The 121,896-nt window shown below is 32.6% G+C and overlaps 2 protein-coding genes and 1 long non-coding RNA gene across 3 annotated transcripts; all 3 read left to right on the forward strand.

The window, feature by feature from the left end:
- The first annotated feature begins 16,801 nt into the window (after positions 1-16,801).
- Positions 16,802-26,192, forward strand: LOC140433307 (uncharacterized). Its single transcript, XR_011949920.1, has 3 exons — positions 16,802-16,946; positions 22,073-22,123; positions 26,072-26,192. It is a non-coding gene; the product is annotated as an uncharacterized lncRNA (long non-coding RNA).
- Positions 26,193-54,822: 28,630 nt separating this feature from the next.
- Positions 54,823-83,444, forward strand: LOC140434523 (uncharacterized). The gene is made up of 9 exons (XM_072522856.1): positions 54,823-54,971; positions 63,802-64,611; positions 64,693-64,728; positions 64,832-64,864; positions 67,078-67,122; positions 69,385-69,414; positions 76,108-76,134; positions 79,107-79,151; positions 83,265-83,444. The coding sequence occupies exons 1-9, from the start codon at positions 54,906-54,908 to the stop codon at positions 83,286-83,288; spliced, it is 1,116 nt and encodes a 371-aa protein (XP_072378957.1). The 5' UTR covers positions 54,823-54,905; the 3' UTR covers positions 83,289-83,444.
- A 6,586-nt stretch (positions 83,445-90,030) lies between these two features.
- Positions 90,031-116,079, forward strand: LOC140434524 (uncharacterized). Its single transcript, XM_072522857.1, has 10 exons — positions 90,031-90,155; positions 96,896-96,934; positions 101,150-101,503; positions 101,565-101,600; positions 107,087-107,122; positions 110,254-110,298; positions 110,855-110,884; positions 113,530-113,556; positions 114,143-114,187; positions 115,919-116,079. The coding sequence occupies exons 1-10, from the start codon at positions 90,093-90,095 to the stop codon at positions 115,928-115,930; spliced, it is 687 nt and encodes a 228-aa protein (XP_072378958.1). The 5' UTR covers positions 90,031-90,092; the 3' UTR covers positions 115,931-116,079.
- Positions 116,080-121,896: the final 5,817 nt, after the last annotated feature.

The raw sequence follows: 121,896 nt of genomic DNA on the forward strand, positions 1-121,896 counted from the left end.
TTATCGCTATTTTATTTATATCAAGTTAGCAATGCTTAGTTATATATTTTGGACAATAATTCTGTAGTAGATTCTGAAGTTTAAAATATACTGCTTTATCCATTTAACACTGGATTTTTCTAGAATGTCCCGGATAAATCAAGAAGTTAATAATCGCTTTTGCCTTTTATCTAGCCAGTTTGGATAATGCGCAACGTATCCGGATACAACTAGTTTTATCCAATTTACAACATATATAACTTCAACTGTAAACTATTTAGTTGATATTCTGTGTTTATATTACTTGTGTACTGGTAAAAACCTAAATACGTTAATAGTTCATTTTAATATGATATTTGAATAGAAAATACTTATATTAAGACTCACATTAAACTAATTAAAGTTGATAAAAGATCTCATTTTTAATTGATCAAAATATGAATAAATTTTCAATATTCTATTGATTTTAAATTTAACTTGTTTCAAATTTACCTTAATACGGCCATGACACAATAATCAAGTACTCCAGGGTTGCTAACACTGCCTAGAACAATGCTAGTGCAAGTTTTTTGAGTATTTTCTGTTTTCAAAAATCTTTTATTTGCTTCTTTTGGGACATAATCGTATGACTATCGTATGATCTTATTACCAAACCTTTATACAGCTCTGAAATCATTTGACTTTTTCTTCTTTGACATAATCAAATATTTAAAGAAAAAATAAAAGCAGATTAACTCTAGAAGCAACTTTAGCTATACAACAGCTAAAAGAAGAAAAATGAAAAAAGTTTACAGATAAAATCGCAAAACACAAACTGCCTATAATACAAGGAAGTATAAATGAAAGGTGGAGAAACAGAAAAAAAATTTAAATGTCAGCGAGAAATGTAAGTCCAAGAAAAACAAAAAGACGAAAAACCGAATGGTTTGATGGCAAATGCAAAGAAGTTATCAATAAGAGAAGAAATGCAAAATAAAAAATGATACAGGCAGGACAGGAAAAGGATAAGACAAAATATAAAACAAAGAAGAACAGCATAAAGCATCTGGAGATCAAGAAAACGAAAAGACATCAACGAAAGATGGAGAAAATAGAAACGCGATTTATATAGAAAGAAAGTAAAAATGTTTTTAAGAAGTTCGAAATAACATCAATGCAATATCAAAAATGGAGAATTAATACCAGATGAAGAAAGAACTGTGAACAGATGGAAGAAGTATTTTACGAAAGTACCAAATAGAGACAATACATCTGCATATATGAGTATCATACGTACAATATTTAAAACACGGTAACGCCGGCTTTAATAGGATAAAATAGTAAAAGCACAAAGAGCGATGGAAAGATCAATGCTCGGGGTGAGACTTATAGACAAAAAAACAAACAAATGAATTAGAAGCAAAACCAAAGTAAAAGACATGCTGCCAAATTAAAATGGAGCTTCGCAGAACACAATGCCGCAGGGCACAATGCCCGACTAAAGGATAAAAGATGGAACAAAGGAGACTCAATGGAGACCATGGTTAGGAAAGAGAAGCAGAGGAAGACCAAAAATGAGATGGGCTGATGACATTAAGAAGATCGGAGGACACAACTAGAAGCAAGTGGCGCAAAATTGAAAACACTGGATTGATTTGGGGGAGGCCTATGTCCAAAGTTGGATTACTTAAGGCTGAAGAAGAAAAAAGGCCGGCTGTAAGTTGATACGCAGCTTCGTTGAATTTCTGTGTAACACAGAAGTGATACTTGAATTAGAGGACGATATTGAAACGGTAGAAAGTTTCACATATTTAGGAGTTGCATTAAACACGGATGGAACAGAAGAACCAGAAATCCAAAGAAGAATAGTAAAGGTAAACAAAGCTTATTTTTCACTCGATCATGTGTTCCGCTCTAAAAACACACACTGGAGATCAAAAATCAGGGTCTACAAAACTATTATCAGACCAATAGTATGTTATGCATGCGAGACATGGGTGATGACAGAAGAGACAAAAAGAAAACTGGAAGTCTTCGAAAGAAAAGTCCTCAGAAAGATATTTGGACCCATTAACGAAAACGGAATATGAAGATCCAGGTATAACCATGAACTCTACTAACTGTTCAAAGAGACACCGATCTCAGAATTCGTTAAACTTCAGAGACTTCGCTGAGCTGGTCATGTAGTAAGAATGGAGACAAAAAGATTGCCGAAAAGAACCCTAGATAGTAAAATGTAGGGCGCAAGACCAAAAGGAAGGCCACGGAAAAGGTGGGAGGATGAAGTGGCAGCGCACACGCAAAATTTGCTAGACGTGAGAACCTGGAGAAGATCGGCGCGGGAACGACAAGGTTGAAGGCATAGTTTGAAGGAGGCCAAGGCCCGATCTGGGCTGTAGCGCCATTGAAGAGAGAGGGAGAGAAGTGATACGCGCAGAGTGACGTGATGCAGTTTTCACGGTCCGTGACCCTGCGTTACACAGTTCTCATTCCGCAGATTATAAGGGTATGTAGAGGTGAGATGAAAGAAAAATTAATAGAAGCAGTGAAAAATCGTCGAATTTTGTACGACGCTAGCCACGAAGATTATATGCAGGACAAAATTGAAGGTTTGAAGTGATAAGTTTGGTATTATTTTATTACTTCTTGTAATACACAAGTAGATACAAACTAAACGATAAACATACTTATGCTTTGCATTAATTAATATAATATGGTGAGATATCTCCCATTACATTATTAATTAATTTTTTTAAAACAATAATATCAGTATTTTCCTGTGGCAACACTTTCCCCTCGCTATGATACTAAGCCTACAGTGCTAAAATAGGTAGTAAGATAATGCCGAAATGAGAATGCTTTTTGTTCCCCTCGTGTACTGTTTGCATCTCATGTTCCCCTTGTTCTCAACCCAAAACTCTCAAAATCAACCTGTCAATATAACAAGAAAAGTCCTGAAGAATTTCTCACACAGCCAACATCGCCCAATAATATATGAAGTAGGTATCCAGGTCCCGATAGTCCGATCCACTCCCAGACCAAGATGGAATTTTCAGAAGGCAGACTGGCAAAAATTCTCTACTGAACTTGATAAAGTTATAAGATGGGTTCCAGCCACACTGGAAAGGTACGATAGATTTGTAGGTTCAGTGATATCAACTGCAAAAAAGTGTATACCAAGAGGTTACCGCAAAGAGTATATCCTTGGCTGGAATAATGAATGTGAAGAACTCTACAATGACTATATAGAGAATGGTGACCCAGATGTAGCTAATGACCTATTGCAAACATTAAATGAAGCCCGGAGAGATAAATGGATAAAAACAACGGAGAAAATGGACTTTAAAAGATCGAGCAGACAATCTTGGAACCTACTTAGAAAGCTAGGGGGAAGTGCCCCACCGGTTAGAAAACCCCACTTTTTGTCCTCCGACCAAATAGCTAGCGGAATAGTGACCCTATCTAGGGCTCCACGTGACAAAGAACATACAAAATATATAAAAAATGAACTCAACAACTTACGTCAAACAGCTGGACGAGAACCCAAGGTTCTCCCACGAATTCACCAACGAAGAAATAACATCAGCCCTCCGAGACATGAAAACTGGCAAGGTGCCTGGTTTTGATGGGGTACATCCTGAGTTCCTACTGCGGTCAAAGAAGAAGATAATGGTTGGCTGCGTTCTATTTACTGAAGCCCCATCTGAAGTATCCAACCTTATTGACCCAGTCCAAAAGCCTGATGGCTTCGACCAGCCACGAAACATATGGAAGAGCCTAAACCGAATTAGAACGGGACATGCAGTATGCGCACACAACCTACATAAATGGGGAAAACAGCCTACATCCAGCTGCGACTGTGGAGCTCCAGATCAAACCATCCAACACATAGTGGAGGCATGTGAATTGAGGGCATATCGAGGGGACTCAAAAGACTTTTTCAAAACTGCGCCTGCAAGCCTTGAATGGATAGCTCAACTTGACTTAAAGATATAACCTTATCTGTTTGTATTATCTTGTATTTTATCTGTATTTTGTCTATGTTCGTTTTTATATAATCTTATGTTTGTATTTTTGAATTATGTACTTACGTTTTTTACAATTATTACTGTATTTACTCCAGGTATTGAGCCATACGCTAAATAAAATAATCTCATGGGCGTAATTGATTTTGTGGCATAACTTCTTCAGTGTTATCTTCACTTTGCTTTAATAAATAATATTAAATATAATACAATTAAATATAATCCAATTAAATAATTGTGCAATACACAAGCAGCCTTCACAACTCAGACAACAGTGCCCAGCTTAATTTTAAATCATGTCCGGAAAATTCGAAAACGTGAAGCAAGTATCCCGAAAGCACATTATACTGTTTGCTCCCTCCGCACTCGAGTCGGTCAGAAATTAGAAACTTTTTTTTATAATTATCAGCACCTCTCTCCTACAAAGATAAATGGCATGGGCTCCATCCTCAATCGCATGTAGGAAGTTCTGTGTACACAGCGATTGTGCTAAAAATATTTCCATCGCTGAATCTTCCTTGTGATCCTACATCCATTTTTATGAATTCAAAATTCGAGTCTGCAATGGCCATTAAAATAATAAAGAAAGTATGTTTATAATTGGAATTAAATAAACCACTTTTGCTAGTTTTTGAATTATTACATATTTACTGTCAATAGCCCCAATACAATGTGGGAATTGCCATTTATGTTTAAAACATATTGCAATAGATTTTCACTACTCTTGTGTTGATTGCGGAAAATATAATATCTGTATCAATTTCCATATGGCTTAAAAGATATCCCTTATGATATTTGAAATCGTGCGTTCACCATTCTGTAGCTATATGCAATACTTTTATAACTGTTTCCTGACGCCAAGTATCTGCAACAAAAAATAATTATTTTTTGATTTTCTTATGTAATTCATTACTCTACTTGGTGTTTTAAGGGCAGAAGCCAAAAAGTTGGGAAAAAATCTTCGACATTCATTGAGAAATGCACTTAGAATACAATATATTTTAAAAGTGAAGCAACAACTGAAACGATCAAGCCATGGAAGATTCACTAACAAATGGGATTTCTACGACCACACATAGCCAACAAAGAACAAGAAGAAAATTTTTAAGAAGAATCTATCGATAATAACATTAGACAAAATATTGAAGATGACGTACTGCCTGCCGATGTAGAAGAGCAATTACAGGAACACAACATGCTGGCGCAAAGTGAAAGTATTTATGAATCTCAGATGTAGGTTCCACATGAAATTTCTTCGTCGCCGTCCACGGCAACCCAAAAAACTGGTAAACATACTCGTAAATGGCTATAAAAGGTTAATGTTGCTTCTATCCTAAACCAAAGCATAGAAAAAAAGAGGAGAAAGAGGCCAAGTAAGATTGACAGAGAAGGCAATTACTTGAATATTGTAAACGTATACAAGATCCGCTGTATCACTTTTTATTTCAATGTTTGAAACAGCAAAAAGAATGTCACTTCTATTATAACATGAAGTCAGAAAACGAATTTTTACTGCTATGACAGATGTGGAGGCCACACTACTGAACATGCCTACGACTACGAAGCCACAAGAATATTGGTACAGCCACAAATCCAATCAATCCTACAATACAACGTTAACGTCAGTACATTCTCCATTTCTGAAAGTTTAAGCTCCTACACCCCAAGCAACAGTGATCGAAATTTACCTCCGGTCAAAGATTCCCCCGGAGATAGTTTAATTAACTTTATTAATGAATTTGCAGAAAATTATTTGTCTTTTATATTACAATATTTGCTTATTTTTATATTCTTCTATTTTCTTATTTAATAAAATAATTGAAAGTGTATGTATATTATTAAAAATATTAACTTTATCTATAAGACAGTGGCTACTTAGAATAAGTGACTTACCATTAAAAGACAGCTAGTTTTTCTTTAGTTCCAATGGACCTTGAAAGTGTTGCATATCACTTTTTCAATTTAATTCCTTACTATCTCATACACTTCTCGAAATTTTTCACGGAATAACCGAAATAATTTTTAAAATTGTAATTACTTAGCTCTGTAATCAAGGTGAATTCTCTATGAGTTATTCTTTTCTTCAACAATAAATGCGACTTTTTTTGTCAAACTAGCTAATGCAATCGTTTTAACCTCAAATTCATTTTCCAATGTATATATTGATCTTTAATAAAGCTTCTTAAAGCTCCTGCTCATAAGGAGTTCTTACATTCCATGTCGACATTTCTACTATTTCCTTACATTGTTGGATTGTTTGTGCTTATTTTATCGTTTTTTTGAGTTCCATATAATAGATAATGAGTTCAAAAGAACTTTAAGATCAAGTGGAAGGGTGGTTAAACGCCCACTCATATTGAACCTAACGTAACATAACAGTGCTGTATTTGTCAACTCCAAATGGGTCCAAAGAATCGAAACACATTATATAATTAAAAAGAATGTAAAAGTAAAAATAAATATTATTAACTATCAAAGAGAAAAAGCGTAAGTATTTCGAACATTTCACGAAATCAGACAAATACTATTTACTGCAGCTACCAATTCCGGGGAAGATATCAAACATAAACCTGGACGATGACGACATTCGTAGCTCCACAACTTACGCAACTTACTCCACAACATTCACTTGACAGTAATTTGGAATAATATCGGTCTAATTATTCAAAAATGTGGAAGGAAAAGTTAGTATCGCTGTGATGAGAGCCAACGTTCGTAGCAGATAAGGCACGGGAAGAATGAAAAGATGCAGTAAAAGATTATAGTCACATGCCGATAAAAACATGCTGCAATGCTGCAGATTAATGCAAATTTCTTTGGATAGGGAGGAATGTAAGATGAGAGATTCACGTGCAAGGCGGAGTTTTTTATAGCAAATCAGAATTTAGATGAAAACATAAAATTTCTTATTGTATGATAGCCAAAATTCTGCTCAAATTTGATATCTGATCAATTCTATTATACACGATGGAGACATGAACCCTGAGTACAGCACGGATGAACAGACTAGAAATTTTTGAACTTTGGTTCTACGAGAGAGTACTAAAATCTTCATGGATAACTTATAGGACGACCAGAGGCATCTCTTTGTTAGTCGCAATTTATTCACAAAATTAAAAGAATAAAGATTAGTTACTTTGGAACATATTTTAAAAAATGAAAAACATGAACTAAGTCGGTTGATAATAAAGGTTGGTTGGTAAAAGAAGCATTGGAAGTCGCAAAATGTGAATATTAAAAAATAGACTTCATTATATGGACTTATACATTATTCTGAGTGGATTGTATGTCAATACTCATTTAACGGTTTTTATTTTTGAATAATATAAATATGTTTCCGTAATTACTTTTAAAACTTTTAACCATACAAATTTAGCTTGGAGGTAAATTGATGTATTTACGTAAATACTTTCAAAAATGATTTGAGATTTGCTTTTAGCTACTAATAATAATAACGCATAATGTATAACAGATATCAAAACTTTTCCATAAATATTTACATCTAGATCAGAATATTATTTTTGGATTTATAAATGTCAAATATAACGTAGATATTTACAAATTGTTTACTCATATGATATACTTTGGAAAGCCATTGGCGTTCGTGAGTTAACGTGTATATAACTTGTGAAACAATAGGTAAGAAGTTTTACGTCCGAAATATTTCATGTTTTCATAATGGAATTCAATAATGCGCATCATTTTCTAAAGATCATCAGATCAGACCCAATCTCCAAGAATTGTCCTGAAACGCTCTGGTGTAATTATTAAGAGAGGTTAATGTCATATTATTTAATTGGCCGAAATAATGCATATTGACATGTTACTTATCCTCTTGTACTTCCTTTTTCGCCTGGTCATAGAACCTTTGTACCAAACCCTGTCCTCTTATTAAGGTCCACTAAGAGGTCCTTTGATCTAGGTTAAACCTGCAACTTTAATATGGAAAGTTTAAAAGTACACAGATCAGATATACAAAAGATATCTACACGTACTAATTTAAGTATCTAGTATACCCAGTATACATGACATTTCAATCTGCATGGTTTCTCCTTCAATGTCGTGCATCGAAATGATTATCGGAGGCTTTTATTCTCTAGTCTCATCAGCGTGCGTAGAAATATTTTCACCCAGCTGCATAGAACTAGCACAAGGAAATTATTAATAAAGCATTCAGTGGAGTCTATTCAGGTCTAAAACCCTCTTGTATTCTTGTAAACCCTCAGACTCAGGTATCCATCGACGGTTGTCTTGGAAACCAGGACTGACCAGCGCTTAACCTTGATTTATTATTTTGTTTGCCAAGGGGGCGAATATCATTCTAAAATACTCATATTTCTTAGTTGAGAAGGTAGTTCTTTAACTTTAAAAACTCTTCCTTGGAACAATATCAAAAGATCACATGGAGCTTTATCGATAAGTTCGATTAGTGCATTTTTTATAGGCTATATCTCATTCTTGGACAATATTTTGTACTTGTGGTTGTTGAAAATTATTACTGTCATTACCTTCATTATTATTAGTAAGTGCTGCAGAAATTCTACTTAAGAACTAGTTTGAGTTTTCATTATAGAATGACCCTGCTAGTGTCAACCTGCGCACTTATGTTCATGAGCTTCTTTCTTTGAACTGCGAATATCCATTGCCGAGATACATTAAGTTTCTCGGTGGTTTCTGGGTCTGCTAGAAATCTTTTTTGAAGGTTCCTTAGTTTTGGGTCCTTGTATTTAAATTTTTTCTATCTGGTTTAATCTATTCACATGAGTATGAATATACTGATGTGACCTGATATTCAATATGTATTTACCTTGCTTGTCGATATTTTCTTAATAGCAGTTTGCTTGGTCCATGCCGCATCAGAATATCAATATAGAACAGCACGAAGTTGGATGATATTTTTTCTTTATAATTATTGTATATATTGAGACCTCATGTAATGATGACGAGAAGCATTCTTGTAACAAAATACAACATCATTCTATTAATACTAGATTTTACATAATTATGTTAAACAACTACACACAACTTCACTGCGTTCACTGATTTGTGAATTTTGAAACTTTTTGATTTCTTTCTAAGTAAGTGCGCTTCAGAAGATTCTCCAAAGTATTATTATCAATTATACGAGAGTGCATTTTAAATAAAAATGAGAGAAACATAGATTACCTAGAAATAAGATAGATAGCATTTTTAATAGCCTTAACATTTTTAATAGCAATTCTTCGATTGTGGTTATAATATTTAGAAAAAAGCATTGCTTATATTTATTATAAATAAATATAAATTATTATCCAGATTTAGCCATACGACTCTAACTCACTTTAAATGGAAAATTCACTTATCCCAGACATCTAGGGTATCAAAATCTTTTCGTGTTATCGAGTCCTTGATGACTTGATATGCTGAAATATTTTCCAAAAATGTTGGTTATACAACTTTCTGCATGGTCTTATACAAATGTTCATTCAGACCCAGCTTTCACTTATGTTGTCTAAAAGGTTCTTCGGAATGACTCAGAATAATAGGTATTGTCTGGGTACGTTCAATTCTTCATTGTCATCTTATTGGAATTTCCAGATCCATGTACTTGGCAATCTTTTCATTTAAAACACAGATTATTTGTGTTAGGTATCGGCACATCACTTAGTGTTATTTGTATCGTTAATTTATTGATTAGTATAAAGTCTGATCTATTATGTGCCACTGTTTGGTCCTTGACCACAGTGCGATCCCAGTATAGCGTGTAGTTGTCATTCTCAGGCATACTCTCAATAACGTATCGGTAACATGGGAGATTTTTATAGATATCTATTGCTAAACGATCTTTCCTAGTGAGGCATGCCGTTTCTTATATTCAATTACAGCAAATGCCTGGTAGGCCCCGGTAAGATATATGGTTTGTTGGACTTCACATTTATCTCGGTATTTGTTGTTTTGGACCTGAGGGTCTTTACCGATATATTTCGAGTAATTTTTAGTTCGTATAACCTCATCCTGAAGGGCGCGTAATGAACCTTCTGTTTCGGGAAACATTTTTTCTGATGTTAACCAATAGTTCAACGCTATGTTGTCGACATAATCTTGGCTGACTTCATTGGGATGTGGCCTGTGTAGAGGTTTACCCACTCAGGTGCGCATTTTTTCGTCCTTAGTCAGCTGGTGTATGCTTATTTGTGGTTCCCTCAATTTAATCGGTGTTATGTCATCTACTGCGCAAATCGCGCCATGTAAAGAAGATGTCTTGGCCTGCATCCGAAAACAAATTCTTAAATTAGCAATATGTTTTTCTAATGTTCACTTATACCCACAAGTTTATTTTGTTATTTTTTTATCTATGGTCAATGAGATATTATAAATTATAACTTAGTCATTTATTCTCAGTTTGATAGAGGATACGCCGCTGCTCAACATATCATATTTAATAATTTCATGGCTCTAATCAAAATGAGAACACGTGCTACAATCATTCGCTACCATCATTACTGTTGTCATCGTCTTCTATAAGTGGTTTATTTTGCCGAGATACTACAGTATTTTAACGCCTATCCGATTAATTGCTGAGCATTTGCCGGGGTTTTAAAGTTAAGTAGACATGCCAACGCCTACTTATTCTAAGATTTAATTTAAACCAGATGATTTTTAATTCGTTGATGTTTGTTTATGAGTTTGATGCAGGTTCGGTATTTAAATATCTAAAAATACCATAAAAAAATCAACAGAAATAGTCATTATTATACTTGAGATAAAGAGTTTCAATTGCAACAGAATCTAAATCATACAACTTAATATATATGTATGTAAATGCAATATATGAATGAATCTACCTGACCTATATGATCTAATGAAGCTTGTGGCAATCAGATGAGAAGAAGAACAAAAAATGCAAATTATTTCGGGAAATACACTATAGGTACTACAAAGCTAATTATCAAGAGAGCAGCAACGAAGTACGTTTCATAGTAAACAATAGTATTAGCAGTCGTATGAGCATGTTTACTGGATTCTCAGATAGAGTAACCTGTATGACACTAAAAATAAAATGAACGTTACGTTTCTAGAAGATATTTTACGAAGAAAGCATTAAGGCCCTCAAAGACTGTAAAATGCGAATAACAATAATTATTAGAGAATTCAATACAATATTAGGAACAAGTATATTAAAGAAGGGTAGGAAAACGGCTAAAGAAAAAAGAGATATCTACTTCTCTACGTTACCACAGAGCATTATAAATTCTTTCAAAAAAAAAAACAGGAATATTTCCAGTTAACAGGCACATTTTCACCGACGATATGTTTGCTTCCAGTTTGGTCAGTGAGAAACCTAATCTTCCAGACGAAAGTCTTCCTGATGAACCTCTAACATGCCAACTAACTGCAAGTCTACCAACTTTAGAATCTGAAAAACTACCCTCATCTCCCCAAGTTTCAAGCGAAAACTTTCAGCAACCAATAGACACTCCAACAACATCAAGCTGCCAAAACTCTACGCCTATGCCCTCTCAACAGCCTGGCTGTTAAGTCCTGAGGAGATACGAGGATATCCAAAATCGAAACTCAATACTAGCTCCAAGAAATCAAGAGAAAAGGGGAAAAGCAGAATAATAACTGACACTCCAGAAAACTTCTTCAGGCAGAAAAACAGATCAATAAAAAAACAAAGAAAACCACCAACAATAATTGATGGATTCGACCGTTACTTGATGGAAATTCATTTTATGTAACAATAAAACACTGAAAACTTTGTTTTCAAAACTTCCACAAAATTTATTTTAAATTCTTATCACTACAGCTGTTTCGGCTGATTGTCTTTCTCAAGTGATCTGTTTTTGGCATTGGTTTACACTTTATAGTCTCTAATGAAATAGGTTGAGGAGGGGAGAACTGTTTGTCTCAAGCTGGTCATTCAGAATTATATCTGTGTTTTTTTAATTTTTTGATTTCCATAGATTCTAACAAAGATAGCTTAAGGCCTTTATTTTAAATGTGAACTATGGAAATCAACAAATTAAAAAACACAGATATAATTCTAAATGACCAGCTTGAGACAAACAGTTCTCCCCTCCTCAACCTATTTCATTAGAGACTATAAAGTGTAAACCCATGCCAAAAACAGATCACTTGAGAAAGGCAATCAGCCGAAACAGCTGTAGTGATAAGAATTTAAAATAAATTTAAAATAAATTTTGTGGAAGTTTTGAAAACAAAGTTTTCAGTGTTCTATTGTTACATAAAACCACCAACTCTAATGCTGAACGTACTAAATCTACGAAAAGAAAACTACTTTTTGAAAATGAGAAGCATGACAAAAACTCTGATGATAAAGTGTTAGAAGAACCACAGCAAAATTTTGACAGGAGTAATTGAAAATTGAAGATTTTATGCTGGTTAAATTTGGGACTGTAAAACAAAAAGATGTGTACTATGTTGCGAGAATCATTGGTAAATGTGATGATGGGGATGTTGAAATTTCATTTTTGAGAATGTCATCTAAAGTAAATCATAAATTATTCTACCCCACCGTACCAGATATCTCTAGTGCTTCCGTATCAGAAATTGTAGCCCTTTTGCCAACTCCTTCTGAGCAGAGTACAAACCGACAGAAATCATTATTGTCTTTTTCACTTTCATTGGAAAACTTTAATATACATTAGGGGTTTGCTTAAATATCATAATATAGTTTTAAATATTGTAATAAATAATTTCTAAAACATTTATATGAGGTTGTCATTTTTCCAATTGAGCCTGAAGCTGCCTCATTCTCCGTCTAAAGGTGCCCCAAGTGGGGCACCTTCAGACGTTTTTGAAAAAGTGGTTTTGATTTATTTTTACAACAAGTATAGGGTTTAATATTAAAAGCATATATACAGTGAAAGTTGGATAAACAATGTATTTTATGAATATTTTCTTTCTTTTTTTGGTGAGGTATTTAGAGTGATATGACAGTTCAAATTTTTATGTCTGAAGGAGCCCCACTCTCCCCTATCCTAGCTCGGATTAATCTGTGGTCGCTTCCTATTGAATATTTATTAAGTACTTTGATGGCATTGATTATTTCTTTTTTGGTTGTTTTGATAAAATCTATTTCATTTTTGACACTGCCATCTGGGCTGATTCATGTTCATTTACGCTGAGGCTTTTTATCAAAAACAGAGGTCATCATAGATAAAGTTTCCTGGTGAAAGAAGTTCAGCAATATTTGCCATCGTTCATTTCTTTCGTTATATCCATAATTACCCTTTACTTCTTTTGAGCAATCTTGTTTAAACCCATTTTCGCATTAAAGTTGTCCATAATTATTATTGTGTAATATGCTGGTGTGGTATGTAACGCTGTTTCTAGGTCCTCATAAAATTCTTCAATTTCTTCGCCCGAGTGGGTAGTCATTAGTAATCGTGGAAAATATGTCTGGATTACCTTAAGGTTATATCTTGCATTTAGTTTGAAGATGAAGTATACAATCCTCGAGCTTATGCTGAAAATTTTAACTATATTTTGTGTGTACATAGATAAGTTAAATTAAAGGTTAGCTTTATTAGTCAACTTGAAATGAAAAAGACAAATAATAACAGGCAAAATCTATGAAAAAATATATTAATATATAAAAATAAAACTACAAATATCATACTCAACTCAATCAAAATAGACTCTAACTAAAGGTACTGATGAAATCAATAATATAATTATTACAGAAATAAGCCAGGAATGAAGTGGCAGGAATAGAAATCATGAAAAGCAATGGAATCCCCCATAAACAAAAATATAAAAATCATATACAGAAAAGAAACCAATAAGATGAATGATATAATACCAATAACACAATAATATTATTTAGATCTATATAAAGAAAAACTCAAAATCTCAAAAGTTCGAATAGCTATAATGATTGCCGGCCTCCGCCGCGGAGATGGCACTTGAAGAAGAAAGAAAAACAATCGTCATCACAATAAATTCTCCAAAAATTAAAAACTATAGTTATAAAAATTTGAATTAAAAATTACAACTAAAGATTAGTAAATCAGAAACAACGAAACTACTTAGAGAAGGGATGTGTTATATATCTTGATGAATAAAATATCCAATACAAGTAACATATCCAGTAAATGGAATGCTGCAATTACGTTATTACTGTTGAATAAGAGTGAACAAAAAGAAACTATATACCCATACTAGCAACAGGGATTAGAAAAGTCTAAAGTACATGTCATCAGTTATTTACGATGAAATTGCTATTAATTGAGAAGAATATCAATATCAAATACCTACATATTATTATATAGCATTCATAGAACTGACCTGTGGCAAAAGACTGACCTGTAACATAAAGGCTCATAAGTCTAGCTATTATAACCAAACCTGGTAAAACCGAATAGAAAAAGTTATGTCTCTGAAGTCGGTAAGTCTGATATCATTTGTACCGAAAACTCTAGAAAAACTGCTCGACATGCACATTAGGGACGGTGTGGCTGAACGTACAATACATCAGAGATAGTATATGAATAGAACAGAATTTTTAATGCAAGTAGTACTGAATTATCTCGTATAAAGTATGGAGTACATTCTGAAAAACTAAGAGGTAATGCTGGCTGTCTCAGCAAAAGTACCCAGAGGCTATCCGCAAGCGAAAAGCTAACCCTAGCAGGGTGACTTTTTTAAAATGTACTCCATACTTTATACGATATAATTCAGTCCTGTTTCCATCGAAAATTCTGCTCTATACACATACTATCCCTGATGTATTGGACTTTCAGCCACATCGGCCCTAATGTGCATAACGAGCAGTTTTTCTAGAGTTTTCAGTATAAATGACATCAGACTTACCGACCTTAGAGACTAAACTTTTTTTGTTCGGTTTTGCCAGGTTTAGTTATAAAATCTAGCCTTATGAGCCTTCATGTTACAGGTCAGTCTTTTTCTAGAGGTACTCTACTCCTTTCTTGTGGAATATTGTCATGGATAGGTCAGTTCAGCAACGACAGGCATTCTATTTTAGGCTAAATGAATGACTTGGTCATTCTAGCCCAAGGCAAATTTAATAGCACAGTTAAAGATGGAATGCGCCAGATTCTGACTTTAGTCATACAATTAATTTAAAATGTAGGGCCTAAGACTGTCCCCCAGAAGTCTAAAATATTTTAATTTACCAAAAGAACCTACCTAAGGGGATTATGTCCCAAAATCCTGAATGGTACAAATCTTAATCTGGTTAGTGAATTAAAGTATATTGAAATTATATTAATTCAAGACTTACTTGGAATCCATACAACGAATAATCAAAACAACGGCGACTACGATAATGGTATCCAGACGCACTCATGAAAAAATGTAGGGTTTAAAACGAGACATACAATACTGGATTTATAATATGGTGGTAAGATTAAAAGTACATACATACATCAGTAATATGGTGGCCAAACGTGCAGCAAAGGAGTGTCATCCTCAAATTAAACACGGTGCAAAGGCTTGCCTGCTTCAGAGTCATAGTGACTATTGAGCATTAGGTCAATAACAGCTATGTATGGTCTGTACGTCCCTAATAAAGCTTCCTTCTATACAAATCATTAGCGAGAAGCAATAATGGAGTATTATACACTACGAGGAACCCTAAGCAACGTATTTGATACATGAGGACATATCAAAATCATAAATAAATCATACATACTGAATGGATAATTAATTCCGACCATGTAGTACCCAAATTTAGGGTTACAGTACTTTTTTAAGTAGACATCTGTTTACAAGAGGAATGGGACAGAGGAAACACACAACTCTGGATGCAGGATTATACTCAGTACACCGACGTGTTTAAAACTGCAGATGGGTCGTGTGTATGAATATTTAGTAGTGGAAGAAAGGTATACATGTCTATTTCCACTAGAAGAATACTTTATGTATTCTAGGCAGACATATATTCCATGTTACTTTGTCTAAGAAAAATTAACATGAAGGCTTTGGAACTGACGCGCATTAATATATAGCTCAATGTAGACTCTACGCTAGTGTGAGAATTCAGAGAAAAACTGTACAGACTTACAGAATATAACAGTGGCACACTGATATGGGTTTCAGATCATCGGGGAATTCAAGGCAATACAAGAACCGATGAACTTTCCAGAAGAGGATCAGCTACAAAATACTTCGACCCAGAGCCGCCTGTAAGGATGCCAAACAGCACGGTTCGCGACAGGAGAAAAACCATGTATGAGATTGCAGTACCATCACTGTCAGCAGAATGTAAAGGAATTATTAAAGGTTTAATTGTATTATATTGTTTGCTTTATAATTTACGGAATTATTTTTCTTAAACCACATGATTGATACAATTTTTTTCGCCCACTAGCAGTAGTCTTGTTAAAAGATTGAATAAAAGCGTTTTTGATGTCACTTTTTTGATGAGTTGAACTGAAATATATAAATTAATAGTAAAAGCAAAAATAAAACAAACTGAATATAAACAAAATTGATGAATAACCTCAAAGATAAATCAGAATATTATGGAATTCAAACTTATTTTTCTCGTGACCTTGGCTTTCTATCAATTATAATCAGGCAGGCAGGCAACTTAATTCAAATTTCTCTTTACATGTTTTAAATAAACCCTAAATATAATTACATATTGAAATTGTAACGGTACCTTTATGTTTAACCTTTCTATAACATTTGATTAAATTATCATTGATGTATATGATAATAATAGTCTACACCTAAAAAATATATAATTGTTTTTAAATACACTAATAATCATATTGTGATTTTCCGTTTATTTATGTCACCGATTTCAAACGTGATATCCTGTTAGATATAAATCTACTAAAATTATCGCTACAATTAAGACGCGATAATATTCCGTAACGTACTCGTTACGGAATACTATTTTATGTCAAAATGAAACAAATTGTAATTTTGCTTTTAATAATAGTCATTTTAATGACTCTTGTTTTAAATGTTGACTGTTCTAATTACGAGGTATGTTTTATTTCATATTTATCACATAATTCTTTTTGGAACACCTTATCAAACATATAAAATTATCGATAGGACTGTACTTACAAATATACCTGCAATCTAGATTAAATTTTTATTTTTATATATTTACATTCTGTTTTAAATATTGTTAGCTTACTGTCTCCATTGGCCAGATTAACGGCTTCATGTAGTGATTTTCCCACCAGAGTCTTTATTTGGTCTGCCCATCTTATTGGAGATCTTTCCTTCTACTACCAATAGTCCATAGTCCCAGTCCTTCTGGCTATGTAGCCGAAGTAATTTAGGTTCTGTGTTCTGTCCAGGACACACGTAGAATTCTTCACAGGACACTGTAAAGGACACAATGACTTCACAATGTCCAGCACACACGGAGACCCTCATTTCGGAGTCTTCGATCTTACTTCTATCGATTTTTTTGAGAGTCCATATTTCAGCTGAGTGTATTGCAATGGAAAAAATAATGGCATTGACCAACAAGAGCTTAGTCTTCCTTGTTATTGTTCTCTCGCCATTGTTGGTTATCAAAAGGCCCAAATATACAAATCTGTCTACTACCTCGAAATTCGCCACTTGGTATATGTACGGCAGATTAATATTTGCCCTATCTACGATCAATAGTTTCGTTTTTCCGGTGTTGATCTGAAGTCCGAATTCTTCGCTTATCCGGCCTAGCCATTCGGGATTGTAGTCATTTCTGCCTTCTATAGTAATTCCTCCATCCCATTCGTCTAGAACTTTCTTCATTATATATTCAGAATATACACGATAATGGTGATAGTATGTAACCCTCTCTAGTTCTTTTTTTTTTGTTTTGAACGCATTTGAATATAATCAGTTTTTTTTTAGTTGCCAATCTCGTCCATTGCTTTTAGAGTTTCCGATAGTAATCTATCTATACTTCTGCTATCTATCTATACTTCTGCTCGTAAAATGATTGATTTTGCCTCTTTAATTGCATGTTTCTTGAGTTATAAGACTGCAGTGAGGTTTATGCAATTCTCTATATATTGCTTTTCACTTCTTCATTATGGCTTTGACCGACTTGAACTTGTGGCTTAAACTCTCGGGCCAAATATTTAACTGTTTTTTTTTTAATATTTTATTACTTTCATGGCGATTTGCGTGTTGCTCCAGTTCTTGACTGTGATGCACATACATTTATTTTCCAGGTTAGCTCCGCTATTTCTTTAGCGTTGTTTCCTGTTTTAATGGTATGTTGTAGAAGTGATCTCCTTTTTTTCCCAATATTTCTAAGGTTTCCCCTGACATTAAATAATAATGTTCGTTCTTTTGGATTTTTTTTCTGAAACTCTTTTTAACTCTTTTTCCGTTGAATGTGTTTAGATTTTTTATTCCATTTCATGATTTATTTGTGCCATCTAATATTTGTGGTATTTTCTTATTTATCAGTTATATTTGTAATTCTTCTACATATTTTATCCTGAACTGAATTGTCTATCTTTCCAATTGATTGTAGTTTGAGAATACAGTGCATTTTTACCAGATTATGATCTGATTCACAATATGCTCCAGGTATAGTTTTTACGTTTATTACTGAGGTTTTTCATCTTTTCCGCTGGAGTATGTAGTTGATTTGATTTTTGTATTCTTTATTTGGACTAGTCCACGTTGATAGCTTTCTTGGGTGGTGTTTATAAAGTGTATTTGTTACCACTTGATCGTTTTCACTAGCAAACTGTAGAAGGCGTTCTCCTCTGTTGTTTTTAATGTCCAAGCCAAATGATAGAATAATATATCTCAAATGTAATTCATTTTTCATTTGTACCACCTATTTAATGAAATTCTTCCAAAATGTTTTTGGTCTTGTTGTTAATGTCGTCAATGTCTCCTGGGGCACCTACTATGGGCATATATACTTGAATGACATGAACATTTTCTGGTTTGGTTTGTGTTATTTTTATTAGTCTATTGTTTCATATTGCCTGATATTTTTCGATATTATATTATACATTATAAGTTTGTAGGCCTTTCTTATGTAATGGAGAGAAGCACGGTTTCCATTCTAGAAGTTTTTTGGCGTTTAGACACCTGTCAAATAATCTGCGAAGCATTTTAAATAGGTAGTTTTTGTGAACCATATTTTATCTCTGGGTGTATTCTGCCTGGGTCTGGAGATTTTTTTAAATTTCATCCCTTGAATCCTATCTCTCACCTGTTCGGTTTTTAGGTTTATCCTTCCTTTAGCTTCTCTTAGCTTATTTGTTTTTATGAAACTTTTTTTCAGCAGATCCTCAAAATTGTTTCGTCCAATACCATATTTAATTTAATAATGTTTTTATTAGTTGTTTTATGGTAATGTACAGTTTGTATGGGTCTCCGTGCTTCTGAATATTTGTACCTCCTATATGGTTGTCTATAACCAAAGAATAGATGGAGTGAGAAGGAGAGATAGGTCCAGAGCACGATTTAAGGATCAGGTGGAGGAAGACTTGAGAATGTTGGGAGTACGAAACTGGAAAGCCAAGGCGAAGAATAGGAGAGAATGGAGACTTATCCTTGAGCAGGCCAAGACCCACCATGGGTTGTGTAGCCAATGATGATGATGATATGGTTGTCTATGTATTAGCACTTTTTCCCATGTCTTATTTTTTTTTGGATTACTTCTCATTTTACCTGTCTATTCATTTCCTTATATTGTATTTTTATTTTTTTATTGTATTTTTAACACTGCCTGGGGTAATTGCGGGGTGGATTGAGTAGCTCTGCAGTTACCACAGCTGGTTCCAAGCCCGGACAAAATGTGGAGGGTGATTGGCAAGGTTAGCAACCAACTTACCGTATAATTACCGCAGCAACAGAATCACTTGGAGAGAGGAAAGTAACAAACACTAACATATCAAAAAAGAAAACACCATGATTTAGAGAGGAAGTGAAGACAAAATGTGAAAAAAACAAGAAAGCGTTTTTTACAATACAGAACACAAAAAATACAACAGGTATACAACCACTATAAATGAATCAGAAATGAAAGGAATACTTTAGTTAGACAAATAAAAAGGAAACACTGGCAGAGCTTCTCAAAACAGATGGAACACGACTTCTACGGAACACAAAAATAAATATGGAAAATGATCAAATGACAAAGAAAAGAGAAAAATGAACTAGTAAAAGCGAAACACATTCAGAAGAAAACACGGGCAGACTACTTTCGATCCCTGAGATGACGATAATGAACCACCAACACCAGAGGTGACGGCAAACGAAGAAATAAATATTGAGGAGAAAGAGTTAAGGAAAGCATTTAGGAAATTAAAAAATGGAAAATCTCCAGGAGAGGACAGAATACCAAACGAACTCCTAAAGTACGGAAAACCAGATCTGACCAAACAACTACTAAAACTAATCCAAAAAATAATAAAACAAAACAGAATTTATTAAGAATGGAGACAAAGCATCCTAATACCTCTCTTCAAAATGAGAGACAAATGGGACCCGGAAAATTACAGAGGAATTAATTTAGTAAATACAACTATAAAATTAACATCAAAAGTGATAACAAACAAACTGAATGAAATTATAACACTAGCAAGTGCAAGAGAAATCATTAGAATACAACAAACCGGCATATCTATGTTTCGTACACCTTAGGAATTAATTTGACCAGGTCAAATTAAAGGGCGTTATCCACTTATTGCACACAAGGCCTTTAGGAATAATCAAAACGATTGAAAATATCTACCAAAACAACACAATAAAAGTAAAAGTAGAAGAAGAACTAACTGACCCTATTGAAGCCGGCAATGGAATAACACAGGAAGATTCCCTGAGTCCTCTATTGTTCAATCTTATTATGAATGACATAATAAAAAAGTAGGAACTAAAAAAGGATACCAAATGGAAGAAAAACGACTTAAAATAATATGCTATGCAGACGACGCAACACTACTCTCTCAAAATGAATATGATTTACAATGTATGCTGCACCAATTTAATATAACCAGAAAATTGAACATGTTAATTTCCCCAAAAAATAGATAAATACATGGTTATAACAGCAAATTTACTAAGATGTAAATTGGAGCTGGAAGGTGAGATAATAGAACAAGTAATGGAGTTTAAATACCTAGGCATCACATTATCTAGCTACGAAAAGCGCGAAATAGAAGTGAAACATCGAGAGCAAACAGAGCCGTATTTTGCCTGAATAAACCAATGGAAAAATAAGTATATCGGGAAAGAAATGAAGGGCACAATTTACAAAACAGTCATCAGACCAATAATAAGAGGAGAAAAAGGATGTTAGAAACAGCAGAAATGAAAAACTTCATAGCAAAACATAGTAAAACAAATATAGATAGAACTACATATGTAAGGTGTAGAACATCAGACACTGGGTTAGAAATAAAAGAATGGAATGAAACGATCATACGAGCCATATTACAACAAATAGGGTAGTGAAGACGGCAAGAGACGGTTCTCCAATAGGAAGACGATCAATAGGAAGACAACGAAAACGATGGAACGACAACTTACTGGAGGCACATTTAAAAATGAACAGAGTCATGTCTACATGACTCTGGCACAATTTTTACATAAGAAGAAAGAATATGAAGAGGGTTACGGTATTAACAGTTAAAAGATTAAAGCAATGAAGTTAGCAATATGTACCAATATAAAGTTTGTGGTATGGCTGGAACTATTAGCAACTATAACACAAACTTTCATGTGTTCACTTAGTTTTTGTTTAATTTTTTATTGTTTTTTGTAATTTTGTTTACTACGTTTATTTTGTTGTAAAAATGCAGAGGATCTGTTAAACCATTCCCTCAGGTTTCTATGCCCTGGCTCTCTTCTTCCATCGTTCTTGCATTGTATTATTATATTAAGTATCTCCCTCTCTGGGTAACGCATAACATGGCCAAAATATTCCAGTTTGCGATTTTTAAACATTCTGACTACTTCCGTAATTTTTACCATCGACTGAAAAACAATCCCATTACAGACTCTATCTTCCAAATCGATAGTAGCAGCACAACTAAAAAATATATATAAGAGTTATAATTTCCTTGATAAATTGATTTTAAGTACGAATTGCTCGTGATTTAGCAAAATAGAAGAAATAAAAGTAATTGTTCTATTTTTAGGAGAGCAGATATAAGCGTCGGTCGTTGGGATCTCTATTTCGTAAAAAACTGGTAAGAAATTTTTACATCATATAAAACAAAATTAAAAAATATTAAAAATGTCTTTGATATGTTTTACAAATACGCTTTAAAAATTTAATTGCTGAAATTTGTTATTGACAAATTTAGATTTTAATCTAAAACTCTTTAGTTTTCACTTAACGTCTTCCACAATAACGGATGTAGAGTACATGTGACTTTTTGTATTTTTTGTGGTAAGAAAGTTTGTACGCAATTGTTTACCATGTTATTTTTTAAACCCATGTCAAATTCATAAGAGCATAGTAGCCCGAAATTAACGGTTTCGGCTTATCCCGAGGAAAAACACAGAAAATGAATATAATTATCTCGTGTTAGGTATATACTGTATTGGCATGTGAAGTTTAACTTAAATGGTGAGCACGCCGATCAAAATAAAGGATATCGAGTACGTGTGACTTTTTTTTTGTTTTTTGCCGGTAGGGATGTTTGTAAGCAATTGTTAACCGTTTCATTTTTTACATCCTACCTATGTCAAATTGATAATAGCCAAGTAGTCCAAAATTATTGGCCTTGACTGATTCGGAAGAAAATATGAATAATTATCTCGTGTTAATTACGTGTTATATTGGCATCTGCAAGTTTAATTTAAGTGGTTAGCACGCGGCCTATTAAACTATAAATTTCGCTACAACAAAATAATACGTTTTAATAAAAAAATACTTACCTATGTAAATTTGTGCTTCCTTGTTTTCCAAAACACATTTTTGTAATTTCATATTTTATAAGAGACAAGGAAGAAAAACAGCTGAACCTTTAAAAATCACAAGAACAATCCGAATTTTTCTGAGAATATTGAAAGGAATCTGAGAAATTCTGAGAATTCCTAAAACCACCCCCTCCCATAGGAGAAACGGAAAAATCGATTTACCAAGAATCTGTACGCCATCGAAAAAAATGTTTCAAATAAAAAATAAAGATAATATTAAACAAAAATGTTTTTTTAATGGCATAGACTAGATGTCAATCTTGTTTATTAGCATTTTTTATATAGAATGAACCCTTCTCTAAGAAACAACACTTGAAGCGGTAGGCGATTTTGAATGTCAGTTACGTGCGCGAAATCAATGTTCAATAAAATTTGTATCAGCTCGATGGTAAAAATTCGATATCTTTTGGCCTTTTGGTCAGAGTGTCTTATCGACAAAAATCAAGATGCGTTTTAAAGGTAAAAAAAGCAGCTAAGAAAGTAACCGTGGCACGATTTTTGCCACTTTTTATGATTCTCATGAGATCAATACAATTTATCTTTTTTATTAACCGGCCACTATAGCCGGTAGTTTAATATAGGCATAATAGCCGGAGTTTTAATATTGTGTTAAATATATATATATATATATATATATATATATATATATATATATATATATATATATACATATATATATATATATATATATATATATATACATATATATATATATATATATATATATATATATATATATATATATATATATATAAGAAATACTGAATATTATTGCCTCCCGATATAAACAAACAACACAGTTTATTAAGGCTGCAGTCAGGAAGTTTGGCCGGGATGTTACAGAAACACTCTTTTGACTTTTGGCCTAGCTTTCGGAATTGTTTTTATTCCTTCTTCAAGACACTGTAATTAGAAGAATGTGTAAATATTTACAATATATCACACATTGTCAATGCAACTTACTAGTCGTCGAGATTATTTATATAAAGCTACGACACTCAACATTAATAACACACATATAAAATATAACATAAAATAATGAACAAAATACATTTTAAAATTCAGTTATTGATAGTAAAATTTCGTTTGTGGCATCTTTTAATGGTGTGTTTTAACTGATCCATAGAGAACAGAAAGAAAAAACAAAAAAAGTATTATTAAAATGTAATTAAGTGTTCTTCATGTTTAATTAATGGAAGTAGTAAATTAAACCTGTCTTGATGGTATGCAACATGTTTTGCATGCAGGTGTATTATGGTGTGTATATGTAAAAAATCCGTGTGTGTCAAAGGGCGATGGAGCGTGCTATGTTGGGCGTTTCACTACGAGACAAGATCCCAAATCGCCAGCTGCGACAAAGAACAGGAGTGGCTGATGCAGTAGAGAGAGTAGCAACACTAAAATGGAACTGGGCAGGTCACGTGGCTCGATTGACAGATAATAGATGGACAAAGCGGATACTGGAATGGAGACCAAGAGATGATGCCTACCGAAGCAGAGGTCGTCCACCAACACGTTGGACTGACGATCTAAAACGTTGTCATAGGAATTGGATGCAAGAGGCACAAGATCGAAATAGATGGAAAATTATGAGGAAGATCTATGTCCAGCAGTGGATAAGCGAAGATTGAATGATGATGTAAAAGTAAATCTTTATTTTATTTTTGATGTTTTGTCAGTAAATAGCAATAACACTGAGTAACATTTATAGTTATTTACTAAAGGTGCCAACGATGTGTGTTCCATGTTGTTACATTTTATTAACAATAATAAATTTACGACCAGGAATCTTGTACTAATAAGTGATGGATGTCCTGGGCAAAACAAGAATTATGTTATGTTGCACTTTTTATTTATTCTTGTCCATGTACTTAAACTTTTTGACACAATTAATTACCTGTTTCCGGTTCGGGGCCATACCTATCTCCCAAACGACCAGGACTTCGCACTGATCAAAAAAAAGAAACGCCATTTGAAAAAAGTAGAGACACCTGAAGAGTGGGACAAAGTGATATTGTCAGCACGAAGTAAACCCTTCAAATTTTCCTTAGTCAAAATGTACCCCTCAATGTTTTTTGACATAAAGCTAGCCACCGATCAATATTTTCTGAAAACAGCTAAACCGCCAATTTCTCTAAAACTAGTGCGCATGTTCGAAATTACTGCAGAGACTGCTGTGGTGAAGTTGAAGGATACCTACAATAGTCAATGGAGATCTTTTATTGTCAGAAGTAAAGTAGCAACAACTAGTTTAATAAAACTCACACCAAGTTATTTGCAAGCTGTGCCAATTTCATCTGCTAAACTGCAGAAAAAATCTGCAGAGCAATGATGCTTTAGAAATCGATGAAGATGACAACAGTAGTGGTTGTGATGAATCCTAATTATTTTTTGTAACTTAAAATTCAATAAAAACTTAAGTTTATAACATTACTTTTATTTTATTTTTTCTTTCTTTTAAAAACAACAAAGTCCAAGATTTTTGTTTTTTTTTTTATTAATATCATGAGATTTTGTCTAAGAAGTAATAGTCAGAAAACCTTTATTTAACTTATATTCGTCACTGTACAATTTAAAAGTTTTTCGAAATATTATGGTAATAAACTCGAGAGAGCGTTTTTTTTTTTATTTTCTACAAAATCAAAATTTTGGACTTATGTTGCTTCTAAAATAAACGCCTCAATTTCAGCACAATCGGTCAAGTAGTTTTCGCAAAATAATTTTGTAATCTAAATTAAAAAAAAAATGTTATTAATTTTCATAATTATGCAGTGCCGACAAAAATAATTTTAAATACTAAAATTTTTTTCACATATAAAAGGGCAATCAAGCGTTCAAATAAATAATAAATGAATACGAGAGTCTAGAAAAATTTTTAAACAACTGTACACTTTTAAGCTAATAGTAAAATAGAATAACTTTTTCAATTACCATTTTTTTTTGTTTTCTAAACATATATTCAAAGTTTATCCAAAAGACACATTTTACATTTAAACAGTTTAAAAAATGACTAATAAGTAATCGTTCCAGGATTTATTAAATTAATTCTTTCAGATACTTTTTCCCTGTTGTTACACCTCTTAGTACGGATGTTTATTCGAGTCTCATATTTTCCGCTTACCAGAATTACTAGATTATCCGCATTAAAAATAGTAGATAACATGTTTAAATTGTATTTAAAATTGTCTTATTTAATGCATTTTATATTTTAGAAAGAAAATCCCAATTATTTTCAAGATGGAAAGTTTTCTTTAAAATGAATTATATAAAATGATTATAATTGTTTAATCAAAATTAAATGAAACTTTACTGTAATAAAAATTTTCAAAATAATTATTTGAATTTTTTTTTTGTGTTTCTGACTATTTTATAATGAATTTGTTATAAATGTTCACGTTACTGAATATTGAGTAAGAATGCTTTTAAATTTTTCTCATTTCCATTTTTTATTTCTCGATATTTTACTATTTGGTCTTATATTCTTATTCCTTGAAATATTTTAGTATTATTTTGTGATTAAATCGAAAAAATCGTGTTTTTTGTGTGTCCCAAGTTTTTTACTACGGACTTTCTTTTTGCTTTTGATATAGTCAGTTAAGTGCATAAAAGATTCTTAATGTCAGGTGTATCATTTTTATATAATTTGCTACAGTTATAGCAATCAGTAAGCGCGCAACGCAATTATTATACTCTGTATCATTAAAAAAATCGTTTAAAATATTAAACAAAGGGAGTGCTGTTACTTTCAGTTCTATAGGTTTGCAAAAAAATGTCTCTTTTACCTTCGATATACCATCACAAAATCGGACATAGTGCAATTCAATACTTTCAGAGACTTACCCTGGAAATTTCGAATCACTATAAAATTATTTATTCAAAAATATGATAGTAAATTGTAAAATTCGCTACATATTTTTACTAATATGATTTAACAAGGTCTATATTAAATATTTCTCCATAAAAAATACTTTTTTGATTAAGATTTTGACTAAAAAATGCAAACAACTGAATGAATAATTTCATACCCTGAATGGGGCAAAATTGATCACCCCTTTTTAAGTGAATGAAAATAGAATAATCTGTAAGGCCTGACGATCATGTTCATCTTACTTTATAATTTTTTTTAGAAAATGTAAGCATTCTGAAAAATGTATACTGGGGCAAAATTGATCATTGCATTTAAACCACAATTTCCTTATCTACAGATTTATTTTATTCACAAAAAAAAAACAAAAAAACTGAACCAACGAGCCATATTCATTAAAAACTAATATTTTCTAATAATTGTAATCGTATAAAGCAGGTCTTGAAAAGTAAACTTTAATGCTTAAACCAAAGAATCACAGAGTTGGGCTAGTACTGCAATGTAGAACACCAAAAGCCATAATTTTAAACATCTTTGAACATATGTATATTTAGTTTAAAGTGATATTCTACATCTCTATTACATCAAACCGTTTTTTAAACATACAAGCTGTTTCTGTTGAATTAAGGAATTCAGGATAGGGCAAAATGGTAATAATATCACTCACTTCAACCGAAAATTGATTATGTTCGACCAGTTTGAAGGCCTTCTTTACTTCATCCGTAGATTTATATCCTAAAACGTCTAGGTCCTTTTCATTGGATTTTTGAACTTTAGTATCATAGCGATAGTATTAATTCTTCCTTCTTCCTCCCAATACCTTTACTACCAGAAGAACACCTTCTTTGTTGTCATCTTTGTTATAGGCAAAATATTCAACCCCATCATTATTGTCAGACTCATCCAAGTTAAACGTTTCACCTTCTGTTTCGTTATCACTTGGTGGCTCTTCTTCACTGTCGCTTTCAGTTTCATCAGGTTTCTGAGCTACAACACTTCTTCCTGGCTCGACATTTAGTTTGGTTCGCTTAATATTTTGCCTGGATGGTGCAGCTGAATATCTTTTCTCCTTTAGCTAATATACCAAAAGGTTATCGATTTGGCCATTTCTTTATCTTCTCTAGGTAACTTATTTAAAACTTCCTCTGGGGAGAAAATGTAAATTCCCGTGGCTGCAAAGAAGGAAACAATAATTCGTTTTATAGCGCTGTTTTCGCCCGCTGTTTTTTTTTTGTCCATCTGCTAAAGGGTAGTGTTTAACAAGTTTGGAGAATCTTTCTTAACTGTTGTGGTTAATGTGGGGTGACAGTTTTTCTAATCAGTAAGAGTTTTCCTCCAAGCCATCTGTAAGGGACGAAAAAAACCAACATCAAGTGGTTGGGTCAAATGTATTGAGTTTTTGACCAAACTTATAAAGCCCATATTGTTTTGTTGGCATAAAGATATCACCCCATCGGTAAAATGTAAGGAAAGGTTATCTCCTATGGTGATTTTTTGCCCTTTAAGACATTTTGCATGTGGTAAAAAGGTCACAATCCGTAAATGTCTGTGAATTTATCCATCCATCAATGGGGGCGATTGTATCGAGAACATTCTTCTTCTTCTTGTGCTACTCCTATCGGAGATTGGAAATCATCAAGGCTATCCTGACCTTGTTTACAGCTAACCTAAAGAGTTCATTGAGTGACCCAAATATTCGAGTTTTCTTCGTTTGATCATTGACAAAATTTCTGGGTCTTTTCCTATCCTTCGCATTACTTCAAAGTTTGTGACTCTTCCAACCCAACTTATTTTCAGCATTCGACGGTAGCACCACAACTCGAAACTTTCGATATTTTTTATGTTGTTCTGTTTAAAAGTCCAGTATAATATACACCGTATAATAGCGTGTTAAATACGTAGCTCCTTAGCATTCTTAATCGTAAAGGGATGCTTATATCTCTGTTGCAGAAGAATTTCCTCATCTTTATGAAGGTGGTCCTTGCAATTTCGATACGTCTTTTTATTTCATTGTTTTGATCTCCAATTTCGTTTATTAAGGTCCCCAAGTATTTGTAACTTGATACTTTTTCAATTTGAATGCCGTTTATACTAATATGTGCTGGTTGTGTCATGTTCTTACTGAAGACCATATACTTGGTTTTTTTGATATTGATACTTATGCCATAATTGTTGCAGGCAATATTTATATTTGTAAGTAATCGTTGTAATTCTTCTACTGTTCTTGCAACTAGTACAGTATCGTCTGCGTATCGAATATTATTTACAACCTCTCCATTGATTACGATTCCTAAGTTTGCTTGCAAAAGGGTTTCCTGGCAGATGTTTTCACTATAAACATTAGATAGAAGCGATGACAAAATGTATCCCTGTCGTACTCCTCTACGTATTTCTATTGCTTGTGATATCTCATTTTCTATTTTGATGTTAGCTTTCTGATTCCAATATAAATTAAGAATTATTAGCAGATCTTTATTATCTATGTCCTTTCTTTCAAGAATGTCTCTTCGCTTATCATGGCGTACTCTGTCAAACGCTTTTTCAAAATCGATAAAACATGCATGTACTTCCTGATTAACGTCTAGGCATCTTTGTGTAAGAATATTGAAACAGAAAAGAGCTTCTCGAGTACCTAGTCCCTTTCTGAACCCCATCTGTGTATCACTAATATCTGAATCCAACTTTTGATAAACTCGGTTGCGGATGACTTTTAGAAATATCTTTAGTAGATGGCTTATTAAAGATATTATTCGATGTTCTGAACATTCTTTTGCATTGGATTTCTTTGGCAGTGTAACGAATGTAGACAACAGCCACTCTTGCCGTATAATACCAGTTTTGTATATTGTGTTAAGTAAGTGCAATATTATACCTATTGAGTAATCATTCAGGAGCTTTAGCAATTCAATAGGAACCTCATCAGGTTTATTTGCCTTTCCAGTTTTGGAATTTTTAAGTGCCACTTCTACTTCACATTTTAGGATTTCAGGTCCCGTTTCACCATTTACCTGAACAATGTTATTTCTGTTGTCCTCAAACAATACTCGTATGTATTCACTCCATCGAGAACCTACAGAGCAGCATCTGTCAATACAGCAAGGTGATCCTTTTGAACCATTTTCAGTCTATTGTAATTTTTTTATGCTTTATAAATTTTATATAGTGGTAACAGCAATCCTGAAGCCGAAGCACACATCATTATAGTCGTTGCTGCTTTAATAAAATTAAAAGCCCGTTCGGGATATTTGGTGCCGCGTTGAAATATAACTTTCTTATTTTCGGGGTTATCTTGTACATCGGTCTCGTTGTAATTGAATATGTTATTAGGTGGAATATTTTCTAATTCTCTACGCAGATTCTCGAAGTAGGAAACTAAAGTTTCTCTTGAAATATTAGCTCTAGGTCTGTTAATATTGGTCACCACTTTTTGGGTAATTTTTCCTTTATGCCGTCTCAGTAGTACCCAGTCAATTACAGCTAAATTGTTTTTGAAAAGAGGCACTTATCGACCCTGGGCATGTAAAACACTTTAGGCTAAATATTTTATATTTCGCAAGTCAAGAGGAAATCCCCACTCGCCGCATATTGTAGCACGCTGTATAATAGGTTTTTCTTCGTTCGCGGAAAATACAGTCTGCACACGATTTTTTCTTTCATGTCGGCCATTATAGAGGTGCTTTCTTTTCAAAAAAAAATGGTTCAAAATTATATAAGGAAACTTGCTACTCGTTCGTATACGGACTATGGCGAAGTAAGGGTGAAAAATGCCCTCCAGAAAGTTCTTAAGGAAGGATGGTCCTTACGTAGCGCTGTCGAAGAATATAAAATTTTCTATGGAACCCTTAGTAACTAAGATTTTTTCAGAAAAAATGTTATCAGATTCGCCCCCGGTGGAGATCAATTTTGCCCTTCAGACCTGATTAAATTAGCGCCATTGTCAATTTTTAAATTTCCCGAGAAAATTATGTTACCCTGAAAAATAGCGTATTTTCATATGTTGACAGAGAACATGAAACTATTAAGTTAATAAGTTAAAATCGAAAATTTTTTTGTAGTTTTTCTCAGGCACCGGAAAGTTAGGGATCTTATCAAAAATGTAACCATAATAATATAATAGCTTTTTTTCCATAAATAAATATACTTATTTTAACTAAACAATCACAGATTTTACGCTAGTGTTTACTAACTAAAGCGACGTTGTCAACCGTTTGTTAAGCTTCTTAAATTTCAGGGAAAATTAAAATATTCAGAATAATTTCGCTCCTTTAAATCAATTTCACCCCATTTTACGGTACCTATGATAATGATCATAAAATCCTAAAATCTTTTTGGGTTAAAAAAACTAAAGAAGTAAAGATTTTTAGGGTATAATGGTAGGTTCCATTTTATTAAAAATATTTAAAATTTATCCAAAAGGATTATAATTTTTTAAAACGTTTCAGTCCAGTCGGACCATCATCAGTAAAAAATTTTAAGAGTAGTTGAAACTAGCTACTTAAATAGGTTTAAAAACTTTTTAATTCTCTGTAAGTTTTTTTATACTATGCTATACAGCCAATCACTGGAATTTTCCTCTTTTACTTGGTTATTTTTTAGGTTGTTCTGGAAGTGTTGAGGGAGACGGAAACGATAAACGAAAAAGAATGACTATATAACCTGTGTAAAGTAAAATTTTAATCAGTCATAAACTCTGTAATTAAGTTCTTTGCTATTTTTGCAACTACTAAAATTATATTTCTTTTTAAACAAACCCTTTATTAAAAAATATATAATGCTGAACCTACAAAGTAAACCAAAGGCCACCCTCTCCTAAAAACATTTATACCCTAACCTCAAAACCAAATCATGCGATAGTTCAAGTTCCTTCCCAAGGACAAATTGTCATCCCCGAACATTAACTTCCAAATAAATTTATAATTCACAAACGATTAATTTCAAAGCGTACAATAAAGCGTATAATGGCAGTGCATTATCCACTCTATTATAGAGCAGGGGCTCTATTGTGTCACTAAGTTGCCTATAATTGTTAACAACAGATGACTCTTCATGGTTGGCTGAATCAGTTTGGGATCTGCTGTCAGAATATGGATGGATATAGAACACGATTTAGTTTCCGTGAAGTAAATGCAGGGTCGTAATTATGAGTAAAAAATAACGTTTAAATTCATTTGTGTACATATTTATTAGATGTAAATAGGACCGAAAAATTTAAAAAATAACTATAAAGAATTTTGATTAACTATTAAATTAATAAATATTGTATAACACTTTATGATAGCAAAGATATATAGAAAAAAAGTAGTTTCTATAAAAAAATATTGACCCATTCGAAAAAAAGGATCTAAGATTAAGATAACAAAATAAGTTTAAATTTAAAGGTTTAGTGGTAAGTTCTTCTTCATCTTCTTTCTTAATACAAGCAATTTTGCTTGATTTATTAGTGGATTGTTGCCTTTAAGAATGATTATAACTCTATCTCTTGCGCGGTCGGTCGATACTTCTTCTACCACGTGGTGATTTGTCCCTTTAGGTCTCTCAGTGCATTTTCTGCGATTTTTTAAATATTTTGAATATTTGAAAATATTTAGAAGTCATATACGCAAAAAAATAAAAAATGATATGTGTATAAACCCAACACGTTAAAATATTTTTGTCAATGACTTTATAATATTGGAAAACATATGTTACTAACAAAAACTGGATTTTCAAAAGTCCTATACTAGTATTGACAATGCTGAAGTTTGGTAACTGTTAATGTTTGTTCCAGTTTGAAGATGATTCCACAAATCGGCATCCTAAAATGTAACTCTATTTTAATATAACAATAACGCCTAATGACGGGGTTTTAATGAGGTAGGGATTTAATTGGGATAGTGGTGCGTCTCAAATAGCCTCTCCTACTTAAAAGTCAACCTCACCTTTATGTTGGTGAACCCTGTTATCATAAACGAGACGCTGACGGTCGAGTATCAGCGGAGTAACTGTAACACCTAGAGTTAAGAAAATGTAATTTCACTAACAGCCCGTGTGGGGTACGGGCCACCAAAGAAGAATATCCTCACAGTTTCTTCCGCTTGTCGTAAAAAGCGACTACATAGAGCAGCACTCCTGCTTCCTAAACCCTAATTCCTATTTCTCAACATGGGCGGTACAACGCTAACCTAACACATAATATAACACCATTGGCTTAAGGGAAATGCCTAGCTACTATAACCATAGTAAACCGAGGCTGGTTCAGAAGCTATAGCCAGCAGCCCTGGCACTGGACTTGAGTGCAATAGGACGATAACTTGTTCATCCTAAACTTGGGCATCAACAACTTACGAACCGGACGGGCTACCGAATAACAACCGAAGCTACGCAATAATGATGGAATTGCAATTGGAAACCTGGAATGTCCCAACGATGCTGCAGGCAGGCAAATGATAGAATACTAAAACGTGGATATATCAACAAAGTTTGCAAATATTTTGTAAAATCAATTTATAATGCAGGGGTTTTAAAAAGACTACTTTAATACCAGGAGGCTTATAAAATAGCTAAAGACTTAACCTGGGTGGTATACAATTACACAGATCAATTATGTTTAAAGTATTTATATGTTTTAATTCTCTATACTTGAGTTTTAGATTAGTGACACTTTATTCGGATTTCGAAACGAACTGGAAACACGGAATCTCTTTTTGCCTTAAATGACAATAAACAAACTTTCGTTTGTTTTTCATTTCGGAGAACAACTGGAGTTGACGAATAAGACTTGCGAATTATCTCACATTTATATTGCCAAAAACGGCAACAATTGAAATACAGCACACAACATCCAGCTTTGAGATGTGGTGCTACCGCCGTATACTAAAAATAAGTTGGGTGGATAAAATTATAAATGAAGAGGTAATACGCAAAATAAATAACGACCCAGAAGTGATACTGAGAATAAAAAAGAGAAAACTTGAATACTGAGGCCACCTGATGAGAGGACAAAAGTACACATTCCTACAAAATATAATGCAAAGAAAAATCCAAGGACGCAGAAATCCAGGCCGTAGAAGAATGTCCTGGATGAGAAATTTAAAAAAGTGGTTTGGCTGTACCACTAACGAATTATTCAAAACAGCAGTAAATAAAATTAGAATTGCCCTAATGATATCCAATCTCCGATAGGAGAGGCACTCAAAGAAGAAGAAGAAGACACAACATCCAAAGACATACGAATTAGGCGAGGAGTGCGACAGATGTGCGTCTTATCATCACTATTATTTAATCGTTATGCGAAGTCTATATTCAATGAAGCATTAGACGAGGTCTAAGGTAAAATTAAGATCAACGAAAATATCATAAAAACATCAGATACGCTAATATTGCCGATACGCTTATCTAAAAGCAAGCACGTCACAAAAACTGCAAAATATAATAAATTTAGTAGTTCGTGATAGCAATATGTTTGGTTTAAATCTAAATATTATGACAATGAATAAATAATAGAACAAGTAACTGCCATATAAATGGACTATAAAACAAAAAAAAAAGAATAGATATCTTTGAGATGTATTGTTACGATAGATGGTGACGTGTCGTATGACTCAGAATGCTAAACATGTTTATCACTAATATGCTTATTCATTCGAGTATTTTCTAGGTAATGCCTACCTGACAACACCCTTTGTTATAAAAACAACAGTTCGAAACTTCTGGAGGAGCCGATGTGAAAATACCCGTTTGCCGTCACCGTTTTGCCGCTCAGTCTGGTCGAGAGGGTTTTCGACTTTTCGAGATAACGGCAGTTTATGTATATAAATGAAACATTTTATATGGAAGAACAGTTAGTTTTTGAAGATTCGCGGTCGCGATTTAATTGTAGCGTTCGGATACATAAATTATGTAATTAATAATCAAATAAATTGTTGATATAAATTATCGTGCTTTTTAATAAATTAAAATAAGAACAATATTATAAATTATAAATTAAATAAAGACATAACAATTAATAAATTCATAACAGTATATATATACAGACGGAAAAAGTAACCAACGATTTTAGTGCATGAGTAAACAAAAAGAACTGATAATCACGAACTCTCTCTCTCTCTCTCTCTCTCTCTCTCTTTCTCTCTTTTTCTTCAGTCGTGACCTCCCGGAGGGAGATCTCTGTCTCTGGTCATTTTTTTTAACTTGCATAGGTCTTTTGTATATTCTGGTAATTTGGTGATCCATCTTGTTGGGGATCTTCCTTATGTTTTTCGAACTTCTACCTTTCCTTGGATAATAAGTCTTTCCATGTTTTCTGTGTCTGCTCTCATAACATGTCCAAAATATTTTAATTGTTGGAGACAGACTTTGTTGGACGGCACTTTATTGATCTTTAGCTTATTTAAAATTGAATTATTTGTCATGTAGTCGATCCACGGAATTCGTAACATTCTTCTCCAACAGAACATTTCAGTGGCGTCTATCTTTCTTCTTTTCGCTTGACGTAGAGTATGAGATTCACATCTATATATCAGTATTGGCTATATTAAGCAGTTGATCAACCTCATTTATAGAGTTTGTGAAATTTGAGAGTCCTTCTATATTTTGGCCATCTTTCCTACAGCGACTTTTGCTATATCACATCTACGTTTTACTTCTTCATGTGGTAATCCTGTGTTTGTGATCAATGATATCAGATATAAGTAAATGTTCACAACCTTAAACTGGTTAATCTTGGTTATGTGTGGATGATTTTTATGTAGTCTTTTCAGTATAATGATCTTTGTCTTTGATATGTTTAATTGCAAACCAAATATTTGACTTTCGTTTTTAACCAGTCGTATGATATCAGTTACCTCTTCGTGTGCTCTTCTTCAAGCGCTGTTCTCATAATATGCTCGCCATATATATATATTAAATAATTTGGAGACAATATACATCCTGGTATGAAACCTTGTTCTGGATGGAATTCGTTTGAGAGTGTGTCAAGCACTTTAATTATTCCAGTGTTCATGTGTTCATTTAGTTCAGTAATAAGCAAAATTAGGTGTTGTACTACGCCTACTTCTTTTAGTATCCGCCATAATTGTGATAATTTTAAACTGTCGAAGGCTTTGCGATAATTTATAAAACAAATGTATAGTGGGATATTTAATTCCCTAAATTTTCTATTATTTGTCTTAGGTTTAAAAAGTGTTTCCGAGTAACTATACCTTTGGTAAATCCAGTATGCTCTTGAGGTATTTCTCTTTGTAGGAAAGTTTTCAGTCTCTAATTGATTACTTATCACGATCAAAGAGGAGAAAATACAATACTTGGATCATGTGTTTACAGTTAAAAGATATAAATTACTCTGAGTTGTATTAGAAGATAAAGTACAGGGCAAATGATCAGTTGAAAGACTCCGTAGCTCGGGCTGAAAGATCTGAGTAGATGGTTTGATCGCTCATCCTCAGGAATCTTCTGCGCAACAGTTTCCAAAGCTACAATTGCTATTCGGGACACCAACCTTCGAAAGGAGATAGTGCAATAAGAAGATATTTGTGTAATTTTTATTTGCATTATTTTTATTTAATGATTACCTTATTTGTCCTGTGTTTATCTTATTATTGTATTTTTAACATAACTATAAACCTTCCGGATTTTAATTTTCTTTTATTCTATGAAATATATCTCAGTATAGACAAAAGGGACTAAAAAGGTTGATAAACATGTTTCATTCATCTTATTTTATAAGAATGTCCATAAAGGCATTCGCATTAATCTAATATAATCCAACCGCCCTATTCTCACTGACATTTTATATTATTCTATTTTCAAAGAAAAATGGCATCATTGTTAGACAGTTTCGCATACAAAAAAATAAATACAAAAACATTCGTCAAGTCTCCACTTAAATATATAGGTAACCTATTTATCACTGAAATCTAGGGACGAACGAACTGGGGTTGTTTTCGGGTTTGTATTTTTCAAATTAAATGGCATTTAGTCAGTTTCGGGTTGTGTCCTTGCGGAGAAATCGAACAAATGTCTCTATTATCGAACCGAAAATACCTGAAAGTGATAGTCATCTATTATAGATCCGTTTGTTGTAGTGGTCATGTATGAGAGGTTCGTGGGGTGCAGGCAGGTGGTCGAAAAAATTTTAATTGGTTCCAGTTTTGTGTCGAAACGGTAATTTGTAAATTATAGTTAACTGCTAAGAATGTTGGAACCGTTTTATTAACTTTGGATTAAGTACTACACAAAACAATAAAATTTATATACGATTTAAAAAGAAACTGCAGATGTAAGGCACTATATACAAAAGACTAACAATAGGATAAATGAAAACAAGGACTATGCCAATGTTGTATTGAATTAATGTCAACAATTTGGCCGCCTAATAAATCGTAAGCCGAAATCATTTCTTGGAGACTATCAAGTTACACCAAAAATATATAGATCAGGGAAGTAACGATATTCCCAAGACACTTTTTGATAAAAGTACCTATCTAACAACTGCTTTTGATAAATTTGGTGATAGTAATATGTAATAAACAAAATATGCAAAAGATTAAATGCCATTTTGAAGCGAAGTTTCTATACTGGTGTTGTAGTATTTTTTTCTCTCTAGTAAAATGCTCTCTAGTAAAATCCAACGATTATGAACGAAAAATAAATTTGAAGAAAACAAAGTTCATGGTATATACAAAAGCACAAAACATCAAAATTAAGCTAGTAGTAGATAATACAGAAATTGTACAAATATCTTCGTACAAATACCTTGGAGCATGGATCACAGAAGATACTGATCAGACAAAAGAAATAAGATACCGCATTGAAATTGCACGCTCAACTTTTAATAGAATGAGAAAACTTTTTTGTAATCGCGATATCAATATATCGCTCCGAATAAGAATGCTTCGATGTTATATTTTTTCTACCCTTTTGTATGAGGTTGAAGCTTGGACACTTAAAAAATCCAACATTAAAAACCTGGAAGCATTCGAAATGTGGTGTCACCGACGTATTTTGAAAATATCATAGATGGATCGCAGAACAAACGAACAAGTTCTCGAACAACTAGGAAAACAATGCGAAGTTTTAAATTCCATAAAAATAAGGAAATTGAAATACTTGGAGCACATCATGAGAGGTGAAAAATACGAACTACTAGGGAATATAATGCAGGGTAAAATCAAAGGCAGAAGAAGCGTAGCAAGACGTAAAATCTCATGGCTACGCAATCTCCGTGACTGGTTTGGATGCAGTTCAATTGAACTATTCAGGCGCGTAACCAACAAAATTCTGAGGGTGGTGTTTGTACCCTTAGGATGATATAAATTCTGATTTTAAGTATGTTTATGTATTACGTGTGTATGAATTGTGTTTTTGTGTATTATGTATAGTTGTAGGTGATGTGCTCCTTACATTCTATTAATCAATTATTCTTGATATATTCTTGCCAAACGAATTTAAACGAAACGCCGAAAATTCGAGATCTGTGAGTAGCAATACTGGCTTACTGGCTATACTGTATCACGTCAGAGTTTCGTTAGTCAGTCAATGACAAGTGGCGTAATTTAGTCTATGTATGGTTTTTGTAATAACAACAACTATTGAAAAAAATAAGAGTATGAAATGCCTCAGACCGACACTAGGACGACGTCAGATGATATAATTAATGGGAAAAGACGAAAATGAAATCACAACTAGAGAAAACATACTGACACGAATAGAAGAATTTTACACAGAACTTTACAGAACACATCAACAAGATGATGAGATGAGACCAGCACGGAAATTAATAAAAAATGTTGGATCAGAAATAATGCAAAAAGTAACAATTTCAGAGGTAACTACAGTATTGGAAAACATGAAGAGAAATAAAGCTGCAGGAGAAGATAGTATAGAGCTGGAAGAACTCTAAAGTAATCTTATTACACAAGAAAGGTGATAGTCGAAAATTGGAAAACTACAGACCCATCAGCCTACTATCACACCTGTTTAAAATACTCACCAAAGTCATAACTACTCGACTAACAAGGAAATTAGACGAATACCAACCATATGAACAGGCAGGTTTTAGAAAAGGCTATTCAACTTCCGATCACCTGTTAACCACAAAAATATTATTAGAAAAATGTAACGAATACAAGTTTCCAATTTTCCTAGCATTTGTAGACTACGAAAAAGCTTTCGATACCATAGAACACACGGCCGTAATAAACGCAATGCAAAATTGTAGAATAGACAGCAGATATATTAACTTAATAAAAGAAATCATGAACCAAGCTACAGCTAAAAACACACGAACCCTGTACCATTAAACAGGGGAGTCAAACAGGGAGATACTTTATCACCCAAACTGTTCACCTTAGTTTTGGAGGACGTTTTTAAAAACCTAAATTGAAAATATAAGGGAATAAACATCAATGGCCACTACCTCAGTAATCTGCGATTTGCAGATGACATAATCCTGATAGCTACTGACCTACAAGAAATGCAAACCATGCTTTTAGAACTACATACCGAATCTTCTAAAATAGGACTGAAAATGAATTTAAACAAAACAAAAGTCATGCATTCCGAAGACACCGTGACAATAATAAACGATAAAGTTATAGAAAAAGTTGAAGAATATATATACTTAGGACAAAAAATAATACTAAATAGGGAAATTCAAACTGAAGAAATAAAAAGAAGAAGAAAGTTAGCTTGGGCAGCATTCGGTAAACTGAACTATATACTCAGAAATCAACAAATTCAATTACATCTTAGATCTAAAGTTTTTGATGAATGCATTATTCCGATATTAACTTATGCGGCACAAACATGGACAATCACAAAAAAGAATATGAATATACTTAGAGTCACTCAACACGCGATGGAAAGAGCAATGCTAGGTATATCACTTAAGGACAAGAAAACAAACACATGGATAAGACAGAAAACCAAAGTCACCGATGTGGTGCAAAAATCATTAAAGTTGAAATGGGAATACGCTGGACATGTAGCTAGGAGCGATCTAAACAAATGGCACAGATCAATTTTAACCTGGAGACCATACCAACACAAAAGACCCAGAGGCAGACCTCCTATGAGATGGACAGATGATCTGAAAAGGATTGCCGGGAAAAATTGGATACAAGTAGCGTACAATAAAAAACAATGGAAAGGAAGTCTTGAAGAGGCTTATGTTCAGATGTGGACGTGAATGGCTAGACGAAGAAGAAGAAGCAGAAGAAGAAGATGGTTTTTGTACTTTCCCAATAGATATAAGAAATTTTACGTATAGATTATTGTCCAGTTTTTTTTTTGGCTCACTACAAGTGCAATTACACTTTCTCACTTTACGATCCCTCTGGCGCTCGAGAAACATTTAAATTAGTCGTAATAATCACAAAATTTTGATAAAAATTACGAGCATTCATAAACACGCCTTACTAACTCAAACTGGAAATGGATTGGCCATACTTTGAGGAAAGATGAAAGCAACATAACCGGACAAGGACAATACCAACCAGAGGGGAATAGAAAAGGACAAGACCACACAACGTTACCACACACAATTAGTGTGTATATATGTAGTTACTCAAATGAATCCGAAACCTAATAGGTAATCGATTTTATGGTGTCTTATTGACACCATACCTTATGGTATCAATATTGTTTTGATAACTTCATCCAAAAAAGGCTTAACTCTGTATTTATTAAAATAATAACAGGATATTTTGGCAATAACAGTTCCCTATACGAACCTATTATTTTCCCTGGTGACTGGTTACTGCAAAAATTTGACAGAAAAATGCAAATAAATTACATATAGACATTTTTTCTAGCTGTGATATCTATGCAGTGTTTTTTCCTTTTCCTTTTAATTATTTGTTCGAGTATTAATCCACTTTATTAACTAACACCTACAAGTTATAATACATTATAATACATCCGTTATAATAGTATCTGACTCATTATCTGTTATGTTAGCCATTGAAACTTTAAATTTTCCTAGTAATAACTCAAACATTCGTCGGCATACTGCAAAAACTGACCATGTCAAAAATTGTTTTTGAGAAATTAAAGTTTAACTTTAAAGTTTTATATAAAATTGGATATTAGCTTCATGTATCCGCAATTTTGATTTCCTGTATATTAAAAACGTTAGTTTTTAACCAGCATATTTAAACATTGGGGTCTTTGAATAAATAAAAAAAATTGTATTTATCCACTTTTTGTGGAAAAATTTGATTTGAGCAAATCTAAAAAATTTAATCGACACCTTATTAGAAAATGATATTTATTAACAATGGTCAGTACATAAAAAAAATTAAATCTAATCAGTTTCTATGTCGTTGCTTTCAGAAGAAGCTGATTCCGGCATAAGAACCTTTTTTTCTTGTCTACTGGAATCGATTTATATCACTCATGAAACTCTGGTGGAATAATTATGTTTCTACACAATTGAAGGTGGCTGTTTTTTTTTCTCTGGTATGGACAAAAGCCCTTTGTATAACATTGAAATGTTCTTAGGAATAACAGCTCGTCTGTACTTGCCACATACTCTAAGAGTCGTATAGTTCTAAGAGTCGCCAGGTTTACTTTTCTCATAACGCACTACGTTTAATCTTAACCACGATACTTTGTTTCCATTTTCGTCTTTGACTCTATTTTTTAAGAACGCCTGTGCTAAGGATTTAAGATCGAAAAAGTCTGAATACCGCAATTCTTCAACTCTGTAGGCACTGCTCTTTTTGTGGCGTTTTGTAGAAAAGGCTAACTTGAAGATATTTAACAGATCGTTCATGACAAAAGTGGCAACATTTTTCTCAATCACAATGTGGGTATGTGTTAAAACATACAAAAATAATGCGGCAATGAACAGATTTCGGTTTTGGCTGCTACAGGTGTTAGAATATAAACTGATTTCTGTGATGCCTTTTGGCAGAGTTTTTATCCACTTGATCAATGCTGTTTTAATCTCGGAGCTGCCACGTTGACCATTAATCTCTGTCCATGCATAACAGTATGCATTATTTGGAGGTGCCGCTTTATAGATTGTAAAGTTGTGAGCACAAAATTTAAGAGAATAATACATTTGTGACAGATCTCAGGATGGTATTTGCAATATACTTTGTAAATCGAACGAAGCATTTAAAAATGTTTTTTCTTCAGCTGCTCTAAGTTTGTCAATTTTTTTTGCCTCAGCTGCTTCGTCTCTTCTTTGTAGATGCTGCTTATAATCTTCGTCATCAATAGTTTTGTTCTTGTATTGGTTGCAAATTTCACACTGGCCTCTCTTGGGATTAAACAATGACATGTTATAATGTTGTCCAAAAATTCTACGATAAGTGACTTCACTAATATGAGGTTTATCTTGACTTCTGCACTGTTCCATATAAAGCTCAAACATTTTGCTGATGGACAAATTGTGATCCAAATATAACTTATTTGAACTTTTTCGACATTAGTGTTATTCCATAGTGGGATTCCATAGTCAGAAAGTACCGAACTCCTGTATGAAGTTTATTTATAGTTTTACTGTAAAGAGCATTCCTTTCCCTTTTATCCTGCATATTAAATAACCCATTTAAATTTTTGCCTTTTAAAGCATGATCTACTGCGCCATGACTAATGCACAGAGATTTAAAAAAAAAATTTGCATACTTGAATAATTTCTGCACTTTTCTTAAAATGGTATTTGCTGCTAGATTCTTTTCTAGTACCTCTGCTGGTACGAATTCTGTGATATTTTGACAAGTTGCTTATAATATATGATAAATTAAAGTCTTTTTGGCGTAAGTAATCGAGTTTCCAATGATTTAAAGAAATGGAAATTCTGTCCTCTTCAGTAAATTTCAAAATGCAATTAAACTTGCAATTATTACAATTCCCAAATTTTGGACCTTTGGCTGAGTTTATTTTGTTTTTGCTATTGTACGGCATTCTGCTTAGCTACTTTTCTTTTCAATTTTTCTGGTTCTGATTTTCTGCAACGTGATCTTTTCTTTGTCAGGGGCAAATGAGTACTATAATAGGTGAAGAGCAATATGGAAAAAATCCAACCTTAATTTCTTAAGAACGACAATTTTTACTTAATTTTAATATTTTACCTACTTTCAGCAGTCACATACTTTTCAGTAATTGTAGAAAGGATTTCGTTATCAGTAAATGCAGTAAAGTTTTCTGAAGATTGGAGCTCTGCATATGCTGCGCCTCTGCTAGACATCCTTTTTTCAATATCTTACTGTTTTTAAATTATAAACAGTTTCAAACCATAAACCAACAACAGGCAATAAACGGATAAGTGTTTGTATAAACAAAACTGACTAAGTTGATTTAGTCGGTTTTGTATGTAACCCAAATTTGTCTTTGTACATAGTCATTATAGGCGAGTTTTATTTGACAGTTATATTGCATTTAAATGACTTGATCAATTTTTCTGGTAGAACTAAAAACTTCTCTTAGTAACTACGTCACGTTAACTCAAACCTGACAAAATTTGTCATTCAAATTAAAAAATTTCTTTATGGCATTTATAAAAACCAAAAATTGTTAATTTTTTGTGGGTTAAAGCACACGTAGAGCACACCAAGATCTAACGATGGGAACATATACATTCGAAGGAGTAAGAGAGTTTATATACCTAGGCTCACAAATAAATCAGAATAATGCAGTAAGTGCAGAAATTAACAGACATATATATCTGGCAAATAGAGCCTATTATGGATTAAAAAAATTTTTAACAACAAGCCTAGTTACAAAAAGAACGAAACTAGTGATATACAGAACTCTTATCAAGCCCATCCTCACCTACGCATCGGAAACACGGACCATGACAAACAGCGATGAAGAACGTTTAAGATGCTCTAAACCTAAAATCCTCCGGCATATCTATGGAGGAGTACAGGAGGGCGGATTATGGCGTAGACGCTATAATTTCGAACTTTACCGCCTGTATGACAAACCTGATATTAGTAGGTCTATGAAAATAAACCATCTGAGGTGGTTAGGTCACATAGAGAGAATGAATGAGATGGAGCCACCAAAATATATTTATAACCAAAGAATAGATGTAGTGAGAAGAAGAAGCAGACCCAGAGCACGATTTAAGGATCAGGTGGAGGAAGACTTTAGAATGTTCTCGTAGCACTACAACCCAGGGTAGGTTTTGGTTGACTGCATAACTTGCTTCCATCTTGAACGGTCGTCCATAATAGTTGGGTCAGTGAGTAGCCCCATTGTTCTTAGATCTGACCATATATTGTCTCTCCATCGCATTCGTGGACGTTCTCAGGGCCTTCTTCGTGTGGGAGCTTCCTCCCATATTAGCTTGGCAGGGCGGTTATTAGGGAGTCTATGGACATGGCCAGCCCATCTTAGACGTTGGGATTTAATCTCTTGGACTATATCGCTCGCTCTATACATCTGCTTGACCTCAGCATTTATTCTCATTCGGTATTGGTTGCTATTAATGTCATGATAAGGCCCAAAGATTTTTCTGAGGATTTTCCTCTCAAAACATCTAAGTTTTCTTTCAGTTTCTTTGGTCAGGGTCTACGTCTCACACCCATACATGAGCACCGGTCTAATCACCGTTTTATATATTCTAATTTTTGATGTTCGTGTTAGGCTTTTAGATTTAATAGTATTGTGGAGGCTGTACATACATCTGCTGGAATTCTTCCTTTAATCTCTTCCGCGATATCGTTATCTGCAGTGATTGTTGCTCCGAGATATTTAAAACTCTTTACTCTTTCAAAGTCTCCACTTTAGAATGTTGGGAGTACGAAACTGGAAAGCCAAGGCGAAGAATAGGAGAGAATGGAGACTTATCCTTGAGCAGGCCAAGACCCATCATGGGTTGTGGAGCCAATGATGATGATGAAAGCACACGTAGGTCTTAAATATAACGAAAATGTTGACCTACTAGCTAAAAAAGCCATTAATACTGGTCACGCAACCTGGTCACCAAATCTGACACAAGACGCATTGACAATAATTAAAAATAGCATTAACAGTAAATTAAAACAATCATGGTATATAGTTTTGAGGCTATTTTCTTGTGGCATTTTAAAGTAATTACTATTTAAATGCAAATCACTTATACTGAAAAACAACAAGGTTTTACAAGAGGGCGGTCTGTAACAGATGCAGTATTCATAATAAAACAAATAAAAGAAAAAGCTATAGAGTTCGGCATGCCAGCGTATATTTGCTTACTATATATAGCGTATATTAATAGAAAATTAAACACCGACCAACATAATAAAGATAGTCCATAACCTAAATAACAACAATGTAACCAAAGTTAGAGCAGGAGACCAATTCACTGAAAATATTCCAACACCAGGAGGAATTAGACAAGTCGACAGTTTAAGTCCCTTCTTGTTTAACCTACCCACGGGCAAAATTATAAACAAAGTAACATCTCTCAATCTCGGATACAGACTGGGCAAAAAAAGAATTGGTATGGTGTGTTACGCAGATGATCCAGCAATTATTGCCGAATCAGAAGATGATCTTCAGAAACAGCTCTTTCAGTTCTTTCAAATAAGCCGCCAACTAAATATGACCATTTCTATCAATAAAACTAAATGTATGACAATAGCAGAAGATCCGCTCATATGTAAGTTAGTGGTTGAGAACAACCTCATAGAACAGGTTATGCAATTCAGATATCTGGGCATAGATATATCAAACACACACGACCTAGTAAAGGACCTAAGGAGTCAGATCAACAAAGCATCCGCATTGCCGGGATGTCTGCGGGAGATAGTCTGGTCAAATCCATATACGCGCACAGATAGTAAAATTAGAATCTACAAGACTTGAATACGACCGATCATGACATATGACATAGAAGTGCGCGAAGATACCAACAAAACGAAAGAGTTGCTAAGGGTTGCCGAAATGAAAACTCTAAGAATAATAGTGGGCAAAGCAAAAAGAGTCGGGGTGAAAAATACATACGTCTGAGAGCAGTGCAATATTAAAGATATTGTAAGATGGGGAAGGCAGCGTAAGAGGATGTGGTACAATCATGTCAGACGAATGGATGAAAATATACTCCCAAAAATTGCCCTAGAAAACAACCCGCCCGGTTCAAGACCACCCGGAAGACCACCTAAAAGATAGAGAGATAGTTGGCGGGAGGGAGGGATAGGGATACTAGGCAATCTGAAAAGATCTCCAACGTCAATAAACTTACTTTAACATTTAATTGTGGCTTATTCCCATTTAAATAGTAGTTATCGTTGTATATAAGCAGTACACATTCTTTCTCACGATATGCGTCTATATAGATTTCAATCTCAAGTGATTATTGGTTTCTATTCTGATTCGGAAAACTATTCTGTTCCACGAGAGTATATAACATCCATAATTAGAATAAAATTTGGACACGCCTATTATCTTAGTCATCTGGCAAAACTAAAAATCGTAATTTCAAACTTGTGTCTGGAGTATAAAAAAAAAACGAGATTTTAATCACATTTTAATCGAATGTAAAAAATATTTAAAACAAACAGAAGGTTTAATAAAAATTTAATAAACATCAAATTTTTCCTCCACACAGGCTTAATGCTTAACAGAAAAGCAAGCTTAATATTTAAGTGTAAGTAGAATCCTATCATTTGTTTACCCCATTTGTCGTTACCTCCTGTACGTGACCTAGTCTATTTTGTCTTAAAAACAATTTTTTGATAACAAAAAACGATTGTCCATGATTTTATCCCTATCTTATCCTTAATAATTATATTATTTTAATGCTTACAATTTGTAATACAGTACTTAAGTACTTATGTACTTAAAATTGAAATTTATATTATCGTTTTATATTATATTAGACAATCCTGTCGTTTAGAGAATATTGGCATGTTGTGACTGGCTGTATGACATTTGCCTATGCCATTAAAAAAACACGTTCAAGATAATAAAGAAACAATTAAACTAATTACACAATTTTTTTAAATGACTATAGATTTTCTTACATTTTACTAGGTACGAAACAGATAAAAATTACCAATTCGTTCGCGTTAAAATCATATACCCAGACATAATTTGAAAAAACTCCAAGAAGTTTAAATATTCCACAGAAGATCCTCCTAAATTGGATCCATCTACTCCATTATTTGAGCCATAAATTTCCAACTAAATAAGAGTTCATTCCGCTTACAAAACAGTCACATCCAAGGAAAGGTATGATTTTATTGGGGGTCCCAAGCGTACAATATAGTCAGCAGTTGAGCATCACAAAGTACGCTTTCAGCTTTTTAAAATGGCTCCCTTAGTCCCAAATGACGATCGATCTACCGCTAAATCTGCGAAATTGTAGTGGGCTTTAGAGACCGCCTTCCACATTGAGTGTTTTATGTGCTATTGTTACTCTAAAATATCGATGAGCAAGTGGAATATGAATCAAAGTTAAATACTTAAATAAAATGAGTAGTTGGTATTCGGTTATCAGGGATAAAATATTAAATTTTCATTAACATTAAAGTTTAATTTCAACTTCATTAAATATTTTAGATAGGTATATTAGATGTCATTTATAAATCAGCAATTTGTACTCAACAATTTTGTTTCGTAATTTAATTTCATATTATTTGCTAGAGTTTCTCAACGATTTGTTGATTCTTTTTTTTTTCTTGTATGTTTCTGGGACCTATTATATTCTTCATCCTTCCAACGCCTAGTATTCTGTTCTATTCAAAAACGTGCTTACTCATCAAAATCATCTTCTCGTAAAACTGGAAAAAACTGTAGAAATCTATATTCGTTATTTAAATAAATACCAAAAAATTTGGAAGTGTTTTTAAGACTTTTACATATAATGTTTATTGTTTTTTAGTACAAAATACTATGTATATACAGGGTGAAAAACGAAATAGAAGATATAAAGCAGAAACTTAAGCAAAACAAAGTAGAAACAGAAAATTTAAAAAGAGAAGTAGAAAAGAAAGAAAAAAATGGGAGAAAGAAAACGAAGATTACTCAAAAAAACAATAACACTCATGAAGAATAGATTAGAGAAGATCGATAAAGAAAATATACGCAATAAATTAATCATATCAGGAATTGGGTAGACCTAGAAGATGAACATAGACTAAGAGAACACATACAAAAAATAATGGAAAAGAGCTTAAAATGAAAATAGAAATTAAAAGTGCGTTTAAAATGAGATACAAGAAATGTATAATAGAAACAAAGAGCTGGGAAGATAAACATAAAATACTGCAAGAAACAGGTAAACTCAGATACACAAGAGACGGTAGAGAAATATATATAAATGCAGCGCTAACGTCCACGGAAGCAAAAATACAAAAACAAATCACAGACATAGCAAAACAAGAAAGGGTAAAAGGAGCAAAAGTAAAAATAAGATACCAGAAATTAGAAATAGATGCCAAGGTGTTGAAATGGAATGCAGAAGAAACATAAACTCACAGAAATTAAAAATGCTCCAAAAAAACTAGAAAAAGAAGAATGGCTGGATGAAAAGGAAACAGATAATGCAAACAAAGAGGAAAATTAGTCAAGGTATATTCAGAATTATAAGAAAAATACAAAAAAGAGAAAGAGAATGACAAAAAACATTGGAACGTGAGAGCTGCTGGAAACAGGAAAAATGGAAAAACTAGCGACACAGTTAAAATAATACAAGATAAATATTGCTGGAATTCAGGAAACCAGATAGGGGGGGGGGGACATGAAAAAATCAAAAAGGAAAATTATACAGTATAGTATGCAGGCGAAGAAAAACAGGGATGAAGGAACGAGGAGAAATGATACATAAAGTTTTGGAATTTAAACCAATAAGTGAAAGAATATCATACATAAGAGTAAACAGCTGCCCGAACACGTTGTTCATAATAAATGTCTATGCAACCACAGAAAACAGTGATGACTGGACAAAATAGAAGTTCTATGAAACAGCAGAAGAAAAGAACAAAGTCAACAAAAGAAATGAAAGTGTAGATATGAAAAGAAGAATTCAAGCGGGAATTACAGCATTTTATGGAAACAAAAAAATGTTTAGAGATAAGAAGATAAGCCGAAACACAAAATTGAAAATCTACAAAGCCATAAGACCAATAGTAGTATATCCTGCAGAAAAATTTACATTACCAGCAAGAGAAGAAGAGCAATTGAAAGTTTTTGAGAGGAAGATTATCAGAAAAATACTGGGACCAAAGGGGGAAAACGAAGAGGATGCAAGACAATGGATGAATTACGAAATACAAGAATTAATGTTTCAAGAGAACATAGATAGAGTAATAAAAGCACAAAGAATTAGATGGTATGTGGTTGATACCACCAAGTAAAAGAACCAGAAGCAGACCTAAACTGAGATGGAGACAACAAGTGGAAGAATACTTAAGGAGTATGAAAATTAGAAATATAGAAAGGACATTTAAAGAGAGAGAAGAATGGAGAAAAGTAGTGGAAATAGCGGAGTCACACCAGAAACTGTAAAACCAAACCCAGAATAGGATGATCCCACACACAAAAAGCATCTTTAAGTGAAAACAGCTTTAGCTCCTTCGGGAGCGTATATCTTGTATATATATTGTTATGTTTCATTTTATCAATCAAAGATAGAATAAAAATTTTATTTGGTTTTAGAACGCGGGCACATAAATTTGCAACGGTTTGTATATCGATTTGTAAATATTTGTGATAAGTTAGTTTTAAGCAGTGGGGTTGTCCATAATGAGTTTTACCCTAAAGGACTGAAAAACATTAGTCTTCTTCTTCTTCTACTTCTTGGAGATCTTTCGATCTGTTTAATTCTGAAGCTGCCTCTGGTTAATTTCCTGGGAGCTAGATTGCCAACTATCCCTCCATCTTTTAGGTGGTCTTCCGGAAGATCTTGAACCGGGCGGGTTGTTTTCTAGGGCAATTTTTGGGAGTCTATTCTCATCCATTCGTCTTACATGACTGTACCACATCCTTTTACGCTGCCTTCCCCATCTTACAATATCTTGAATTTTGCACTGCTCTCTAACGCTTGTATTTCTCACCCTGTCTCTTCTTGTTTTGTCCACTATTGTTCTTAGGGTTTTCATCTCGGCAACCCTTAGCATCTGTTTCGTTTTGTTGGTATATTCGCGCACTTCTATGCCATATGTCATGATCGGTCGTATGCAAGTCTTGTAGATTCTAATTTTACTATCTGTGCGCATATACGGATTTGACCAGACTATCTCCCGCAGACATCCCGACAATGCGGATGCTTTGTTGATCTGACTCCTTAGGTCCTTTACTGGGACATGTCTGTTTGATATATCTATGCCCAGATTTCTGAATTTCATCACCTGTTCTATGGAGTTGTTCTCAACCACTAACTTACATCCGGGAGGATCTTTTGCTATTGTCATACATTTAGTTTTGTTGGTAGAAATGGTCATATTTAGTTGGCGACTTATTTGAAAGAACTAAAAGAGCTGTCTCTGAAGATCATCTTCTGATTCGGCAATAATTGCTGCATCATCTGCTTAACACACCATACCAATTCTTTTGTTGCTCATTCTGTATCCGAGATTAAGAGATGTTACTTTGTTTATAATTTTGCCCATGAGTAGGTTAAACAAGAAGAGGCTTAAACTGTCGCCTTGTCTAATTCCTCCCGGTGTTAGAATATTTTCAGTGAATTGGTCTCCTGCTCTAACTTTGGTTACATTGTTGTTATTTAGGTTATGGACTATCTTTGTTATGTTGGTCGGCGTTTTATTTTCTATTAATATTCTATATTTTCTATTAATATCTAAAAAACATTAGTAAATATTTTAATGTGAATAGATGATTTTTTACCGGTATTTGTAGATATTATATTTTAAAAGCCTTTTAATTCCACGCCATACAAGCTTGTATATTTTGTATATATACAGGGTGGTTCTTAAGTAATTGTACAAAGAGAAACCGTAGATTCTGAACTTTAAAATATTACGATTTAAGCCAACTTGCTTTAATAAAATGTTGATATTAAGAAAGATACAGGGTGTTAAAGTAAAAATTTAAAATTTTATTTTTAGCTATAACTTTTACGTTTGTGAATATTTTTGGATAAAAATTTACAGTTGGATGCTTTTGAGTAGGATAAATTATAATTTTATACATACTTTAATGTAACTAATAGAGGGCGCCACATATGCCACATGTGTGGCATACATTTGCACTTAACTTTTTTGCTCTTTAAATTAGCTTTATTTTTATTAAAAAATATTAAAGATACATTATTTTTACAAAGAAAAGGTATACTTGTTAGTAACCTGAAAATTCAACCGTTTTCGAGATAAACGCATTTTATAAGTCAGCTGCACAATAATTCTTAGTTTGATATTTGTGCGGTAAAGCAGTGAATACCTGTAGATAAGCATAATTCATAGTTTATTCTTATTAAAACAACTCAAAGATGATAATGTAACATCACAAAATGCTTTGTTATGGGTGCTAAATGTCTTATTGGAGAAAAGATATTTCATCTTCTTCTTTAGGTGCCGTGTCCGTATTCAGACGTTGGCCGTCATCATGTTTACAATTTCACTTTGCTATCGCTTCTTAAGTTTCTATAATGGCGTTGTATTACTTTTTCTCCATTGTAAAATGCTAAAAACCCAAAATATGTGGTTTATGCAAGATGGTACACCACCACATTCTAGGGAGAAAGCAGTTAGAACATACTTAAATACAACTTCTCTGAACGTTGGATTGGTTGTGGTAGTCATATTCCTTGGCAATGTGGTGAAATATTGATATAATTATTTAATTCATAAAAAATCCAAAAAGAATACCTTTTGTTCATTACGTAAATTGTTTACCCATTTTTATTAGGACAAATAGAAACTAGAGCACAGGTATTGAATAACATATATGTGTCCTGTTTCATAATACATTTGCTACAAATCTAACCTGAAAGACTCAGCATTTTTACAAAAACATCATCGTTGTCCTAATAACCGATATTGTTATAAATATAGTAAATACAAAGGCAATTTAGTTCAGCATAATATTAGTTCGTTAGTAAATCATAATAGTCCATTTGTTCAAGATGTAATTATAGTTACTCGTAAGCTGTAACGTAATCATATAAATAAGTAATGTCATCGATAGGTTATTCCGTGTGTATATAAGTAATCAATGAACGAGATACATCACAGTTTAATACATTATTTAACCTCTGTGACAAATTAGATTTAGTTTCATAATATACCATAAGATTTGGATATGTATCCAAAAGAATATATTCATCCATTATACATTATAGCCACCACTTAGCCCAGAATTTAATCCGCTTGATTTTGGTGTATGGGGCGCATTAAAACAACGTGTCCATAAGAATCCCATAAACATTTGCATTCAACTGTGGGAAGAAATAAATACTGCAGCAGTTTCTTTAGAACCAGTGATGCTATTTAATATGAGACGATTTTTATGGAATAAATTGACAAATGAATTAAAGAAAATGGTGGACATATCGAACACTTACTTTGACAAAAAGTTATGTTATTTAGTTAAACTATTTCTTAATTTGGTTTGTAAACAAATTGTTTTGATTATGACTTTAATTTAACAGAAAACGTAAAATGTTTGATGTAAAATCCTATTATTCTGTTATTTTGTCAAATCCTATTATTAATTATCCCGCTGATATATTTATTTTATTTAATATTTCCTTAACTGTTAACTTTAGTTAAAGGTATTTTATACCAAAATTCAGAAGTATTAATGTTTGTGTCTATTTTTTCTTCGTTGTCTGTAGTATGTGCCTTAAATCAGAAGTATGCAGCTGATTTGTAAAATGCCATTATCTCGAAAACTGTTGAGTTTTGAAGTTATTAACAAGTATACCTGTTTTTTGTTAAAATAATGTATCTTTAATATTTTTTGTCCCAAATACAGGTAACTTAAAGAGCAAAAAAGCTAAGTGCAAATTTATACCACATATGTGGCATATGTAGCGCCCTCTATCAGTTACATCAAAGTGTGCATTAAATTATAATTTCTCATATTTAAAAGTACCCAGTTGTAAATCTTTATACATAAATGTTTACAAACATGAAAGTTATAGCGAAAAATAAAATTTTAAGTTTGCACTTTAACACCCTGTATCTTTCTTAATATCAATATTTTATTTAATTAATTTGGCTTAAATCGTAATATTTTAAAGTGTAGAATCTACCGTTTTCATTTTGTACAATTACTTACGGACCACCCTGTATAAGTAAGCCATGCTGAATTATCTAAAACTTAGTTACTGATTATTAATCTGATAATCAATGTAAAAATGTTACAAATAAAAAAGAAAACTAATTTATTTTTAATATTTTAATTAATTTTACAAAAAAAAACAAAAACTCAAAATACAACATTTATGGAAAAATTAAAAACTACTTTAAATAAAATATTTTTATTAGTTAATTACATAAGGAGTTAAAAATGACCTCCTAAAACATTTATGCACACCTGAAAATGGTAATTGAATGAGTCACTTACATTACGAAGCATTTGGACACTAACACATCTAACACAATCCATATATCGGTAAACTGATCGTCAAGTTCACCTTGAATCAATACATGATGGTGAACAGGAGTACCGTCATGCAACAACCACATTTGTTCGCTTATACGAAGTGGAACTTCTTTCGATAATATAGGCAATTGATTTACTAAAAAATCTAAATACATCTAATTATTTATATTTTCTTAAAAAAATGGTCCCAGGACATGGTTACTAAAAACACTTCCTCACACGTCTAGCGACCATCTACTTTGAGTATACGTAACTATGTGGTATGGATTAGTTGTGACATAATAATGAAAGTAATGGCTATTTTCAAAATCTTCCAGAATTAATGCTTGGTCTTATTAAATACAGTAAGGGAGCATTTTCAGTAACTGCCAGCAGCACATTTATTTCGTCTTCCTCTGTCGCAGTACTTTTTGTTCGTTCATGTTTGTCATACATAACTGAACCAGTGCGCTTAAACCGATCCTTCAATCTTTGAAACCAAGCAAGCAATTTGATTAAACCCAGTCAAAGAGACTTGCACATTCCTTAAAATGACATTCGGATTCCTTAAAATGTTACAATTCATTGGAGCGAGTATATTGATTCGTGTAATCACTATCAGCCAAGTGCTTTTTCCTGTGGAAGTCCTGGGTACTAGAACTCCAGCACGATATCCTAACCCGATCAATGCAGTCTAGCGTGACGCGCTCTTTTCCTGCTTTCTCTAGTGACGTACCATCGAACTGAAATTGCTTGCTCGGGCCCCGAGTCTCCATTTTGGCGACTTGGTGCCCGAGAATGTGGGCCCTTCGTGCCCGAGTTTTGGTGTTTTGTTAATTTTTTTAAATGGCTTTCGCCTTTCTATTAGTATTTTTTAATTTTTTTGGTAGCCGAAACCGTTTTTTTTTTGTTTTTTGTATTTTTTTTTTTTTAAGGTTGTCTTGAAAATAAACCTTAATTATCAAAATTGCCAGTGCCGCGTGCTGGGGATTCTTGCCTTATTGGAGCTACGAATTATCTAGACTTTATGTGTTTGCCAGGATTTGCTGTTTTGGTCTTTGGTGATTCCATTGATGGAACACATCATATCTTATTATCTCTCACAGGATCACGCTTGGGTGTGTATCTAATGTTGCAAACTTAATTCTGGCTTTTTCTACCATTTTATCTATCATTCCTACTTGTTGCAGTTCTTTGAACAGAAAGCGTTCAGCGACATAGCTGGGTACGTTTGTCGCTTCTCTGAGAATGTTATTGGTTGTTACACTAATAATATCATTTTTTGATTAAATGAGATTATAAAAAACCTAATATATTTTGCTGTATTTATTCCCGTACTAAATTTCATATTTAGAGCTCGTCAATACGCATGAAAACAAAAAGGAGGAAAAAATTTTTTTTGCAGACCAGTGATTCTCATAAAAATTAAGAAAAAAACGAATTAAGAAATCAATCACCAATAATAAAAATATTAATAAAAAATCCCACTCACACGAAAAAATCCTAAACACGGCTATGAATAAACTATAAAAAACAAACTTTGTTTTGAATTAAAAAAGCATTATCAAGCACAAAATCGAAAGGAAATCAAAAAACTTATCAATAGTTTTTGATATAATCTAATAGTACCTAATCTGATAAAGCAAAAGTACAAAACAGGCATAAAAAGGCAATGAGGCGGGAATTTAATATAGTTAATATTAATTCTTATTAGTAACAAAATGAATAAGCTAACTATATTTTCGTTATTATTTGTCATTTTTCAACAGACATCAGCTATCTACTTGGTAAGAGTAATATAAGAATAATTTTTAATAATGTTTTTTTGTTTGTCCGATTTACTCTGTATAATCTCATATTGGATAATATCGTAATACGGAATTATACATTATACATTTTTTTTTTTTTTCAGGTTTTCTTTTAGTTTTGTCATTTTTCTCTATAAATTAGCTATAAAAATGTTCCTATTTGTCTCTTACTCTATTTAGGATCTCAATATAGTTATTGAGTTTACTATATTAAGTCGGCCAGTTAATCATATATAGTAATTTGCCAGAATATGTAAATTCTTCTTCTTTTAACGGCTCATGATCGTCCACATATGGACATAAGCCCCTCTTTGGCGTTTTAATTTGTTAATCTTGTTACCTTTTTTCCCCGTTTTTTTTAATTATAAAGCTCTTTTTAGAGATCGATACAATGAGTTAAGTCCATATAGTATCATCTTGTCTGGCAACATGGCCTACCCAAGACCACTTTAATGAAGCAGAGCGTTATATTACTTCCTCTACTTTTGTTCTTCTACGTATTTCTTTATTGCGAATGCAATCTTTTAAAGTAACTACCAGCATAAGTCCTTGAACTACACGCTGTGCTATTCTCAGTTTATTTTCGGCTTATAACAGGTCTTCAGACTTGGATGGCCCATGGATTCTATTTTCTTCACTATGTTTTTCACTCATCTCTGTTTTTCGTCGTTTCTTTCCAGTCTGGTATTCTTAGTTTTCTTACATCAGTTTTAACCTGCTTTAACCAGTTCTTTTTTGGTCTTCCTCGTCTATGCTTTCCACCCGCTCCTCCAGTTATTACTTTTTTGCATGTCTGTTTGTGGACATCTTGTAAATATGTCCCATCCAACGTGCTCTTTGTGCATTCACTTTTTGTATTATGCTTGGTTGGTTGTATTAGAGCTTCATTACTTTTTCTCTATACGCTCTGATTGTCCTTTGTCTCTCCATATATGGTGTGTAATATCTTTTTTTTTACCATCGTTCCAATTTCTGTATATTTTTCCAACTCAACACCCAAGTTTCGCTGCCATACATAACCGAAGGTTGCACGGTCGTTTTGTAAATCTTCATTTTCGTATTCCTGGATATTAACTGAGAATTGATCATTCTGTTTAGTGCTTATACAGCTTTACTTCATTTAGTAATTCTTTTATCTATTTCAGTATTATCTTTATCTCAATTACGCTACATATTTTTAGATTATCGAGCTTTATTTTCTTTGCTCTCATTTTAGAGTATTTTGGTTTATTTTAGTTTATCCATAGTCCAAACTTTTTCAATATTGTTTCCATTTTTTTTTAACATTCTTATGAGTTCTGATATTAATCTCGCAATCGATGCAATATCGTCTATCATAGCGATAACTTATTGTCTCTTGTAGTATATTATACCATCTCTCTACACTACTTTGTCGTAGAATAGCTTTAAGGATAAGGTTAAATAAAGTTCTGTACAGTGGATCTCCTTATCTTATCCGTGAGGAATATTGTTTATTTTCAATATTTTAAACATATTTTTAAAAATTTTTTTTGAAAATTTCTTTAGTACATATTTATTTATAACATTAGTTCATTATAGTACAAGATTTGACAAGTATTATCTGCAATTTTGGTAGAAAAATATTAAAAATTAAGAAAATTCCAGCTATTTTCTAGGATAAAAAAAGTTACTTTTCGTCGTAACTTATAACTGGATCATCTGTTGACAAAAAACCAAAAAAATTTCGTTAGTTTGCAACGTTGCGATCATCATTCAATGTTCGCTTATCCACTGCTGGACATAGATCTCCCTCATAATTTTCCATCTATTTCGATCTTGTGCCTCTTGCATCCAATTCCTATGACAAGGTTTTAGATCGTCAGTCCAACGTGTTGGTGGACGACCTCTACTTCGGTAGGCATCATCTCTTGGTCTCCATTCCAGTATCCGCTTTGTCCATCTATTGTCTGTCATTCGAGCCACGTGGCCTGCCCAGTTCCATTTTAGTGTTGCTACTCTCTCTACTACAGGGTCCGACATGAAAAACTAATAGAAATACTGAGAAACAAAGATATAGACAGACGAGACTTACGAATCATTATCAATCTGTATTGGAATCAAAAGGCCAATATAAAGATAGAAGAACAAAAGTCCGAAAATATAGATATAAAGAGAGGAGTAAGACAGGGCTGTGTTCTGTCACCATTACTGTTTAACGTGTACAGTGAAGCCATATTCCAGGAAGCGATAGCGGATCTGGATGATGGAATCTCTGTAAACGGAAGAATAGTAAATAACATAAGATTCGCTGATGACACCGTTATAATGGCAGACACCCTGGAATCGCTACAAGAATTGGTAAATAGAATTAACGATTATTGCATTAGATACGGACTAAAAATAAATAAGAGAAAAACTAAATTCATGATTGTCTCAAAAACGCAACATGGAAATGAAAGATTAATGATAGAGCAAACCCAAATAGAAAAAGTAGAGACATATAAATATCTGGGAACCTGGGTTGATGACAAAAAATGACCAAAGCAGAGAAATCAAAGTCCGAATTGAAACTGCAAGGCAAGCATTTGTGAAAATGAAGACAATGCTTATCAACAGAGACCTTCAGTTGCATCTCAAATTGAGGGCTCTAAGATGTTACATATTTTCTATCTTACTATACGGAATGGAAGCTTGGACATTGAAGAAACAACACATAAGGAAAATAGAAGCGTTCGAAATGTGGTGTTACAGAAGAATATTAAAAATTCAGTGGGTTCAAAGGATTACCAATGCTGAGGTACTACGACGTCTAAATAAGGAGTTAGAAATTATGAACAGCATAAAAAGAAGAAAACTAGAATATTTGGGTCACATAACCAGAGGAGAAAAATATGAGCTGCTGAGAATTATTATGCAAGGAAGGATCCAAGGAAGAAGAAGCATAGGAAGAAGATGCATCTCCTGGCTGAAGAACCTTAGAGAATGGTTTAACTGTAGTTCACTACAACTTTTCAGAGCAGCAGCTAACAAAGTGACCATAGCCGTTATGATATCCAACCTCCGATAGGAGATGGAACTTTAAGAAGAAGAACTCTCTCTACTGCATCAACCACTCCTGTTCTTTGTCGTAGCTGGCGATTTGGGATCTTGTCTCGTAGTGAAACGCCCAACATAGCACGCTCCATCGCCCTTTGACACACACGGATCTTTTGAACTGTTCTCCTTGTCATGGTCAACGTTTCGGCACCGTAAGTTAACACTGGCAAAACACACTGATTAAACGTTTTTCTTTTAAGGCATATTGGTATATCAGACGATTTGAAAATATGGTTCAGCTTGCCGAAGGCTGCCCAAGTCAGTCTTATACGACGGAGAAGCTCAACGGTTTGGTTATCTTTTCCTATGCGAATCTCATGACCTAGGTATTTATAGGCCATTACCTGGTCTATGGATCTTGTTCCTACGCATATATCTTCGCTGACTACAAGATTTGTCATCATCTGGGTTTTAGATATATTTATTTTCAATCCCCCTTCTAGCGAGGACAGGTAGAGCTGATTTAAAAGTTCTTTGGCCTCATCTATCCTATCAGCTATTAGTACAATATCATCTGCAAACCTTAGATGGCTAAGCTTTTCTCCGTTTATGTTTATGCCCTTGTCGGTCAGTTTTGCCCTTTTACATATATATTCCAAAAGCGTAGTGAACAGTTTCGGCGATATGGTGTCCCCCTGGCGTACTCCACGTTGTATCGGGAATTTCTGGGTTTGACGATCACCCACTCTAACACTATCTGTTGCGTTTTGGTATATATGTTTAATTATATTTATATACCGATAGTCAATTCGGCATTTTGTCAAGGCTTCCAACATTTTTTGTTGATTTACGGTGTCGAATGCCTTTTCATAGTCGACAAATATTAAAGCTAGTGGTTTATTATATTCAGTGCATTTTTCTATAAGATTTTTTATTACCAGTAGGTGATCGTTTGTTCCATAGCCTTTCCTAAAACCCGCCTGTTCTATGGGCTGATAAAATACGTTGCGATGTTGAGGTGTTATTCATTTGATTGTTTTCTCAAATTTTGGAAGTGAAAAAGGCAATTTTTTTAAATTTTGAAAATTTGTTTGTTAAAATTTGACTAATTTGATGTTGCAAAATTAATTATAACAATAAAATAATCAATATCTCTAAGTTGCGACCTAGTAATTTATCTATAAAAGAAGTGTGGAAAATTTTAGAGGGATCGATCATGAGGCTTTTGCTAAAATATCTATAGCATCTTTTTGCTCTGGCTTTCGATGAACTCTGCCTTTTTTTTGTCTTTTGCCTTTGCATCTGCAGCCATTTTATTCGCTCTAGTAATTCGATTGTTATCTGCCGCGAGTGCATAATTATACGAACTTGACACTGTTTCAATTTCTATGTGATTGCTCACTCACCTCACTTACTCATTTCACTTACTCACCTAGCTCACTTACACACACCTTAACCAACCTAACCTAACCTAACCTAACTCACTCACCTCACTCACTTACCTCACTCATTTACCTTCGTCACTTCTAAATGCCTATAACTTCATCAATTTTGTTCCGATCACTTTGAAATTTTAACTGAAAGAAGAGTTATACTATCAGAAAAAAAAATAAAAATAAAAAGCAATCAAATAATTTCCCTTTAATTCCTTTCTTATCGTAAAAGTCCTGATAACCTTCCTTCTAGGATCACTTTATTTAATGTGTCTTTTAAGGTTATTTTCACTAACCTAATAAGTTTAGTAGGTATTTTTAATAGATCCACCGCTTCTATCTATCTAAAATCTAGATTCTGTTCGTAGCTGTTATGCAATATTTGACATTTTGTAGACATTTATCTTCTAAATCCTCCCTGATAATCACATATTATTTCAGAATAATATTTTGTTTGTCAGTTTCTTAATAATAAAGCCAATATCTTGTACGCTACATCCAATAAAGCAATGTCTCTTTCTTTTGTCTTTTTCCAGCTGCTCTATTCCCTTATTTGCTTCACTAGGTCTCATCTCTAGTTCTAAATTTTTCTGTTTTAATTCGCTAATACAATCCATTGTCTCTCTTTGTGTTTTATGTAGTTTTCTCATTTCGGCCATCATATTGTCATTTTTTGCATCATTTTAAGCACATTCCGATCTAACTTCACCTGTCTTCTTATATGATCCGCTAGTAGATGTTGTATCATTAAATTTTATTACTAAATAAATTGTTTATCGCTCTTATCGGCTGGTCAGCGCAAAAATTCACCGCCAGAATCAACTCCTCAAAGGATTTGACCTTTATCCGAACGCTGATTAAAAACACTAAATTTTTAATTTACTGATAGTATAATCCAAAAGATATAACCGATTTACTTACTGTTATAAAAATCCTTAAGTACACTTTGCACTATTTATTTTATGCAAATTATATACGAAACCACCCAACATTTAAGACAAATCTCAGAGCAAATTTATACACGTCTATCAAGCACGATTTCCAGAACCGGACTCTATCTTCCGGACTTTTATGGTAAACGTAATCATCTCTAGATCATATGTCATTAATAAAAGGATGCAAGAATTAAAAATTTTGCCTTGAGATTTATGGCAGGCAGTATTATTATTCTTGGGGGCAATTCTTTGCCAGAGCTTTGCCAACTTCAGCCCATGTCATACGAATTTTTTGATCTACTTCCGTAGGGTTCCTCTGCTCAACTTTATTAGACAGCCCAAGTAAATATATTCTTTCACCCTTCCTATTACTTTCTCCTCCACAGTAGCTAGTAATGTCTCTAAGGTAAGAATATTGGTCTTTGTTGCATTATTTTCAAGCCTATTCTTTCTGAAGCATTTCTTAATTCTGAAAGAATTTTTTGTAGCTAATTGAGTTCTCTATTAATTAAGACAATATCGTCTGCAAAGTGGAGAGGACTCAGATATCTTTTATCATTTTATCAATATATATATATATATATATATATATATATATATATATATATATATATATATATATATAAACCTTTTACTCTAGTTAAGCTGCTTGAGAACTTCCTCTATAACCAATGTACGCCAAGCCTCTTTTTATTTCTAATGTAGCGTTTCATTGTTCAAATACGGCCCACCGTTCAATCAAATCAAAGGCTTGTGAGTAAAAGCTATACTTAGTGAGATATTGTATTCTGCATATTTTTATCAATGTTCGTATGTTCTAAATCTGTTTTATAGTACTATAATCATTGCAGAAACCTGTTTGTTCTGGAGGTTGATAGCTGTCGAATTTATTAAATATTCTTTTAGTAATAATTTTCATAAGAACTTCTATCTATGGATGACGGATTAGGCTTATATGTCGATAATTTTCGGTTTTAAAGACAGTTGAGCTGAAACGGCTTGAAGGTGGCGTTAAACGCATGCGAATCCAACTTTTAAACAATCATATCTTGTTTAATTTTTAGTTAATGGAAACAAAACAAAATAAAATCTTCAATCAAAAAAATCTGTTTTTTGTGTTAGCGAATAGCGAATTTTTTTTAAAATTAGTACGTACTAGTAATACGGGACAGTTAAGCAATATCTACTGTAATATTCTTAATAATTTAAATTAATTTTATTGTATTCTTCTTCTTCTTCTTATGGTGCCCTATCCAATTAGTGGATGTTGGCGACAATTCTGGCATACTCCTCTCGGTCTTGTGTGGCTCTAAAGAGTGCATGGGCATCGATGTTTGTCCAATCCCTTAGGTTTTTAAGCCATGAGTATTTCTTTCTTCCAATGGCCTGTTTTCCTTCTATCTTTCCTTCCATATGAAGCTTTAAGAACTGGTACTTGGAATTTCGAAATTAATGACCCAGATAAGCAGTTTCTCTTCTTTTTATTATTGGCAGCAATTCTCGTTCTCTGACCATTCGATTTAATACTTCGACATTTGTTATGTGATCCGTCCAGGGAATTTTAAGTAGTCTTCTAAATACCCACATTTCAAAAACCTCCAATCGGTTCATCACATTGGCCTTTATGGTCCAGGTTTCTACACCATATAGCAGTATGGAGTAAATGTAACATTTTACAAAGCGATATCGAAGCGTTAAGTTAAGGCTGATGTTGCTTAGCAAGGTTCTCATATTAGTAAATGCTGTTCTGGCTTGCTTAATCCTGCTACGTATCTCTATGTCTGGATCTAGATCTTCAGTTATCCAACTACCGAGATATCTGAACTTGGGGACCTTTTGGATGTTCTTATTGTTTACTCTTATATTTAATTGCATATTTCGTGTTCTGCTAACCACCATTACCTTAGTTTTGTCTATATTAATCTTTAAGCCCAGTCATTCTCCTTCAGTATTTATTCTATCAATTAGTCGTTGTAGCGCTTCTTGGCTATCAGCTATTATGACTGTATCGTCAGCATAGCGAAGATTACTAATAGTCTGTCCGTTGATTTTGATTTCATTTTCAGTGTCACTTCAGTCTCTATCGAAAATCGTTTCAGAGTAAAGATTAAAAAGGAGGGGTGACAGAACAACACAACCCTGTCGTACACCTTTTTCGATTGAGAAATATGATGTAGATTCAAGTCCTACTCCCACAGATGCTACTTGATTCATATAAAGGTTCTTTATGATTTTAAGGTCATTCTCATCTATCGAACGTTCTTGGAGCAATCATACTAATTCTGAATGATTAACACAATCGAACGCTTTCTGGTAATCTATAAAGCATAGGAAGACATATTTTTTCTGATCTCTGCATTTCTGAAGTAGGGCAGTTAAGCTATAAAGTGCTTCTCTTGTGCCAAATCCTTGTCTGAAACCGAACTGTGTGGGGCTAATGTCTCTTTTTACATCTGTTGTATATTCTTGTGTGAATTATCTTTAAGAAGAGTTCGAGGACCTGGCTCAGTAAGCTGATCATTCGGAATTGGTCGCAACTATTAGCGTTTGGCTTTTTTGGGATTGGTATAAAAGTTGATTAAAGCCAATCCTGTAGTATTTGACCAGACCCATAAATGTCATTAAAAAGACATAACAAGGTGTCTATATTGTCTTCACTCAACATTTTGTGTCTCTGTAGTTTGAATCTCTATGTATATGTCGTCTGGGCGATGCTTTTCCCCATTTGCTCTGTTTGATTGCCCTTACAACTTCTGACTTCAATATTTTGGGGAAGGGTTCACTTTTATATTCACTTTCAGAGTCTCTTCTAGTGTTGTCTGAGTATAGTTGCTGTGTGTATAGTTTCTCCAATGTTGAAGTAGATCCTTGGGATCAGTAATTAATTTATTGTCCTTCACAATACTGTTAAAACTGCAAAATTTTGTGTGCAGTCTGCAGTAGTTTTCACATCTGGTAGTAGTTTCTTTTTTGTGTAGCGGGATATAAATTGAGGTACACCAATCAGATGGTCATTTTCCTGAATTCCAAATAGCCACATAGATAGAATGGATGATATGTAATCCTTTGTTACCTAGTAACTATAGTATTTCACCTGGTATTGAATCAATGACTGGGGATTTATTTCTCTTTAGCGATTTAATTGCATCTTTGACTTCAGCGAGTAAGACAGTAGGTTCTCTAGGATATTCAGTGGGCCACTGAAGTAGTTTCGCCATGTTTCCAATATTTCATCAGTACCTGTCTTTAGATTACCTTCGTTATCTGTTATAGACCACGTTTGAGATTTAAATTCTCTGGTAAGGAGTTTGATTGAATTAATAATTTAAGTCTTACTAAATACACTTATTGATTTCAATCAATTAATTTGATATGATGCAACAACAAATTTATTGGTTATAAGTCGAAATATTTTTTAAAGAAGGATACTTTTTAATTTAATAGCCTGATGGACCTGTAGCAGAAACTCTAGAAGCCAAACCACTTATCCAAACTCTAGAAGCCAGGCCAGCAATTGCAACTCTAGAAGCTAGACCAGCCATTGCAACTCTAGAAGCTAGACCAGCAATTCAAACTCTAGAAACCAGACCACTCATCCAAACTCTAGAAGCCAGGCCAGCAATTGCAACTCTAGAAGCTAGACCAGCTATTCAAACTCTAGAAGCCAGACCAGCAATTTCAACTCTGGAAGCCAGACCAGCCATTGCAACTTTAGAAGCTAGACCAGCAATTCAAACTCTCGAAGCCAGACCAGCAATTTCAACTCTGGAAGCCAGACCAGCCATTGCAACTTTAGAAGCCAGACCAGTCATTGCAACTCTAGAAGCTAGACCAGCAATTCAAACTCTGGAAGCCAGAAAACTCATCCAATCTCTAGAAGCTAGACCAGACATTCAGACTCTAGAAGCGAGACGCGCAATTGCAACTCTGGAAGCTAGACCAGCCATTGCCACTCTAGAAGCTAGACCAGCAATTCAAACTCTAGAAGCCAGACCTGCCATTGCAACTCTAGAAGCTAGACCAGCAATTCAAACTCTCGAAGCCAGACCAGCAATTTCAACTCTGGAAGCCAGAGCAGCCATTGCAACTTTAGAAGCCAGACCAGCCATTGCAACTCTAGAAGCTAGACCAGCAATTCAAACTCTAGAAGCCAGACCAGCAATTGCAACTCTTGAAGCCAGACCAGAAATTTCAACTCTTGAACTAAAACCAGAAATTTCAACACTTGAGGAAAAACTATCTGTAAATGACAAGGTAAATAATCTGTAATTAAACTCACAAATATGTATAATCTCAAATTTCTCTAAACTTATACCAATATTTATTTGCTTTTAGTTATCTATAATAAAGAAGTGGGTAGCAGACCAAGCTGTAAGTATTGCATTATATTATATTTTAAAACCATAGATAAAAAGTAATATTCACATAGATTTATAGAAAATGAAATAAAAAAATACTATTTTTATGTTTACAGAACAAACCGCTCTCAAGGAAAGGTCTTGAAGAAGTAAGTTTGATATACATTAAGTTTTAGAATAGATAAATATAATATTTAACATTGTCTTAATGTAAGATTTTTACAACAAAAATTGCTCTATTAATAAATAAGGAAAATATCAATTATTTTTAAACATCGGATTTTAATAATAATTATAACAATTAGAAAATTTTTTGGTAATTTATAATTTAAAATTATTTAAAAACTAATAATACATTCGCGACGTAGCCGAAGGTTTTTAATTAATTCAATAGACCTATAACTCCATTTACGACTTATACACTGCTGAACAAATGAAGTGGATATTAGAAAAATATTTCACATATTTCGTGTGACCAAGTTCTAAATAAATAAAAGTCAAATATTTTAAACACAAACTTTATTTATATACCATGTTCGGCAGTTAAAAGAAGCAAAAAAGTATTTTTCAATAAAAATAATTCAAGAATAATAATACTATAAAAAAATTTTAAAATTCAAAAAAAGCCAAACAAAAAAAATTTTTTTTTTCAACGTCACAAACGTATTAATTTTTGTGATGTGATTGACAACACAAAAATGTAAAGTTTTTTGTAAAAATTCTTTATAAAATGTATATAATTAAAAATACCCTATCGGGATACATCACGGAACGGTTTCGGACTAAAGAGTCCATTATCAGTGTAATATTACCAGGTATACATGAGTCAACCCACTAAATATCTGGGTAAAAACCATCGAGCAAAAAGACAAAAGAAGGAATCTAATCGTTATGAAAAGGAGACCAAAATTCATAAAAGTGGCCTTTTAATATGGCGGACATATCCGGAAATGCAAAGCCGCCAAATATAAGACTATGTTTCAACTTCCATATAAATAAGCTTTCATGTGACAGTTGGGACAAACAATAACATAACCCAACTAAATTTGATTTCTTAAACAAGGAAAGGACTCTCTTTCCTTGTTTAATGTGGCCTCTCAAAATGGCACTTCCCGTCGAACAACATTTTTGCCCCCACCACCTTTACATTCCCTCTTCTGTGTTTTTGCTCGATGGTAAAAACCCTTAAAAAGTTACAAAACTTGTTTTGTTTTACATTATTGTTAAAAATATGTGGTGGTGTTAAAGTATGGAACAGATATCTGTTCTTTAGTCTTTAAATATTAGTCTAGGAGCCAGAGAGTTTTATGTCCCTTCGGTAACTTAACGTTTTTTTTTTGTTTTAAGTGCGATTAGGTTTCAAAACCCTCTCATTTTAAAGGTAATTGTTTTAACTTTAATAAAACTTTGCAAAATTACTTTATTTTTCATTATCATTATTATCTTTGCAATAACAAAGTTATAACAATTTAACATTAAAAATTACTTTAAAAAGTAATTTGTTTATAAGAGAGTTAAATAAAAATTATGCTATAAACTTTTAAAATCTGACTAGTGGAAGTTATAAAATAATTCAAAATGGTAAATGTTTTTACGTTAATTTTTGACCAAGATATGGAACATTTAATAATGTGCTCTGAGGCGCACAGTCAGCTCGCACCTCGCAGTGAATACAGGCCTGTGTAAACCCTGCTCGTAAATCAATTTTCAATATCTTGGGAAAAAATTAATATAGAAACATTTACCAAAGCTTATAATGTTTGTTTTAAATTGTTCTATAATTTAACCAAACTGCCAATGTTTAGGCCAACTCAAAAGTTTTAAATGGTTTAAAAGCGGTTACCGGGCGTCCGCATTCGCGGCGAACTGACCGCGCGCCTCAAAGCGCTTTATTAAAAGCTTCATAACTTGGTCAAAATTAATATCTAAACATTTACCAAATCTTAAACTCTTCTTTTTGTCAGAATTTGTTATAACTTCGGTTTTAACAATCGGATCAAATTTTACCAAACGCCTTTTTGTTCATTTTTTCAACAGGAACAATTTTCATTTTGGTAAAATTAAAAATCTCTCATAGTTTAGGAGAGACAATCATTTAAGCAATAACTTTTTAATAACAAATTTTCGGCTGGGTTTCCAACCTGGTACCCTCGAAAAATTGAATCTACGCACTAAAAAACATGAAAAACGTCAAGGTACTCAATCCCCCTGGCTCCTAGAGTATATAGCCTCATATCTAATATACCGAAAGCAAAAATAAACAAACGCATATTTTAATATTCTTATATACAATTCAATTTAAAAAAATATGATATTTGGAAAAAATATAGATATACTAAAGTTAATATTAAATTTTTTACAGTTGGCTATTGTTAGAGCATGGTTGGAAGACAAAGCAAATGCAGTAGTAAGTATTTGAATAATTAAGTTATATATTAAGTTAAAGTGACTCCATTTTCACCCGTTATCGTATTGGAATATATATATATATATATATATATATATATATATATATATATTAGGTTATACCTCTCTGAAAGTCTAATTCAATGGCCGAAATATTGTAACTTTTGAATTTTTATTGTTTTTGTTATTTCGTGCTCTTTTTCATTCGGTGTATAACTATTTCATTTGTTATTCGATCAACTCAACTTATCTACAATATTAGTTGGTAAATCCAAATCTCAAAGGCCTCAAGTTTTTTCATTAGTGTTGCTGTAAGAGTCCAACTCTCCATGCCATACAGCAATGTGGAGAATATGTAGCATCGTATTAATCTGATTTTAAGGTTTAATGTAATATCTTCTATTATTGAAAATTTTCTATAATTTATAATAAGTGGCTTTGGCTTTTTCAACGCGCATTCTTATTTCTTTGCTTACATCGCAGTTACCGTTATTATTGACGCGCAAATAGGTAATATTGTGGGATCTTTTTAACTGATGTTCATTGGTTGTAACTCTGTTTTGCTGACCACCGTTAGTTTTGTCTTAGAAGTATGAAGCTTTTAAAGTTATTACTATTTAAATGGGAATAAGCCACAATTAAAGTCCACTACGAAACTAAGTTCCTGTAGCTGGCTGTATACAATGTATCACAAAAAAAAATTTATTTCAAAATTTTTAGTAAAAGGTGTAAATAAAATACCCAAACGGGCTATATCACAAATACAAAACGTTTTCGGAATGTAAATTCTATCATCAGTATAACCTGAAAGTAATTAACCACTTTAATTAAAAAGAACGTAAGATTTAAAATGTTGACTAAGATTATGCAAAATGTGGTTAATACTTACAAAGTGCACATGCTATAAGCCACTAAAATATATGGGTGAAAACCCTTTAAATGTTATAAATTTACAAATATGTTACATTATATATATTCAATTTAATTCATTATATATATACTTAATTTTAAATAATGCTGGCTTCTGTCATTTTAGACAACTACCGTAAGTTACACTGACTGATTTGTTCCGACATCTGTCCTAACATGTCAATATTGTCATTTTTATCAGTTGTTATCAACAGGTCCTCGAAGACACTTTGTCTCAGGACCAAGTAACCGATGTAGAGCCATACATTGGCATGTTACCAATTCCAACGGTAACTTAAACATCCTAATTTTTAATAGTATATAATGTAACATATTTGTAAATTTATAACATTTAAAGGGTTTTCACCCATATATTTTAGTGGCTCATAGCATGTGCACTTTGTAAGTATTAACCACATTTTGCATAACCTTAGTCAACATTTTAAATCTTACGTTCTTTTTAATTAAAGTGATGATGGAATTTACATTCTGAAAACGTTCTGTATTTGTGATATAGCCCGTTTGGGTATTTTATTTATACCTTTTACTAAAAATTTTGAAATAAATTTTTTTTTCCACAATTAAATCTTTAACCCGTATTCAACACATGTTTTGGTCACCTTGTTGATAAGTCATTGCAATTATTTTTCATTGGATGCAATCAGTACCGTATCTTCTACGTATCTGAGATTGTTCACGTTATCCCGTTGATTTTAATGCTTGTATCTTCAGCTAAGGCTTCTTTGAAAATAAATTCGGAGTAGATATTAAAAAGTAGAGGCAATAAGATACACCCTTGCTTCACTTGACGTCGCATTTCCACTGCTTTCGTCGTATTCTTACCAATTCGTATGTTTGTGCATTGATGCTAATACAAATTTTTGATAATATGGAGTTCTCGGTCATCAATTTCCACCTGTTTCAAGACACCTATTTGCTTTTCGTAGGTGACTTACGGTATTTGTACTTATTTTATGGTAAATTTTTGAGTGCAGTATTCTTAAGAAAATTTTCAGTACATGGCTCATTAGACTACGATAATCGCTACATTGTTTAGCGTTTATCTTTTTGGGTATCATTACTAACTCATTACAAATTTTGACTGTAGCCAGTCTGTTGGTATATGCTCTGTTTCGTATATTTTATGGAAGAGATTAAAAAGAGAATGTTTGCCTTTATTGTACAAAAGTTTGATTATTCCGCTGGGAATTTCATCTGGACTGGTTGCTTTTCTAAATTTGATAGTTTGTAGTCATTACACAAGGTATATCGAAAGATTTTCTTTAAATTAATTGAGAATGCAGATTACAAAATACTATCTTCCATTTTTTAATAGCTTTTTTCTTTGTTTTAGCGTGAACGTGTTGCCGAATTGGAGAAAAAAGTAAGATTCTTTTTTATATTATTATGATTTATATTTATGCTAATGTTGTCGATGTGCATCTTGGTATTATTCTTTTTCGGATTTTATTTCACTAGAAAATTTTACGTATTACATAAAATGATTGTGTTATATTAAAATAACCTAAAATTTACATGGCTAAAGAAATAAATAAATATAGACCAGAGCAGATTTTTAAAAAGAAGACTACGCTTGGATGTAAGAGGTGGCATTAAGATTTTGGGAAAAAATTGTTTTGTGATTACTTTAATAATAATTTGATATAAGGTTGAATGCTCGAATAAACGATACCGGTATTGAATACCGGGAGCCATTTTCTCTCCTGTTGCCGGTCAGAATGTAGCTTCGACTATTTTTTTTTAAATAATTTTAAACTGTTTGTCCTTGCTTAGTGTAGTTTTATGTACAATCTTATGTTTAATTTTATGTTTATGACATTCTGCGATTGTTGGATAGCCCAAAATTGACGAAATGCCCCTAAAGATGCTCTAGGAAGCGAAAGTACTTGGGCAAAATTTAATTAATAAAACAGTGCTCGATATCTGCTTTCATTTTATCAAAGTTAATAATAATTGACTTATGCTTCTTCTCAAATAGGTCGAAAATATTAATAAAACAAATAAAACATTTAAAATTGATCAAAAACATCGTTTTCTTTTCTACTTTCGTTGCTTATCCCATTAGCGCCCACGGTATCTTAGTTTAAGAATTAATATATTTTGCATTAGATATTTATTAGTATTATGATTTGTAACAAAACTTCAAATGTAACTGTATTTGAAAAAAAAACAGAATTACTTAGATATAGATATGTACCCAAATGAGTACACTGGGCACTACAGCTACTTAATAGATAATTGTACTTAACAAAAAATTAATTGAAATGAAAAGTTTTAAAACAGTCTCTATCAATACAAAGGGTTATATTACACTTTTCACAAATCCATCTGGCTCTTTGATGACACTGAGCACACCTTAATTGTTTAATAAGTTTTTTTGGAAGGTGACCTCCTTCATGTTTTCTAACGGTAGGTAGAATATTTCCGGAAGGTCTGGATTTCATATACATTGATTTAGCATTACAACCTAAATAATGTCGTACAAGTACTCTTTGAAAAACAAGAAGACTAGTTTGTTGACCTTTAGCCAGCTGATACAATCTCCAACTATTTACAACAGTCATGTTTATAAGATTAGTAAAAAGCACCCACCACCATTTTTTCCCTCTTATTCCGATGTGGTAACTGTTTAGTTGCTGATCATGTAAGTCGACACCACCCATGGACTTATTATAATTTTTATATAAAGCAGGTTAAGAAACATCCACTTTGGCCTTAGCAGTGGTTGACCATCGTTTTACTTGTGCTACAGGTTCGATAGAGTCGTAATTTGTAGCCATAGTGACTATGTTATTATCTTTCCATCTAACAAATAATATACCTTGAGCCTTGTCATATTGATGTTCAAAGTAACCTCTGTCTTGGTTTTTTAATTGTTTTACATCTGATAGGGTACATTTTTTTGTTCTATTGTCTCTTACAGTTCCAGTGGCTCTAATTCCTATTTTTTTTTAATTTTTGCAACAGAGCGTAACTTGTAAAAAAGTTATCAAAAAATAATCTATGGCCAGATGTGCAAGCGATGTGATACAGAACTACTTGTGATCCTAATGGTAGGCTATTTTTCTTATCAATATTTTTGGCTCCACAATAAGTGTCTACGGCATAACAATAACCATTGGCACTACATAACAACCAATTTTTGTAGCCGAATCTAATAGGTTCACTTTTTATAAATTGTTTACTGGTATGTCTCCCAAAAAAATTAACCATAGATTCATCAACACATAAATGTTCATGAAAAATACCCCACTGTCTGTAATTCTGATTCAGCTTTGTTAGCAGAGGTCGAACTTTTGCCATTTTATCATGTGCTGGTGATGCTGTATTGTCGGCAAGGTGAATCTCACGCTTTATATCTAGAAATCTATTTCTAGACATAGATGCACAAACACACGGCACATTTAAATCTTCGGAAAGACTCCAGTACATTCTTTCACTGGGTAGTTGGTGATATCTTGTTAGTAATAATACACCGAAAAACGTTTGTATATCTGCCTTGGCCACAAAGAAACTATGGTTGTTGCATTGAGAAGAATATAAATTAGTTTGTGTAACTATGTTATCAAATATGTCGTCAGTGAATAATTTTTCAAATATCCCAACTTCATTTAAGTCTTGTAATTCATGTTTAACGATTTCAAACCGCTCATTCCACCCTGATGTTCCTACCATACTATTATTTGTACAAGTTTTTGTCCATTGAGGACCTAAACTCTTTGGTTCTCGTACTCTTTTTAACCGCAGTGCCAATGGTACATCCTCTAAGTCTTTGTCTTCATCTGAAGAGCAATGCACTTCAATTTCTCCTACAACATCTTTAGGTAGTCTCAAATTTCCTTCTATCATCCTCAATGTCTTCCTCATCAGTAAGCATATCTGGGTCTGGAGGAATAATAGCCATATTCACTTCATACCGCGAATTAGAAGCACGAATATCTTCTAAAGCAGAAGGTAAACCTTCGTACCTCTTTCCATAAAAATTTCGAACACTAATACTCTTAAAATCGTCTACAGATGCCATATCTGTAACAAAATTGCAAAATATCAAACATACGCCCATTTTACTCATATGAGTACACCTAATTTTAGCAACAAATAAATCACGTTATAATTAAAATTATGAATAATTAATCACTTAAGCACTTTACTAAACTTATTATAAACTAACGTAAACCATTTGATAGTAAAAAGAAGTAAATAAAAGAAACTTACTGTAAATTTACAAAGTCGATGTCGAGAAAATAAACAACTCACGTGTTGACCTCATAAACAATAAACCAAAACTAACAAACCAAGCTGAATCATTCAACGAAATCTGTTAAAGTTGTCATCTTAGGGGTATTTAGTTTCCTGTAATAACTAAAAATGGCAACTATTTTATTTTAGATGGCATTAGTATGTCAAAATAGCAGCTGTAATTAAATGAGTACAATGGGCGCTAATGGGTTATAACTTAAAAACAATGTTTTTTTTGAGCAAAGTTGAAATGAAATGAAATGTTGGTAACTGAATTTCCTATAACATACGACTGATTAAAAATGTTTCAATGTATTATTCTTGTTGCAAAACGGCAATAAATACAAAAAAGGGGGAAAATAGCTTGTTCATATTCAACGGTTTTTAACACCTAACCACCTTGATATTAACCACCTAAAGATTGTGTAAATAATTAAACACGTTTCAAATAAGAATATCTGTATTCAGAGCGTAGTCGTACACATTGGTAAGTTTTTCTAAAAAAATATATAAACCATAGGAACAAATATGTAGTTTTATTTTCTTGTAGATAAATTAATTTAAAAAATTTATATCAAAATAAATGGAGAGAAGCTCAGTCATTTGAGATTTGCAGATGACATCGTGCTTATAGCCGATCGTATGGATGATGCAATAATAATGTTTGAAAAATTATATCACGCTTTCTTGGAGGTCGGACTAAAGATTAATATGAACAAGACGTAAATAATGACTGACTGAATCGAAATATTACTGTTGATGGAAGGGATATTGTGCAGACTGCATCGTATAAGTACTTAGGACATGAAATTCGGTTGGGCAGAGATAACCAGACATGTGAACTCCCGCGTCACATAGGATTAGATTAGGCAGCGTTTGGTAAATAAAACTATGTACCATGAGCCTTAAAATGAAAATCTTTGACCAACCTGTACTCACTTATCGAGCGAGAACAGTAAGATTCACAAAAAGGTAGTGAATAAGATTCGCGCGACTCAGAGGGCAAACGAAGAAATACGTCGTAAAACCAAAACAACAGACGCCATCAAAAAAATCGCGAAGCTAAAATGGAATTGGGCAGCACACATTGCCAGACTATCAGTCAACCGATGGACAAAACGTATTGTCGAGTGGAGACCAAGACAAGAAGCACTACAGAGCAGAGGACGCCTACCAACTAGATGCACTGACGATATGAAGCATGTTAGCTATAACTGGATGCAAGCCGCACAAGACAGAGACATATGGAAGGAGCTGAGGGAGACCTATGTCCAGCAGTGGACACATAGAGGTTAATGGTGATGAAATTAATTTATTTATAACCAAATTAATGTGTTAATGCTTATTTAGGTTTCTCTCTTTGAGTTACATCTGATAAAAAAAGAAGAAAATTGCTTCACTGGAAGCCGAGAAAATACTGTTTTTTACGTATACCGATAAACTTTGAAATTTAATTTTTTTTTAACATAGTTGTTTTCGTTTTTGTTTCTCATACACTTGTTTGTCATTTTTTTGTTTGGTTAATGAAGCGTCTTTCCCAGTCTTTTCCCAAATTATTATGCTTGAAGTTATCTCACAACTTTTTCTGCAAAAATCAGAATGCCACCTCTCACACCCACCCCAAAATAGATCCGCCCTGGTGTAGTACAATAGTAAACAATATCAAACGCAACCTTAAAGTTGTCTTTACAACATAAAAGACATTATGCTTTTTTAAGTAAAAGAAATTATTTTTATGTACTTTTTTATTTTTACTTTTGTCAATAATTTTAATTTTATCCTTTTAAGTTCAAATGTTTAAGTCATTACGATTTAAATGGGAATAAGCCACAAAGGTTAAAGTACGTTTATTGACGTTTCAATTTCCACTTCGGAAATCGTTTTCAAAATACAAACATTAGTAAATTAAACAAATTTTGTTTTTTTGTTACTTGGTGAAAAATTCTTTTAATAATTTAATTTTATCTGACTCATTTATATTGACAATTCAGACATACATTATACATTTTAAAGTAGACGACTTTAAAATGATATTGCCAATATTGTTGAGTTGCGTTCCTGAGACGACTTTATTTGTAAGACAGTCCATTCGATTACATGAAATCAACTTCAACTTAAGAATTTCCGTCAGAAAAAATCATAGCATGTAATTCGTCTTTAAAAAGACAAACACATGCCATGATGACAGTAAAAATCTCCTGTTAGTGATTCCATAGTAAATTATGAGGGAAAAGCCAGGAAAAAAACCTGATAATACTATCCCGACATGGTAAGTATTTGGTCGTGCATTTAGTTTACTTTTAATAAACACCAATCTCAATGTGTTTGTTGTTTTGAACGTTGTTGAAATATTGAATTTATTTCCTATCCTTTAAAGTTTTTCTGATAATTCTTTTATGTATGGTATTGTTATTTTCCTCGTATTATTCCATATTTCGTGTATGCTGTAGGATCTCGTTCAGTTGTTCTGTTCTATTCGGTCGATTGTTGAAAATTCCTTATTTATAAACGATAAAGGATAATCATTTTTTAATAAAACAAAGGTTAACAAACGTTTTTCCTCTAAGAACGAATTTTCCTTAGAACAAGTAACTTTGGCTCTATCGTATAAGGATTTAGTGATTCCCTTTTTAATATTAATATTGTGATTTGATTTGAAATTTAAATATCTGTTGGTATGTGTTGGTTTTTCTATACACCTGAGTCACATACCCAGTATCGTTCTTAGAGATTAAAACATCCAGGAAAGGTAGTGTGTTATTATATTCCTTTTCCAATGTAAATATTATTGTCTCTTCTTTATCATTTATATCATTCAGGAATGTGTCCAACAACTCTGATCCATGAGGTCATATTGAGAATACATCGTCTACATATCTCCACCATACTGTGGGTTATAAATTTTGTTTAGAAATAATATTTGTTTCAAAATCTTCCATAAATATATCGGCTAATAATGGAGATAAACTAGAGCCTATTGCTAAACCAAAATTTTGTTTATAGAATTCATTATTTGCCTGAAAATATGTATTATCAGTACATAATGTTAATAACTCCATTATAGCTGATTTGGATTTTTACATTGGATTTTTACAAAATAGATAATGTCTGGAGTAACATCCAGATGTACCACTTAAAATCTAGTTTTTTACTTATAACAATTAACTCTACTACTTCAAATCTTCTACATTAATGTCCTTGATCTTTAGACTACCTATTATCAGGTACCTAATTATCTAATAGAGTATCTTCAATCATTTTTTTCTGTAGATAAATTTAAATATTACAAACTTACTGCTTGGTCAAAAAATACAGTGCCGTTGACTTCTCCCTTTAGTACACAAACTGCTTTGGCTGGCATTATGGTTTAGAAATTAAGCAAACAAATTGTAAATTTGTATAAAAGCGAATTAAATGAATTCGAGTAAAACTAATTTTACAGCTCAACTGTAGGCAAATGAAAAAGTGACAGAATTTAAATGTAATCCCATTTAAATAGTAATTACTTTAATATGCCACAAGAAATAGCCTCAGATCAATATCAAATGTTTAAGTATCAAAATTAAAAATCTTGGATGATTAATGCCTCGGAAATACGACGCGTGTTAAGAATTTTGAAATTGTCATGATAGTTATCATATAGCTATTTGCACACATCTGGTTATGGGCAAGTAATTTGAAATCGTAGGTATTTTACAAATAATTTTCACCGTTTGTTTTTGCGAAGTCTAATCTTCCATACATACATCCAACCTATATTTGATTTTGATTATATTTGATTCAATATTCAATTCAATGATTCAATATTTATTTTCAGGTACTTCCTGCCATTCGCAAGTTGAAGGTAAGATAATTTAATCATTTACAGACTTCCGGCTTTAATACATTTAAACGTAGGAGGTATTGAGTATGGTCAAATTAGTTTACTGTATTTTTCTATCCCATTGAAAGGGTAGACATTTTTGACATATAAATTACTCCTGACAATAAATAACAAATGACCAAAGACGTGCATGCTAAGTATTTTTAATACAGATCAATTTTTATTATTTTACTTTGATGCTACTTAACTTTGAAGCCATTAATCTAGGATAACCCGTTTTTAATTATTGTATTTTTATTTTAATAGATTATTCGTCTTCTCCATGTACCATGTCCTTTCAGAACGTTGGTTACAATCATAGCTATCTGAATTTTATTCACTGCCACCCTAAATAGCATGCTTGTATCAACACCATACCAATTTCGCAAGTTCTTCAACCATGAGGTTTTTCTCCGTCCTGGACTGCGTTTGCCTGCTATTTTTCGTTGCATGATATTTTGTAGCAACCTATATTTGGGACCTCTGATTACATGTCCGAAATACTCCAGCTTTCTCTGCTTGATGCTTTTTATGATCTCAGTAGTCTTACTGAGACGTTCTAGTATTGTGCAGTTTGGAATCTTCTCCACCCAGGAAACTTTTAAAATTCTTCTATAGCACCACATTTCGAAAGCTTCAAGGCAATTTAGATCGATTTTATTCACAGTCCAGGACTCGACACCATAAAGTAAGACCGAGAACACGTAGCAGAGAAGTAAGCGGATCCTCAATGCCAATTTTAGGTCTCTGTTACATAACACCTTGGACATCCTTCTAAAAGCCGCTCTAGCCTGCTCTATCCTAGATCTAATTTCGCCGTGACTTTCTGCGTTACAATTTAATTGCTATCCAAGGTAAACGATTTTATCAACTTGCTCAAGTTTGGTATTATTTACATAATAGACGGTTTTATATGCTGTTGTTTACTTATTACGAGTATTTTGATTTTCCGTATGTTCAGATCCAGACCTGCCTTCCTACAACTCTCAACGACACTATCAAGTAGTGTTTGCAGATCTTCTTATATATTAGATATTGTATATAATAGATTATGGTAAAAAGAAAACGTACAATTAAAAAAGAGTGTTATTTCGAAGTAATAGCACACATGATATAGGGTAAACTATACTTTAAGAAAAAGTATTACGTCAAACTCTTCAGTTTAGAAAAAGCGATAAGTTTACTAATAAATTTACTTTGGGATCAAGCAGTGTTTTGACGAGTGAGGAGAAGGCTATTTCAGAAGAATGGATATTGGCAAGTTACAAAACAGGACTTCCAGTTAGAAAAATAGATGTTCAATGTTCGGTTAAGGAATTTTTAGATTCAAACCTACGTGAAACTCCATTTAAGAACAATTTTTTTAGGAGAAGACTGGTATCTAAGCTTTTTTAAGCGCCATGAGATTTTAACTCACCAAACACCAGAAGCAGTTACTAAAAAGTAAAAATTTAGATTACATTCTGCAAGACCCCACTAGAATTTAATGGGAATGAAACATGTTTTATCTGTTGCACCAGTACGTTACATAAAAAAACGTAAAAGCTGAAACTATAAAACATGAGTTTTAGGCAAGTGGGTTATATCCATAAAACGCATCAGGTAGAGACTTTACCAAATGACTGGAAACAAAAAAGGAGACTGAGATTTATCCAGATAATAATACACAAGTAGAGCAAAAAGTTTCACATAATATTCCGTTTATCTACTTTAACTAATTCAAAAAACAGTTGCTGAAGAGAAAATTGTACTATTTAAAAAAAAATCAGTTTGACGATACAAGTCATGATAGGTTTAAAAAAAACAATAGCCATTTGTATATGGAAATTCTTGATGAATCAGAACAGCAATAAATCAATAGAGCAGTGGACACAGAAATAGAAAATATGTAAATTATTATCGACGAAATTCTACTGTGTCGACTAGATGTAAATAAAGAGACAAAAATCAACCAACATTTATTTAGTCACATGCCTTTCAAAGAAAATATGGAGACACCTAAAAAAACTACAAGGATATGTCGCATAGGAATGGCATGAAGAAAAATTACTTACGGGAAAATAAAAAAAAAACTCACCCTTTACAAGAAACGATGGAGACAAATGATATATTACAAGAAAATGTAACACAAAAAGGATTTGTAGAAAAATTACTCATAGAGGAGAACAAAAATAAAACTCAGCCTTTAGAAGAAGTTGTGCAGTCAAGTGATATATCACAATAAATTGTAAGCCAGAAGGTGCCTATAGAAGAAAAATCACTTATAGGGGACAATAAAGAAAATGCCCAAAATAATAAAAGCATTCTATCTATATTCAACAGAATGACTTTCCTTATAATCCAATATCTGTCGGGAAAACTTTGTATCATGTGTGCTGCATGTGTGGATGAGTGCAACCGAACATAATATTATAATTTGTGCATTATAAAAATTAGTCCATTTGTAGATAAGGATAACATTTTTTATTGTAAGACTTCTGTTGTTAAAATCTTTGAAAAAATTGTTTTATTCTATTTTTTTATTCTATTATTCAAAATAGAATAATTCTTTAGTGCAGCTAGGTACCTACATATTGTTTTAATAATATGACTTATTTATGCCAATTACTGGTATTTAGCTGGACAATTACAAATAAACATTGATTTAGATGGCAGAAATGTTTTTTAAATCTTTTAGAAATAATCCTAACAAACCAAAAAATAATATTAAGGTATTTATGTGTAAAATTTTATTTAAAAAAATTATATTAACTAAATCCACCTTCTTAACTGGCCTATCACTGTATAGTTTACCCTACTTTTATTTTAATTATGAAGATATGTTGATTGTAACGAAACATTTTATTCATTTCGTCTATTCTAAATATTTTGTATACACATATTAAGAATCGAAATATTAGCAAGTTCTATTACTTTTCCTACACACTATATGAAAATTTTATTTTTTTTTACAGGCAGATACATCTAGTGCCATTAATGCAATTAAACACAAAGTTCAAGTAAGTGAATAAACTACAAAATTAAAATGTTTTTATAAAATACTCATTAACATAATACATAGAATAACAGCTTCTCGAGAAGAGAAATTTTAAACTTTATTATTATATATATATATATATATATATATATATATATAATAAAGTTATTATATATATATATATATATATATATATATAATGTCGGTTTACAACGTTCTTTGACGTCTTCTGATTTCCAATCTCCATCTCATTCTATTGTTCCATAGATCGTCCTCCAGTTCTCTTTCCCTGATTTCTTTATCAACTCCTCTCCAACTTCTTCTAGGCCTTCCTGGTCTCCGCCTACCTCTTGGTTGCCATTCAAGAATTTGTCTTGGTATTCTATTCTCCGGCATTCTCCTTACGTGTCCGTACCATCTGAGTTGTGTCGTTTTGATGTCATCAACAATATTATGTGTAACCCCCATGATTTCTCGGACTCTCTCGTTTGTTATTCTGTCGCGTCCGGAGATCACTTGATTTTCCTCTACGAGAAGGATATGTTGATCTCCTCCGATACTCATGTACTCAGTTTTTTCCATATTTACTTCCAAACCCCACTCTGTAAACTCTTCTAATAGTTTTCGCATCATGTAACTGAGTTTTTTAGAGTACTGTGCGATGATGACCTGGTGATCCGCAAAGCACAGAGTGTAAAAAGTTAAGTCCATTAGTGGTATACCCATATTCGTACATTTTTTCTTCCATTTGTTGAGTGCTGCTGCGAGGTATATTTTGAATAATGTTGGGGATATACAGCATCCTTGTGTTAGTCCTTTAGTCACTTTGAATCCCGATGTTATCGGATTTCCTGTTTTAATTCTTGTTGTTTGTTGGTAGTACAACGTTTTTACCGCTTCAATCAATTCTATATTTATATTTGTTTTCCCAAGTGCCTCCCATAATTTATCAAGCGGGACACTATCATATGCTTTCCTAGGTCTACGAACGTCAAGTGGACTTCTTGGCCACGAGCAACTTTCTTTTCAATTATCTGAGTAATAGAGAAGACATGGTCTACTGTAGATCGACCTGCACGAAAACCAGCCTGTTCTTCGGCTTCCATATCTTAGTATCCTTCTTCTATTCGATTTTTTATCATCCCATATATTCTGCTAATACTACTAGTAAGTAGTACTACTAAACTTTATTATATTCTATTATTATTATTTTATTTTTTCCGTAGTCATCCCATTACACCCTTTCCCTTTGGGAAAATAATCTCTTGTCCTTTATACTGCTTTACTATGTTGTCTATATAGTTGTTTTAGTCCAGTCTTATTTTTTACCTAGGTATTAATGTTTTCCACTAGACATTTGCACATAATAGCTATGCTATTTCCGTCCATCCTGATAGAAATTTTAATAATTAATAACAACTCCTCTTATTATAAGATTATATCTCGATTTGTGTATATATATATATATATATATATATATATATATATATATATATATATATCTTTAAGGTATATGACCGTTTAATTTAATATAAAAAAATGTGCACTCGTAAGTGAATGGGATGTTTTCGGTCAATTTGGAGATAAAAAAGAAAAGAGTTGTGCTACTTTATCTATTTATTGAAGACGTTTCGCCTATTGTTCAATAAGCATCATCAGTTCATCTAAAAGAGTGTTATTAGCGATACATCTAATATGAAAAAACAATTAAGTAAATTATCTTACCTTTAAAAGATCTGTAGCATTACAATGTTGTTATTGCAAAGAAACATCAAAAAATTAATATAATAAATATAACAGCAAAAAATATAGAAACACAGAACGTTGGAAGATTCCCAATTTAACTAATTTGTTTTAAATTTCACTTTTGAAAACATTGATTGATTAAATCTATCAAAAAATATAATTGTCAATTTTGAATTGTTATATAAACAACGGCACGGCTAGGGTTCTTGACTGTAATATATATACTATAATAATAAACACGAGCTTTCAAATACTTCATTTTCATGATATGATCATAACAGTCAAGAACCCTAGCCGTGCCGTTGTTTATATAACAATTCAAAATTGACAATTATATTTTTTGATAGATTTAATCAATCAATGTTTTCAAAAGTGAAATTTAAAACAAATTAGTTAAATTGGGAATCTTCCAACGTTCTGTGTTTCTATATTTTTTGCTGTTATATTTATTATATTAATTTTTTGATGTTTCTTTGCAATAACATCATTGTAATGCTACAGATCTTTTAAAGGTAAGATCATTTACTTAATTGTTTTTTCATATTAGATGTATCGCTAATAACACTCTTTTAGATAAACTGATGATGCTTATTGAACAATAGGCGAAACGTCTTCAATAAATAGATAAAGTAGCACAACTCTTGTCTTTTTTATCTCCAAATTTACCGAAAACATCCCATTCACTTACGAGTGCACATTTTTATATATATATATATATATATATATATATATATATATATATATATATATATATATATATATATATATATATATATATATATATATATATATATATATAAAAGGCGAGTCTTCTACAGCTGGCACCGTTTTTCGCATCCTAATTTCCAGCGTTTTCTGTCGAAGCAAATTTTAAATCTCTGGCGGTCATTGAACTTTCGAGATCTTCTCTCCATGGCCGTCTTGGTCTACCTCGTATTCTTCTAGTGGGTGGAGTTCATTTTTTATCTTTTGGCCATCTATGTTTAGGTACTCTCTGCAGGTGTCTATACCAGTTTAATATTTTGGCTTCGATAGTATCTATTATATCTGTTAATTTCCACTTCTCTAATAATGTCTACTTTCCTTACCCTATCAACTCTAGTGTGCCGGCAATATCGTCTCCAATAGTCCATTTCCATGGCCTTTATTTTTGATTTGTTTCTTTGATTGATTTCCCAAAGTTTGGCGCCGTACAACCCAATACTTTCTATTATTGTTTCATAAATTCTTCTTATTTTTTTTTAGTAATCTTGCTTAACCAATCTCAAAATGTATTTCTTTGTTACTCCCTGAGGTTTTAATTGATTTTATAATTCCCATTTCGATTTGTTGGCTTTCTGGTTTCTGCTTTCTCTCCTGTAACTAAATACTTGATTTTTTGTGTGTTAATTGTAAGGTACCACTTGGTGTACTCTTCTTCCAGTTTTCTAAGCATATAGTCTATATCACTCTCCTCTTCAGCTAGAATGGATTGGTCGTCAGCGAAGTATATCGTGTACAGTTTCTCGTCTTCGATTGGAATGCTCACGTTACAGCATTTTCTTTTCTACGCTGAGTGCGCCTCATTCAGATATATTTTAAAGACTGTAGGTGCTATTTAGCAGCCTTACTTTAGACCCTTACTAATAAGAATTTCTATAGTTAATTTGTTTCCAGTTTTTTGTAAAGCTATTGTACTGTTTTTTTTTCATTGTTACCTAGAGTACTGAAAGTGGTACGCTATCGAATGCCTTTGTCAGATCTATAAAGACTACATGAGTTGAAAGGTTGTGCGCTAATCTTTTCTGAATAACCTGCTTTAGAGATAATATGCTGACCATACAGGATCTGCCTGTACGAAAACCATTTTGTTCTTCTACATCTGTGATCTCTTTTTCAATTTTATTTTTTATTATTTTTTAATAGAGTCTTGTGGAGTCAATTTATGACACTTAGCCCCCTGTAGTTTAAACAATTCTTTTTATCTGCTTTTTTGTAAATGTTGTTAATATGTGCTTTTGTCCACTCCAGTGATAAGTTATGTCCTTTATAGAATAAGGTGAAAACATACGCTAGCAATTCCCGCAATACTTATGGGCTGTGTTTTAGTAATTCGTTCAGTATACTTGTGGTCCGCATACTGTACTGTTATTTTATCGTCTTCATTGTATTCCACTTCATATGTTATTTTAATGGTATTCGTAAATTGTGGTCTTGTTTCACTCAGAAGGTGTAATGTTCGATCCAAGATCTTTCTTGTATTAAATCTATTCTACTTAATTCTTGTCTGTTCTCATCTCGATATATATATATATATATATATATATATATATATATATATATATATATATATATATACATATATACATATTTTAATAGTTTTCGTTTACTAATATGAAATCTTTTACAGAATCGTCTAAAGATTAGCCAATAGCGACAATGCAGCTGATGCGTAATTGATGCAAGGAACCCCCACTTTTGGTGGTATCTCATAACATATTTTCCAATTGCATATTAAATACGTAGTATACAAAACACAATTTACTGTTACCAATCGTTATAATGTGTAAAATAAATCTTTGTTGTTTTCTCTTAATAGTTTTTTTTGCGAGAATCATTTGTAAGGTACCGTATTTATTATTTATAATTAATCCTTGAATATTTAACTACTTGTCGAGTCTAAACGTATACCTAGAGATATTCCTATATGATGATTTATATTTTTTACATTAGGTATGTGAACATAACATCTAAATATATGAAGATGTTTCAGATCCATTTTTTGATCAGATGCATCTTTTTTCTTCACTGGTAAATAATTGATGAGATACACAGTAGTATTAGCTGTTTGTGTCTACAGTTGTTTTGTACAAGTTTTTTCCAGAATAGTTCGACTATATTTTTCAGGTCTACCATTCTGTTCTGGACTAAAGAAACAATAAGTTCATGTTTTATGTCTCTGTGTTAGAAAGTCCCTAATCTACTATGCTGAAGGCGAAGCGATATAGGTTTATTTAAAATATATACTGAATTGTCAGCAAAAATGAGTCAGATAAAATTAAATTATTAGAATTTTTCACCAAGCAACAAAAAACAAAATTTGTTTAATTTGTTAATGTTTGTATTAAAGTTTGTATTTATGAAAGATCTATAAAGTAAAAATTGAAATGCGAATAAACTTATTTTAAACTTTAATTGTGGCTTATTCCCATTATTATAATAATTACGTTTATAAGGATGAAGGAGATATACAAAGATGTATTAAATTAAAATTTTATTTTATTTAATAATTTTATTTTCTGATCAAAAATTTATTTTATAACAACTCTTCTATTAACTTCAAAGTTTTTCGTTGAAAGGGCCTTTAATTGTCTGGCGTCATTGCCTCCACATCACTCACCAAGCTCAATAAAAATAACTCACTCGAACTGTTCTTTTTGTTCTTGAATTTAATTCTTTTTATTTCATTATTTCTATGTATTCAGACATCTGCTTATCCACCTCCTTTGCTGATACTTTCCTTTTTTTTGTTTTTAGGTAATGTACATGAAACATCCTACTGTTCTTGGGTGTCTTCCACATACACCCTAATAGTTTCATCCTCATCTGTTTCTAAAAACCCCTCTTCATCTAGTTGGAAAGATTTGCCGGTATCCAAACTCACGAACCACACTCTATCTTGAGACAAACGACTGTTTCCTTCGATGACCAAATTATATCTGACTTCTCCGGTTCTCATGATCGGCTCACAAATTCCCATTTAAAAAACGACCGTCCAATCAAAAGCTCAAATTGTGTTTACCATGATTTTGGAAAAGCCTAATTTCGGTTTCAGAGAAAAACTAAATAGCTTACTTTAAAATTGGTTTTGTCAATACACAATTTATACATATTTCAAAAGATTAGAATATGGTCATTTAATACTCGATTATACAAACAATGAAAAGATTAACTTACAGGTAAAATGTCTTCGAATTCTAAACAAAGGTTTTTTTGATAATTTTGTTTAAAACGGAAAAAGGTCGTTTGCCAAACAAATTTCTATTGTTATCTACACTAAATCTTATCTGAAATTACTATATACATTTTGTTTATGATATCTTAAAATTTTATTCCGATGGATCTTTTTATTTATTTTTTTCTTTGGTTGGGAAAGAAGAAGTATGACAATACATACAAATAAAATATTTACCTGTCTTATTCAATCTGCTGGCTATAATTTGCCACAAGGAATCAGATAAATCTCTATTGGAGTATCCAGGCTGAGACTGATCATACAGAACATTATTCGCTCTGACATAACATACCAGTTAATCTATTTCCGAAGTACTCCATTTATTCCCTAAAAAAATACAAATTTGAATAACCCATTTTTCTAATTTTAACAATATAACTTTACCAGCGTGCGACTAACGCACGTAAAAATAAATTAATAGTAATGGTTCTTATTCTTTTTTAGGGGTATGTCCTTGATAATAATTGACCCTGTTTACTTTAGGTTTAGGGATACACACTTTTTGTTTTGCTTAACGCTAATGCTAATAAAAATATAAAAAAAATAAACAAACATTTTATAGGACAATTAAAAATATTGATATGTCAATGGTCAATGTCATTGCTCAGAACAGTACAAATTAATGCAAAATGTTCCATATTCATCGACCAAACGATCAAAAATTCCAACAAGTCCGAATTTTAAAACTGGACTATCGCGGTCGGTCGCTGTAAGTGATGGAAGGTCCACCAGGCTGACTCTGACTATACATTTTCATAGACTCATAATGTTGGTCGATCGTGGACGGTCGGTCTGGTCGAGCAGTCTGATTCCTCCCTTACCCTACTGAACCTTATATTTGACAATCGAAACATCGGGAAGCGTCTAAACATTTATTACATAAAATATGTATTTCGCTACTATTGGTCCTTGCGGCAGGAGGATATGTTTCAACCAATAAATTCCACGTACTTGGAATGTTACTTTGGTGTGAAATTCATATACGGAATGGTACTTATACATTAGCGAGGCATTATTTCTTTTGCTATGAAGGTTTTGCTTTCCCGGTATTTTAATAACATTAGCTGTACTACTTTAGAAGAATATTCTAAAAGAGCTTCGAAACTCTGCAAATAGTAGAGATGCAGCCCCAAGATTACTCTTTAAAAGGAAATTAGAAAAAGTTAAATATTTACAACAGGAAGATATAATTAAATTACGAGTATATAAAAATTTATACAAATTTCCTTATGAGCAAAATAATAGAGTGCTTGAAGAAGTCGATACAACAACCGGATTTGCAGCTGCAAAATTGGAAGATTGGGTGCATTTTGCAAGCATTAAGTTGCTTCTGCACATTTTTTAAATTGTAACTATTTGCAACATTCCAGCTACTAATCCTGAAGATCGATACTAAGTAGATAAATTACCTTTTGGCAAAAAAGTTCAACCTTTTTCATTTTATAGCGGGCTTTTAGGATCTAGTTAATGTATTACAGAACATTATGGTAATACTAGCGTTGGTAATATTAATGACAATAATGTTAGAGAAGATATTCTTTTAAACAAAAAAGAAGCAGATAACCAACAAGAATTTTCTTTTACATATTTCATTCATACGCTACAAGATAAAAATGTTACATTTGAAACTAATTCATCAACGTTAAAATTATTGCACGAAAGATTATCCCATATTAAAATCAAAACGGTTAAGAAAGTTTTTTTAAACACAACAGGAAGTTCCTCGGCAAGACGATTTGGACACAAGGCCAATATAAGAAAGCAACCAACTTCAATTAGTCAAAGAAAATTGGGAATTACTAGAGGGCCAAATAGATTACCATTTGGACAACCACTTAAAAATGAACCTTTTAAAAAAAGGTTAAAAACGCGTCACAATATTTCGTCCAACATCGCAGCAAATCAAACAAATCCAACTTAACATGCCGAACCATATTTAATTTCGCATAAATATTACATTTTAAATATTTAAAAAATTTTAATATTTATTTAAATATATTCTGTTTTATTTCCCATTGCATTGATTTAGTTTTCTTTATTGATTTGATTTAATTATTAATTTGATTAACAAATATTCTAAAATCAGTCTCCTTTTCTGATTTTGATAAAAAGTCGTCTTTTTTGGTCTACGAATATTTAACATTGCGCATATGAATCTCGCACCAAATAACATTTCATATACGTGTCTGGCGCCTCGCCGCCTATTGGTTGAAACATGGACGGGTGCCGCAAATGACCAATAGAAAAATCCTAGGTGAAAAGTATATATACCTACGGAATGTTTCGATCGGGAAAAGTCTAAAAATATAAAAATATACAGGGTGTTCCATTAAAAAATTACGATTGTTATAATATGGATAGCCCTGTATATTTGAAAATATTTTTAAAGTATGGTCCTATCTATTCTTCAACTTTGACCCAAATTAATTTTTTCGTATCTGTTATAACTAGACTTAAAATGTCAAATTTTGCATATTTTTATATATTTTTATATTCAAACTTACAGATAGCATGAAAATGCCAATATTTAGTTTTGTTTTATAATCACTTGGTAATTCTTGGTATAGTAACTAATAAATGACAGCGGCTTATAGTTTTGTCACGTTTTGTTCTGGAATTAAGAGTTTGTGTTTGCCAGTTTATGTATCTAGGTAAAAATTTTTATTTTGACGGTCAGTTTCACTTGGTTTCACTTTTATTGTAAAATTGAAGGCTTAAACAACGTGTATTTCTAATTGTGAATAATTATTGTGCTTTGGAAATGCCGAAAATAAGCAATGTTTCATCTTGGATAAAACCTTACACAGAGCTATCTATGGATATGGATAAAGTTTATTGCTCATGTTGTGGCAAAACCGTAAGTACATACGTATTATTTTTTTATTTTATTTACACGGTGGTACAAACAAAGATTTTAAAATTGGAGATTATGTTTAAGAAAAGTACCGACACAAGGATAGTTCGCAATAAATCGATGTATATTTTCTTTTTTAAGCATCTTTTAAACTCCTTGTGATAAAAAATAGGATACCTATTTAAAATTCAAATCATTCAATAGTCTACTGAAAGCTCGCTAACAATTTTTGTCTAACAATAGCATAGTTTCCTTTAGTTTTGCTAAAAACAAAAACATATCATATATTGGACTTAATTAAGTGCTTTTAATTTATGCTCACAGTATTTTTCCTTTAAATGTAAACAGAAAAGACCAACAGCCTCTTGTAAATATTTGGGGGTTCTTCCATCTTACACAGTCATTTCTTGACATTTTCAAGATTACTACATCGATTTTTATTTGATTTAATTTAAATATTTTAATTATTATGTAAAGACGGTTCATTTTTAGTTTATTTCTACAATCTTAGATTTTAAAAATGGGTACAACTATAGAATATTTATATTCTTTTTTAGATTTCATCTGAAAAGAAATTTCAAATAAATCGGCATGTCAGTTAAAATTATCTAATGAAAACTTTAGCTCTTTTTTAAAAAAATATTGCAAACAAAACATTCCCAGTGAACGAACTCTAAAGAGAAATAATGTCAATTTGTTATACTTCTCAGTTATCCACAAAATAAAATCCGAAATAGGTAATAATTACTTTTACATATGTGTGGACGAGACCATTGACTCGTCAGTAAGATACATTGTGCACTTATTGATTGGTGTACTTAGCGATGAAACCTTTACAAAATCGTATTTAATTTCCTGTAAGCAAGTGGAAAAAACCAACGCTCTAACAATATCGCGGTTTCTACAAGAAGCATTAGCAAACTTTTTTCTTCCTGCTGCTGTGCCTAATGATAAATTATTGCTTATTTTATCTGATGCCGCACCATATATGGTGAAAGCAGGAAAAAATATAAAAATATTTTATCCAAACTTAATACATGTCACTTGTTTAGCGCATGGAATAAAACCGTTGCGGAGGAAGTAAGAAAAAAATTTCCACTAGTTAACAGTTTAATAGCGAGCGTCAAAAAGGTATTCCTGAAATCACCTGTAAGAATACAATATTACAGAGATATGCTTCCTGCTGTTCCACTGCCACCGCAACCCATTTTAACACGCAGGGAAACAAGGTTGGAAGCAGCTAATTTCTATGCTGATCTTTTTGTTGATTAAAAAAAAATAATTAACCTTTTTACTGATGATAATTGCCAATCTTTATTGGAAGCTAAGCAAGCCTTCCAAAACACCATCCTCCAACAGCAACTGTTATTCATAAAATCAAATTATAGTTTTGTCCAGAAACTATAGCTCAATTAGAATCCTCCAAATTATCATTGTTAGAGAGTACAGTTTTATTAAAAGAATTTGAGTCATTGTGTCAAAACGTTAAAAGTACTATTGGAAAGGAAATTTTTCAAAAATTTAAAGTAACCATGGAAAAAAATAGTGGTTACCAGGTTCTTTCTGAAGTGGTTGAAGTACTAGCCGGGACATTTTCCGAACCGCTTAATTTAGAATCATCTATTATGGTAAATTTGAAAAATGCCCCAGTGACATCAGTTGATGTCGAAAGAAGTTTGTCTATTTACAAATATATGTATTCAGATAGAAGCCATAAGTTTTTATTAGAAAATTTTGAACATCATTTGATAATCTATTGTTACCACAATTCAAAATAATCTTTATATGTTAAAATAATTGTATATGTTATGTATTTATAATGTTGTAAGTATTTTTGTAAATAAAAAATATTGTAAATATTTTTTATTATATGCATATTTTCTAGATAAATATGCATATTTTGCATAAAATACTGCATATTTATGCGCATATTTCATACTTTTTTATTTCAATATTTGCATAAGTCTAGTTATAACAAATGATTAAATGGACATCCTCGCACTAAAACCTCATCCTGTATGTTCTCAAAAAAGGTTCTGTCAAAATATTCCCAAGCCCAGTAAATCGGCAAAAACATTAGGTAATTCAAATCAGACCAGAAATTCGAGTTTATTATCATACTTAATTTAAATATGCACTTAAAATCATGTATAATCAGATAATTATGTATTATTAGTCTACGGGAAATCATTATGTCCAGCATTTTTAAAAATAAAAATTTAACTGATTGCAAAAAATTATCAAAAATAAAATATCAGCAACAGGAAATATGGAAATGTAATTAATCCTCTATAATCTGATAAATCCAAAATACAAAAAGAACTGCAACTTGGAAAATATTACAGTTGACATTAATCCTCTGTTGCAAAATGAATAAGTTAGTACTGTTTACTTTATTGTTCGCTATTGGTTTCCACCAATCGTCGGCCGGTGTAAGTATAATTTAGAATATTTAACATATTTATTTAATTATGCAGTCATCCTGTCTTATTTTTATTCCCATTTCTACACTTTTTTCTTCCAGTTTTACCGCTTCCAGTACAAAAATTTTTAATTTTAGTTGATTTTGATTTTAACCCTTTTCTGCATGATTTTTTATTTTTCGTTACAAAAATGTTTGCAGACTGGATTTTCGTTATTTTTACGAAAAAAAAATAAAAAAATTCTGAACAACTATTTTTTTTATTTTGGAAAATATAAGTGTTGTTTATGAACAACATTATGCAAATAATGATGTACTTAAAACAATATTTAGGAAAAATGAACAGTTCTCCGTTTTAGTGAAGCAAAGTGCTACAACACACTTTTCGCATAACACATGTGTATGCGAAACTGCGATATTTCCACACCGTGGAAATTTGCACCTTATTTGTTTTTCGTACCATATAGGTCAATGATGAATTCTATCCATTCGAACATCCTTTACTGGCATAACCTGTGCTGGGCCTTTTCTCTTCTTTATTTGTAGCGTCTCCTCAGTTTCATTTGCTGAAGGTCATTACTTTTTTGAAATGGTGATTCGCTTCTGCCCTACATAATGCTTCTGCCAGTTGTGTTCTAAACTGAGCGTGTGACTTCGAGCCAGTTCTATGTTTAGCTGAATTCTTGTAAAGAATTCAACTGTTAGCAACGGTGAGATCTAATAGATAGTAAAATATTCTAAAAACCAATTTTTTTTCCTTTAAATAATTTATTTCGTCCCATATTGCTGTTCAATAAATCAACATATGGAGTTTCTATTCTTGTACAAGATATGGACAACTTTTTTCTTTTTTTTTTTTTCTTGTCATATCTTTTGGCAGTAGTTTTAGAAACTTCGCCAACGAAAATCCGTAGAAACGTGACTAATTTGTTATCTTTCCACACTGAGCTACGTATTTCCACACCATCGCAAGTACTAACAAACTCTACACTAGTTCCTCTTTCTTCATTTTTCATAGCCTTTTTATCCGGAAGCTTACAATTTGGAATCCTATTCCTTCTTACGGTTCCTAAACTGTGAATACCTTGTTTGGAAAGATATACAAGGAGAGGTATAGAAGAGTAATAATTGTCAAATTTAACCTGTGACTCATATTCCTAGGAATAATTCTATCCAATCTCACCAGAATGTTTGCAGTTGCTTCGAGGTCAGGTTCAAAAGCCAGTGTCGTTTTTTAATCATTTTCTTGTCCTGTTTATAATTCTGTACGATACGCATATCCAGAGCTACTGCATAAGATAAAAAATTGAAAACGTCATTTATGTGGCTTATTTGGTAGGTACTGCTTCATGTAGTGCCTAGCTTTGGTATCACAACTTTGCTCATCGACGGACAGATATTGTTCCAATGAAATTCCGTTCAACAATGCTTCATTGAGGTGATCAATTATTGGTCTAATTTTATAAACTCTATCGTAGTTTTAATTGTCACGGGATAAGGCATTCTCGTTATTAATGAAATTTAAAAATTGTCTGATTTTTTCGTACCTATTGACTGACATAGCACTTTTTATTTTCTCAAAGCCAATTTCTTCTGACCAATATGCCCTTATATTAGGCAAATCAACAAGGGACATAAATTATATTGTAATTCCAATAAACTGCTTTATGTCACTTCGTGTAATATTCAGTGGGTTGTTCCTGTATGGCATATAAATTTGACTCCTCCACAATTTTGTCTAAAAGGCTATCTGTGAAGAATAAATTAAAATATTCATAGGGACTTTCTAGTTGTAGGATATGAATTATAAGACTCTGATTTCCTCCATGATACTATAACAACAAGATATGCTCACTTGTCGTTCTAATTTTAATCGACTTTCCGCATGACGTCATAGCGAGACAAAGCCAGGGGACTTGTATGTATTATATTTTAACGATGCATCATATGCCAACGTTGTTCCATTACTGTATTTTAACAACTTCGAAACTTAAACTGTAAACGGTACGTATATCTCGATGCCATATCTTGCACTAAGAAGTCATGTTACTTTCTGTAAAAACGTGTTTTAAAAATTAATAAGTAAGTTGTAAAATTATTTAAAGAAATATATGAATCTACGATTTGACTGTGTGTATTACAAACAAAATAAATATTGCTACAAAACATAAATTAAATATAAAAGGCCGGCAAAATTTAAAGAATTTGACCATAAAGGAAAAGCGGGTCATACTTGAGACTTTATGAATATTATTTAGATATTTATTTTACAATCTTTGTAATTTTTCTTTTGCGGATATTGTAATTATCTTTAATATTTTGATTTCGAATTCGTATTTTAAAATACATTTTCCATCTAAAAAAAAGTAATTTTGCATCTTCGCTAACATTTACATATTTTGCAGCTTCTATTAAGTTTAAATAATTTTTTGTTATTTTTAATGTGTCGCCATTATAACTACGAAAAATATGTTCCAGTTCATTACATACTACATATCTACATCCAAAGAAACTTTTTTTAAAGACCTATCAAAAATAAAGTATTACTTCAAGTTCTATTAAAATGGGCATTAGTATATATTATTATCTATAGAAACATTTGCTCTGCTGTTAAAGTGTGTCTAAAACCAAAATACTTACATGTTTTTTAATATATTTCTTTTTTCCATTCTTCTTTGGCGTCTATTTTCAGGCAATGTTTTAGCGGTTGGGGATTTTATTAAATGAACTGAATGTTTTCACCACAAAATTTATATAACAATATAACATACAAAGTCTTTACTACATCAATGAATAGATAAAAATATCATTCACTACGTTTTGAAATACACAGGATAGCAAACTCGATTAACACAGCAATATAATTAACATGAACACTTTGACGTCATTAAAGTTGTCTCGGGCTTACGTCACAAGAACATGCGCGTTGACTTATCTTGTTTTGTTATAGTATCATAGATTTCCTCTAAATTCCAATTGCTGTTCGGATAAGCTCAGTTTTTTCTCCATATAATAAAAATAACATCTAGTATTTTTGATCACAAATTGATTGTAAAATAACTATACCTTTGCCCTTGGAGTAAATCAGAGTTTCTGGAGGGTCCTCCTCTACAGTACTATTAACTATATTAGTGTCAACAGCAATCTCATCCATTTTGTTCACTGGTTCAGATTCCTTATTATCAAACTCATCATATGTAGCAACTTGTTTGTCAGGTAAGAAATCTGGATTAACAATATCATCATCATCATCACCAAACCCATTTTCGCTATCCCAAGGCCTATCTATTATATCGGCAAGTTCCTTGTCAGTCAGCGGCCTTTTATCTTTCCAACTCATGATGTTTTATCTAAAAGACAAAATTTACTAGATATGCATGATGTTGTTTGTAAACAACAACAACAAAAAACATTTTACTTACCTTAATAATAACACGTAAAATATATTTACTCAAATTACTTTGGTATCCTCCTCCTCCTAAGTGCCTTCTCTGTTGAGTTTGGCGATCAATATGGCAAATTTCTCTCTATTCTGGGCTTGATGAATTAATTCATTTCCTTTTGTGTGGGTCCAATCTCTGATGTTTCGTAGCCAAGATTTTTTCTTTCGTCCTATGCCCCTTTTACCTTCAATATTGCCTTCTAATATTACTTGGAGCTGCTCAAATTCTCTATGGCGCATTATGTGTCCTAGATATGACGTCTTTCTAATTTTAATAGTATTGACTAGATGAGGGCGTGTGTTCATACTTTGGTATAACTAACAAAAATAATCTGAAGCACGTGTCAGTGTCTAATCGCGTACACTACCTAAATAAGAAGACACAATACTGGTAACCAACACCATCTATCATTGTTTAGTCTACTTAAGCTAAATAATACTGCATTGTTAGTGAACAACGTCATCAACAAACTGATTCATTTTTATCTGCTATTAAAATAAGTGTTCATTTTTGGTATTTTGTTTTTAAACAACATGATGCAGTGAAGGGTTAAATTTTAAACAGCGTATTAGATAGATCTTTTTAAATTCAAGTGAACGAGTAAAGACTGCTAGTGGACTGGAGATACTCTTTCTGATTATAACAAAATTCTCCATTTTCTTGTAAAAGTTATATGTATAGTGTTATTACATAACTTTGTCCTAAAATAACTTTTTTTTTCTTCTCCAGCTTTTCCGTTTTCAGGAGTTGCTGTTGCTTACTCTTCTTCGCCCCTTATTTCTGCCTTTTTGGTCCCCTTTATTTAAACCTTTCTCTCTTAAGTACTGTGCTGTACAGTTCTCTCTTCTTCTCGGTTTTCTCCCACTTCTCTTTCCCTCGTATATGTATAAATATTTACGGCAAAAATACTAGTTAAGAGAGCTACATGGCTGCCTCACATTATAAAAATGCCACAGAACCGAATTCTTAAAATAATTTTAAAGGAGGGAGAAATAGGCAAAAAAACAGAGGACGTCCAAAGAAAAAATAAAAATAGTAAAGCAAGACTTGTCAGAAATAGACGTGAGAGATTGAAGAGAAAAAGCAAGACCGGACAAAATGTAGCGAAATAACCAACGTTTTGAAAGTCAGAAGCCTACAAAGTCTGTAGCACTTCAAAACCTCAATTACCACTGTTTAACTGTCGTAACACTGCTCCTTCCTTTATAGTTATTTGCCTCAAATAACTGGTCTATCAGGGACCGACTGAAGCTAACAGGTTATATCAGTTTCACGGTATGGAGCTAATTTCTCGATATAAACTTGGTTTTACTTCTAGCTGAAAACTGGATGCAGTAGATTAGATCGTTTGTTTTCTGCAGGTCGTTGTACGGACCTTTCCAGTTTCTGATAAACTCCTTTCTTACGTGTTGGATTGTATAACCATACTGAATACCCCCTTTGAAAGTTATACCAGTAGCAGACATGTTGAACCTGGCCTTAGCTTTATCACTTTAAAGTTTTAAACTTTTACAAGCAAATTCATAAACTTTTTCAAATTTTCAATGTATATAGCTTCGTCAGTTTTTAAAAATTTGAAACTGTTTGTCCTTGTGTAGTGTAGTGTAAATGTATAATTTTTAATGTTTATGACATTCTCAATATATTGTTGGATAGGCCAAATTTGACGAAATGCCCCTGAAGATGCTCTAGGAGCGAAAGTACTTGGGCAAGATTTAATAAGTAAACTGTGCTCGATATCTGCCTTTTATTTGATTAAAGTTCATTTATTCGAGCATTCAACCTTATATCTGAATTGGATTAGACGATCTTCTCTATCATTACGTTTCTCTAGTCCTTGATCTCCCATTATTGTTTCAGCTCTTCCCTTGCCGACTTTTGCATTTAAATCGCCCATAACTACTGTGATTTCCCTGTTCTTTGTCATTTTTAGTGCATCTTCAATTTGTTGGTAGAATGTTTTTAATTCATCGTTTGTTGCATCCGTCGTTGGCGCATATACTTGGATCAAATTTAGGTTTGTGCGTGATGTCCTTATTTGTAGTAGCACCACTCTTTGTGAGATTGGGACAAAACCCTGTATTGAGTTGTTGACCTCTGTATCGACAATAATTGCTACTCCACGTCTATATAATATTGGATACCGAATTCTGTTGAAAGGTAACCTGAGTTAGGCCACCATGTTTCTCTTACACCTAATATATTAATATATTTATATTCATTCTTCTCATTTCTTGAAGGATAGAATTTTACTTTGTCTTGTTTTGATGTTTGACAAGGGTTTCGCCGGTTAACGACCTGGGAGTCCTTGTCTGTTCCTCCCCTGCCAGATGTTGGACTCCGATTCCCATGATCAGTTTATTTTTTTCTTTTAGTACTCATTGTCATGATAATTGTACTAGAGATATCCAATTGGATCTTTAATGCAGTGGTTTCTCCTTGCCTTCTGCATCCTTACGCCGTTGACCATTTACTTGATCCATTCGCCTTTGGTGCCAATTTCTTAGCTCCAGGACATACGAGTGCCCTTCCACTTACCAATTCATCCGCCCGAAGCCGTTGGTCAGTAAGTGTGGGATTGCTTATACCGGCAATCGCTCGGTGGAATTTTCACCATATCTGGCTACCCTCACGTGGTTTAGCCTGCTGACCAATGCAGTTGCCCGGAGTGTGGTACGTGGAGCCATAAGTAAAAGTTAGTTGTCCTATGAGGACCAGTTATCAAGAACTATCTCAGTTCTTTAGTAAACGTCTCGGTTGACGACAGCATCTTGGTACGCGAAGGAGTAGGGCTTAAGAGTATTTGGGGTACTTACTTTGATTTCGATATTTAAGATCATTTCTCCTCAATTCCAACAAATGTACTTTTAGAATATCTGTATTGACGACCCAATCTTCTCCCATCTCTTCGTTGACATTCCAACCTGGTTTCTCTTCTTACCAATCTTCCTCACCACTTTGCAATAAATGCACATGGTCTTTCACTTTTGGGATATTCATACATGACATTCCGTGCTCGCACTCCGCTATTGTTCTATAAATGATTTTGCGTGAAATATTCTCATTCTGGAATATTCAACATATACGACATCTTAAAATAAATGAATCCCAACTGACAGTAAACAAACTTTTGTGTCCAAAGTCACCTTAATATAATTTTGTTTTTGTTAAAATTAAAGTTAATGAATTTTTGTGCCAAAACCTTTAGGACATATATGTTATATGGTTATAGATGTATTTTCAGCATGTTCGTTGAATGTAAGTATCGATGAATTTATTATATTTAATTTTTTATTATTATTTTTAGCGCAATAGATATGTAAAGAGAGATGTCCAAGAAATTCAGGTAAGTCTTTATATCTATAGTTTTGTTAGAAACAATTCAAACGACAAATATAGTAAAACTTCTATCAGCACTATTATTTTGTACATATAATAATATAAATTGAACATTATTTAACTGCCGTTGATAAGTCGGAATATCTGTATTATATTGGAGTGCTTTTTCCGCGGTCTCTTGAGTTTAATGCTTAATCTTCCTATCAGTGGGTTGTTGTCTGACCTTAAATCAGCCCCAGGATAAGTTTTGATGATATTATGAAGTTTCTGTATCTTTTTGAGTAGGTAAACAATTTGATTTCGGATATTATTTTGGTTGTCGGCTGGAGATCTCCATATGTATAGTCCTCTAGCGGGTAGTTCGTATTAGGTGTTCGTTAATTCCAAAGTTTTTTCCAATCAAATTTCCTTCATTTTCTTTTTTTAATTTATATCATCATTACCAATTACCAATTACCAATTGTTGAATTTATATCACCTACGACGATTTTGACCTCTCGGTTCGGTTATTTCTGATGCTTGTTCTAATTCGTTATAAAATATCTCGAGTTATTCGTCAATTTTGCCTGCAATAAGTGCGAATTGTGGAACAGACCATAAACTGTTACAATCCGAATTCCGTATCAAATTTCGTAAAAAAACCGAAACAAATAAAACAATTAAATATATACCTAAAGAGCCTGGAAAATGCAAAGAAACACTAAGACATAGTAACACACCAAACATTACTGGCAATCCCAATCAGACATGGGAACATACAGAGACGTGGATTATAGACGCAGTAAATATTACAAAACCCAAAGAAACCCCAAGGAAAGAAAAACACTGGATGACTGATGAGGCACTGAACCTAGTAGAAGAACGAAGAAAATTAGAAACAATGCTTCAAATCCAACAGAAACTGAAAACAAGATAGCAAATGTAAACAGACGCATAAAATCATCAAGTAGAAGAGACAAAAATAATCATATTAAAGAAATAATTATAAGAAACTATAAGAACACGCCGACCGTCAAGAATCTAGAGAACTGTTTGCCAAAGTAATATACTTAACTAAGCCACAAATGCAGATAATTAAAGATAACTTGGGAACGATTATCACCAATCCAGAGGGCATAGCAGCGACATGGAAACAATAATTGTGAAATGTTGTTTCATAGTGACCATGAAGACGTGAATCCAGAAGAAATACATGACGAAAAGGAACTACATATTTTAAAATCGGAAACAGACACCGCAATAAAAATATTAAAAACTGGAAAATCTCAAGCAGAAGACGGAATCACGGCGGAAGCACTTAAAGAAATGGGAGATATAGGAATTGAAGTAATGTTCAAACTGTGTAATGAAATCTGGAACACAGGACAATAGCCAAATGATTGGTGTAAACTCACTTTCAAACCCATTTATAAGAAAGGCTCACCAACTGACTGTAATAACTACCGCACTATAGCCCTGATCTCCCACGCAAGTAAAGTTCTGCTAACTATAATTAACAAGAGATTAAAATCAATACTTCTACCACAGATCCCACAAGAACAATGTGGATTTGTCCCTGGAAGAGGCACACAAGAACAAATTCTCAATCTCAGACAAATTATAGAAAAATCTAGAGATTTAATCTAGACACATATTTGTGCTTCGTCGACTACTCGAAAGCGTTCGATAATGTAAAATGGCATAAAATGTGGGGAATACTGAGAGAAATGGGTACCCCCGTACAACTAATATACCTACTGAAACAACTGTATATCAACAACACAGCAAACGTAAGAGTCAACAACATATATTCCGATAATTTTAAACTAAAAGCCGGTGTTCGTCAAGGATGTATTATCTCTCCCACGTTATTCAATATATACAGCGAACACATCATGCGCATTGTATTCGACGGATGGCAAGGAGGAATATCAGTCGGAGGCCGAAAAATCAGCAATCTCCCCTATGCTAACGACACTTTAGTACTAGCATCATCAACAAATGACCTTAACTACATCATAAACAGACTAGATACTATTAGTCGTGAATATGGACTTAAAATGAATGCATAGAAGACCAAGTTAATGATAATCGATCTAATTAGAAACAACCAGCCGAAAATACGAAACGTAGAGGAGTTTAAAGTGGTAAGTCGTTTCAATTACTAAGGTTGTGTTATCACAAACAATTGTGGATGCGAAGAAGAGATACGTCGACGCCTTACAAAGGCCAGATCAGCAACGGTCAAACTTACTAAAATCTGGAAAGATACGGACATAACCAGGAACACGAAACTCCGCCTAGTACGGACGCTTATCTTTCCTATCGCTACCTATGCGTCAGAAACTTGGACCATTAAAAAGTCCGACTCACGACGTATAATGGCCTTTGAAATGTGGGTATATCGTAAAATGATGTGCATACCCTGGACAGCAAATCGCACAAATGTCTCAATATTGACAGAACTGGACATCAGTACTAGGCTTACCACAATCATCAACAAAATATATTGAGGTACTTTGGACACATTACCGGAAGAATGGAAGGCATGGAGAGGTTGGTGGTTGAAGGCAAGGTACCTTGCCTTTAAAGACCAAATAAAGTGCACTACCGATTACTCTCTGTCTGAGGCAGCATACGTCAAGGATAAAGGATAGAGGAGGAGGAAGTGCGAATACTTCAATGGTATTTACCTGTATTTGAACCGATTTTAATATTACCATTATCACTATCTTCAATATTAGCAGACATCCAGTTACATATTTTGAAGATGTTTATCAATTAATATTGCTATTCTATTCCAGTGTTTCTTATTGTTGTAACCAGAGTAATATATTTTGCACTTGCTCATCATTTGGCATCTTCTTCATTTGTCATAACAGAATTATCTGACGTTGGCGATCACCATTGCGAATGCTTCTTGAATCACTGTCAAACAAAGTCACTGATTTTATGAAATTCAATAGAATTGACAAAACAAACGACAAATAAATTTAATCAGTTTTATATTTAATATATCTCAATGACATGTGTAAAGAAGAATCTAGAAGAATACCAGCGAGGATTTTTATGCTAAAACAAATCCTGATCAATTGCTATGAATACAGCATTTCAGCACAAGTACTTTTCATCGATTACAAAGCTGCCTACGATACAATAGACAGATACAAATTGATAGAAACGCTAAAAAAACTCCAAATGCCAGAAAAAATAGTAAGTTTGGTAAAAATGACTATTAGACAAACCATTTGTGCTGTGAAATGAAACGGTACAGACTCAAAAAAGGTGTTCGCCAAGGAGAGCCGTTGTCTACATTGCTATTTAATATAGTTCTGGAAAAAATTGTGAAGGTTAGTGGGACTAACTACCACTGAACTGTTCCGCGCTGCAATTAATAAAGTAAAGATAGCCGTGATGATCGCCAACATCCGGAACGGATAGGCACTTTGAGAAGAAGAAGTGGGATGTAACTTTCTTAACCTAGGAAATAATATTTTCTATAGGAATTCGTGCAGGTACAACAGCCAACAGCCAATTGAAACCTTTTGAGAACACACTATTCGTGGCTTCATCCAATGTCAGATTTGAAACGTTATAAACTAATTTATTAGTTTCTGTTTGTAGTTTTTCATTCACCTTTGGTGGCTGTTGTAGTAAAAAATTTTCAAACTTTTTGATTTGTTTTACCTAGTGAGGTCAGAGACTGTTTCTGCTCGAAAGTTTGTTAGTTTATCAAAAAAATTCCACGGCGTCAGATGAATTGTATTGCCTAGTTTAGGGTGCAGCTGTAATGATTCATTTTGTCGATGTCTCGTCTGGTGTCATGGATCGCTTCTGGGCTTCTGTTTTGGAGTCAAACCCAGAAAACCACAGAAAGCACATATAGCTTCCGGGAAATTTTAAGTGTAACAATTTTTATTCTTAAGGAATGCAGTCAATTGATTTGAGCGAATATAAGTAAAACTCTTTGAGCTTAATCTAGTTTTCATAAATTGTATTTCTTTTTTTAGGGATATTTGCTCGTGGTTACAAATTAATTTGAAAAACATAAAGATTTTAAAAGCATAGCAATTAAACGTAACACAATTTTCACACTACATGTCATTTTTATTAAAATAATTATTTGACGCGAATTGAATGTAAGTGATATGTAGTTTTTTAAATAAATTTAACCTTATAAATTTCTTCTTTGATATCAATATTGAAACTGTACACTTTTAAAAGCAACTTCACTCTTTTGTAGGCTGCTGGACCACTAACTCTAGAAGCAAGACCCGCTATTCAAACTCTAGAAGCCAAACCGGCCATTCAAACTTTAGAAGCAAGGCCTTTAATTCAAACTCTAGAAGCCAGACCTGCTCTTCTGGAAACTAGACCAGCAATTCAAACTTTAGAAGCAAGACCTTTAATTCAAACTCTAGAAGCCAGACCTGCCTTTTTGGAAACCAGACCAGCCATTCAAACTCTAGAAGCCAGACCACAAATTTCAACACTTGAAGCTAGACCAGAAATTTCAACCCTTGAATTAAGACCAGAAACTCTTGAAGTAAAACCTCAAATTTCAACACTTGAACATAAACTGTCAGTAAATGACAAAGTAAGTCATTTATAATTAAGCCAAAATTAAAATTAACCTATGCTAATCTCCTTTTTTTTAGTTGGCTTTGATTAAAGAATGGGTTGAAGAACAAGCTGTGAGTATTATATTATTTTTATTTATTGTTCAAACATTTCAAAAGTTTTGTTTAAGATAGTAAATTTTATTATAATTCGTTCTACAGAATAAGTCCAATATCTGACAAAGAAACTTCCTAATATATGGAATAGACTCCTAAAATATGGAAAGTTAACTCTTTATATTCTGTAATACAGCCATTCAATGCACTATGCTTAAAGACGTGGGTATATGTTTAAGAGAGCATATCAAAAACATAAAGTAATAATTAGTTCGTTTATATGGTACCTATATTATAATTACGAGTAAATAATTAATGTTATACTGAAAAAGTTTTGAAAAAAAAAATTTCAAATATTTGCACATATCTTACCTCACCAGATAAAGGAGCGTATCTTTAAAAATCCGTATATCTACGAACTGGTCTAGATTGATGTAAAGTTGTCTCCATTTATCTATCGTCTATCGGCGATAATTCAAACAAATATCACCCTTAGTTCAGACAAATTAAGCTATTTTTTTTTACCCCCAAAAATGAGATGTTTTAATCAAATGCTGCTTCGAATATTATGTGCAGAATTATTTTGAATTCGGTTCCGCTAATGAAACCTAAAAGTAGAAAAAAAGTTTAATTTCTCTTGCTTAATACTTATCGTCTAATAATTTTAACTGTACTAATATGCAAGTATTTACTTTAAGATATTGACTGCCTTCCCAAAATATGTTAACCACCGAACTTTGCATTACCGGTCCCCCGGGACCGGTTGCTTGGCGCGAACACGGTGCGTTACGGACCGTCGGGGACCGGTAATGACGTAGTTAGTGTTTATATTTTTACAGTTCTATAATATAAATTATACGAGTTTTAAGATCAATTCATCATCATCATTGGTGCTACAGCCCTATAAAAGAACCTCGACCTTCCCAAGTCTATTACGCCAGTCAGTTCTATCCATTGCCAACTGTTGCCAGTTTGCTGCGCCTATTTGTCTACCATCCTCATCTACACCATCCCTCCATCTGAGTTTTGGCCTACCCCTACTTCTCAGACCCCCTATCAATTATTAAAAGTAAAAATATTTAAAAACTTACCATTGTCATCGTGTTTTGATCGGGTCAAAACAGCCTACTATTTTTTACAGTTAGATAGAGTTAGATTAAAAGATCAAATGAGAGTAGACTTCTTAATATTTTATTAGTATAAATGATCTTTGAAAACAAAAAAAATGTGTAAACTAAATATGTTCTTAGTTATTAAAAAAAAACAAGTTTCAGAAAAATAAATTAGTTTTTATGAATGCAATTAAAGCAAGATGAACACATGCCCTGGTTGTCCAGGACATTCATTGCAATAACTTGTTACTTTTGTAACCATATTACTTGCCTGTTTGCTTGAATGTGTTTCTCTTAATTTATGATAGCATCATTGGCATTGTCTTCTCCTTTTCTTTCCAGGTGCTGACGGTTTAACAAAAGTATGCAGAACTCTTTTGGAAGTAGTGGTGTCTTCGTGTGCAACTGAAGTAACAAGTAACTTCCGTGCCAATCTTCTTCTAAATTTCATTATAGATAATTTTGTGGAACAACTAATCTTGTTGTTCTGTTCCAAGTAAACAATCAAAGGCTAGTTTACAGTTAGTACCACTTTAAACTTTTTCTTAAAACGGAATGATAAGAACTCATCTGATCACTAAAGTCTACTACTTTTTTTCGTTGATAATTGCAATTTTGCAATAATTGCCTTTGGTTTCAATACAAGATCACGTTGCTAGTTTCGCTTTTCTATTGGTTCTAAAGTAGTTGTATGGGTCGGATCAGTACTTAAGATCAGAACTTGCCGTTTGTTCATTCATTTTATATTACGTAAGGAGTTGTTCTGAGTACCCCAAATTTCTCTCTTTTTTATTTTTTAGGTACCGGTTTGGGAATACCTCTTCTGTTGGACCTCAGGGTTCCACAATAAATTATTTGTTTTTTGAATAATGATTTGACTAAAGGTAGATGACTAAAGATGTTCAAGAAGATCATACACTACCTGCTCACTCTAAGAAGTATTTACATTAGTAGTCATATTTTTACCACGATAAACAATTATGTTGTTACTATATCCATCCACTGTACATAGCTTATATAATTTAATTCTATACGGGTGTGTTTTATTTGGCATATATTGCTTTATTTGCAGTCTTCCTTGATAAGATACTATACTTTCATCGACTACCAAAATCCATCCTGGGGAATTAATGCAGCTTTGAAAACTTTTGTTCATTAACAAAAAGAGAAATCAAACGATTTCTACTTGGCGAAACCGAATTCAAATCTTAACCACTGTGTTTCCTAAAATTTGCGAAACAAACAGCTGGATGAATTACTCGGCAAGGGAATCTAAAATTGCATTCCACAAGCCGTCCATCCTAGTCAAAATTCGTAGTGAATTCAGTTTCTCGTACTTCCAACGAAGTAAATAACAAAACAGAATGACGGTATTAGATTTTTATTTTGATAAAGTGCAGCAACAACCGTTGATACGTATTTCGACCTCCTTAAGAGCAGTGGCTATACCGTTCTGAAGAGACTTAAGGAGGTCGAAATACGTATCAACGGTTGTTGCTGCACTTTATCAAAATAAAAATCTAATACCGTCATTCTGTTTTGTTCATTACTTTTAAAGCTTCACCTTACTTATAGAGCCGATCATCTTTATTACACTACTCATTATTACAAAAATGAATGAAACTCATCAATAAAAGGAACCTGTCTAGTTTCACGGTATTCGTAATAAACTAATTCCTGAACATAGGATTTTTCGACCAATACGAATTTATTGCGGGACCATCAACTAATCACATAACTATACATATTTAAAAAAAATTTAAGTTCAGCTATGCTGCAGTCAACCCAGAAACGTATACGTGATTTTGATCGATGTATATTTAACAATATTTCCTGAGCATTTGTTTCAGTAACAATATTCTGTAAAAGATCATCGGTTACAAATAACTTGTAAGCGTTTATAGGATTTTTATTTCGTTAACGGTAAAATGTAATACAGGCATATCTTGATATTGTTTCAACTCGCCAGCTTTATTATAGTAATTACTATTTAAATGGGAATAAGCCACAATCAAAGGTTAAAGTACGTTTATTGACGTTTCAATTTAAACTTCGGAAATCGAGAAAGATTTCCGAAGTGGAAATTGAAACTTCAATAAACGTACTTTAACCTTTAATTGTGGCTTATTCCCATTTAAATAGTAATTACTTTAAAATGCCACAAGAAAATAGCTTCAGAACAATGCAAGCTTTATTGTCACTCTCATCTATATCATGTAACTCCTTTTCATCATCATTTTCAGATTCTGACATTTTTTTGCTTTCAATTTCTGTCTCATTATAATCGAATAAATTACTCGCACTTACATCACTGTACGATTCATCTGAAGAAAGAACATAGTTTTTGTCGATTACAGAATGGCCCGAAACAAAAGAATCTTTCCGTTCATTTTCACTGTCACTATTTGGCAACTCTGCAAGTACATGGTCTCTTGAATAAGTTGGACTTGGCGCGGATTTACAATACTGGAGTTATCTTCGTTATATTTTTTATTTTCAACTGAAGTACTCGGTTCGTTACACGCTATAGTTTTTGTTTTGTTTGTATCAGCTGTTTAAGCTAAAAACAAAATCTTCTTAACGCGAAATACTAACTCCATATGGTTTGAAAGAAGCACCTGGGTTAAGGTTAGATATGTATGTCTAAAAGGTAAAATTATAAAAAGATAATATAACTTACCCCAGAGGAGTTTTAACGATATAAATGAATTTTCAATGGAGGATCAAGCTTAAATAAGCAAAAGATCATATAAAAACTAATATCTCTTTCTATTGAGTTATCCCTACTTCAGCATTGAAGTGTCACATGACACAGCAGAGTTGTCGACTGACAGATATACAGTCTATTGAAGTAAGGCATAGAAATTTATATAAATATTCTCTCCGTGCGTAACCATGGTAGGGGTACCTTGAAACGATGCCAGCCTGCGTAGCGGCGAAATATGACAAAATTGGACCTGTCTTTTTACGCATAAATGTTATCAAAAATGGGTGCAAATACATGTTGCGTATTTAATTGTGCTAATTATAGCAAAAATAGTGAGTGTAGTTTTTATAGGTTTCCAAAGATTACATATAAATTAGAGAAAAGAAAATGATGGATTCATGCTATTAGTATGAAAAAGTAAATATCACATAATTTCATTTTTATGCAATTGAAATAAGAAAAATTTAAATAATGTACCTTAAATGATATTTAAGGTATATTATAGCTTCAAGCTAACTGCAGGCTGCCTGATTACTTTAGCTTTTATATCATCTTTTACTATTATTGTTTTTATTTTTACGCTCTTCCACATGACAAACGTGATTTGCCAGTACTAGATTTTTCTCTTTCTTTTCCGTTTGGGGTTGAAAAGATAAATTATGATGAATTTTTAGAAACCCAGTTCTTAATACTACATTCATTTTGTACATAAACTGAAAAAATATAATTAAAAAACTAATTATTAATAATTGTCAATTTCGTATGTATTTACGTATCATATTATGATTAACCTAAAATTAGGAGGTCCAAAACTGCCAGATGAAGGCGGTAGGTGTCTTGTTAGTCAGTCACGGGGCGAACAACATGGTAGGGTCTGAATTAAGGAATTATATTTAGATGACAGAATATTTAGTAAATAGGAAGTTGGTTGAATGTGATCGAGGTTTGTTGAAGCCATATACAGAAGAACCTAAAATGCAGACAGTTCAATTCGTGGACCATACAAATATAAGAGGTAACATTCACGAGGAATTGAATCTTCAAACAATTTTATGTTTTTAGATAAGATTAAAGACTGATTAAGTTTATAACTTTTGTAAGTTTTGCCAGGATATTAAACCAAAAACATTTTCATAGATCCAAAAGTATCAATGCAATATTTGCATGACATATCGCAGAGGCACTGATGAAGAAAGAAATCAATTAATGACCAGATTAAAAAACACAAAACAAAAAATAGAAGAAGTAAGAAAATAAAGGATATTTACAAATTTGTTGCCCAGGAAGATAAACAAAAACTATGTGCTGCCTGTGACCTACAGAAAGCCATATATAAAGTTTATTAAAGTGATATCATAGTTTATAAAAGCCGCCTAGCTATGTAAATCCTGCCTTTTATATGCCTTAATAATATCACTGATCGTAGCACACTAGTTCACTACTGAGGCGAAAAAACCCTTTTAATTAAATACTAGTTCGCTACTAAGACCGTATTCTAGTTCACTCCTATGGTTAAGCGAATTAACTATTTATCTACTATAAAATTCAAAGTATATTCTGAAATGATATAATAACTCTTAAAACGTAATAAACTAATATTTTTTTAAATAATCTACATAAAAATTATTTTATTAAATAATAGTTTTATAAATAAATATACTTATTGGGATTTTTTTCATTTTCAGAACAGACCAATCTCGAAGCAAGCTCTTCAAGAAAATGTAAGTTTATATAGGAAATTTTGAATAATATATACTTTTAAATTTGTGTATGTATATTTGTATTTTATATGTAATCTGTTTTCTAGATTTGCATAAGATATTTTCTAGATTTTTTAGATATTTGTGCGTATTTTTCAATGTTTGTATGTTCAATCGTGTAAGGTTTTTTCAAATTCACTTGTTGAGTTCCTTTTTTAATGGTTTTATTGGTTCACTGCGTATGCCACCTACAACCGCTCTTTTTAGTAGGTTACCATTATGTTTAATTATACAGTATACTCCCTCTACAACGAACACGGTTGTTACGAGGTTCGCTTATAAAGAGATATATTAGACGACCCGTGAAACTTCCCTACTGAATCATGTCGTTTCTTGTATTCTTCTTCTTCTTCTTCTGGTTCCTATCCGTTTCGGATGTTGGAAATCATATTGGCAATCATGACCTTGCTCGCTGCAGCTCGAAACAGCTCCGTTGAGGTTTTCTTAAACCATGTTCTTAAATTCCGCAGCCATGATATTCTCCTTCTACCGGGTCCTCGCTTACCTTTGACTTTACCTTGCAATATAGACTGCAGCAGGGAGTAACGGTGCTGATTTCTCATAACGTGTCCCAGATATTGCAATTTTATGCGTTTGATCGTAAACACAATCTCTGGTTCCTTCTTCATTTTTTCTAGAACTTCCTTGTTCGTGATCCTTGCTGTCCATGATATTCTCAGCATTCTTCTATAAAGCCACATCTCAAATGCTTCAAGTTTTTTAATAGTGGTGTCTGTAAGCGTCCATGCCTCCGCCCCGTACAGCAACACAGAGAAAACATAGCATCTCAAATGTCTCATTTTTGTATCCAGGGATATGTTGTGACTTTTGAAGATGGCGCTCATTTTGTTAAAGACCGTTCTTGCCTTTCCTATGCGGCACTTTATTTCCTGTACATTGCTCCACTGTTCGTTTATAATAGTTCCCAGGTAGCAATACTGTTTTACTCGCTCTATCTGCGCCCCATTAATGTATAGATGAGCCCCATTTATATTCTCCTTGCTGACAATCATTTGTTTGGTTTTGTGGGTATTAATGTTTAGTCCGTACTGTTGACTGTACTCGTTTATTCTGTCCATTAGCCTCTGAAGTCCCTCTAAACTATCTGCTATCACCATGGTGTCGTCGGCATATCTAACATTGTTTACTCTTTCACCATTTAGAAGGATGCCTTCGTCTATTCCGTAAAGAGCCTCGTTAAAATTTTTTTCTGAGTACATATTAAATATCAACGGCGATAGAATACATCCCTGTCTAACTCCGCGTAGTATTTTTATGTGATCTGTTTCTTCTCCGTTAATTTTCATGTATGCGGTCTGATTCCATGTATTCTTGTATTCAGTTGCAGCAAATGCCTCCAGTAAGATATTAAATGGTTTCTTAAGCTTGACATCCATATCGCCATTTGCCGTTTTGGACTTGAGGGTCTTTGACGATAATTTTTTGTTGGTGTAACCTGATCCTGAATGGTTTGTGATGAACCTTCTGTTTTAGGGAACATCTTTGTCGTCCGTCCGTGCCGAGGTTTACCCATTCAGGTTCGCAATTTTTCGTCCTTATTGAGATGGTTTATAAGCATTTCTGGTTCCCTCAGTTTTATGTAGAGTAGATATCGCAGACTGTATCTAAAAATAAGTTCTTTTCTTTCTAAGTAAAAAATTTGTTTTTCCAATTTCTCACTTATATCATCCTCGTCCTCTTAAATACCGCGGTTATGTAATTTCTACTGCACTTCAAGGATCGTATTTTTGTGCCTTTGTGAGGTGTGCTCGTACTTACGATTTTCTAGAACATACCTAGGTATTTAGTGCCTTAAACGAATGTTTACTGTTAAAATATGAACAAATCAGCTATTTTACCCTTCATATAAACCCGTAATTATCTCAGTTTTCATTTTCTTATGATCAATCTTCCGCGCTTGCTTTATTCCGAGGAATTTATACATCTAATTCTTATTCATGGCCTTGATGTTTTGGCCATTTTGCATATTAAATCCGCTAGACTGAACCTTTCATTTGATTATATTTAAGATAAGGCACTTGTCAAGATCGAAGTGTATACTGTTATCATTAAAGAAATTTTGTGCAGCATCTGAGCCAGGTGGCTTCGAGTAAAAGAGAATAGTTTCAAATCATCCATATACAATAGATGATTAAACTTTGCTACTCAGGTAGTGTTATTTTTGATTCTAATGCATGTGTCAGTTGAATTTAGTAGCTGAGATAGAGGGTTCATCGTTAGACAAAACCACAGTGGACTCAACAAGTCTCCTTGGAATAGGCCCCAGTTAATTGTAATATTTTCAGTCTCAATATTGTTTTCACCAGGTATTTGAAGGTGAATTTTAGTCTTTAACTCCTTCATTATTTGCTTGAAAAAGCAGTAAAGAGACTCCTTTTTTGGTATATGCTTGGTTAGAAATAAGAGTCGATAATAATTTGTTATTTACAGCCCATGGAACCCTCAGCGCATCCTTTCTGTTGATGCTCTATAATATTGTTTAGAGCACAGTGTTGGTAGATATGCTAAGCTACACAGGATGTGACCAATTTATACAAAGTTGGAAGATAAGTAATTGGGCGATATTTGGTTGGATCTTGGGTGTTATTGTCATCCTTTGATATTAAATAAGTTCTTTCCTGGGTTAGAAAAGATATTTCCGCAGGTATTTCGTGCGGATTAGAAATATTGTGATTAATTAATACTGAGAAGTACTTATGAAAACTCCAGAACTTCTTAAGTCAGAAGTTTTTAACTCCGTCTTGTCCAGGAGATTTCCAGTTATGAAGCTCTTTGATAATATTTGAAACTTCTTCGGTAGTCAAGGGTTCGTAGGGAGTAGTAACGTAGTGTTGACATTTATTATTATTATATGTTTTTAATTTTCGAATACGATGTTTGGTTATTATCCTGATTGTTAATATTAATACAGCTGCAACTATTTCGATTATTTGTAGGGTGAACCTTAACTCATTTTGAATTCGATGGAAAAATGATCTTTAATAGTTATTTTTAGCTCTGTTCAAAACTTTGTTATATTGACAATATTTTCGACAATAATAAGCACAAAAGTAATAATCATTTTGTTACAGTTGGCTGTTATTAAAGAATGGTTGGAAGACAGAGCAAACAGAGTAGTAAGTATTATTATTTTAAAGAAATAAATATTTTAATTTAACACTAACTATAGTAGATATGAAGCTTTAATATATAAAGATTATTAAACACAGCGGAAATTAAAATCTTGCTGAACAAATAAAACGCTGAAATATAGGATATAAAATAAGAAAACTAGAACTAAAGGGGAGTATAAAGGTTAATAAACAGTGAAGCGAAAAGTGGAAAGTAGAATGTAATAAACACGTAAAAAGAAAATCAAGAAACAGATCAGTGAGAATAGCAAGAGACCGATCGCCAATTGAAAAAAGGAGAAACGAGCATCCAAGAAAAAGATGAGCAGACCTTAATTAATGAAAATAAGAAAATATCTTTATGCCTAGTAAAATAGGAGGAAGAAGGAAAATCTGTAAATTGCACTGAAAATTACTTAAATTTTGTAGCTATCAAAAATTAGGCACTAATGAGATAGTAGAAATGTTGCATCGTATCTATTTTTTTCTTATTTAAAAATGTGTAAAACAAAATGTTTGAATAATATCTTTTCACTTTTTTACGTATATATTTTTGTTTTAGCGTTCAAGTGTTGTTGAATTAGAGAAGAAGGTAAGATTATTCTTTACACTTAATACAAAAAAAACAATACAAAAAATTTATCTATTTATATTAAGATAATTAATTTATTATGACCCCTAACTATTTCAAACAAAAATGATTTATGTTTATACACTAATTTAATTATATTATCCACAGGATTTATTAACCGTATTATTAACACACAAAAAGAAAAGTCCTTTGAGATTACTTCTTTTTGGGTAAATTTCTTTCTCTACAAGTGCCGTAGCAATGTTTATACAGTGTTTCATTATCACATTTTTAAGTTCCTTCTACAACCTGACATAATAAAAAATCTACCAGAGAAGTTAGCAAATAAAAAAAAGTGCAAAAGTGAGACAATTTTACTAAAAAAGCATAGAAATCTTTTAAAATGAGTTATTTTTGTTAAATTGTTGCTTAAGTATCACAAAAGTTGCTTCAAAAGTTGATTTTTTTAAAATTATTTAAAAATTTTTAAAATGCATAAAAAACTTTCGTCTTGTGGATATGGGGGCAATATCATAATAAAAAAATTTCAAGAAGTTTCACCTAACAGTTATTGCAAAATTGAAATTGTTTATCCCAGAGAGCTTTTATCTACAACGCTATAATGCTTAGGCTATTAGGTCTATATGAATTCTGAAAGCTCCAGATTGAAGACAAAAGCTTATATTAATATTATCAAAATAAATAATATTGCTTGTAAGTAATAAAAGGCTTCAATCTTTTGCATATTTTGTTTATTACATAGTGTTACCACCAAAGTTATCAAAAGCAGCTGTCAGATACCTGTATCAAAGAGTGTTTTGGGAAAATCATTACTTAAGTCTAAAAATCTTCAATTTTAATATCGCGCCCCAATCTGTTTACGCCCTAGTTAAAAATCTTTTTACGCCCTAGTTAACATTTCTCTTCTTCCACTTTTCCCTATAAAATAAAGATTTCCCAATTAGAAGCTTCTATATTTATGTTCTCTAATTATGGCCCAAACCACTCCTTACCTTATCTTCTCTGGAGGGGTACAAAACTTATGATATCTTTAGAATGTGCTACTAGTACCACATTTTTCATGCTTTTAGTTTGTTAATATATTGAAACCATTTCTACTTAAATAACTTACCACTAAATAATTGCTTTTATAGCGTAATACACCTTTGGGTTTTCTATCTCCAAGCTTGCTATCCAGCCAGACGTTTTCATTTTTTACTTCTGACATTACTTTGGTGATTCTATCGCGGCATATTGTAGGTAGACTGCCTCGTTTTCTCTTCTCCGGTGGGATCCATTCCAATATGTTTTTTGGGAGCCGTTCCTCTCTTATTCGCCTTAGTCCATACCATATTAATTATTTCTTTTCGCATTTATTATCGTTTCTTCTACTTCTATTTTTCTTCTGATTTTTTAGTTTCTAATATGCTTTATGCTAAATTTCACTGCTGCTATTTTTCTAAAAGTACATTTCTGTTACTAGTAGGTTAATTTTTTTTTTATTTTTTGTTAATTGTCAAGTTTCTGAGCTATAAGTAATAATTGGTATTAATATGGTATTGTATATTCTCTTTTTTGTTTCACCTCTAATAAGTTTCTATCATAACGTAGAATTCAATGCTCCTATTTCTAGTTTCCCTTTGAAAATTCGGTCTCTAATTGTCTCTTTACATGTTCTTTTTGTTGTTAGTTTTATAACAAGAAATTCACATTCATTGTTATTCTTAATTTAATCTCTGTCTAAGTCCAGATCTCCAGGCGATTCTGTACTTCCTATACATATATATTGTGTTTTTCTCGTATTAACTTCCAGACCTCAATCTCGATATTCCTCGTCACCCTTCCTGACATGTATTGTAGGTTTTTCTCCTGTGCGATCATTATCTGATTGTCTATATCGAGATCCCCAATAGACACACCCATATCACCACATTTTTTTTGTAAGTGTCAAATCACCAAGTTTCGTTAATATATATATATATATATATATATATATATATATATATATATATATATATATATATATATATATATATATATATATGTATATATATAATAAAAATATGGGAGAAGGCAGCAACTTTTTTGTTGCCATAAAGTCGTGTGGTATTCTATTGCCTGTTATTGATATTCTGGCTGTTGTACCTCTATATAATTCTTTAATAGCGTTTATTACGCTGTCACTTTGTTACTTTTTTCCAGGACTACCCATATTTTAATATCGAAACAATTACTTTATCAGATCTACCAGCTACAGATACATTTCTTGTGACCTTAAGGACTTTTTTTTATTATTTGAGATAAGTTAAATATACTAGCAATAATTGATCTGCCTGTAAGCGTTAAGCCGTTTTGTTCTTCTGATTCATAAGCGTGGTATTTCTCGCATAATTATGATCTCTATTATTTTACCTATCTATCTATTTACTAAGGGTGCTTGTTACTGTTATGCCTCTGTATTTGTGTCGTTTTTCCCTATTCTTTTTTTTTGTATGGAGTTATGTTATCCTTCCCTCTTTTCAAGTTTGCGGTACTAGCTCTACCATTTGGACAAAACAAAGACGAAGACAAAAAACCGTTTTTCGAATAACATAATTACTAAACATTATTTATTATTTGGCAGAAAAAACAATACTTGAAATTAACTATTTTATTTTTATTTCCAGGTACTTCCAGCCATTCAAAAGTTGAAGGTAAGATAATTTAATATTTAACACATTTCAGCTTCAATTTATTAAAATTTAAAAATATAAATATGTATGTGAATATAAAACAAAATAAAATAAGTTCACTACAGTTTTCACTATGATTATGTTCTACGTGGTGTTTCATTCTATATTGGTATTAGTGTAACTGCAGATTTTATGGGAGATAATAAGTTTTTGCTTACTAAAAGCAGTTAAATATATACACAATACTGAATTTAATTTTTTTATTTTATTTTAATAGATTTTCTATTGTATAATAAGTATTTATATTTAAAATGAGGTTAATTACGTTTCTAATTAATATATACAAAAAAGCTGCGAATTTTAAAAAAGAATTCCTACTTTATACCTGCTAGTAAAACTTTGACTGTAGCTAATAGTGACAATTAATTTATGAAAAGAATTGGTTTCTATTTTTTTTTAATGATCTTAAGGCAACTTAAATGTTCTAATTAAAAATTGAATATAAATTACGTCTGAGTAATAAACCTAATGTCCTTTATCGGCCTACCCAATTGTAAAATAACTATATTTCCTTAAGTATTTTATTAAAAAAATATTTTTGTTTCAGGCTGATGCATCCAGTGCTCTTGACGCCATTAAACAAAAAGTCGAAGTAAGTAAATGAAATATAAAATTAAAATATTTTTGTGTCTAACGTACTCCTAACTATGAACTGAAAATATTTATTCTGTAAGTAAAAACGTTGACGCGTTAACATTTCCATGGCAAATGAGTTAAGATGATGAAAAAACCAGGGACGAAAAAAACTAAAAATTTAAACATAGGTACCTCAAACTTAAGCTGGGATATCCTCAATACAAATCAGGCAATAATAAAACATTAAGATATACATGTTTTAAACTGGTTATTATTTGGAATAGAAAAAGCTTATTAGGTTGGTTCTCTGCATATATCTATGTTGTGGATTATTAAAGAAAGTAAGATATTTGGGACCAAAGTTTAATATCAGTTCCGTATATTTAAGTTAATGAAGCTATACAAGGTAAATTTATCATTCGATATTTGCCTCGAACTGTTCACACACTAAAATCTGCGTGAGTTTAATGAAATAGACTAATAATTACAGGAAGGCAGTTTATAAAAAAAGGAGCTCCGAACAACAATACATAAATAAAATGAATGAAGGATATATCAACAACAACAACTAACAGAAGAAATGCTAGAGAGAATAAACCAATTCTAAGAATCAATATACAAAAATAAATTTGATCTGGCAGCTACTCGAAATAGTCCGATTGTAGAGGTGTTGAACTATTTTTTCAGGTTTTGGAGCTAAAAAATTTTTCGTTTTTTCTGCATTTATTTTTAGTCCCATTTTCAGTGTAGATGCCCTTAACAACCAAACAGCTGCTGTCCGTGGACTCTGTGAATGTGGCAATTGTATTAATGGTGTCTGCTTATCCAACCATTTGTACATATTTGTTGAATATTGTACCACTCGTATTAATATTGAGCTCCTTTTCTTAATCCGTTTTTCAACGAAAGAATCTTAAGGTGTCGTTATGGATTAGCTTTGAAAAATTAAAGGCAAATATCGAGCACAATTTTAATAATCAAATCTTGCCCAAGTACTTTCGCTTTCTATAGCATCATCAGGGGCATTTCGTCAAATTTTGGGCTATCCAGCAAGCGCTTGCTGGATAGCCCAAATTGAGCTTATTATAGAGTACAATCTGATTATCAAAAAACTAACTTTATATCCCTAAAACTCGTAACCTTTTTACCCTTCATTTCTCTTTTAAAAATAGAAACACATTCTCCTTCTTCTTCTTCTAGTTCCATGACCGTTATCGATCGTTGGATATCATGCTGGCTACCATATTCGCTATCGTGACTTTATTGACAGCAGCTCTAAATAACGATGTAGTTGATTTTCCATACCATTGCCTTAGATTTTTCAGCCATGATGTTCTTCTTCTACCAGGACCACGATTACCTTGGATCTTTCCCTGAATGATCAGATGTAAAAGATCATATTTTTCAAGGTGTCTCATAATGTGACCGAAGTATTCCAGCTTGCGTTTCTTTATTATATTGACCAGTTGTGTTGTTTGGTTCAGCCGTCTAAGGACCTCCTCATTTCTAACTCTGTCGACCTAGCTTATTTTCAGTAGTCGTCTGTATACCCACATCTCAAAGGCTGTCAAGTGTTTAAGTATAGCCTCAGTTAGAGTCCACGCTTCCACTTCATACAGCAGGACAGGAAAGACACATGTTTTACCCTTATTCTAACATGGGTTGCTTACTTAAAAATAATCAAATTAAAGATTTCTTTGTTTAAAATATGTTTTATCTGTAGTAATATTATAAAAACTATTTGCAGGGTCATCTATAAGTTACACCACTCCGACAATGCAGTTGAAGCCCCGTTTATATAGCTTGGGTTTGATGGTTTGAAGAAATTCTTTTCTGTTATATTTCACACAACCACAGTTAACAATGAACAACTATTGAAATGTAAAAAATAAATTTTTACTACTGCAACTCTATGGTATTTTTATTTTTATTTTTATTCAATTAAAAGTGAATAGCTTGGAAGATAACCCGTTCAAGCATGGTCTATTTATGAAAAAATTAAAATATAAAGTGTCCCCGAAAATACAGGCGTGTTCCTTAAAGATATAGGTAGAAGGCACCATGTAGAAGAAAAAAGTGTTATAACAATATTTTCTAAATTCAGCCGTTTGACCAAAAACGAAAATACATTTTGATATGTAAAAAGAGATCTGTCAACTACGCGCAGTACGAAAATCTAAACGAAGACAGTCACAACTTTAGTAAACCGATATTTTGGAACAATCGTGTTTAGTGTCACCGCTAAAATGTTTTCGATTTGTGAGTACCATAATATATTGATGATTTATTGAGTAGAGCAGTGTAACAGTATAAGCTTTCCACATTTATGTACATAGATTCGAAATGAGAACTCCTAATACTCAAACTTTTGTGGATGTTTCTCAAAGATTATTAGAAACGGGTTCTGTTGTATCGAAATAAATAGCGGAAAAACAAGAGGTATCTGTCGATTAAATGTAGAAGATGACATATTATATGCTGTGAAAACTAATCCAAATGTAAGTACACCAACGGTGAGTAAAATGGTAGGAATGTCGAAAAACGTTGTTCATAAAACATTTTGGGAACAACTTGTACATCTACATTACTATCAGAGAGTATAAGATTTACATGAAGGTGATCTTCTTCGAAGATTAAAATTTTGTAGGTGGTTTCAAGATAAATTCCCCAGAGAACCTAAATTTCCATCTAAAGTATTATGTACGGATGAAGCATGTTTCACTAGAAACAGTGTGTACAATTTTCATAAATGCCACATATGGGGTGACGAGAACCCTTATTTAATAGGTAGGTTAAATGTTAAACGAAAATTTAGCATAAATTTATCGACTGGAATAATTAACAATCGTTTAATAGGACCATATGAATTACCCAGACCACTAAATGGAGAGGCCTACTATAATTTTTTGCAATATGTTTTGTCAATACTGCTTGAACACGTACCTTTTTTTTTGGAAACGGTTAACTTTAGAAAAAATGCTATAAAACTTTTTTATTCTAAATTGTGTATTATATCCATACCTTAAAGAAACGCACTATATTCGGGGACATCTTGTATATAAAAAATTTATTTATTGGGCTGTTAATTTATTAGTATTTTATACATCCCATAGAACCTATTAATGCCATAAAGATCATCAAATATGTAAAAATTAGTAACAACTAGAAGTAGAACATCTCAATGAAAATGCATTAGATATAGAGGTGACAAACATGAGAATAAATAGTGCGATTCGAAACGCTCATAGAAAATATAAGGAAAAAGGAAAAAACACGATGGATAAACTCACTCAAGCTATTAAAGATCTTATAAACAAAAGAAGAGAATTGACAGACAAATACACAGATAATTTTATAACACTTAGACAGTTAAACAAAGATATCATAAAATCCATTCGAAAAGATGTCAGAAATTACAACACTGAATACATTACTTAAGCTATTGATAAAAATAAGTTTAAAAGTTCTGCGCCGACAAATGACTGAAAGATCGAAAAATATTTGTAAACTTGTAAATAAAAAAGGAGAAACTACAACAAATAAGGAACATATTTTAAAAATTGCTCAAGATTTTTACTCAGAATGATATAAGCGAGAAGAACTTCCAGATCCTGATCTGGAGATGAAAAACAATAAATCACCTGGAGAAGATGGGATAGTCATTGAACAAATCAACGAAGGAGGAGGAACGTTAGTAAATGTATTGAAAAAGATGTTCAATGCTTGTTTGACAAGAGGCGTAACCCCCTCCCAGTAGCATAATGCAATAATAACCATAATGCACAAAAAAGGTGACATTTCAGACCTAAAGAACTACAGATCTATTAGTTTGCTCTCCCATACATACAAATTATTCATGAAGATAATAACAAAACGGCTTATGAACAAACTGGATAGTTACCAACCTTGTGAACAGGTTGGGTTCCGCTCCAGATACGGAACAAATGATCATCTACAAGTTATAAAAACTCTAATAGAAAAGTGTACAGAGTATAACAAGCCTATCTTTCTTATATTCGTAGATTATGAAAAGGCGTTGATACTAAGATCATCATAAAATGCTTCGAGCATTGGCTGACTGCCGCATTGACTACCGATATATCGCCTAGATTAAAAGTATTTACGAAACTGGTACAGCCTGTGTCCGCCTTCATGAAGATATCAAGAAATTTCAAATAGAACGTGGAATAAGACAGGGTGATACTATCTCCTCTAAATTGTTTACAGCTGTTCTTGAATATATGTTCAAGCAAATGAAACGAGAGGATAACATGGGAATTAATATAAATGGGGATGATCTGAACCACCTAAGATTTGCCGATGACATCCTTTTAGTATCTGATAGAGTTGATAAAACTACAAAAATGCTGCACACGCTCTATAAAGTGTCAAAAACAATTGGTCTTAAAATTAACACCTCAAAGACAAAATTTATCACCAACCTTGTAGTCAGCGGTAAAATTCTGATTGAGAACCATAGCATCGACCAAGTAATAGCTTACAAATATCTAGGGCATGAGATTCGCTTAGGCCGAGATAATCAGACAACTGAAATACAAAGAAGGATAGGTCTCACACGCTGCCTTTGGTAGATTAAATAACATTTTTAAGTCTATTATCCCAGTTTGTTTAAAAAAAAAAGGTTTTTAACCAGTGCGTTTTACCGGTTCTTACATATGGTGCAGAAACACTGACTTTGGCAAAAAGAACAATAGATAAAATAAGAGTTACACAACGCGCTATGGAAAGATCAATATTAGGTATTACCATCAGAGATAAAGTACCAAACCTAGAAATAAGAAGAAGAACAGGAGTCACAGATGCAGTTGAAAAAATAGCCATGGCTAAATGGGTTTGGGCCGGACATATTGCCAGATTAACAGATGATAGATGGACCAAAAAGATTCTGGAATGGCGACCAAGGCAAGAGCAGAGGACGACCACCGACTAGATGGACGGATGATATCAAGCGCATCACCACCAACTGGATGCAAGAAGCTCAAGATAGAAATAGGTGGAAAATTTTACGGGAGGCCTACGTTCAACAGTGGACAAATATAGGCTAATTGATGATGATGATGATGAGTAACAACTAAATAGTGTAAATAGTGGGACAATAATGAAGTATATGCTAAAAAATAAACAAAATAAGACAAGTAGGCTACAAAAACAATTTAGTCGGGCACTCCAAGAAACCCCACTAAATTGTACAGTGAAGTTGTTGTCAAATAGAGTGAATCGATGAATTATTTTAATAAAATAGTGCGTGGTATCTCTAAAAAGTAAAAAAATTTGAGTTGATGATTAAAAATCATTGCTGTAATAAAATGATTTGTAAGGTGATAGATGAACATAATATTTCTATGAAGTATCTAAAATAAGAAAAAGGGGAAAGCCCGGGGCCAAAGCTAGTTTCTGATTAGCAGGAGAGCATTAGCAAAAGTTTGCAAAAAAGGTCAAAGAAATACCCTAAAGTAAGTTACAGCTCAATAGAATTATAACACTGAAATAAATTTGTCAAGAGAATGCTGCTGCTCGTATATATATATAAATCTAGATTGATTAAAGTTTCATACGGCTGAATGATAGGTAACAATTTAAACGTGCACTTTATTAATTAGTAGTTGTCTCTTTTTTTGATCATAGTTATCTATCCAGATTCCTATGTATTGGTAATTGCTAACTCTGTCTACTTGTTTTCCTTCGATGGCTAGACTTTCTAGTAAAGAGCATAGTTGACAGTCTTTCTTACCGAAACTTATAACAACTTAATATTAAAGCATTTTCCATTAAAAAAAGTACGACAAACTGTTAAAAAAAAGCCGTGCAATGGTTTAATATTGAATTAAGGTCTTACAAATCTAATTTTTCTCTTAAGATTAATTAAACACATTGCAGATCCCACTAAGGATCCCGATTTGTTCAAAGTATATAAACAACAAAAATTTGAATATAATCGGCAATTACAAATTGCTAAAAAGTCAGCTTACTGTGATTTTATTACCAATCCCAATAATAAACCTAGAGACTGCTTAAACAAGTAAATTTCGAAAGAAGCAACACAAGATCCAGTTCGATTCAACCTGATTTACCTTCAGACTAAATAAATCAAATATTTTCTAAAATTGCAGAGATCTCTTTCCACTACTAATGTCGATGTACTCTTCAATTGTGGAAATTATCCTTCTCCGAGTAAGTCCTTTTTTTCGTCCCGTTGTGGAAGAAGAAGTCTCTTAAATAATAAAATCTCTCAGTAATTCTAATTGTAGGGATGTTCACGAAATTAATAGACAACTACAGACCCATAAGCATTGTTTCTACTTTTGGAAAATGATTAAAAAGGTTATTAAACAACAATTTTATTCCTCTTGTTTTGTGTAAAACTTAGACGTCGCTGGTTAAATGAAATTAGAACAATAATGAAGAAAAAATGCAATATTTTGTTTGTGAATAAATTAGCAATTAATTTACATATTACGAAAAATATTATCTTGACAAAGAAAAGAGTTTTGAAATATTTTGGTGTATTTATTATGGTAGCCAGTGTAGTAAAGTTGTATCTGCCCGTCGCGACGCCGGCCAAGGCACAAAAAAGGGAAGTCCCGATAAACTCAAGATGATTACTGTACCCGCTGTTTCGATAGAAAGTGTGTAGTTCGCATTTTTAAGGATAAAAATCCGCACCTACAAATTCTAAGGCCCAACAGTTCGTGGGGCAAGTGCCTCCCATAAATCAACTTTATTGTATGGCGCTTTTGAATAGCGATAATTCAACTAAATGGTCACAGAAATCTGATATTTTACAGCGATTTCTGTGTTTTTGACGTTATTTCCAAATAACAAAGAGAATTTAGTTTCATTGAACTTAAACACAGACTACATGTGCTAGATAGTTTGACAATGAGATTTTGCTGAATAGCAGAAAATAATATCGTTTAAAGTAAATAAGTAGTGAGAATATACCATTAAATAAGATCTTATTATAGTACAGTAATAAAAATATTTAATTTAAAATATAAAAATAAATACTAAATAATACGGAAAAAAAGACAGTTAAGATTAGTTAAGAAGTTAAATACTAAATACTTTCCCAAACACCTATTTTGAGTCAAATAATTACTTTAGTAACTCACAATAGCAATTTCTCTTTACGGTTTGTCGAAGGCTTTTGATTGCATTTCACACGACATTTTGCTCCATAAACTCTTAAGTTTATAACTTCTTATCTATGTGAAATCAAATAGATTACATTCTGATTAATAAAAGATTCCGGAACAGCATAACATTAGTCAAGACATACCCAGGAGCTACACACAGAACATAGTGTAAAGTGGTATATACAGAACAATTTGAATACCGTTATTCAATCGGATGTAATGGACCAGGAGCTAGAAAAGTTACATACAGTTTCAAAAGACATACGAGAGAAATTTCTCAAACCACCAAAAATAAAGAAGATATCGTGGATGACAAATGAGATTCTAGATATGATGGAAGAGAGGCGAAAGTTCAAAGATCAAGACATGTCATTATACAAAAGAATCGATAAAAAAATCATAAAAGCTATTAGAATAGCTAAGGATACACATCTAAGAAAACAGTGTGCGGAAATACAGCAATTTCATCATAAACACGATTCATTTAATATGCACAAAAAAGTTAAAGAAGCCGCAGGCTTATACAAACCTAGAAGAGTTGGGTGTTTGGCAGATAACCAAGGCAAAC

This window comes from Diabrotica undecimpunctata, chromosome 2 (genome assembly GCF_040954645.1).
Source record: "Diabrotica undecimpunctata isolate CICGRU chromosome 2, icDiaUnde3, whole genome shotgun sequence".
Classification (NCBI taxonomy): domain Eukaryota; kingdom Metazoa; phylum Arthropoda; class Insecta; order Coleoptera; family Chrysomelidae; genus Diabrotica; species Diabrotica undecimpunctata.

Bases quoted from the DNA above. Each gene is read 5' to 3' on its own strand.
- LOC140434523 (XM_072522856.1), top strand. From the start codon at position 54,906: ATGAATAAGCTAACTATATTTTCGTTATTATTTGTCATTTTTCAACAG. The intron at 54,972-63,801 runs GTAAGAGTAATA...TTAATTTAATAG, and splicing joins AGACATCAGCTATCTACTTG to CCTGATGGACCTGTAGCAGA. The intron at 67,123-69,384 runs GTAAGTATTTGA...TCTTTGTTTTAG, and splicing joins AAGACAAAGCAAATGCAGTA to CGTGAACGTGTTGCCGAATT.
- LOC140434524 (XM_072522857.1), top strand. From the start codon at position 90,093: ATGAATAAGTTAGTACTGTTTACTTTATTGTTCGCTATTGGTTTCCAC. The intron at 90,156-96,895 runs GTAAGTATAATT...TATTATTTTTAG, and splicing joins TCCACCAATCGTCGGCCGGT to CGCAATAGATATGTAAAGAG. The intron at 96,935-101,149 runs GTAAGTCTTTAT...ACTCTTTTGTAG, and splicing joins GAGATGTCCAAGAAATTCAG to GCTGCTGGACCACTAACTCT.